The sequence below is a fragment of the Tachysurus vachellii genome, chromosome 6 (assembly GCF_030014155.1).
Source record: "Tachysurus vachellii isolate PV-2020 chromosome 6, HZAU_Pvac_v1, whole genome shotgun sequence".
In the NCBI taxonomy this organism is placed as follows: Eukaryota; Metazoa; Chordata; class Actinopteri; order Siluriformes; family Bagridae; genus Tachysurus; species Tachysurus vachellii.
Window position 1 is genome coordinate 7,863,116 of NC_083465.1, and position 144,179 is coordinate 8,007,294.

The following is a 144,179-nucleotide window of genomic DNA, read 5'->3' on the forward strand; positions in this document are numbered from 1 at the left end:
TTTCATACGGTTTTTACTTTACATACTGTTTATGTCTGCCATTTACAATTTTCTTTTACAGACAAGACTTTGTAAATGCCTACGTTGACTACATTTTCACCTTATCTGTGGCTCCTCTTTTCACTGCCTTCTATGATGGATTCCACAAAGTATGTGGTGGTAAAGTTCTGGAGCTTTTTCAGCCAAATGAACTACAGGCAATGGTTATAGGGAACACCAGATATGACTGGAAGGAACTGGAGAAGGTATTGAAATTGATATTTAGGAATAATTTCATTATTGATTTTAATTTAAAGTGAAGAAATAAGCTTAAAGGTATATACAGGTGCATCTCAATAAATTAGAATGTCGTGTAAAAGTTAATTTATTTCAGTAATTTAACTCAAATAGTGAAACTTGTGTATTATATTCAGTACACACAGAGTGAAGTAGTTTAGGTTTTGGTACTTTAAATTGTGATGAATTTTGGCACATGCAAAGGTTTCCTGAGCCATAATAATGGTCTTTCAATTTGGTTCACAATCATGGGGAAGACTGCTGATCTGACAGTTGTCCAGAAGACAATCATTGACAAACACTTTTCACAAGGTGGGTAAGCCACAAGCATTCTTTGCCAAAGAAGCTGGCTGTTCACAGAGTGCTGTATCCAAGCATGTTAACAGAAAGTTGAGTCATAGGATAAGGTGTGGAAGAAAAAGATGCACAACCAACAGAGAGAACCGCAGCCATGAGAAGCTTGTCAAGTAAAATCGATTCAAGAATTTGGGTGAAATTCACAAGGAATGGACTGAGGCTAGGTTAAAGGCATCAAGAGCCAACACACACAGACGTGTCAAGGAATTTGTCTACAGTTGTCGCCACTCCTGAACCACCGACAACGTCAGAGGCATCTTAGCTGGGCTAAGGAGAAGTCCTCTTTTCAGATGAGAGCAAGTTTTATATTTTATTTGGAAACCAAGGTCCTAGAGTCTGGAGGAAGGGTGGAGAAGGTCATAGCCCAAGTTGCTTGAAGTCCAGTGTTAAGTTTCCATAGTCTGTGATGATTTGGGGTGCAATATCGTCTGTTTATTTTTTCTTTCAAAACCAAAGTCACTGCACCTGTTTACCAAGAAATTTTAGAGCACTTCATGCTTCCTTCTGCTAACCAGCAATGTTAAGATGCTGATTTAATTTTCCAGCGGGATTTGGCACCTGCCCACACTGCCAAAAGCACAAGGTGCAAAAGGTGTGCTTGACTGACCAGCAAACTCACCAGACCTGAACCCCATAGAGAATGTATGGGGTATTGTCAAGAGGAAAATGAGAGACAAAAGACCAAAAAATGCAGATGAGCTGAAGGCCAATGTCAAAGAAACCTGGGCTTCCATACCACCTCAGCAGTGCCACAGACTGATCAACTCCATGCCATGTATTCAAATTTTTTGTGATAGTGGATTGGTTGGTTTTTGTTAAATGTGAGCCAAAATGATCACAATTAAAAGAACCAAAAACGTAAACTACTTCACCTTTCATTGCACCGAAGTATAGAAGTACTTAAAGGCGCGGTGCACGATGTTTCAAAAATGCTTCAGAAAACTGATTCGGGCCGTCTAACAAAACAAATGTGTAGCCAGTTAGCAGAAAGGGGTGTGTCTTCTCAATATGTGGTGGAGAGAGTGTTTAGTGCGCATGTCTGACATTAGCCTCTGCCTCTAACGTTACCTCTGCCTCGGGTTTTAGGTGTTGAACGTTGTCTTCCGCGTGAAACGGAGCTAAATCTTTCACTGTACAACACACAGTACTACAAACACACATTTGACCTGTATTACCATAGTATTACTCATTATGTTCATTTATTGAAAAAAATATACCGGCGGCCATCTGCCCCAGCAGGTTCCGCCTTAATAGTTGCCTGGGCTGCGTATGTGTGGGGCGGAGCTATCAAAATGGGTGAGACCCATTTGGGTTAGAGGCGTGTTAGTTTAGGTGATTTCAAATGTCAACATTGGCTTTCAGAGATCGTGCAGCCTGCCTTTAAATGTTAAATAAACATATTTGTACATAAAGCTTTATATGTTTTAGCTATAAAATAACAATCAGATTTAAGAATACAGATGAAAGAACAATGAAAGAACAACAGATAAAAGAACAATGAGATAAATTACAAAATTCCCTTTGCAAACATTGTTTTGATCTCTCTCAGAACACAAAGTACAAGGGAGAATACTGGCCTGAACACCCCACTATCAAATTCTTCTGGAATGTTTTCCATGAGTTACCCCTGGAAAAGAAGAAGCAGTTCCTGTGTAAGTAAGAACAAGCTGTCTTGCATGTTCCATCAGGAAAAAAGTAATTCATTCATTTACCATTTTCAGTCACCACTATATCTGGAACACTGGGCAGGAATAAATAAGTTATAATTGCAGTGTGCAATAAGAATACACTGATATTTTATTTAATAATTGCAATAATTTTGGTTGTGTTTGCAGTGTTTCTCACAGGTAGTGATCGAATCCCCATCCTGGGCATGAAGAGTCTCGTCTTGGTCATTCAGCCAACAGGAGGTGGAGAGAACTATCTTCCTGTTGCCCACACTTGCTTCAATCTTTTAGATTTGCCTAAGTATACAAGCCAAGAAAACCTCAAAGAGAAGCTTCTACAGGCCATTGAACACAATCAGGGCTTCAATCTGGCATGACAGTTTACAGGGACACGCAATTTGTTTCTAGACCACAGAATGTTTAAGACCACTGACACAACAAATACTATAAATTTAAAGATAAATACTCAAGGGAGTTTAATATGAGTATAATTGAAATAGTTTGCACTATTTACAGTCATTAATGATTTATAATTCTAATTAAAGCTTTGATGACACCTTGTATACATTTGATTCTTGTTCTATCTTTTGAAATCACCTGGTAAACATGAGCCTCAAGGTGTTTTTGATTTATTTCTGTTTTTTTTAATAGTTCTACTGGATTTTCAATCTCTTGAGATTGGCAGACTTTTTTTGCCGTGCCATAACAGATACAATCTAAAGGGGGTTTGAGTTTTTGGATCAATTATTTTATCATAATAGTAGAGAAAACGGTCAGTGAATGACAGAATGGACCAACAAATACTATTTTACCTTACTAGTATACAAGTCAACATAGATGTGACATGTTAAAAGCTATCCAGAACCTTCTGTTGTGCTGGGTACTTTTGCTCTCATGAACTCATGACTCTTGAGTCATGTGCTGGTCTGTGTGGAGTTTCTGCACATGTTCACCTCATGTCTATGTGGGCTTCTTCTGTATTCACCAGTTTACTACCACCTCTGGATCTACTGTGACCCTGACCAGGATAAAGTGATTACATGGACAGAGGAAGGAAGCTATACAAGGCTTTCATGTTAACACAAGCTGTGATTCATTGCATGGTGTGTTTTTTGTACATATATCCATGGTCACAGCCCATGGAAACCAAGTCAGAATTGTTTCTGTGTACCTTACTGTTATTTGCCATGACTAACTTAAGAAGCTACACTGACCAGCAGAGCATGACCTTGCAACATGCAGAAACCATGCACATATCACATCTGGTTTAATAAAACATTTAAATATTCTTTACTGTGCTTTTTCCCCCACTGCATTTTTCTCCCAAAACCTTGGTCAGCTACAAATTTATAACCACCGGCCTGTTCACCCCAGCTGAACAACTGGGTAGCTTGGTGTCTGTGGAGGGTGAAGGCCAGGACATATGTCTTCCATGAAGCCAGCCAACCACATCATTTCGAAATGCTGCTCATGCTACCTCACAGGGGTAATACACACGTGGACAAAATTGTTGGTACCCTTCGGTCAATGAAAGAAAACCTCACAATGGTCACAGAAAAAAACTTTAATCTGACAAAGTAATAATAAATAAAAAAAATCTATGAATGTTAACCAATGAAAGTCAGACATTGCTTTTCAACCATGCTTCAATGGAATTATTTAAAAAAAATAAACTCATGGAACAGGCCTAGACAAAAATGATGGTACCCCTAACTTAATATTTTGTTGCACAACCTTTTGAGGCAATCACTGCAATCAGATGATTCCTGTAACTGTCAATGAGACTTCTGCACCTCTCAGCAGGTATTTTGGCTCACTCCTCATGAGCAAACTGCTCCAGTTGTTTCCGGTTTGAAGGGTGTCTTTTCCAGACGGCATGTTTCAGCTCCTTCCAAAAGATCCTCAATAGGATTGAGGTCAGGGCTCATAGAAGGCCACTTTAGAATAGTCCAATGTTTTCCTCTTAGCCATTCTTGGGTGTTTTTAGCTGTGCTTTGGGTCATTGTCCTGTTGCAAGACCCATGACCTGCGACTGAGACCAAGCTTTCTGACACTGGCCAGCACATTTCTCTCTAGAATCCCTTGATAGTCTTCAGATTTCATTGTACCCTGCACAAATTCAAGACACCTTGTGCCAGATGCAGCAAAGCAGCCCCAGAACATAACAGAGCCTCCTCCATGTTTCACAGTAGGGACAGTGTTCTTTTCTTGATATGCTTCATTTTTCCGTCTGTGAAAATAGAGCTGATGTGCCTTGGCAAAAAGTTTCATTTTTGTCTCCTCTGTCCATAGGACATTCTCCCAGAAGCTTTGTGGCTTGTCAACATGTAGTTTGGCATATTCCAATCTAGCTTTTTTATGATTTGTGTCCTCCTTGGTCGTCTCCCATGTAGTCCACTTTGGCTCAAACGGATGGTGCGATCTGACACTGATGTTCCTTGAGCATGAAGTTCACCTTGGATCTCTGTCTTTCTGGGCTCTTGTTACCATTCGTATTATCCGTCTCTTTGATTTGTCATCAATTTTCCTCCTGCGGCCACGTCCAGGGAGGTTGGCTACAGTCCCATGTATCTTAAATTTCTGAATAATCTGTGCAACTGTAGTCACAGGAACATCTAGCTGCTTGGAGATGGTCTTATAGCCTTTACCTTTATCATGCTTGTCTATAATTTTCTTTCTAATCTCCTGAGACAACTCTTTCCTTCGCTTCCTCTGGTCCATGTTGAGTGTGGTACACACCATGTCACCAGACAACACAGTGACTACCTGGAGCCCTATATATAGGCCCACTGACTGATTACAAGATTGTAGACCCCTGTGATGCTAATTAGTGGACACACCTTGAAATAACATGTCCCTTTGGGCACATTATTTTCAGTCTTTTCTAGGGTACCATCACTTTTGTCTAGGCCTGTTCCATGAGTTTATTTTTTTTAAATAATTCTGTTGAAGCATGGTTGAAAAGCAATGTCTGACTTTCATTGGTTAACATTCATAGCATTTTCATTTATTATTACTTTTGTCAGATTAAAGTTTTTTCTGTGAACATTGTGAGTTTTTCTTTCATTGACCGAAGGGTACCAACAATTTTGTCCACGTGTGTATAACACAAAATGACAAGATCAATGAATGATGTGCAGTCTTCATAGAAATTTAAACTTGCAATCTCTGGACAGTAGGTTGAACATCACTGTACACTACTGTGCTCACATTTAACTGCCACTATCACACAGCTTTGAGTGGTGTGATGGGCACTGAAGTTCAAAAGCTTTGCTTGTTTGCAAGCTTAAATTAGTCACATTCATCTGTTTAGAAAGTTGTGAGATTTCATTTCACAGACATGGAAGATCGTTGTCAGAAACCAAGCTATAAAGAAGTGAAAACTTTTAATTAGTTAAAAGTATAACTTTACAATTTTAAGTATGTGAAGTTCACACTTTCTGCCACTCTGGGCTTATGACCTATGTCATAATAACTACATGAAATTCATGATTATAAAAACTTCAAATGATTGCAGTTTTGGTCACATTCAAAAATGCTGAGTGAGCCTGAAAGAAATCCATTTTGTTTTTGTAAAGTTGTAAGTAATCTCAATTCAAATGGCCTTTTTTTTTTGTATTGTATTTGTTGGTAAATTCTCCACAAAAGCTTTAGCTAATTGTAAGAAGCCAATAATGAAAATGAATTGACCGGGATGAAGGCATGCCTGGTGCTTTCAGAATGTATGATGTCAGCAAATGGATAGAGAAGGAGAGAACAATTGTGATCTATAAAGTAGTGTGAATTAAAATACACGTTATGCCGAAATATATATGAACTCTCATTTGCTGTTGTAATAACAAGCACTCATCTGGCAAGCCTTTCAAACAGAATTTGGAATATAGCTGTGGGGATTTGCTTTACACAAATGCATTTCTGATAGACAGGTTGATGACAACTCTACATGGAAAGTAAAACTGTTGCTGTGATGATCTAATGAAGCATGACTTACTCTCTTGTCGACTGAAATCCATTCTCAAGTTTGGTAATATGGGCAAAATTAACACTTAAGCCATCACTTTTATCCTCAGTGACATTGAAACATTATTTGTTACATACTTATTTGTGTCTTTTAAATATTATTTCAGTAACCAGTAGTGACATTCTACAATTAACAGCAATTACGTGGCTTAGAAAACTTTATTAATCTTTTCTAAAATGTATTACTGAAATGTATATTTGAAAATGATCAAAAGAACATTTTCTAGTAAAACTGCAGTAGCAGCATAAATGGTTTTGTAATAATGTGTTATTTAGAAATATTTTTTGTTTGTTATTGAAGGGTAGAATTTTCTTCTTCAAAAAATAACCAATGCCATCAATGCGCGTGTGCACGTCTACACAAACGGAGCTCCTCCCACACAGGGAGACCCTGGCATTGACGTCATGACAATGACTGGGGAGAAGAGAAAGCTTCTATTGTGGTCCACGGAGGCAAATATTGTGATTGATAGGAGGTTCTCCAGTTTTCCACCAGTATTGACTAACTGTATCGAATATGAATCACTTATTGTTTTTCTATAATAGAGCGGTTATACCGAGTTCCTTTACTGTTCTGTGAAAGGTAAGTATATTTGCACAATGTACTGTGTCAGCATTGAAATACTGTAGAGAGTAAACAGAAAGAACTGCGCATTTTAAACGTACTGTATATTAAACGTTAAAAGGCCATTTTTGTGGGATTGGAAAGATAGAACTAAAGATGAAGATGACTGCTGGTGACATTGTTGTGCAGGGAATGGAATCGTTTGGATGACATAAACAACATCCTGCAGACTAGTTAAGACAATAGTATATCTACAATTTATTTTTGTTTGCATTATTCACCTTGACAGGAAGTTGGGGGTTAGCATAGCATAGTAGTAGCTAGCTGCTTGCTACAGCAGTCGGCCAGTAGTTTAGTTTACGTTTCTTTCGCCTAATATTAGCAAGGAAATAAGCGGTACGAATGTGACGTTGTGTATAATATTATTTGAATGCGTTATCTTGAACAAAAATTGGTTTGCTGATGTTGCAAAGTTGTCTGGTAGAGTCGCTGCAGTTACAGACTGAAAACAGAAGTCACTTTCTGTTTTATTACCACATGCTAGCAGTACACATCGACGTGTATGATTCTGTTATGTCTACGACTATGAGCTTCATTATTGTTTTCTGGTCTTTTTAGGAGTTAAACCATCATGGAGTTTTCATGAAGGCCAACATAGACGGTGGATTTAATAGGCCGATAGCGAAACGAGTCAAGATTTTTGAAGGCTTGAACCTTAAAATCTACATCAGTAATAATAGTTATATTTATGTTCAAGCTGGAACTTAAAATGGCCAGCCAACAAACATCCAGTCTCACTCTCGCATGGGAGAAATACATGGACTCTCGTGCACATGGAGCAGATCTACGTGTAAGCATCAACAACATACACCATTGCTGTACAGTTGCATCGCTGTTTTCTTTGTTCAACACCATATTGATGTCTGAGATCTGATCATTAGCAAATATTTGTATCCTGTCTTTTTGTGCATAATATTGTGTCAATAACACATTTTCATTCTAAAAGTCATGAGTTGACATGTAACATCCAGTCCGACCCAGGTTAGTTCAGTCACAATACGATACTCGGATATGTGCATCACTGTTTTGCTATTAACTTGTTCTTTCACATTTTTCAGTTATTGGAAATCCACACATTTTATTAAGCGTGAATCATGTATTTCGTAAAATAATTAAACTTAGCCTAATTTGATACAAGCAAAATGCTGCACATGCGTTAAATACTGACATCTTAGTGCGTCTCATCTAAATTTGGATTTTTTTATAAATGAAGGCATAAATTAGCATTCATCATACAACGTTTAGTTATTAGTTGTTAAACATAAAGTTTTTTTCACAGTTGCATAAACAGTGCACTTGAAAAGTCTTATGAAGACTCATTTGCTAACACTGTGTGTGGGAATTCTGAAGGACACTGAACAGCCATAACATTTGAAACTGACAGGTGAAGTGAATATCATTATCTCTTTACAACTGAACTTGTCAAGGTAGCAAGTGAACAGTCAGTTTTCAGAGTTCGTGTTGAAGCAGGTAAAATAGCCAAGCATACAGATCTGAGCAACTTTGACAAGGGTCAAATTGTTATATCTAAACGAGGCAGGGCATCTCCCGTGGGATATGCAGTGGCTAGTACCTACCAAAAGTGTTCGAAGGAAGGATAATGATGTGAGTTGTGAGCGAAAGCTAGCCCATTTGGTCAAATCCCAAAGTAGAGCTAGAATGTACATCACACAGTGAATCATAGCTTGCTTCGTCTGGGGCAGCATAGCAACAGAGTGGCCAAGTTGCCATTGCTGACCCCTAAGTGAGCATCAGAACTGGACTGGTAGCAGTAGAATTATATTTACATTTATTGCATTTGGCAGACGGCCTTATCCAGAGCGACTTCAATTTTCTGTTTTATTCATTTGAGTAATTGAGGGTAAAGGGACTTGTTCAGGGTCCCAGGAGTTGCAACTTGGTGGCCCTGGGATTAGAACTCACATGGCAGTGGCTACTTTCAGCAGTATAATGCACCATACCACACTGCTAAACTGTTCAAAGTGGTTTCAGAAACAAGAGTTCAAGATGTTGACTCAGTTCGTTTAGCATTGATGGGACGTGCTGGATAAACAAGTCAGATCCATGGAGAGCGTACCTCACAACTTGTATGATTTAAAGGTACAATCTTTGTTCCAGATACCCTCTTGTGGAGTCCATACCTTAATGTATCACAGCTGTTTTAGCAGCACAAGGTGACCTGCAAAAAATTATGGGGCTGGTTTTAATGTTATGGCTGATTAGTGTTTCAGAAACCCTATGTACATATAGTTTGTGGATGTTTACATTGTGAATGTAGCATCACACTGTAAATGAAGCATCAGGTAATGCTTCATTTGATTTAATTTAAATATAAATATAAAGAAAGTTTATTGCTTGAGTTTAGCTTTGTTCATCTCGGTGATTGGCAGCAATTTAAGATTATAAGTATAGACCCACTGGTCTGGCCATTAGTATCCTGTTCACACAGTCTGAGAGGAATTAAGAGAAGTTACTAGCATCATCCTTAACAGGTTTTAAATTTGTCTGCATTGGTCTACGTTGTCTGAAAAGGATGGACTTTGCATGTCCTGCTTGATAAATGTAGTAGTTTGGTGAGCTTAAAAGAAAATGACAGACACAAAAACACTCATCCTACTCAAATGGTTAATGGTACAGTCATGACTTTCTTCATACAGTGTTGTCATTTTCAAATCACAACTTAGCTGTGTTGATTAACAGGGTGTAACTTTTTTTAGAATTTCTGCCAACTAGGTTAGGAAGATGTATGTGAATGTTTTATTTTTTATTTTTATCCAGGCTTCTCTAGCATTCTTAGCTTCTTTTTCATGTTTTTTATATTTGCATTTACTGGATATGACAATATATTGCCTGATTTACCAATTATTTAGTCAGCCATTAAAGTATTACAGCATGATTAAGGATAGACCTATTGTGAAAATTAAAATCCAAACTTGCTCAATTTACTTAGAAGCATATCTAAGGTTTACATGGTGAGTAGAGAATAAAGTCCAGTTAACAAGTGTTCAATCCAAAAGATTTAATTTTACTAAGTAACATGGGGAAGAAAAGATAATATATTATCTGTGATACTGACAGAGATATATATGTTCTTTGCATGATCTATGAAGGACTGTTTTTAACACCTTCATGAAAATTTCTGTTTGCATCACAATAGCTGTACTTTGTCTTTTCTGATTTTATAAAGTGAAGGTCATCATTTATTCAGAGATGGGTGTAGAATTTTCCAATTAAGTAAAATGACCCATCTAGCCAACAGTGTTTGAAATGCTTCTGTGAAATGGGAGGGCATTGTATTGCCTATCTTGCATTATTATTTTATACTGCACTTGAGTAAAATCCCGAATGTGTTACTGATCTCTCTCTCTCTATCTATATCTATCTATCTATCTATCTATATATATATATATATATATATATATATATATATATATATATATATATATATATATATATATATATATATATACATATATTGCTCTCTTTTGGTTTGTTTGTTTGTCTGTCTTTCTGACTTTGTGACTCACTCACTTAGGTCAGTCTGCAGTCTTTGGAGAAATTTTTGATTTTGTTCCACTCTATGCACCACCTCAGGGAGTCTGGGATGAAGGATGCACTGAAATTCTGGTATGTTATTTTTGACTTGTTGAAGATGGAATTTAATTTGATGTTCATAAATATTTATAGAAATGAACAGTGAAAAATGCTCTGTTCTGTTTACAAAAATGAACTTCACAGATAACTACACAGGTCTGCTGTAATATTAAAACCACTGAGGTGTTGCGAATAACATTGATTATGTCATTATGATCGCATATTGTCAAGGGTTGGATATATTATGCTGCAAGTAAACATTCGGCTCTCTAAGCTGATGTGTTGTAAGCAGGAAAACTGGGCAAACATCTGAGCAACTTTTCCAGTTGTATATAGTCAGTTCTTTGCCTTTCTGCCTTTCATTGCTACATGGTCTAGATCTGATTCTGACAAGTCTGTTCTCTGATAAGTTTGCAGCTGTGCAGCCACATAAGCAACAAGCTCTGATGCATTCCCTGTTTTCGAACAACTTTCAATTATAGCCAGCATTAACTTTTTTCAGCAATTTTTGTTACAATAGCTCTTCTTTGGGATCGGACCAGACTTCCAACTCTACATGCTTTATTGAGCCATGGGCACCCATGACCTTGATGTTGTCTTTCCTTGGAGCACTAAAAACTACATAACAGGAAAACCCCACAATACCTGCCGTTTTGGAGATACTCTGACCCAGTTTACTAGCCATTATTATTTGGCCCTTGACAAAGTTGCTCAGATCTTTATGCTTGCCTATTTTTTTCTTCTTCCACTATGTCCAGTTTGAGAACTGGTTGCTTACTTGCTACCAATATATCACCACCTTTTGACAGGTGCCAAAAATCTTTTTGTAACAAGATTTTGCTCATTTCTTAAACACAAGCATTTCCACATGGTTAGATCACAGGGAAGCTCTCTTTTACTGCACAATGTGATCAGATAATGAAAACACCCACTCACATGGAATTTATGTTGTTGGTGTTTCCAAGTACTTGTGCATGCCAAGCTAACCTGCTGTGTACTCTTTTATGTTCGGACCAATTGGGAGCAGTTATCATAAGGACCACCTGTTCATAACAGTCGTATGTGCTTTGTTAAACAACATTCTAGATTTAGTTCCTCTTAACTATAATAATAACCTATACTCTGGGAATGTTTTCTATGAGATTTTGGATCATGACTGTAGGGATTTGCCCATTTAGTTGGAAGAGTGTGAAGTTATGTAGTGATGTTGGTTGAGAAGGTCTGGTGCACAGTCAGTGTTTCAGTTCATACCGGTGATGTTTACTAGGGTTGAAGTCATGGGCTGTTATTTGCTGATTTTTTTTGTTGTTGAAGAAAGCAGGTAGGAGAGGTGGAAGAAAAGTGAAAGTGAGCCTATTTTTTAGCATTTTTGTGAACATGTTTACTTCAGTGTGATAAAAACACTGATCTGAGCCACCAATGAGATGAGCCCTTGAGGAAGACTGAGTAGCATGTGACATCACATGCCTTCATGTGATGCAATTACAACCCAGATCTGGAAAGCATCCCTTTTTTGGTTGTAATTTCATGGAATTTGATGTGCAGAGCTGAAAATTCATTCATTAGTAAAGCATGGAAATATTAGTAGGAACTGTGCATATTGCAATAGTAAATGTGCTGTGTGCTGTACTGTGCTGTGTGTGGGTGGATGTCTAAGCAGTAAACAATGAGTCTGCATTTCAGATATTTACTTGCACCATGTATGTAAATGGGAGGTGAGGAAAAATGTCTTGTTCATGGATTTTGAGTTTTAATCACTTTGAAATGCTGACTTTAAGTGGAAATGTTGGCTGTTATGATTGCTTCAGAATTATGATCAGATTATGTGTATGGTGTATATCTGTGTATACAAATTGCATATACATATATCAAACAAGTTTTGTGTTCATAAGGGCCCAGAAGTGGCTGTCTGACAGTTCTAGGCTTTGAACCCAAGGTACCATCACATTATCCTACCTGCTGAACTAATACTGACATTGTTTTATGTTGTTGACTGTGTCCTCTCCTTATATATCTACTCTATTTCATATGACGTAAGATGAGCAAATGGGGAATAATATGTTCTTTTGTCATACTCCCAATCTAATGGCAGCATTTTTAAAATAAAATTGAATCAAAAGGGAACATAGAATGAGTCACATACAAAGCAATTGAACCTTTGTGCTTGCACCAGTGAAGAGTATGGAAATAGTGTGTCAATCAGGAGGATGGAATAACAGGATAAAGCGATACAGTAAGCCTGTCTGTGTCAGTGTCAAATGACTGGAGCAGGCTTAGTTTTGTGTTCTCTCTAAATGTATTGCATAAGAGCTTGTTCCTAACCAGTTCAGGATTCCAGATTAAGCGGATGAATATCATTTGTTTGTGGAGTACAGGAATTAAATAGAAGCACAATTTTTCTCCATTTTCTGTTAAATTTATAATTTGACAGTTGAGCTTTTTCTAATTCTAGTTCTATATGGTATGGACAATATAGTATATTGAATTTATGTTGTCACATACAACAACTATGATAAATCTTGCAAGGTATAAAAATAAAATTTGTCATGATCCAAGACTGGCCTCCAATGATAGAAACATAATTTGTTTGTTTGAAGTTTGCATACCCTGAAAGAAATTGTTAAAAATATGCCTGATAATTTAAAAGAACGGTTTCTTATTTAAGGATAGGTAGTGTCTAGATAGTTTTTTTTGGGTGGTGTGGTGCAACATTTCCTTCCTCGCTACTGATCCAGCAGTGCTTACTGGGATAACATTTTATTTAATTATGCACTATAATTAAATATATCATTATACAAACTGTTCTGAAGTTATTAATTTTTGACACTTTCTTCAAGACTGTCTATTAGATCAGATAAAGTTTACCTGATGTGGTTTAAATATAGATAATGCAAGCTGTTTTGATATTTTACAAATGAAAGACAATTGCTCAGTTATGAGTATTAGTCAACATCAAGAATACATCTTACATCTGGAGTTTCTGGATCTCAGGGGACTGGGTTTTGAATTCTTATGTAAGCAACAATTTTCTGCTTTTGATTTACTGTAAAATCAATAATTTAAACTTTTAAAATACATTTTAAGATTCAATTCATTTCAATTTATTTGTATAACACTTTTAACAATTCTCATTGTTTCAAAGCATCTTTACATAAGTATAGAAAGAGAATAAAATTTTTTAAGTTTAAAATTAAGTTACTATATATCTCAATTATCCATATAATGGATATTCACATATAACAATTTTCCCTAATGAGCAAGCTGGGGGTGAGAGTGGCAAGGAAAAACTCCCTGAGATGATGATAGCAAGAAACTTTGAGAGGAACAGGCTCAGAAGGGAACCCATCCTCATTTGGCTGAGAATGGACAGAAATATTGTAAATGTAATTAATGTCCTTTCTACAACAGTTTGTATTTGAGTGGAATTAACCACAGACACTAATTCCTTACTGCTGAAGTCCTCAAATATTTGCTGATGAAGACCTTACCACAAAGCCGACCGACTCAACAGTAGCTCAAAGTACAGTAACAGTAGCTGACAGTTTCCAGACGGCCCCATACATAGCAATATCATGATCTACGGGCTGTCTAGGCAGATCTATCCCCAGCAGAGTGCACACCAGGCAACAAGACTCCAACCAGGGGTAGTGTGTCAGGATTGATGAACTTGGTCTGGAAGAATAAGCAATCAGACTAGGAACTCGGAACACTGGGAGCTTTGGGGTGGTATATATTGCTTGAAAGAAAGAGGGAGGGAGGGAGGGAAAGGGAGGGAGAACAATAGAAAGAGAAAAATATTAGATATGCTTGTAATCATTTGACGGTTGAAGACAATTTACATTATGTGCAAAGTGCAGGCAGGGATTAGATTAGCTATGACAGCATAACTAAAAGGGAGAGCCAGAAGGTGTCACAGACATGAAGGCTTCCTGGGACATAAATTCAAGTCATTTCAACCATATAAAACTGAGGCAGTAAATAGTGAATTGAAACAAGTTTTCTAAGCCACATAAAGTGCATCGATTGCAAACAGTGTGAGACAGAAGACAATACAACATACTACAGGACAAATACACAAAATTGCATCAACCAGCATACTGTATATTGAGTACATTGTGCAAAAGCAGAGGATTCTTAAAAAAGAGAATGCTCGTTAACATGCATACAGCATGTAAGTGTGTGTGTGTTTGGTACAGTTCAGTTCTGGTTTTTGACAAGTCTGATGGTTTGAGGTAAGAAACTGTTGCACAGTGTGGTTGTGAGGGCCCAATGTTTCAGCACAGTTTTTCAGATGGCAGGAGTGTAAAGTGTGTGTGAGAGGGGTATGTGGGGTCATCCACAATGCTGTTGGCTTTGCAGATATAGCATGTGGTGTAAATGTCCGTGATAGAGGGAAAAGAGACTCTGATGATCTTCTCAGATGTCCTCACTATCCGTTGCAGGGTCTTGCGTACCAAGACAAGCCATGCAGAGATGCTGCTGCTCAGGATGCTCTCAGTGGTCCCTCTGTAAAAAATGGTCAGGATGGGTGAAAGGAGTTGTGCTTTCCTCAGCCTTCGTAGAAAGTAGAAGCAATGCTGTGCTTTCTTGGTGATGGAGCTGGTGTACAGTTACCAGGTAAATTTCTCCACCAGATAAACACCAAGTAATTTGGTGCTCTTAATGATCTCAATGCCAGATCTGTCAATATTTATGGGAGAGTGGTCCCTCTATGCTCTCCTGAAGTCAACATCCATCTATTCAGTTTTGAAGATGTTGGTTGTCTGGAGGGATGCAGGAACATTGGTGCTGCTCAGGGAAATGTTAAAGATCTTGGTGAAGCCATCCGCTAGCTGTTCTGCACGTTCCCTGAGCATTCTGCCAGGATTGTTGTCTGGTCTACCAGACTTCTAGGGGTTAACTCTGCATCTGGGAGGGAGGCATCACTGTCACACGCAGGTGAAGCTGTCTTGTAGTTCATGAACATCTAGATGCTGGAAGGCTGAGTCTTTAGACTTCAGCAGCACTGATGCTGTGTACTCCTCCAAGACTATAACATGTTCCAGTCAGTGCATTCAAAACTGCCTAGTAGAGCAGGGATGGCTCCTGCTGGCCAGGTATGAACACAATTCGTCTTCTACAAATGATTCAAAATGCAGATGTATAAATCGATTTCAACCTGGCTATGTTCTCACATATCATCCCACTGCTGCGCTCCCTCCACTGGTAGCTGCACGCATCAGATTCAAAATACTGATGCTTGCCTACAAAGGCAAAAATAGACCAGCACCCTTGCTCTTATCACTACTCGTAATGCACCGTGCTCCCTCAGATCTACCAGCACTGCTTGATTGGTCCCACCATCTCTCAGGGTAAGTGGTAAGTATATAGCAAGACTCTTTTCTGTTCTGGCACTGAGGTGGTGGAATGAACTTCCCCTAGATGTAAATGCAGGTTTTCTCCTGTTTCAAAACAAGTTTAGAGTGTCTGTCAAGCGGCCTGTATGCTGGAATTAGCATAACAGAGATCTGGTCTGAGTAGTCAAGGTGGGGCAGGGCTCTGCACAGAACACCATGTTAGACAAGATCTAGCATGTTCGCCCCTATCGTTGCTAGGTCCACATTTTGATGGAATGTAGGGAGAACTAATTTGACATTTGCATGCTTGAAATCTCTGCCGATAATAAACAGTCCGTCGGGGTGAGCATTCTGCAGATTTGTTAATACCTCCATAGTGTTTATATAGTGTTTTCTTAGCATTAGAGCTATAGAGGCACAATAATGTGCACTCTGACATACTAAATAAATTGGCCTGCATCTAGCAGTCACAAAGTCCACTAATGATGAGCAGTAACTAGGAACATGCCTGGAGGTCTTTCACCATTCTGTGTTACTGCACATGTGTTACTGCAGCTGATTTTTTGTTGTCACAAAACGAGGTGAGCCCATATAGCTGAATATTGGCATTCGGAACTCTGTTGTTGAGCATTTCTCTGTGAAAACAAAGATGCAGCAGTCTCTAAGCCCTCGGCAGGTGGTCTGATTGAGTCTAATTTAGTCCAGTATATTGTACAGGGAGCAAACATTTGAGAGTAGAATGGACAGGAGAGCCGTCTGGCTAGGATAGACACTTGCCCAATTCCCGTGCTTCCACTTCCTCGAGCATTGCCTCCGACATCCCCTCTCCCAGTCACCATCATCAGGTGATGTAAAGAACTGAAGACCTGGTCTTTGCAGCAAGCCGAGGTCGCAAAGCTTCTCCAGCACATCGTCATGTGGATTGGTTATTGCATGGTTACTGTACTGTAAAAACGTCTGGCAGTCGTATACATTAACACTGCTGTCTCTGGTGTCCATGTTCTTTGAAAATTTGGGCTAAACACACAAATAGCACTATTTTGGATCCAGAGTGTCTTGTGCGTGCTACTACAAAGCATCCAACCACTCTACAGTCAGCGTACCTGAGTGATTTGCGAGGGTGGTAAGGTGACAGCATCCAAACATCCCAGTTCACCAAACACTCTATACCCATGGACTCTTCAGATCTGGTCCTTTACTTAAGAAACACTGTTCATATAAAGCTAGACTAAACCTGGACTGTGGGCTTCTGTAAGAAAAAGCTCTTTACTGCTGTAGCCTTTACTACTTTAGGTATTACCAAGTAGCATAAAAATGCTCATGTATTGTGGCACAAGACCATTCAGTGCCATATTGGGTAGTAATAATATTTTATAATCAAGGTGAAATTTGACTGGGAACCAGTGCAGCATAAATAAGATACAATTGATATGTTCATATCTTCCGGTTCTAGTTTGGACTCTGGCTGCTGCTTTACTGTCGAGATCTGGAGCATCCAGACAGTAAAGCATTACAATAGTCCAACCTAGAGGTAAAAAAAAAAGCATGTGCAGTGTTTCTGCATCATGTAGTGACAGCATATTTCTTATCTTGGCAACATTTCTGAGATGAAATTAGGCTACTAATTTGAACCTTAAATAGATATTATCTATTTAAGGTTCAAATGAGAGACTGGAGTAAATAATCACACCAAGCTTTTAGTAAACGCACTTCTTACTTGTCTTGGGATTCACAGGCAAGGATATTGGTGCCAGTAAGATCAACCTAAATCAACCATTTATCAGATCATCAAGAACTTTATGGAGCAAGGTTCCGTTGTTGTGAAGAAGGCTTCATTCAGAGGACCCAGGAAAGTCCACAAGCATCTCCTAAAGTTAATTCAGCTGCAAGATTGGGACACCACCAGTGCAGAGCTTGCTCAGGAATTGCAGCAAGTAGGTGCATCTGCACACACAGTGAGGCAAAGACTTTTGGAGGATGGCCTGTTGTCAAAAAGGGCCACAAAGAAGCCAGGGCTGACTGATATTCTGCAAAAGGTACAGGGATTGTTGAGGAATACGTTAAAGTCATTTTCTCTGAAGAATCCCTATTGTTTGTTGCCTTCAGAAAAAAAAGCTTGTCTGAAGAAGAAAAGGTGTCATTAAGTCAAGTTAAGAAGCTTTTATTGTCATTTCAACCATATATAGCTGTTGCAGTACAGAGTGAAATGAGACAATGTTTCTTCAGGACTATTTTGCTACATAGAACAAAGACCGAGCAAAGGACTTAGTAAGTTAAGCTTACTTTATTACTTTATTTAAGCTTCACTTTATGTGGCTTGCTTAAACTTAGTAAGCAAGCCACATAAAGTGCATCTGTGCAACCTGGTGCAAACAGTGCGAGACAAAAGACAAAAAGACTGCAGGACAAAAAACAGTGCAAACAAACAGTACAAGACATTACACAAAAGACAATACAAATTACACAGTGCCAACCAGTGTACATACTGTATGTTCTATAGTACATGTGAAGAAATGAACACTTAATATAGTAGCAGCAGTTATAGAAGTATTGTAATGTATTGTTCAAGACAGCATGTGCAAAGAGCAAAAACAGTGTACAAAAACAGCACATTGTGCTTAGTTAAGTTCAGTTATTGAGGAGTCTGATGGCTTGTGGAAATAAATTGTTACACAGTCTGGTCCTGAAGGCCCAAATGCTTCTGTACCTTTTTCCCCTTTTTCCAGAGGGTTGGAGGGTGAAGCGTGTGTGTGGGGTCATCCAAGATTCTGTTGACTTTGCGGATTGCAGCATTTGGTCTAAATGTCCGTGATAGAGAGAAGAGTGACTTGTATGATCTTCTCAGTTGTCCTCGCTATCCGCTGCAGGTTCTTGTGTTCCGAGGTGGAGCAATTTCCAAACCAGACAGTGATGCAGCTGTTCAGGATGCTTTCAATGGTCCCTCTGTAAAATGTAGTCAGAATGGGGGGAGGGAATGGGCTTTCCTCAGGCTTCGTTAGAAGTAGAGACACTCCTGGGCTTTTTTGGTGATGGAACTGGTGTTGATTGACCAGGTGAAGTTCTCCGCTAGATGATCACCAAGAAATTTTGTGCTCTTGAAGCTCTCTACCGATGATCCGTTGATGTTCAGTGGAGAGTGGTTGCTCTGTGCTCGCCTGAAGTCAACAACCATCTCTTTATTTTTATCAACATTCAGAAACAGGTTGTTTGCTCTACACTGTTTGTTTGCAGCTAGCTGTTGCACCTCCTCTCTGACTCATCGTTCTTGCTGATGAGACCCAGTACTGTCCTGTGTCATGCTAATAATAAAGCATCCTGAGACTACTCATGTGTGGGGTTGCATCTCAGCCAAGGAAGTGGGTTTACTTTGGTGATGAACAATGCCTTTAACAGCATGATAGAGCACCTTGCTGCGGAACAAAACATTGAAATTTTTGTTTCACTGGCCAGGAAATTCCCCAGAACTTAATCCCATTGAGAACTTGTGGCCAATCCTCAAGAGGTGAGTGGACAAACAAAAACCCACAAATTTCGCCAAACTCCAAGCGTTGATTTTGCAGTCAGAATGTGGCACAGAAGTTGATTGCTTGCATGCCAGGGAAAATTGCAGAGATCTTAAATAAAAGCCTTTAACACTTATTGCAATGCTTGTAATAATTACAATAATTACAATGCTTGTAATTATATTTCAGTATACCATAGTATCACCTGACAAAAAGATTTAGAAACACTAAAGCAGCAGACTGTGAAAAGTAATGTTTGTGAAATTAATATCTCAGTACTTTTGGCCATGGCTGTAAGTAAGGGATCCAGTATGCAGGTTGACCATTTTAAAGAATAAATCTCTGAAATGATGTCAGTCTCTCAAAGATGAGCAAAACAGTAGTATTATCTACAGCATTATCTATAAAATTGTTTGATATTAAATTAATGGTATGAATTCTCTGCAAAAAATTTTCCAAGTGTTTATAGATGTGACAGAGTGACCTGTCCCTATGCCCGTTGGTCCGTGCAGCACACACACACACATTAGCTTTGTCTTTCGTTTGATGTTTTGTCCTGTTGTTGTGTCTATTCTTACCTGTTGTGAGCTTTTGTCAGCGTCTGTGTTGCCGGTCTTCCGCGTTAAAATAATTAAATTTGATATTATTGTTCTGTGTTTATTATCTTTTGTGTTTGTTATTTTGATCACCTTTTGGTTTCTAGAAATATTTTGTTGATATATGTTTATATATACAGGGAGTGCAGAATTATTAGGGAAGTTGTATTTTTGAGGATTAATTTTATTATTGAACAACAACCATGTTCTCAATGAACCCAAAAAACTCATTAATAGCAAAGCTGAATATTTTTGGAAGTAGTTTTTAGTTTGTTTGTAGTTTTAGCTATTTTAGGAGGATATCTGTGTGTGCAGGTGACTATTACTGTGCATAATTATTAGGCAACTTAACAAAAAACAAATATATACCCATTTCAATTATTTATTTTCACCAGTGAAACCAATATTACATCTCAACATTCACTAATATACATTTCTGACATTCAAAAACAAAACAAAAACAAATCAGTGACCAATATAGCCACCTTTCTTTGCAAGGACACTCAAAAGCCTGCCATCCATGGATTCTGTCAGTGTTTTGATCTGTTCACCGTCAACATTGCGTGCAGCAGCAACCACAGCCTCCCAGACACTCTTCAGAGAGGTGTACTGTTTTCCCTCCTTGTAAATCTCACATTTGATGATGGACCACAGGTTCTCTATGGGGTTCAGATCAGGTGAACAAGGAGGCCATGTCATTAGTTTTTCTTCTTTTAGACCCTTTCTTGCCAGCCACGCTGTGGAGTACTTGCGTGTGATGGAGCATTGTCCTGCATGAAAATCATGTTTTTCTTGAAGGATGCAGACTTCTTCCTGTACCACTGCTTGAAGAAGGTGTCTTCCAGAAACTGGCAGTAGGACTGGGAGTTGAGCTTGACCCCATCCTCAACCCGAAAAGGCCCCACAAGCTCATCTTTGATGATACCAGCCCAAACCAGTACTCCACCTCCACCTTGCTGGCGTCTCAGTCGGACTGGAGCTCTCTGCCCTTTACCGATCCAGCCACGAGCCCATCCATCTGGCCCATCAAGACTCACTCTCATTTCATCAGTCCATAAAACCTTAGAAAAATCAGTCTTCAGATATTTCTTGGCCCAGTCTTGACGTTTCAGCTTGTGTGTCTTGTTCAGTGGTGGTCGTTTTTCAGCCTTTCTTACCTTGGCCATGTCTCTGAGTATTGCACACCTTGTGCTTTTGGGCACTCCAGTGATGTTGCAGCTCTGAAATATGGCAAAACTGGTGGCAAGTGGCATCTTGGCAGCTGCACGCTTGACTTTTCTCAGTTCATGGGCAGTTATTTTGCGCCTTGGTTTTTCCACACGCTTCTTGCGACCCTGTTGACTATTTTGAATGAAACGCTTGATTGTTCGATGATCACGCTTCAGAAGCTTGGCAATTTTAAGAGTGCTGCATCCCTCTGCAAGATATCTCACTATTTTTGACTTTTCGGAGCCTGTCAAGTCCTTCTTTTGACCCATTTTGCCAAAGGAAAGGAAGTTGCCTAATAATTATGCACACCTGATATAGGGTGTAGATGTCATTAGACCACACCCCTTCTCATTACAGAGATGCACATCACCTAATATGCTTAATTGGTTGTAGGCTTTCGAGCCTATACAGCTTGGAGTAAGACAACATGCATAAAGAGGATGATGTGGTCAAAATACTCATTTGCCTAATAATTCTGCACTCCCTGTATATAATTGTGTTGTGTTGTGTAAATGTACATACTTACCTGTTTACTTACCTCCTGTGTTAATGATGGTCTTAACAAAAAGGGGCGGGGCTTGGCCTATAAGAAGGTGCCCCAGAGAAAGATCTGGGTCAGTTTTTACCTGCCTAGCGAGCGTGCAAGTGTGGTGCCGTGAGCAATCTCTTTTGTCTGAAAGTAGTGGACTTTATATAATATATATTTATATTTTCTTTTCTTTTGGTTTTCATAAAATCAACAGCACTTTTACATCTTTGCGAGTATTGCCATCATTTTTCTTAAAGTTCTTATTATTTTTTGGAAACCCAGTTACGCCTGACAGCGGGTCTGCGAAGACCTGTTTTCTGACAATAGATTTTTGTTTAGCTCAGGAAACTGACACAGTATATTGTGAACCCTAGAGTGACAGCTCATTGCAGCTTGCAAATGGTTTGATTAGCCTGCTTGTCTGCTTCTTAGCCCTGGCTCTGGATTGTCACCGATTAACTAGTCAAGAAATGAGGGCAGCCCCTTCCTGAGTGGGATATGTCCTGTTCCATCCTTACAGGCCTTGACCTCAATAATGATCCAATTATCAATTATTAATTAACCAATTAACATTATTTTTATAGAGCACCACTTAGACATCCATCAGTTCAGAGACCATAACCTGCTGCATGTACCTCTATATATTGGGATGGGGCCAGAGCATACTTGCATCATTTTTCTGAATCAGAAAATATATTGTACAGAACCACCTGTTCCTGGTCAGCATGGTAAAACAATAAATATATATAGACAATGAAGTTGTGAGAAAATGTTATGTCCTCATATGAGGACATTCGGGTCTCAAGAGGTTAAGAAATATAAACCCTTAAAATGTTGGGTGCTGCAGAACCGAAGCCTTTTATCTGTTGTCCATCATGAATGTCCTTTGTGGTGCTCTTTGATCAGAGGAGGGCTTTTTGTAGGCCTGTTCCCTGCTCAAGTGACCACTGCTGAAGGTCTGCAAGTGCACTACTGACTACTTTGCATTCACCTATGGCTGACATCTAAGCGGCTGATCCACTGATGATCTAAGTCACAGCAACTCTAACAGCGATACTTACGTCTATCTAGGGCTTCTATGGCACCTGGCCCAAAGCCAAACTCTGGTATATTGAATGACTGAGGGTCTGTACCCAAACTGGGTTTGGTTGGTTATTATAGCCCACTTTATCCTTCACCAACAAGCAGTTGGAGTCACATGTCTGTGACTTGGACAGAAAGACATTTTGAGTCATAGCCATAGCTGTATAGTCACTGGAAAAAGAAAGTATACCTCCTTCAAATCCATCTTTTTATTTATAAGGGCCTACTCACCAATTGTGTGGGCCTTTCCAGCTTTTGTAAAAAAAAAAAATAATAATAACTTCAGCCCCTTCTCTACAAAATTAATATGGTCGCACCCAGCTTTGCAAAATAGTAACAACATAAATATGTGGAACCATGCTTGCAACTTGGGTCATGCAACAGAACAGCGATGAGCTGGCCATTATTTCTCAAAACAATGTGAGTGACTGAATACGTTGAGGACCACAATTTAGTGTTGCTATTGGTGGCTATACATGTTGCTGGATTATAGGATGTACTTATTTTCCCCACTTTGTTTCTGAATGTTGGTATACTTTTTGGAAAAATTACTATTTTCGCCCCACATATTTTAAGCTTTTTAATAAACAGTTCTGATAACAGAAACACATTTGTCTTATGGGCTGTGTACTTTTGTAACGAATATAAATTTCACACTTTGGGATTTGCTATAAGAGACAATAATTAATTTTACTATTTCCAATGTATCACCCCCAACCTGATTATTTTCTGTAGCACCATGGCCTAATCCATAATTATCAATTTAAGTTAATGTTTAATGTACATTGTGAATGTGTTTACATCAAGTGCACTTCTGTGATTTCTCTCAAGATTTATTTGTGTCTATCTGCCTCACTCTAGCTCAGACATGAGTGGCGCCAGTAACACACTGGCTAGGGAATTTCTGACTGATGTTCACCAGCTGTGTAGTGTGGTGGCTCAGCTTTCAGAGACAAACAGGAAGCAGGAAGAAGAGGAGAGTCACATGGTGGCTCTTGGAGAGTACCTGGTCCAAGGCCGTGGCTTCCTGTTGCTAAGCACTCTGGACGCTGTCCTAGATCAGGTCAGTTAAAGCTTTATTTAAAACATATTCAAACTCTTTTTTTTTTTTTTTTTTGTAAAATTGTTGCCCATTTTCAAAAGAACAACATAAATCAAGTGTTATGCACTGGTGTTTTAAATTATTGACTAGTTATAATTGCAATTATTGGTAAAGTGTCAGATTTCAAATTTATTGGTAGGCCTATTTAATATTGTTGAGATCCTTTCTGTTTTTTTTTTCTCAGTTATTTGTTTATTTTATTGTTTTCTCTCACACACTAAAGAGTTATTTTTTGTAAATTTGCTATTGAAAAGTTTAGACTAACATTGATTCCAGTAGCTAACATAAATTGTCAAAGCATCAAGTCAGATTTTAAACTTTTCCTAAAATTTGCACATTTTGATATTGGAGTATGAAGGTACTATTTATCATTTAAAAATTATTTTGTAAAGGACTAGTCTTCATTTTCTCTAATGTAACCATGGCAGCCAGTCAAGGCTTAAATCCGAAATGATTTACAATTGCATATTACTTTTTAAAAAATTATATCTGATGCCTACCATGGCATCCTTGTTGGTGCACTCAAGTTTCCTGATTGTGCCCTGGTATTTCTGTATATTTTCAACTGAAAAAACACAAGTATTTAATTAGCATTGTATTACTATACTGGTCCTAGTCTTAAATAAAATGGCATGCTTTGTTTTTGAGAGAGAGAGGGAGAATTGGCTATTCATCACAGCTATAATATACAGTGGGTAAAATAAGTATTGAACACGTTTTTTAAATATATTTTCTATATAAATATAATTAATAAAATTTTCACCAGGTGTCGGTAACAACCCAAGTAATCCATACATACAAAGAAAACAAAAGAAATACCTTAAGAAATTATGTTATCTGTAATGAACTGGAATGACAGGGATAAAGTATTAAACACGCTTACTGAAATATATTTAAAAATTAATACTAAAGCCTTTTTGGTAATGACCCCTTCAAGAGGCCTCCTGCATAGAGAAGCTAGTCCCATGCATTTCTCAGGTGTGATTTTTGTCCTGTGAATCTTCTATGGGCCTTTCCTATGAATTTTTAATTCTTTTCATAGATTTACCTTTGGATTTATGTCAGGCGATTGGTTGGGTCATTCTAGCAGCTCTATTTTCTTACACTGAAACCAGTTGAGAGTTTTCTTGGTTGTGTCTTTGGGATCATGGTCTTGTTGAAATATCCACCCTTGTTTCTTCATCATCCTGGTAGATGGCAACAGATTTATACCAAGAATGTTTCTGTACATTTTTCCATTCACAATTCCTTAAATTGTATTATGCATTACTTATTGTTTTCTTTGAAACTTTGTACTTGCTAATTCCAATTCTTTCTGAAGCTCTTCACAAGTGGTCCTTGGCTCTTGGACAACTCTTCTGATAATTCTTTTCACTCCTATGTCAGAAATCTTATGAGAAGCACTAGGGATGAGCGAGTACAGCATTATCTGTATCTGTATCTGTTAACCATATGAAGTATCTGTACTCGGAGAGGGTGGGGCATAACCCGGAAGTAGGCAGGGCTTGTCTTGAAATGGGCGGGGTAATGGGCGGGGTAAAATGACCGGTAATAATTAATTTGTAATATTTATAACACTAGCTTACTACCTTTTTTTTTTTTTTTTTTTTATGAAATACAGCAAAAACGTGTCAGACACTCAGTGTCTGGTTACTGGTTAGAGACAGCTGAAGGTTTAAAAAAGAAACGAACCCACGTTTACCAGAACTCTACTGGTTAGTAAGTACGTATTATCAATGTTACAACCCGAAGTAAAAAGCTGAACAAACCCTAAACGTTAACGGAAAAGACCCACGAACCCGAGTGACTGAGGGAGAGACAGAGAGCTGTTCTGTGTGTGACTGTGAGTGAGCAGAGCGAGACACAGCAACACAATACATCTGTATGTGTGTAGGGGAGGGGCGCTGTGACTAGCCTATCACAGAACGCTGACAAAATCAGCTACCCAATGATGATTTTCATTCAATCCGCGCACAGATATTGACTCGTATTACTCGTATAATACTCGTACTCACCAGAAGTGCTTTATCCGTACCGGATACTCGTTTCAGCCAAGTATCCGGCTCATCTCTAAGAAGCACCTGGTTGTGGCTGGTTTATAGAGAAATTATGTTCTTTCCACTTCCAGATTATTGCTTCAACAGTGCTCACTGGAGCATTCATTAGTTTAGAAATCCTTTTGTAACCAATCAGTATGTTTAACAACAATAAGGTTGCAAAGGTCTTTAGAGAGCTCTTTGCTTTTACTCATCATGAGATGTTTCTTGTGTGAATCCTTGGTAATGTGAGACCTTTTTACATACACACAGAGACACACACACACATTTTGCAATCATAAATTCTGGTCCATGTTATTGTGATTGCATCACATAATATCTGCATATTTTTCAGGTGCATTTGTCACGCTGCAAATGTTCTGTTATGCTCGGAGGTCCACTGAAGAATATTAAACTCATTGTCATTCCTATGAAACCAGCTTAAGACTATGTTAAAATGGTGCATTATGATGCTGGAAGTAGCCATTAGAAAATGTATTATTTTGACAGAAAACATTCCCCACACTGTCATAAGTTGCTGTTTGCACCAGATTCTGTCCCTAGCACCTCAGAAGAAATCTATATTTAGCAAACCGGCATAATTTTTCCATCTTTAGCTGTACAGTTTAGCCACAGATTCTTGGGTTTTTTTTCTGCCCGCTACAGATTAAAGAGTGATTATTTGTGTTACTTTATCATTTTTGGCAGCTCAAACCAATCTGGCCACTTCTTTTGAACTTTCTAATCAAAATCTTCAAAATTCACTGAGAAAACTGTTGCTAACAGTTACCATCTTCAGGCATTTTTGGGTGTTCTTTGTATGCAGTGGTTAGTACTTACCAAAAGTGGTGCAAAGAAGGACAGCTGGCTAACCACCAACCATGTCATGGATGCGTGTGGGGAAAGAAGGCTAGCCTGTTTGGTCCAATTCTACAGAAGAGCTACTGTAGCACAATTTGCTGAAAATGTTATTGCTGTTTATGATAGAAAGGTGTCAGTATACATAGATACTTTCAAGCTTGCTGCATATGGGGCTGCATAGCTTCCATATTGCTAGTCACCGTGCCCATATTGACCCTGTCATTCACTGAAAGCTCCTGCAATAGCCTTGTGAGCAACAGAACTGGACCATGGCGCAGTGGAAGAAGCTGCCCCTGTCTGATAAATCAGGGTTTCATTTTACATCAAGTGGATGGCAGGGTGGATTTGCCAAGGGACAATGGGGCACCAGGATGCACTTTGGGGAAAAAGGCAAGATGGTAGAGCCAGTGTGATTTTCTGCATGTAAATCTTGGGTCCTGGCATTTATTTGAAATGTGTCATATAACAAACATTTTTGTTGGTGGTATTTCCTGACAGTGGCATATTTTAGTAGGATACTGCACCTTGCCACACTGCAAAAATTGTTCAGGAATACTTTGTGAAACATGACAGAGTTCAAGGTGTTGGCTATGCCTTTTCACCCCAACATTTATAAATAGCAAGATTCCAGTTAAAGTTTGGAAAAAAAAAAAAAGACATACACTCTCCCAAAACCATGTGGAATTTGTTATGGTCTGATTAGATCTGATTTGTCATAATACTAAAAGAAGGGACTTTAATCAGGGTCTTACTGGGACTTTAATCAGGTAGAGTGAATATATAGCTTCAAATATTAGTGAATTCTGGGCAAAACCATAAGGATTCAGCTAAAACACTTCCAAATCAAGAAAGGAATGGCAAACAAAACAAGAAATGGCAAACAATTCAACATTTTAACAGGTTTAAATGTGCAGTTATCACAGAAACAAATCCATAAATGACAATGGAGTTTAAGAGTTTGTGAAAATTCTCTCATTTTGAATTTTAAAATCAAGTGTTTTTATGGTCTAACTCCAGAGATTTGGATAGTTTAGACAAATTAGATTTTGATCCTGAGGCGAACCAAAGATACAATTCTGTGTAGTGGCATAAGGAAAATGAGCCAGCTTCAGCAACAGCCCTGACCTCAGTTGTGATAAAGTGCTGGTCAGATTACCTCTTCATTACCTGACACCTTGGGTCTATTACAGTTTGTGTACCATCTGGACAGCACAAAGGGAATTATGTCAAGATGCTGTTTGTTGAGTACAGCTCAGCATATAATGCCAAATTTCCCTCCAATCTCAAGTTGGATTTCCTGTGACTTGCTGTACTCACTTATGACTGTGTCAGAATAAGGAGGCTCTTCTTCCCATAGGAAATTTGGTTCCTTCACCCAGTGGAGTACTCAACACATTACCTCTATCAGACTATTTTTTGCACAGTATATATTGCACTATATAAGACTGTACACATCACCATATCTGCACTTACATAATATCCACACTGTTTTACCATCTTCCATTTCCCATCTGTATAGTAAAATTAATATTTTTATTGTAATTTGTTTTTAATTCTTAACATTTTTTATTTTTGTTTTATATTCTATTATAACCATGCAGACAGTTAATAAATGCTCTCACAATGTGTACTTAACCATTTAATTTGACAATGAATGTTTAGTGTCATATTCATTGAAATTATGCTTGAAACTTCATAGTAGGTTCTGTGAATACAGTGGATTTATAATCTTGGAATTTTATAAACATGCTAGGGTATGTGTGAATTGGAATTCCATTCAAAGATTAAACCTCTGGGCCAACATGGATGATGGTGTGGTGAGAATCTATACTATGGTGGCTCTTTGTTTGCTCCTAAATTGACTTAAGCTTATTCAACCAAGGCATCAATAGAAAATAGAGAGGGAGACTTCACTGTGGCCCAGTTCAGCAGAGATCGTAGAGACTAGCCATAGCATCATGCATGCTACTCTGAAGAATGGTTATGAGTCAGTGTGGACAGTTTTTCTTGAAATCAAGGTGTGAAAACAGGGTTCCTCCCTCTCTTCATCCAGTGCTATTGATTGGCTATTAATCAAGGGGATGTTCTACAGTGGAATTCCAAGTCACACCTTCCAAGTAATGTACTGTAAGGACAACCTTTTTTGTTTAGAATCAGATAATCAATTTATATCTTAAAATGAAGTGAATTAAGGGTCCAAATAAAATACTGCTGAAGCTTAAAAAGCAACAGTATCATTGCAAAAGGATTTCCTTGTTCAAAGGTCCCCCAACACTATACGGAGAAATGTGTTATAGTCTGATATTACAAAGATTTCCTTTTTAAGAAGAAAGACTTCTTGGACATCATTGTAATAAATAATGCATGTCAGCATGTCAATAATCCAAAGTAAATATACAGTTTTACCAAATAATGCTCAGACTTATCTTTTTTTGAGTGACACCAGATAGTGTGATAATGATAGTGTCCCTTCTAAAACTACGTGAACAATGAACAGGATATTTCCTCCAAATTTGTTAGCTATGTATCATTTGTTGTAAAGCAGGGGCAGAACATGTCAAGATGTTCCAAGGTGATATCCAAACTCACTGAGTGCCTTAATGAAATCAGAGGGTGTTTTAACTAAGTAAAATTTGAATTTGAAGTATAAATTCATGGATGTGCACACTTACGCAAATACATTATTCTAATTGATTAAGCTTTTGAATGGTTGCTCTAAAATGTGAGACAACAATGTTATCAGTTTTTTAGACATTACCATATCAGTTCACTACCAGAACACAGCAGTTTATCTAATGTAATAGTTTACCTTATATGTATGATTCTCAGTTTATGGCTGTTAGCATTCCTGTTTTACATGAAGGATGTATAAAATAAGCATATAAATACATGTAACTGTAAAAATGTTAAGTAGAAAAGCAGTGTCATCCATTGTTCACCAAGACCAATATATCCCTGGGTTAATGTATTGTAAATGAGAAATGTGTATACCCATGATCAAATGAACTGTTTATGTGGGGGCAAATTTAACTCAAGGTTTAGATAATACATTGATAGTATATAATGACTTTCATTTGAGGATTGTTCTTAAGCAGTTATGGGGAAAAAATATTACACCAAATTATTTTTCTGTTTATGTATTATCGGTGAGTATAATACTAATAATCACAGACAGCTGAAACAGCAAGACCCCCATATTTGCTTTTAGTTCACACATGTTGGTGCACTTTCTCTTCTATCTGTGAAGAATGATTTCCCAGAATGTCAAGGGCGGAGCTAGTTTTTAGGGACTTACTTTCACTGTATCATGTTTAAACATGCATTACAATGTAGTCAAATAGTCAGTGTGTATTTGTTTGTTTTTTATTATGATAATTTTATTGTTATTTTATTTAATTTTTTTATTATTCTGTCATTTTGGGTGTCGACTAATGTAGGGACAATGAACTACAAAATAAACTTGTATCTGTAAGTCTTTTTTGTTTGTTTGTTTTGTTTTGTTTGGTATATTTTAAAGAATTATTAATAAAGAATTCTTCTAATTATATTGCAGATATGCAGAGATTGGTATCTTTTTATGGAAATTTATTTAGGATCTTTTTATCTTTTTATGTTTTCCCTGTAGGAACTGACGTGTCGGGAAGAGCTGCTTACACTTTTGTTATCATTGCTACCACTAGTGTGGAAGATTCCTATTCAGGAAGGAAAGCTCCCTGGTTAGTATCAGACCATTATACAATTATCTCTCTACTGTATGTTAAGAGACTTCTAGCACATGGACAGGTCTGTAATTGTGTATTATGAGTAGCATACAAACAGCCTACAGCCAGAATAATTTGATGAATACAAAGACTCAATACATGGATCATAGATAAATTTTATAGCCCATTGCTGTTTACCATGTAGCAACAGGATGTAAATCTCATGAACAGTTTGTGCATTTTTATTTTTTAATCTTCATAGATTTCACCCTGCCTTCACTTATGGAAGGGCACCCTGTTCGAGAAGAAAAAGCTGCAACTCTGAATGTGGGAAAGCATAAAACTTTTTGTGATGCACAGAACATTGGAAAGCACCACTCTCACAGTTGGAAGTCCCGACATATACGAAGGACTGCTCAGAGATATTCAGTGAGTGATGTGCACAAATCCCAGATCTCCACATCTGATTCTGAATCTAATTCAGATGAAAAATCAGCAAATACATGTCCCAAACATCACAGGTCTTCTGGTTCGTCCAGTCATTCTAGACTCCAGCATCATCAGTTAGTAGTGCTTCTGCAGCAGTCACTGCAGTATCCTTATGTGGATGGCATGAGCAGTTTTAGTGGATCCAGGCCTTATATAAGGCATTTTGAATCACTGCTGCCTGATACTAAAATACTAACTGATTCTACACCCTTTTCTATTTTGAGTGCTGTTGCAAATACACCGTTTGACCTATGTCACGTTTTATTGTCCTTACTGGAGAAAATCTGCAAACTTGACATGACTATCAATCACAACCAATGCTTAACTGTTAGTGTTGTTCCAAAACTCACTGAAATTCTAACAGAGTTTTATGACTGTGGGCCAGAAGGGGGAAGTGGTCAAGAAGGGGTTGATGAAGTAGCTGCAGGCTGGGCTGAGGAGCCAGTTGCCCTTGTTCAGAGAATGTTATTGCGCACCACCCTGCATTTAATGTCTATAAATTTAGGTCAGAATGAGGTACTACCTAATAGTCTGCGGCAAAGCTTAAGAGATCTGCTCATAGCCATCTTGAAGATTCGCACCTGCCTTGATAAGCAAGCCTTCAAGGCACGAGGGAATCTATTTGCTCCTCGAACCAAAACAAATCTACAAGAGATACAAGAAGACATTTCTTTTTCTAGTTATCATCACCAAGCTCTGCTGCTGTCAGAACTCATTGAGGGTGTCCTTCAGTTTTTGCTTGGCTGCTTAGAAGCCTCTGCCCCAAATCCTTTCTTTTTCAGCCAGGCCCTAGAATTAATTCATGAGTTTGTGCAGCACCATGGCCTTGAAATGTTTGAGGAAACTTGCCTTCATCTCGAAGCCCTTGGTAATACTTGTGATTCTTCAGTGAGTGCTGAGGTTTTGGAACGATTGCATGGCATTATTTCTGGTGTCCTTAAGATAATCAGTGTAGTGAAAAGGGCCAAATCAGAACAAATTCACCAGTCATCATGTGAGCGACGTTGTCACAAACGCTGTGAGTATTCTCAATTGCTGCACCATCACTGTGACATCTCAGGGCTGCCTGTAATTGCCTTCAAGCAGGCAAATGAGGGTAATGACTTACAAGTGTACTACCCTGAACGTTGTTGCATTCTGGCTGTCTGTGCTCACCAATGTCTGCGACTACTCCAACGTCTCTCTCCCTCTGGTCCTGCCATGCTGCAGATTCTGACGGGTGTGCAAGCTGTTGGTATTTGTTGCTGTATGGAACCACTTTCTGTGGTGGCTCCACTGCTTCAAGTATTTCAAGCCCCAAGTCTGTGCAGCTATCAGTCCTTTATTCTCAATGTACTTAGTAGGTTTGTACTGGAACAGCTAGGAGGAGAACAATCTTCAGTTAAAGCCGCAATAACTTCTTGCACTATCTGTATGGACAACTGCCAGAAACTTGATATTGAAAAGACTTTGTACAAAAAGGAGATAGCCTCATCCTCTTCTCCCTGTTCTTCCCTTCAATCACAAGTTGTTCTTCCTAGTAGAGGGTCTGAAGATATGTACTGGAAATGGGATGCTTTAAAAGCTTACCAGGATGTAGTCTTCGGTAAAGATTGGCAGTGGAGTAAACAGATTTCCAGTCATGTATGCCAACTGATCTTAAGGGGAAATGCAGTAATACAATGGAAATTGTACACTTATGTTTTTTATCCTATGCTTCAGAGAGGTGTGGAGTTAGCCCACCATGCTCAAAAACTAGGTGTGTCCAAGACATGCAGTCAAGTTTGTAGTTATCACACTCACTGCCTCCCTGTGGAAGTGCTGCTTATGTATCTTCAAGTGCTGCCCTGCTTACTCAAGTCAAGGTAGGATTTATTTTACTTTCTACTTCTGTTAAATATTTATTTTGGGCGGGATGAATATTAATTTGAAACTGAAACCACATTGAAATGTTTCTTTGTGGGATTAATGATACTGAATATAACATGAGCAGACATTCTAGCAAAACCTTAACTGTCATTTTGTAAAAATGTGTTGCTCTTTCTACTATATGTCTACTATGTTCTACTAGTTTCTTTCTACTATGACCTTAAAATAAAAAGTAGCAAAAAAATTTTTATACCGAACTACAGCTTTCTATAGACTTTCTATATTTTTCTAAAAATATAACACATAGGGTAAACTATATGGCTAGTAAGTATTTCTATACATTGTTTCCATGTTCCATGTCATTGTTATTATCTAAACAAAACTACAGTGTTTTGTGTTGTGTTGTGCTTATTTTACATCATTGTTTCTCTTTTATTCTTACTGGTTCTGATCCTTTTTGCCCACAGCACAGTGGTGCGTGACTTATTCATAAGCAGTACTGGGCTGAATCAGATGACTGAATTGATCTATCTGGACTCCACTAGGCCTTGGGCACTTAAGGTGTTTGAGACATTGATTTTAAATGGCTTTGACCATCAGACAGATCTTGCCCTGCATGGACTGTGTAGTGCAGAAGACGAAGAGTCTCAAGTGAAAGGTGTTGGTCCACAGAGTTTTAGTAAATTCTATGAGGATTTGAAAGAGGCATGTCTGAATAGCAAATGCAGTATTAGTGCTGGAATCAAATGGAACCATGGAGGTGCATATTTGAACATTATTAATCTTTTTTTGTGTATGGCCTTCTTATGTATAAGCAAAGAAGCTGACTGTGATAGGGACTCTTCAAATGACATTGAAGGTGCCTCAGACAATGTCAATACAGCCAGCGAAACCCTGGGTGGGGGGTTATCTTTCCTCTTACCAGATAGAGTGGCATTGTCATCAAAGGAGCACTTAAGGCGAGCAGCAGATGTATGGTCTGTATGCCATCGGGTGTATTTGGTGAGCCCAGTGTTCCAGAAACAGCTCTTCAGGTTAGGTGGCTTGAAAGTCTGCTATCATCTCATGACTATGGCCCTTCAGATACTTACCTTGAAAATCAAAGAAGACAAGTCTAAGAAAAAGAGTGACAGCAAGGGCAAAATAAGCCCACACTTGGTGGATGGAACACATGAAACACAACAGCTAGATCGTAATCATTCAGTGAATCCTGGTCATATGGAGGCAACAGTTCCAGCACAGAAGCTGGAAGAAGAGTGGCTTCTACAGGGTTTACATTTACTGGAAGCGCTTTTATCCATCTGTCTTCACAACTCCAAGTCTGTGCTCCAGAAACCTGAATATAACATCTCGTTCCAGGTACTAAATATACAATTTCTTACTAAATAATCCTTTTTACAAACAACACAAGAATTTATAATTTCATTAATTCAATGTTTTAGTCTATTAATCTATATTAGACGCCTTTGACAAAACCTAATATTATTTTTCATACACTTTTGCTCCTACTTACTCCCCCCCCCCTCCCCCCCCTCTCTCTCTTCACCTCTTTCTCTACAAAACTTCAGTCTGTAGAGGATATCCTGTGTGAGGTGAAGGATCAGCTGTCAATCTCTGATGTGGTAAACTCTGACTTGGCTGTTCCCCTGTTTGACAGCCTGTTGCGTGTTGCACTGGCTCAGGTGTCTGCTCCAGTCTTTGATATTGAGGAGAAACCTGAAAGGGTAAGGATTCTTGTTTGTTTTTTTTTGTTTACCTAAGATACAATAATCTCAATAATATCATCTTAGTTAATCAACTACCATCAAGTTTATTCTAGCTGGTGCTTGTTTCATTTATTTTGTGGAGTTGTAATGGGAAGCAAATTTCAATATTGCTTGGAATTTATTTTTCTTTTGAACAGCAAGAAGAAGCATGTTGACTGATAAATGATTATAATAAATGAACAATTAAATACAAATTTATTTAATAAAATCATATATCAGTAGTGCTTACTTAAACTTATTTATACATGGACATGCATAAATGAATACAACTTCTGTTACTTTATTTGTGAGTGACTAAATTTCTCCTAGGGCTTTGACCTATCTTTGTCAGCTGATTTGGTCTTGTGATCAGAGGGTTTATTTACGTACTTACTTACTTACTTACTTACTTACTTACTTACTTACTTACTTACTTACTTACTTACTGAAATTTCAGCATAAATAGGTGCATATTTAGCTATGGGTGTTTAGCATGTTTTAGATGTTTTTGTACATTTCAAACTTCAATGTTTCTATTAGCAGATCATTTTGTTTCTTTCCTGAAATAAATGCTTACAATTAGCACAATTATCTGCTAATTGAACAAGACTTGAAATACTTGAAATATGTACAAGTCTTCTTCTACTGAAATACTGTCTGAAATGTCTAATCTTGTAAAAAGAATTCCTAGATCATTTTGACTATATACAAAATGCTGTCCTTTGCTAAGTTATCATTTTTGCAGTGTAAGTAAGAATTTGCTTTTGAAAATAATACAATAGTTTATGCTGCTATACTATAAGGTGTTATAGCAGCAATGTAGATGGAATACTAAAAGTGTTATATTTGGCTTCTCTTGTAAATATTTTTATTCGTTTTAAAATGTCAGTTTGCTTTTATATTGCTCTTGAATTTTATGAAGCATCAAGCCGGTTGTGAGGTCCCAGCTCCAGCTGGAGATTTGTCTGACGAAGCAGATGAAGTTCAGGTGTGTGAAGTTCAAGCGTTGGGAGAGGAGAAAGGCTACGAGGCTGATAGTGAAAGCAACCCTGAGGATTCTGTGTTGCTAGAGGAAGGTATTACTATACATATGTACGCACATATTCATACATAGTCTTTTCATTTTTACTAGTTTCTAGTACCTCTGACTTTAACCTCACCCATTTTTTTGTGAGATTTTGTGAGACTGTGAGAATTTGCATAATATGCAAAACAACATCATGTTGAGATTTGTAAAAAAAATAAAATAAATAACACCATATGTCAATAGGTTTTAAAAAGATGAAGCTGAACAAATTAATCAGATAAGTCTAGCTCATGATTTGTTTCTTCATGAAAAGTGAGACCTACATGCAAAAAACTTTTTGGCTATTCAGCATGTTTTACAAAACAGAATATCTTCAGAAATGTGGAGTCTTACTACTGTTATTCTAGTATAGATAATACAGATATTAAAAACACATTGATATTTGTAAACAGTGTGGGCACCACATCATTTGGTGCTAATGAGGTGGAGCCAAAATTATTTACACAGCTGTAACTTATGGTTGCTTGCATGAAACTTCAAAGGCATGTCTAGAAGATTTTGAAGATTTCATAAAAAAAAATACATTGCCCAAACTGATTTTAACAGTTAATGTGACAGGGTTAACACTGACAGTATCACAAAACTTGAAGGATAGATATGTGTTGGGACCCACTGTTCTATGATATTAAATTGGCCACTGGCCACTGTGGTATTCATGTTCATTTTTTTGATGAATCCCCTTTACAATTGTTTGGGGCAAAAAAAAGACTAGCTATGACAGCATAACTAAAAGGCTAGAGTTAGAATTCACAGACACAATTTTGCCTAAGAACACAACTATGATAGAGCATCTTGCCATAGGGTAAATATGATAACTAAGTGGCTTGGGGAAAAAATATCCAAGTTTTTGGCCCATGGACAGGAAGCTCACCAGACATTAATCTCATTGAAGCAGCAGACTTGTGAAAATGAATATTAATGTAATTCACAAAACTTTTGGCCACAGCTGTACAATGTGGCACAAACAACAAATGATGGTGCATAGTCAAATACTAGTTCCAGTAGAGATTTATTGTCACAATTCCAACTGGCTTACAAAACATTTTTATCCTCCTTGAGAAATAATCAGATTTTGAATTAAATTTGGTCAGCATGACACAATTTCCATTAAGCAAAACTGTGATAAATCTGTGAAGGAATACATTTTTCATTATTATGTAATATATACTGTATTCTTGACACACAGACAGTCCAGTAGTCATGAATGTCATTCCACAGTATGCTATGCAGTATCTCTCGAAGTTATAGTATTGTGTTTATAGTATTTTGCCTCACTCTAGTTGAGACTCTGAAGGTCTACAGTAGCCTGGGTGGAGATGCCATCATGAATATTGGGGTAATTAGATTAAATCGTGTTTTTCTTATCTTCTTTATACTTATTATTTCTTTTGGTAGTTTTGAGTAACATTTATTAGGTAGAGTAACATTAGTTATAGGTAACAAATATTAGTTTGTTTAACATGTCACAAACTAAATGGTGTTAAGCTTTTATTCTTCATAATACCCTGCAAGTTGATGCTTATTCATGATTATAGACAAGCACAGCCTATATTAGGTCATTGGTGGCTTAGTGGTTTATGACTCTGAACTAGAGATTAGAAGATTGTCCTAGCAAACTGCAGGGGCTGTGATTAAGCTCATTATGGCTTCTAAACAAGCTAACTGTGTTAGAATTTTACCTGGAAAATGTGTATTTATGTAATAAATTGGCATAACACCCTAGCACAAAGTGTGCTTCTCTTTCAAATATAATTTAATTGAGGATCATACAAAAGTATGGCTAATTTGCCCAAAATTTGGACAATTTGCAAGTTTGATTGCATATTCTGATTAGAAATTTTATGGTACTTTGAGTTTAGTTTGAGCCAGCAAGCAACCTTTGAGTGCTTCATTCAAAACACCACTTAAAATATAATCACGCAACATGGCCAACTATCACCAAAAACACAGAAAAAGACACTTTTTTCAGCTGAGCAGTTTAGTTGAAAATGTTCAGAATTAATTAATTCACCAGAAAAATTCCACTAACCAATCCATAGTGTATCAGCTTTCTTGAAGGGGAGTGCCCGCTTTGCTAGCTACTAAAGACATTACACATACCAAAGAAGAATTACCAACAGGCCTCCACTAAAAGTATCTCTGAAGATGTTCTTAGGGTTCAAAAGTACCTCTGAAAAAATGACCTACATAGAAACCATCATTATACCTTCAAAGTGAGTGTTTATTCTTTAGTTTTGCTTATAAATGTCAGATTTTGGGTATTGTTGCTATTCAATCTACAATTCTGTGACAAGAAATTAATTTCACAGATATAAGTAATCACAGATTTATTGTGATATTTATTTGATGTGATTCATGAGGAAGGCACAAGTTTTAGAGTTAGAGACAATAGAATTTAAATAGGTTTTTGTGGGGCAATGTTGGCCAAGTGCTGAGAGTGCTTTCTGTTTAAGCAGTTTGTACTATAAAATATGTTTCTACCAGCTAACCTCTACTATGATTTTTGGTGTTTCATTTAGCTCTTTTAAATAATTAGTGTTAGGCCTAATCTGTAACAAATAATTGAGCATCTAATCATCATTAAGGGGGAGCTTGTGTTTTTGAAAATTTTAGTTTGTCTTGATTAGGGGAGCAGTCAAAATGTCTAATGGGATTTCCTACAATCATGTTTGGCAATGAAGTATAATATGAATCATAATGAACTGCAAGCTCACAGGGGCCCTTTGTCTCATAATCTGTCCCTGGTACATTATGTTACAGCTCAAGTTGCTAGAATTTTGAATTTTGAACTGATGCATTAATATTTTATAATTTAATTTATTTTATAATAATAATATATATTTATGCAACATATACATGAAATTAATCAGAGCATTATTAACTGCAGACCAATTACGTATATTTTACATCCAAGCTTAAAAGTGTTCTGTTTTGTTATCTTTAAAATCACTGCTTTGAATAGTCTTAAAAACCAGAAGAAGAGTGAGGAATATTATTATTGTCTTTTATTCTCAGGTGTGAAGATGGAAGTGTTGGACCCATTAGATAAATATTTGTTTGAATCTGCTGCCATGGCACATGGCTCTGGACAAGCCTTTTTGCTTTTTCCACAAATATGCCTTATGGAGCTGCAGCTGCTGGCCAGTAGTTCTCCAGATCCAGATGTGCTAAGTCACATATTGCAAAGTATTCTGGCAACTGTGAAGATGCATCATTCCAATGCTGAAATTATTTACCAACAGGTTAAACTTCCACTACCTTCAATTGCATAAAATTATTTTGAGTTGCAGGTTTGCTAAATGATCTCTGTAATCATATAATATAAAATGATCTCTTTTTTGTTCAGGGTGGAGTAAAAACTATTCTGACAGGCTTTGCAAACATTCTCACTCAGTCAGATTCCTGCTATAAAGGTATGTATCCCTACAGTTTAAAAGCCTTCACTGTTTGGAATAGCTTTGTGTTAGTAGGGCAGTGCAATCCAGTTATGCAAGAAATTATTCTGTAAATTATGAAATGTTGCACTTTCAAACACAGTATTTATGGACACATTTAATTTGATGTCAAGGCCTGTGGGTAAGTGGCGGGGTGTTTCTGGCTTGTACAAAGCCAACATTCTGTTCTGCTATTTCTTAGTATTTAAGCTTAACATTTTGTAAGGCCAAAAATACACAGCACAGTATCGGCCCCATGTCTGTCCTTGAAAAGCACACTATTATTATCTCACATTATTATTATTGTCATTATTATCACATACAGATTTTGTCCTGTAACTCGTCCCACACTCAACCCACTTGTACCTTAACTCAACCCACACAGACCCATGAATGATGTCAAATAGATGAGTATTCTGGTGACATTACTTGAATTCACATGCACAATAACTGCCAAAATAATTGGAATCACAAATTTACTGCAACATTCACAAGTGACGCATCAGCATGCTCAGCAGAATGAGAATTGTACTATCAGTCTTCTGATGACATCAAATGCACACATGTACTTGCCTCCAAATCTCTTGGCTCTCTATCTTTCCGCCTCCAAAATGTTGGTGTTCTGTCCACTCTCCTACTAAAGTATACATACCCTGTTTGTCCACTCTCCTGAAAAAGTGCTGGTGCCCTGTCTGTCCATTGTAATGCAAATGTGTTGACATCCTATCTGTCTACTCTCCTGCAAAAGTGTTGGCACATATTCTGTCCACTTGCTTCCCAAAAGTCTTCATCCATCTTTCAATCAATCTACCAGTAGCAGAAATCTATCTATCGGTCTGTCTGTCTGTCTGTCTGTCACTCTAACCAGTCAACATTAAATGGCATCACTTACACGGCACATCACATTATGTCACTTGAACGGCAACCCACAAAAGAAGGTGGAATCACAAAATTACCACAACATGCACATAACATATAAAAATGCTTGGCCCAATGAGGAGAACTGCATGAGAGATATGCTGGAGACCCCCAACATAAGTGTAATCATAAAATTACAGCAAAATGTGTATATAACCTAATAAAACACCCCGCACAATGTGGAGAACTGTGCTATGAGTATTCTGGTGACATCAAGTACACAACAACCCCCTAAAGGGGAATCACAAAATTACACCAATATACACATGAAATATCAAACCACTCAGCATACCTGCCGGGGATTTACGGAATTCATGGAAAATACACCAAGCTCTTGCTATATTTGATGTTAAAGAGCATGAATATACAATCAGAAAGAAACTGCACAGCTTTCATTATCATGGGAGCTGTGCAAGGAGGGCAAGACTGAAGTTTGTGAAAGAACACAGAGACAAAGGCCAAGACCTGTGGAATAATGTGCTTTGGACAAATGAGTCTAAAATTGTATTATTTGGAGACTATAACAGAGGGCATGTTTGGTGTAAACCAAATACAGCATTTCAGCAAAATAACTTACTAACTGTGAAACATGGAGGTGGAAGTGTTATGTTTTGGGGATGTTTTGCTGCAGCAGGACCTGACCAGCTCATCATCATAGAATCCACTGTGAATTCTACATTGTATCCGAAGGTGCTTGAGGGACATGTGATACCATCTGTCAAAAAATTAAAGCTAAAGTGAAACTGGACATTGCAACATGACATAAACATAAGAACGCACTACACAGCGAGAGTTTAGTAAATGCTGTGTTTTTTTTTTTCACGAAGATGGGCTCACCTCTTTTGTGCCAACAGAAATGCAACCAGCGGTGATTCCATAGTACACAGCACAATGGTTGGACATGATGGTTCAGTGGTTAAGGCTTTAGGTTACTGATCAGGAGGTCGGGGTTCAAGCCCACAAGCTGCTGAGATGTCAACGTTGGGTCCTTGAGCAAGGCCCTTAACCTCACCTGCTCCAGGGGTGCCGTACAATGGCTGAACCTGCGCTCTGACCCCAGGCTCATAATAAACTGGGATATGCGAAAACTTAAAAGCATTTCACTGAATGTCTTTGTATGTGACAAATAAAATTTGAATTTGAGCATCAGTGACCACTGATGAGGTAACCGTATCCAAGACCACCACCACATGCTCCAACCAGAAGCCGTGGATGACTGCTAAAGTGTGTGCACTACGTCTAGAGACGTAGCCTTCAGAGCAGGGTGTCAATAAGAACAGCAAGGGCCAAACTGTCCCGAAAGCGTGCACATCCACAACCACTTCTCAGACAGTGTAGACATCTGGCGCATATTGCAGGGCATACAGGCGATCACAAACTACAAGGCAGCTTCACTTGCCTGTGATATTGACATCCACCTCACAGGTGTGACATATCAAGATGCTGATTAGACAGCATGATTATTGTACAGGTGTGCCTTAGGCTGGCCACAATAAAATGCCACTCTAAAATGTGCAGTTTTACCGTATTTGGGAGTCCAGGGGGGGTCAGAAAACCAGTCAGTATCTGGTGTGACCACCATTTGCTTCACGCAGTGCAACACATCTCCAACGCATAGAGTTGATCAGGTTGTTGATTGTGTCCTGTGGAATGTTGGTCCACTCCTCTTCAATGGCTGTGTGAAGTTGTGGGTATTGGAAGGAACTGGAACACGCTGTTGTATATGCCGATCCAGAGCATCCCAAACATGTCCGGTGAGTATGCTGACCATGCAAGAACTGGGTTATTTTCAGCTTCCAGGAATTGTGTACAGATCCTTGCTACATGGGGCCATGCATGTTCATGCTGCAACATGAGGTAATGGTCGTGGATGAAAGGCACAACAATGGGCCTCAGGGTCTCATCACAGTATCTCTGTGCATTCAAAATGCCATCAATAAAATGCACCTGTGTTTGTTGTCCGTAACATATGCCTGCCCATACCCTAACCCCACCTCCATAATGGGCCACTTGATCAACAATGTTGACATCAGCAAACCCCTCACCCACATGACGCCATACTGCCATCTGCCCTGTACAGTGAAAACCGGGATTCATCCATGAAGAGAACATCTCTCTAAAGTGCCAGAAGCCATCAAACGTGAGCATTTGCATGTAGATGACCTTCCCTGAGACAGTTTGTACAGAAATTCTCTAGTTATGCATACCGATTGTTGCAGCAGCTGTCCAGGTGGCAGAGACATCTCAATGAGGTTATTTCAGACAAAGGTGGAAACACTAGCTATTAGGGCATATGGTGTCCTAACTATTTCCTCAGTTTGATATACTAATTTTGCTCATTTATTTTGTTTAATAAGTGAAAAGTTTGTGTTGTTGTTTACAAGCAATTACATAAATCCAATAATTTTTTTTTGCATAGCGCTTTTAACAATTCACATTGTCTCAAAGCAGCTTTACAGAAGTATAGAAACTTCTGTAAAGAGGAGAGAAAAATATATATATATATATATATATATATATATATATATATATATATATATATATATATATATATATACACGAAAATAAGATAAATTAAATAAAGGAATACATACACTCAGTTTAAAATTAATTTAAAAATATTAATTTAAAATTTTAAAAAATACTATCCCTATCACGAATGAGCAAGCCGGAGGTGCCAGCAGCAAGAAAAATCTCCCTGAGCTGATATGAGGAAGAAATCTTGAGTGGAACCAGGCTCAGAAGGGAACCCATCCTCATTTGGGTGACACTGGACAGTAAATAATGTAAGTGTAGATAATGTCCTTTCTACAACAGTTTATAATAGTGCAACTGAGAGCACCTGTAGAACTAATGGGACAGCGCAAACTCTTAAGTTCACCATGGACCCAACACTAATTCCTTCCTGTCAAAGTCTTCAAATGATTGCTGATAAAATCCAGACCATACAGCTAACTGACACAACATTTTTTCAAAGGAGACATGACAGTTTCCGGGTGGCTCCATCCACAGCAATCCCAAGAGTCACTTGCTGACCATGCAGATAAATCTCTGGCAGAGGGCACACTGGCAACGAGACTCCAACCAGGGGTAGAACGCCAGGAGTGACGAAGTAGCTCTGTAAGAAGAGACGATCAGACTAGTAATTCGGAACACTGGGAGCTCGGGAGTGGCATATATAGCTCGACAGAGAGGGAGAGAGAGGAGAACCTGGGATGAGGGCTTCCTGTCATGTAAAGCGTCCCACCACTCCACAGTCTGCAAACCTAAGCAACTTGCAAAGGTGGTAAGCCAACAACATCCAGACTTCCCAGTTCACCAAACACTCTATGCCCATTAACCCTCCAGATCTGCTCTTTTACCTAAGAAAAACTATTCATAAAAAGCTAGACTAAACAAATGTGTTTTTAGCCTGGACTTAAACACTGAGACCCGAACACTAATTGGAAGGCTGTTTCATAACAGTGGGGCTCTGTAAGAAAAAGGCTTTGCCCCCTGTTGTAGCCTTTTGTACTTGAGGTACTACCAAAAAGCCTGCACCTTTTGATCGAAGTGCGAGACCATTAAGTGCTTTAGAGTTTAGTAATAGTATTTTATAATCAATGTGAAACTTGACTGGGACTTGTCTTGACATCACAATCATCTACAAGTCCAAACTAAAACAAGATCATAAATTGACATTTCTTAATAAAGAACTCAATATATTTAATGGGGTGTCCTAATTTTTTCACATGACTGTATCTCTTAACAATTTTTCCTAATGAGCAAGGCAGAAGCAGTATATACAGTCAGGTCCATAAATATTGGGACATCGACACAATTCTAACATTTTTGGCTCTATACACCACTACAATGGATTTGAAATGAAATGAAAGTTGTGCTTTAACTGCAGACTGTCAGCTTTAATTTGAGGGCATTTACATCCAAATCAGGTGAACGGTGTAGGAATTACAACAGTTTGCATATGTGCCTCCCACTTGTTAAGGGACCAAAAGTAATAGGACAGAATAATAATCATAAATCAAACTTTCACTTTTTTAATACTTGGTTGCAAATCCTTTACAGTCAATTACAGCCTGAAGTCTGGAACGCATAGACATCACAAGACGCTGGGTTTCATCCCTGGTGATGCTCTGCCAGGCCTCTACTGCAACTGTCTTCAGTTCCTGCTTGTTCTTGGGGCATTTTCCCTTGAGTTTTGTCTTCAGCAAGTGAAATGCATGCTCAATCGGATTCAGGTCAGGTGATTGACTTGGCCATTGCATAACATTCCACTTTTTTCACTTAAAAACTCTTTGGTTTTCACTTAAAAACTCTGCACTGTGAAGCTCCGTCCTGTTGTGAACACCCTTCACAACAGTTGGCCAGATCAAGAACACTCTCCAGGAGTGAACAGATCAAGAACACTCTCCTGTCGTAGACGACCACCCCGCAGCTCCCGAGCCACATGCGGCTCTTTGCCCGGTTTCATGCTCTTACGTTCATATCGAAGTTTGTATTTGTGTCTTTTTAATATGCGTGTTCGCTTCGCTTGAGTTCAATACGGTATTTTTGTCAAACGCGCATGTGAGTGGGATGAAAATACCTCAAAGTTTTCCAGTAGGAGCAAGATCATTTGAGTAAACAATTTGTCAAGTTCGCTCTCAAAATGGCAGGGAAAAAAAGGTGGTGATCATGTGTGCCCATGTGTATGATGTGGCTCTTTGCGGTAACACAGTAAAAAATGTGGCTCTTGGTCTCTGCCTGGTTGGCCACTCCTGGTCTATGATAACGTGAGGTTCTCCAGTAGGTTTTTACTTTTTACACATTTCTTCTGATTTTATTTTTTAGTAACGAGTAACGAAGATGCTTAGTGGAAATACAGTGGAGTAAAAGTATACATTTTATCTAGGAAATGTAGTGGAGTAAAAGTGAAAGTTGACGTAATTTTAAAAAGCGAAGTAAAGTACAGATATGTGAAATTTCTACTTAAGTACAGTAACGAAGTATTTGTACTCCGTTACATTACAACACTGATGGGTTGAGATTGGATTTAAACTGCTAGTATTTAGGCACATAACCAGTACTAAGGGAAGAATTGATTCCTTTTTGATGGGGTTGGTACTGGTATTATCTGTTTAAAGAAACATGTAGGTAAGGGACCTACTATGCTGGTTGATTATTTTGAAGAAAAATTTGTGAAATTAAACCAGTCACTCAAAGGGGAGTAAAACATTAAAAACTCTGATCGGAAACAGTAATATTATTATCTAGAGAGTTAGCTATCAAATTGTTTGGTTTTTCAAGTGAAGTCAAGAAGCTTTTATTGTCATTTCAACCATATATAGCTGTTGCAGTACATAGTGAAATTGAGACAACGTTTCTCCAGGATCATAGTGCTACATAAAACAAAGACAGGGCTAAGGACTTGTAAGTAGTCTTAACCACATAAAGTGCAACTGTGCAACCTGGTGCAAACAGTGCAGGACAAGACAGGCAGGACAAAAGACAGTGCAGACAAAAAGTTACAAGACAATACAAAAAGCACAAAAAATACAATACACAAAAGACAATAAACAGTAAACAGAAACAGCGCCGACCAGTGTGAATACTGAATGTTCAAACAATAGTTTGTGCAGTAATACTAGAATGAACACAGTTTCTTAGCAGCAGGTCCTTGAGATATATGTATGTATAGTCTATATGTATAGAATTGTGCAAAAACAGCAAACTACTGAAATATTGTATAGTATGTGCAAGATGACTGAGATATTGTACAGTATGTGCAAAACAACTGAAATGTTGTTTGCAGTTTGTGCAAAAGAGCCAAAAAGTGTGCAAAACAGCATGTAAACAGTTTGATGTGTTGGTGTGTGTTTGGTGTAGGTCTATGCAGTCCATACAGATGATGTGCGTGTGTATGTTGTGCTCAGTACAGTTCAGTTTAGTTATTGAGAAGTCTGATGGCTTGTGGAAAGAAACTGTTACACAGTCTGGTCATGAGGGCCCGGATGATTGATGGAAGAGAGACCCCAATGATCTTCTCAGCTGTCCTCACTATCCGCTGCAGGGTTTTGCGATCCGAGATCGTACAGTTCCCAAACCAGACAGTGATGCAGCTGCTCAGAATGCTCTCAATGGTCCCTCTGTAGAACATGGTCAGGATATGGGGAGGGAGATGTGCCTTTCTCAGCCTTCGTAGGAAGTAGAGACGCTGCTGGCCTTTTTTGGTAATGGAACTCTTGTTGAGTGACCAGGTGAGGTTCTCCGCTAGATGAACACCAAGAAATTTGGTGCTCTTGACGATCTCTACGGATGAACCGTTGCTGTTCAGCGGAGAGTGGTCCCTCTGTGCTCTTCTGAATTCTACAACCATCTCTTTAGTTTTATCCACATTCAGAGAAAGGTTGTTGGCTCTACACCAGGTAGTTAGCTGTTGCATGTCCTCCCTGTATGCTGCTGTTCTTGTTGATGAGACCCACCACGGTCGTGTCATGAGCGAACTTGATAATATGATTCGATCAGTGCATTGCTGCACAGTCGTGAGTCAGCTAGGTGAACAGCAGTGGACTGAGCACGCAGCCGTGAGGGGCTCCAGTGTTCAGTGTGGTGGTGCTGGAGATACTGTTCCCGATCCGGACTGACTGAGGTCTCCCGGTCAGGAAGTCCCGGATCCAATTGCAGAGGGAGGTGTTTAGTCCCAGCAGGCTCAGCTTCCCAATCAGGTGCTGAGGGATGATTGTATTGAATGCTGAACTAAAGTCTATGAACAACATTCATACATAAGTGTCTTTATTGTCCAGGTGAGGGTGAGGGCTAAATGGAGGGCTGTGGCAATGGCATCGTCTGTGGAGCTGTTTGGACGATATGCAAACTGTCGGGGGTCCAGTGAGGGTGGTAACTGTGTCTTGATGTGCCTCAAGACGAGCTTCTCAAAGCACTTCATAACTATGGGTGTGAGTGCAACGGGACAATATTCAGTGAGGCAGGACACTGTAGACTTCTTTGGGACAGGAACAATGGCGCTGCTCAATGGGAAATGTTGAAGATGTCAGTAAAGACATCTGCTAGCTGTTCTGCACATTCCCTAAACACCCTGCCAGGAATGTTATCTGGTCCAGCAGCCTTCCATAGGTTAACTCTGCATAGAGTTCTCCTCACGTTGGCCGTGGATAGACAGAGTACCTGGTCGTCTGGGGGAGGGATGGTCTTCCTTGCCGCTACGTTGTTCTGCATCTCAAACTGAGTGTAGAAGTCGTTCAGCGCATCTGGGAGGGAGGCATCGCTGTCACAAGCAGGTGAAGCTGTCTTGTAGATCCTGATCGCCTGTATGCCCTGCCAGATGCGCCAGGTGTTCCCGCTGTCTGGGAAGTGGCTGTGGATTGTCTGGGCATGTGCACGCTTTGCCTCTTTGATGGCTCGGGACAGTTTGGTCCTTGCTGTTCTTAGGGCCGCCCTGTCCCCTTTTCTGAAGGCTAGGTCTCTAGTCCTCAGCAGCGCACGAACATTAGCATTCATCCACGGCTTCTGGGTGGAGCATGTGGTGATGGTCTTGGAGACGGTCACGTCATCAGTGCACTTGCCGATGTAACTTCACTGTTGACGTGTACTCCTCCAAGTCAGAGCTAGTGCTGGTTCAAAGTTGGTTCCACTGGCGAACCTTCTAAGAACCGGTTTGCCTTTCCACCGGCTAGAGAGCCATCACAGAGCCGAGTCTGATGTCACTGTATACGTCACGTGTCCCAGCAACTTTAGCGCATCAGCGGCAAACACAAACACATCAACAATGGCGGATGTTGCTTTACTGTTAATGCTCATGGCTTTGTGAACCTACATTAACACCCAAACGAATCCAACGTGTACGTGCAGCTCCATGTAAGCTCCATGTAATAAACGGAGGTTGTTATCGAGAAAGTACATAACGTTATTTTATCATTAACACAGAAAAAAGTTAGCCTTATCATGTAGCTACTTACTATCATGTGTGCTGATAATGTATCATAGTGCGGTAAAGTAAAAGTGTATTAAACATTGGTATACTTAAGGTACATTATCAAATGCGCTAACAGTAGCCCCGCCCCCAGCCCCTGACACAAGCGGTTCTTAAGTCTAGACCAGCAACATTTTGGTGCTACTTAAGAACCACTTTTCCTGGTTCAGAGCCGGTGCTTTGGCTGTCGAAAAAAGAAAGAACTGGTTCTAAATTAGGCTCTGTCTTAAGATGTGTATGTGAACATTGTACTAGGGTGATAGATTTTTCTCTTTAATTATTTTCCTTCTAGGGTTTTGAATTTTTTAGGGAGACGGAATTTTGCCTAAAGTAATCAGTCGACTAATACGGTAATATATGATTATAATATGACATTTTTGGGAGGCTATTGGTGAATTTCTCTGCAGTACCAGACATGAATGTATGTTTAGCATGGTGAAGTGTGTATGTCATGACACCTTTTGACAAAGTTAATGGTTTTAGATTTTGGACTGTTCGAGTGTGACTAAGTGTGACCCCAATTTTAAGTGGGTCCTTTTATGTTTTGATTGATTATTTCCTCCTGAATCTAGTAAAGGGGCAGCTTCTGTTCTCTGAGGGTTTGACTTTCCAACAAGTTTCCAACAATAACAAGAAAAACAACTTTGATATAAAATCTGCAAATTCACATAGGAATGCAGAATATGGCCCTGGGGGTCTGAAAATAACAATTAGTGGAATCGTCTTGGTGGTCTTATTTTTTGTGGCTACCTATTTTTTGCTAGTATAAAGAATTTCAAATGTGTTGAATTTATATCTTTATTTTTGCGTGGCACCTATCTTATCAAAATGAATATATGCAACACCACATCCCCTGCCTGTTAGGCATGGTTGATGTATATAACTATAAACAGAATGACAAGTTTAATTTAATAGTTCATACTTGTTGATTTAATCTATGTTTTTGTTAACCATAGAACACTAAAATCTTAATCAATAATAATGATTACCTTAGATGCAGGAGGTCTTATATTTAACAGTTCTAGTTTCACATCAAAGGTGCTGGCTGTGGATTTACTATGATCTATTTTTATACTAATCAGGCTACTAATAGCAATTTTTTGAGTGTTTCTACATTTATGTTTAGTGCATTCTTGAATGGGATGGACAAATAAAAGTTCTCCAGTTTTCTATAAAACTTACATTGTTTTCGAAACACCACCTGGACATCTAGCAATTCAGCAGCCACAATGTGCTGTAAGCTACATTACCAAGTGGTGTTGGAATGGGGCCAGAGCATGTTACGGTATTAGACCCTATGATTCCTTGCTATATCTGGCACCCTAGTCAATATGTCTCAAGACCACTACCATTGTCACCATGCTGAAGAAGTCTTCAGTATGACTATCTTGACTATCGACCTATTGCTGTCACACCCATCATGAAGTGCTTTGAGCGGCTCACACTAGAGGCATATTAAAACCCTGCTTCCACCCCTGCTGCCACCGCTACAGGACCCCATGCAGTTTGTGTATCTTCTAAACCACTTCACAGATGATTGCATTGCCACCACCCTCCATCAAGCCCTTATTCTTGTGGACAAAATAGACACATGCATACAAATGCTGTTCATAGTCTTCATTTCTCAGCATCTGATTGAAAAGCTGAGCCTCCTCATATTTACACTTGCCCCATCTCTGTTTTTTGAAAACTCATTCATCCCAACCCCAACAAAACCTTCCACAGATCAACAAAAAAACAAAAAACTTCAAATGATTACAGTTCTGACTGGTTGTTTATCTTTCCTTACAGATTGCCATACCCTACTGGTGGAGCTGCTGGTTTCAATGGTGAAAGACAGGATAACAGCAGAAGAAGTGTCTTTGTTAATACATCTCTTCCTGGAGAAGACTCCACCTACTGTAAGAGTCCTTCCACATCACATTATACTGAAGAATGTTATTGCAGTTTACATGATAAATTTGTCCTCAGTGAGCAAGCTAGAAGTGACGGTGGTAAGGAGAAGTTCCCTATGATAATATAAGGAAAGACAATCTGAATTTAACCAAAATTGAAAGAGAACCCATTCTCATCTGGGTAACATCCAATAGTGTCATTCCCTTTTTTAAACTGTGTACTTTATGGTCAAACGTGCAATCATGTAAGCAGGAAATTTATTCTAGTTTTAACATGAAGTTTATTTTGTATAAGTTATCAACTGGTCAGTGATTGGGATCATGCAGCACCCTACATGCACACTTCTTAGAATACAAATACATTTGTTGTGCTTCACACATTATCTACCAGGTGATGCATGGATTGTGAAACATACTGTAGGTCAGGTTTGCAATGAAAGTCTTGAATTATTACATATTATATTTAATTATATTTGGCTCTGGGGTTCTGTAAATAACACTTGGAATCATCTCGGTATACTTATTTTTTGTGGCTACATGTGTCATAAATTTACATCATAAATAACTGTGACAGCACCTCCCCTGCCTGTTATGCGAGGCTAATGTGTATAACTATATCCAGGCAGACTAGCTTTTTTTAATCCATGTTTCTATTAAACATTTTATTTTTCAAATTTGGGGAAGGCTCAATATGGGGTGGCAACTTCTTGCAGCTAGCAGATGGTCAGTTTAGCTTGCTTGTTTGCTAGGCTTGTTCTATGACTATGTGCTATGCTGCAAGAAACCCTTCTTAGTGGCATGCACACCATCTCAACCTAAAAGATTAGCCTTTTAGCCTTTTACTTAAAGACAAAGGGAAACTAAATCAATGTAATTAATTGACTACATGGGCAAAAAAATTCAAAACGTTTTGAAAACACAGTACAATAGTCATTATTTAGTGGATAATGATATAGAAAGAAATGCTGCATAAGGAACAGTTTCAGCAACTCAGACTGAGGCTATAGTTTATTGTTGAATAGTATGGTTGTGTTATAAATTTGACCTATATAAGGGAAGGTACAGACACATGTTGATAAGTTGTTCAAACATGAAAAAGTAGTGTTAGGATTTACAAATGTTTATATTTGAGTACTGGAATTGTATGTGTATGGTTATGTAATGCTTATTTTAACCATATGGCTGTTTGCCACTTTTACCTCTCTGAAAGCTACAATAAATTATACTTGTTAGGTATTATAGTTTCTTTTTTTTTCTTTTTTTTTCTTTAGGAGATTCTGCTGAATGGCATTCTAAAGATGGTGGAGGCTAACACAGAAATGGAGCCACTACATTACTTGTCTTTTCCCATGTCCCTTTACACCAGTGACCACAACACTGGCACAAATTCCGCAGTTGGACCAGTGGGTACTGTCTGGGGGGTCAAACTGGGTGCATGTGAGGATGAGAGTCATCTCACTCATTTTGAGGCTTCTCCTTGGCACATTGCTCCTCTCCATTTGCCTCTACTTGGACAGAACTGCTGGCCACATATGGCCAGTGGCTTTAGTGCCTCGCTTTGGGTAAGATTTGTGAAGAACAACGGTGAGAAGCCTACAGACAGAGGTAAAGAATGACTTTCCACAGTTGTTTTAATTTGTATGATTTAATTGTATGGACTTTGGTTTTACTATTGCAATATGCATTCTACTAGGTCTTTATTACATCGAGTTTTAATTTAGAAATCATTTAAATGACACATATCTCGTTTGCCTGTAGTCTGTTTCTGAAGTACAGCAACGTTTGCCTGACCTTAAATAGCAAATTATTTTTTAGTTTGTTACTGTTCATTTGCACACTGGTTTAAGAAAATCATATACATTTCCTCACACCCAGCTATTATTGAATTTTTGCTTCAGTTAAGCTTAGTGTGGCGGTTGATTAAATAACAATGGATGAAACCAATTTACATTATTACCACTCAAACATATGTAATGTATCCAATGTGATGGATATCAGCTCTGCATTTCACGTCTAAAACGAATGTACACCAGACTTCTGTGGCTCCTCATGACTTTTTATTCTGCAGAAATGGGAAATTTCTGTTTATAATCGTGTATATCGTGGCTTCTCCGATTAACTTCAGTATCCTTGGCTATGTGAGCCACAAGACAAACTGATCCCAACGTGGCTTGGCACAAACTGCTTTTTATATGAGAACAATCATCATGTCTTATTGAGAGAGACATCTTAACCAGTATATATGTCAGTACAATGACAAGCAAAATTATGCAATAAGATACCTGCACAAATGGAAAATTTCTGTTTCTAAGCATGTATCTTGTGGCTTCTCCAATTAACCTAACTTTCTGTCAGTAAATGACCCATGCAATTACACGTAATATTAACTCTGATAAAAGTAAATTATCAATATATCAGTGCAATCACACATTGCACCTTATCTTAAGACACATCTAATGACACTTTCATTGAACATATTTAAACCTTTTATACATTGTTTATTATTACTTTTGGCTCTGTGAGCCACAAGACAGCCTCATCCTAACTTGGCTTGGTGTGAACTGGGATGAAGAGAAGAACACACTCAAACCCAAGGGTCTCTTAAAGTGACCATACATTTATTACTAATCGCGCATAATATGAACTCCATATCTATAAGTGTCATTAAAATTAAGTCGATAGATCGAAATCAAATAAATAATACTATAATACAGTCAAATTTAAAGAATCTGAATTTTAAAAAAAATTAAACAGAATCACAAAGAAAACAGATTTTTTGAGTGAAAATGAAAAAAACTAATTTTACAATTGTTACACATACGTTTTCACTCATAAAGAGGTAACAAATTTGTTTGTTTGTATTTCAATTAGTCTTCAAAACCCAGGTATTTGATGTTTCATGTTGATTATATACATTTTAGAACAACAGCATCATTAGGCTCAAAAAAAGCATCAGAGTAATAACTATAATATAAAAAGATAAAATCCATTTAAAAAAGTTGGCCAGATCAAAAACACCCACTAATATGTAGGTTTATCTGTGTCAAAGTGAACAATCAAGAGAAGTTGTTAGGAACTACTAGGCCAGACCACCAGAGGGAATACTTTCATGTGGTTTTCCTTACTTAAGTTCAGGTGCCTTCCCATAAGTATTGCCACCTGTTTCCCGTTGTCCTTAATATGTCGCTGCGTATATATGCCTGCCCTTTTGTATCTGTTTTTGTTAGTTATTGTTGCATGTTTAATTTGAGGTATTGCCATGTTTACTTTTTATTCTTTTGGTTATGTCATGTTAAGTGTTTTCTGCTAAATTAAAGCAAGGAATTTGGTCCTTCATTTGGGTCTGATTGGCTGTCTTTCCCTGAAAATGTGACAGTGTTCTAGTGGAAGTGTGGCTCCGTATTTGCCCCAGCCAAACGCGTTGCTCCACTTTGGTTCCATTGAGGACCCTGTTCTGCAACTTGCTATGTGGAGGATGCTTCCCTCACTCTCCCACCCTTTCTGGATGTTGCTAGGCTTAGGCTTGTTGGAGGAGGTCTTTTGGCCCGTTTGGCTTTGCTAAGGACCTCACTCAGCTCTTTAGCTCGCTTAGGGAACTTTTTCTCTGAGCATGCCCATTACTCCCACTTTGGCCCTAAAAAAAGTACCATGATGAAACTGAGCAGACAAATACAACCCGAATTCCGGAAATGTTGGGATGTTATTTAAATTAGAATAAAATGAAAACTAAAAGACTTTTAAATCACATGAGCCAATATTTTATTCAAAATGAATAATATACATATACAATTACATATAATATACATATGAAATGTTTAAACTGAGAAATGTTACACTGTTATCCACTAAATGAGCTCATTTCAAATTTGATGCCTGGTACAGGTTTCAAAAAAGTTGGCATGGGGTAATAAATGACTAATTAAATTAATTGATATCAGGTCTGTAACATGATTATCTATAAAAGGGATGTCTTAGGGAGGCAGAGTCTCTTAGATGTAAAGATGGGGCAGAGGCTCTCCAATCTGTGAAAGAGTGCATAAAAAGATTGTTGAATACTTTTTAAAAAATGTTCCTCAACATCAAATTGCAAAGGCTTTGCAAATGTCATCATCTACAGTGTATAACATCAAAAGGTTCAGAGAAACTGGAGAAAGCTCTGTGTGTAAGGGACAAGGGCCGGAGACCTTTATTGGATGCCAGTGGTCTTCAGGCCCTCAGACAACACTGCATCACTCATCGGCATGACTGTGTCAATGACATTACTAAATGGGCCCAGGAATGTTTCCAGAAACCACTGTCAGGTGAACACAATTTGCCTTGCCATCGGCATCTGTAGTCAGCACACCATCTATTTGTAGCAGTAAAGACTTTATGAATTATTTCAATGGAAGAATTTATATCAGGCAGAATATTCAGACCATTAATTTAATACCAAACAATTTAATAGATAATTCCTACATAGGAATAATATTCATTATGTATCAGTCTGGATTAAGGACTTCATTGTAGCATAGAGACAGCACTGGTTAAAGGTGTAAATGACCTGTTATCGGCCTCTGATCAGTGTTGTGTCTCTTTGTTGGTGTTGCTTGATATTAGTGCAGCTTTTGATACCATTGACCATGCTATTTTACGTGATAGAATAGAACATGTTGGTGTTAAAGGGACAGCCCTCTAATGTCTTACTTGACTGATTGCTATCAGTTTGTAGATCTGAATGGTGACTACTCTAAACAAACTAAGATAATGTTTGGTGTTCCACAAGGTTCTGTTTTAGGCCCATTGCTTTTCCCCCTATATATGCTACCCCTTGGTGCAAATATTTGTAAACATGGTATTCCACTGTTATGCTGATGACATGCAGCTATTATGTTTCAGCTAAGTCAGATGTGAGTCACCAGCTTAATAAGATTGAAGATTGTGTGAATGACATCAGACAGTGGATGCTTAATAACTTTCTTCTGCTTAACTCTGACAAGACAGAAGTGTTTTACTAATACCACAGGCAGCCAGAATTAAGCTTCCAATCAAATTTTGCAACGATTATAAAATATTATTACTTACCAATAAAGCACTTAATTGTCACACACCACAGTAACTGAGTGATTTTGTTTTTTGTGATTTTGTAACGCCTATGTTGATCAAATGGTGCAGACTTTTTGGTAGTACTGTATCTCAAGTACAAATGGCTACAGCAGGGGGCAGAGCTTTTTATTTCAGAGCCCCACAGCTTTGTAACAGCCTTCCAATTAGTGTTTGGGACTCAGACACAGTCTCATTTTAGTCTAGCTTTTTATGAATAGCTTTTCTTAGGTAAATGAGCAGACCTGAAGGGTTCATGGACATAGTGTGTTTGATGAACTGGGATGTCTGGATGCTGTCGGCTTAGAACCCTAAAATAGGGATATGATGTGTTCATATCTTCTGTCAGGTTTGCAGACTGTGGGTCTGGTGGGATGCTTCACGTCCCAGGAAGCCTGTCTCTGTGTCACCTTCTGGCTCTAGCATTTTAGTTATATCATCATAGCTAGTCTTGCCAGAGTCCCTTTCTGCACTTTGCACATAATGTACATTGTCCACCTGATTACAATCATACCTAATAATTTACTCCCTTCTCTCTCTCTCTCTCTCTCTCTCTCTTTCTCTCTGTCAATATATACGTATATACATGCCACTCCTGAGCCCCTGGTGTTCTGGGTTCCTAGTCTGATAGTCTCTTCTTACCTACTTCGTCAATCCTGACATTCTATACCTGATTGCCAGAACTTTAACCTATAGAGAACATTTGGCGCATCATTAAATGAAAAATACGTCAAAGATGACCACAAACTCTTCAGCAGCTGGAAACCTATCAGGCAAGAATGGGACCAAATTCCAACACCAAAACACTAGAAACTCATAAACTCAAGAAAGTTTAAAAAGAAGAGGAGATGCTACACCATGGTAAACATGCCCCCGTCCCAACTATTTTGAGACTCGTAGCAGACATCAAATTTGAAATGAGCTCATGTAGTGGATAAAATGTGTTATGTTATCTATGTTCTATTGTGAATTAAATATTGGCTCTTGTGATTTGAACGTCTTTTATTTTTCATTTTATTCAAACTTAAATAATGTCCCAACATTTCCTGAATTTTGTTCGGATCACCTTATAGAAATAGAAAGATATATTTTTTCTTGTTTTTGTGTCATTTATTACGAGACAGCCTACATAGAGAGTGCTATCACAGTGGTGCAATGATGGCAACCTCTGCCTCGACATCAGCAAAATTAAAAAGATGATCACTGATTTTAGGAGGGTGCAGGTGGTTAGTCACACCTCCTTATAAATTGATGGGGCCACTGTAGAGAGTCAGGAGCATCAAGTTCCTTGTTGCACACCTATGATTGCCATGGACCCTTCACACGTCAATAGTCAGATCGGCTTGGCTCCAACTTTATTTTCTGCGGAGGTTTAAGTTTGTTATAACCTGACTTTTTAACCTTTTTGTTGTTTATACGTGCTGTAGTTTGCCTGAGCTTCACTTTAATTATTTCATTGTACAAACTGTCACTGACATATGTACATATGACAAATATAAACTTGAAATTTAAATGTGTCTAGGTTCTAGAAAATTTTTCTAAGAAATGTATATGATTACGTAGAAGAGTATTTATTTATTCAAACATTTAATTTGATTACTAGACATCGGACTATATCTGACTATATGGTGGCTTTTCCAGCTCAGGTTATGCCGGGAGTTGGAGAAAATAACCTCCTCCATGTTCTTTCTGTTGGCTCCAAAGCCCTAATGCTGCAAGTGTGGGCTGATGTTTCTACTGGAGCCTGCTTATTCAGGTAGGTTCCAGATGTAATCTGATTGCAGTGCTTGTTAGTATGTATTATGTTATTAGATGTTACACTGTTAAATAAATACTGTATACAGCATAATGAATATCTTGATTTGTGGCCAAAGGATCTGTATTGATCCTAATGATGAAATGAAGGCTGGTCTCCTGGCCCAGGCAGAATCTTTGCATGGTGTGTTGAGTGCAGGCCATTGGCAGCACCTTGCGCTTACTTACACAGAGCAGCCTGAGGGCAAAAAGAACATCCATGGTTGCTTGGCACTTTGGGTTTGTGGCATCAAGTAAGTCACTCACAACTTAATCTACTTAGTAATACATTTCTAGACTACAGTGTTTTTTTTAATTAAATTGTGAAAAAAAAAAAAGATTTAAGGTCTACATAGTAAACAATAATTGCATGATAAAACCATATATTCTAATCTCATATATGGATATCTATTATCTATCTATTAATAATAGTCTTTTACAAAAAATGAGAATGTAGTGACTTTAAGAACAGTGACTTTAAGAATGACCACTTAAATGAAAAAAGCATTTCTTCTTTGCATTCTTTATTTACTATTACATCTTTGGCTATTCAGTTGATTCTATCCAAATGAAAAGATTGATGTAACATTGTACCAACTGTATAGTACGGTATTCAGCAGTAACATCTGTCTCCTTAAACATCTGCCTATACCTTTACCAGAAAATGTGAGGTCTACCTGGACTACACCCTTCCCAGGAAATCCAGTCTATCATCTGATAGTAACAAGACCTTCTGCATGCTGGGCCATTACCTCAACAACACAAAAGAGTTGCCACAACCCTTCACATCCCATTTGGATATGGGCAGTGTGCTTCTTTTTAATGGTATTTATTTCTCTCCACAATATTTTTCCACAAGTGTAAATCTCTCTGTCTCTCTCATGTCTCTGTGAGTGTGTACTGTAAATTTAAGGTAGCATTTTTCTTGGTATAAAATGCAGCTGGCATTTTGCTTTGATTAAAAAGCCTTTTTATTATTATTTTGTAATTTATTTATTTTTTTGCTTTTTAATTTTTTTTATTTATTGTTCAGAAGATGTACTGGTTTGATGGCCTACTGTTATAAGAAATCCAAATTTGTTTCACTTTCATGCATATATTCATTCATTCGTTCATTCATTCATTCATTTATTTTCTACCACTCATCCGAACTACCTTGGGTCACGGGGAGCCTGATCTCAGGCGTCAACGGGCATCAAGGCAGGATACACCCTGGACGGAGTGCCAACCCATCGCAGGGCACACACACACTCTCATTCACTCACACAATCACACACTACAGACAATTTTCCAGAGATGCCAATCCACCTACCATGCATGTCTTTGGACCGAGGGAGGAAACCGGAGTCTTTCATGCATATATATGTGGCATAGATAGTGGCATCACAAAAAGAATATAATTCCTAGAAAATATTTAATATCTCAACAGCTGAGACATTTTTGGGCTTTTGCCATTGCATTGATGACACCAGTCTGTTTGTTTGGTGCTATAAGATGTTTGAGATATGTCATTGCTGGTATTGAAAGGTATCGATATAATGTAAGAAATAACTGCTACACTGAAGATGCATTATATCTCAAATATAATTTGGAATAAGTTGAAAATGTATTTAGTTGTCCGTATTAATATTATAAATATATCAATAAACCATGTAACATCTGGTGTGATGGCACTAAAAATAAATTTTTGAAATAAAGCATTGCAGTGTGTTGTCTTTCGACACACTTAACACCTTAACAGAGAACCCTATATGTATGAATGTCCTTCATATTTTCTCTATACGGAGAATGCTGCTTTAGAGCATGGAATTGCCTTATTTGATCATGATTGTGTATAGACTGATTATTTCTAACATGAATGTATTTTAATGTCAGTGCCTACATGCATTTTAATCTAATTTGTAATATTAATCATATCCTCAGTTATGTCCACAAATGTTGCATTAAGATATTTGCTTCAGTTAATTAACAGAATTATCTTTTTTTCACTGAACATTGACTTTATAAGGGATGAACTGTTCGTTTTAATTTAATTATTTATTTTGCTGATAAACTGTTGCTTTTCTGTTTAAGGTGCCAGAATAAACACTGGTGAGGCATTTTATCTATATACAAATGGCCCTGACCTTACCTCCATTATGCCATGCAAGTATGGAAAGCCTAGTGGGACATTCTCCAATTATATTACTCAGGAAGTGCTTCAGTGTGAGCCACTTCGGGAGCTGCTGATGGGAAATTCTGAAATAGACACTTCATTTATCATTGTAAGTTTAGAGCTAAATTAAGATGATTGCTTAGTGACATGAGCTCAGCACACTTGAATTGTGAATATTACCTTTACACATTTGTGAATTATATAGTACATGTTATGAGTTTAAATACAGTTAAGTGTACATACCCTTAGGACAAAAGAAGGGTTTTTTCTTACATTTTTTTATGGTGGGACTGGTGGCAACAGGCTGAAAGGGGTAGTGGCTCTACACTGAGCCTGTTCAACATTGTGATCCTATGGCAAAACCCCCACTGCTTGTGACTGCTTTTGATCACTATCACATCCAGATGTTGGCCTTCCCCAAACTGTTGCCAAAACTGTGGAAGCACTTAATTGTCTAGAATTTCTTTGTTTGCTAATAATATTTCCTTTTACTGTAACTAAGAGGACTAACCCAAACCTATAGTATAGCAATGCCCCTGTGGACAATGTGAGTATGATAACCTTGGCAAACCTTGTTTTTAGTTTAGAGGAAGTGTGGGGATGTGGTAGCTCAGTGGTAAAATGGTTAGGTATCCACATACTTTTGACCATAATGTGTTGATCAACCAATTAAAAGAAAGCTGAGCCAATTAGATCCTAAGATACTTAAACTCTTCCATCAGATTCAAGGTCAGATTCTATCAGATTACAACAACAGAATCTTCTTTCCTGAAGCCTGACATAAAATTTCTGGGAGGCAGAAGTGTGAAAACCCTTTTAATTGGAGCATTCTTAGTAGATGCCACCATCAGTTTTTCCGTAGGCACTGCTCCATAACTCAGTGCAACAGAGATTTTTGACCAGTGTGTCCTGTATTTTTCAGTAAACTTGTTTCTCCACTCAACAATATCCCCAATAAAGGTGAATACTCTACAGCTATATCTTGGTGCCAAATGCCACAAGCCTCTAGAGGTTCATGGAATCCAGAAAGAGATTTAGTGACCTCTATTTTAAACAGCAGAACACTGAGCAGCAATTAAATACAAATAACAAAAGTTAATTAACTACCCTGTAAGTAAGATGTTCACTAATTATCTTTGTAAAATTCAGGGTATAATTGTTTACTATAAATATATATTCCTGAAGCTATGGGACTGTATACAAATGTCTGTTTGCCTTAATGATTGCTTTTCTTTTTCCCTTATGTAAATGCATCACTTCATCACCAGGAGAGCCTAGCTGTTGTCTACTCTCCCAGCAGTCCCTCCATCTACACTATCTATGAGCCAGTGATTCGACTAAAAGGTCAGGTTAAGGCTCCTGTAGCATTCCAGAGGCCCTTCAGTCTTAAAGAATTGCAGAGCTCTGTGCTCGATCCTCAGTCGCTCAGGGATTTGCAGGCTTTGCAGCCCCTTGGACTCCACAGCTGTCTCCATAAGATCGGTGGCACTGGTGCTTTCATCTATCTCTTTGCTCGGGTAATTACTTAGGCACACGTTAATCAGCATGGCAATACTTATGATTAATATTAGAACATATAATATTTTGGGGCTATGAAAAACACCGAAAGAAAAGTCAGAATGTGCAAGAGTATTCTGTACCCTGGCTCCCCTTCAGTTATCGACACTAAAGAGTTTAGAACTTATTGACAAGTAGGTCATGGGTCATGTATCAAAAACGTAGATATCAAAAACATTAGAGGGGAATATCGCTATTTTTATAATGGCTTATATAATTTTTATAAATGTTTCTAAAGAAGATTGTGATAATCTTCCTTTTTTCTTTCTTGTTTGTCTCTTTCTGTTGATCTCACTCAGGTAGTGGAGCTAAATGATTGCGAGAAGACACAGGCATTGGCACTGCAGGTTTTGCTGTCACTGGTTAAGCACAATCAGCATCGCATACATGAGATGGAGTGTTGCCATGGCTACTCCATGATCCACCAAGTCCTCATGAATACCAAATGCATTGTGGGATATCATATTCTTAAGGTGTTTATTCATTACATATTTTCAATTTCACTAGCTTTGATCAAACTGTAATGTCATCTCTATTAGTTCTTTATATACATATAATTACAATAACTGCCAGTTCACATTAAATAGTCCTGCCTGCTTATTCTGAATGTATAAAAGCTGGTTATGTGTGTGAATTTAGTTTACCAATCTCTTTTCATTTCTTTTCTAGGCTTGTCATGCCTTTAATACATTTAGCCTTTAAAGGTGAATTAGTCTATATTAGTCAAGATTTGAGCTCATGTTCTCTCCCTTATAACATTAACGTTATGGACAAGCACATACCCATCTAAGGTTTTTATTTATTGTCAATATTTTATGTTTACATAAAAGGTTTGCCCTCTTTAATTTGTGTGTTTGTTTGATATAAGTGAACTACATTTACTTGCTAAATGTCATTGTTTTTGTCTGCAGACTCTGTTGGAGGGTTGCTGCAGTGGCTCTATCCTGTTAGTAAAGGAGGATGGTCAGTGGCATATGGACACAGACTCTACTGCTGTGGTGCAAGACCTGAGGCTGCTCTCAGAAATACTACTGGATTGGAAGATATGGGCCAAAGCTCAGGTAACATGTTAAAACGTATTCATAGATCTTTAGATAAAGGATTCATATACAGTACATTTAATAAATAATATAATTTATGGTCTTGTCTGTGGTTTTGTCAGAGTGGAGTATGGGAGACTCTTTTGGGTGCTTTAGAAATTCTTATCAGAGAGCACCATCCTCAGCAGGCATTCAATATTCAGCAGCTGCTCAAAGCCCAAGTGGTACAGCGCTTCCTGCTCAGCTGCCAAGTGCTCCAGGCAAGACCCAACCCCCACCTCTCCACCCCACCCCGAATTTTACCTTTTCTGCATAACTATACCTTTCTAACCGCTTCCTTTTAATTTTTCATTCTGACAGGAGAATCAGGATGAGCACTTTACCTCTGTTCCACAGGGAGTGTGCCTGTCCTTCATTAAAATCATTCAGGAAGTACTCGGTTCGCCCCCTGATCTGGACCTGCTGTGTTTGCTCTACAACTTTCTTCTGGCTGTTCACCCACCTACAAACACATATGTGTGCCACACACCATCCAGCTTTTACTTCTTTCTACATATTGGTGAGGGACCTTACAACTGCAGCAGATGGATGATTGTATAAACGGATTTTTAAAAAAAAGGAAGTAGTTCAGAAAAAAACAGAAAATTGTTTAAGATTGTTGATAGGATTAGGTAGCTAACACAAAATGGTAAATCTATCCAATACACCTTTTTACAGTTTTAATTTACATGTAGATGTTTGGCTGTTGCTGTGGTGAACAGATACATTAATAATTAATATTTAATTAATAACTGTGTCACCCAGATCAATGCTTTGGCATTTAGGATCCCTGATAAACTTGACTAGGCTAAATAATGGGCCACTCATATGGCAAACTATTTTGCAAGTTAATTGCATTAATGCAGACAACAAATAGGTCAGCAAGTGACTACATAAATTGGCCTTGGGAATGTTGTGCTTTGTTTTCCAATAACACATAGTAGGCATTTGGATATTAGTTGAAATAGGCTTATGTCTTATGTCAGCAAGTTTAATTGTGGGGTAACAGCATGCAGTACACAGAACTGATTTCCACTGCGCTTTATTTTGCTCAGGTTTGCCAGTGTTTTTATATCTACTGATTGATTGTAATCCATGCAAGCTAATTCTTTAGGCTTTTAAAGACAATATGTGTGGAACAACAGATGGTGAAATGTGGAATTTAGCATGCTACAGTTATTGAAGAAATATTTAACTTGGGTGCCCTGTATAATGATTTGTACACTCCTGTGATTCTATCCACAGTGTCTTTAAAACATATAGACTTTTGGAGACATTGTAATAGAGAATTTGAAAATTATTATTTATAGCTTTATAAATGTACTACAGTGGGTAATTTCAAAGTTAAAAATTACAATTTAAAACCCAAAAACACAAACAAATTAAGTTATACAAATGGAAGTGGTAGGTCTTTAGATTAAATAACAATGTAGCCTGGTCTTTTTTATTGTGGAAGGAGAAGTTTACATTAGTTTTACATTAAACCAATGAGGACCCAGGACAGTGACTGAATCAAGGTCCAAAATCCTATGGAAAGATGTACTGACATTGCCTTGTTTACATATATTTACTTTTTAATTCTTTCTTCTTATGTTATTGATGTGTACATTTTCTTTCAGATGGTAAACTGTACCAGGAGAAGGTCCAGTCCATGTTGTGTCTGCGTCAGCACAGTAGTGAAGGGAAGTCCACCTGTAGTTCTGTGTTCTCACTCTCACCAGCTCCATTTAATGAGATAAAAGCTGATGGTAATACACCCCATACACTCAGCAGATCTCAGCAGAGGTTTCAATTTATATGTGGATAGATTTTAAAACAAAAGCACACACAACCTGGTTGCAAAAAAGCCTGATGCCGTTAGATTATAACCTCTCTAAAGAATCTGCCAGGATTCTGTGGGCTTGGAAAAGTGTCCAGTTTTATAGCATATACTAAAAATTAGTCTTTCTGAGCAGTTTTCTGATTCTGACACATCCCCTATCATCACACTTTGCACTTAAAAATCATTAAATAATTAAAAAGGCTTCAAATATGTTTTTGCAAATTGTTAAGGTAATTGGATATTTGTGTATCAAATAACAGACATAAAAGAATACACTATACATACACTATTATATTGTGTATCAAATTTTAGCTATTTTGTTTCCTTGATTTTAATGGCTCAGTTCGAATATCTTACAGTAACATAATGTGGAGGTCCCCTAATAAGTGAAAAATGCTTCATGGCTTTTGTGAAGCGATAAATTGACTACAATTTGCCTGATTCTATTTTCCCATGTCTAAGGACAAAGCTGTGAGTCTGAGGAAGGGCTAATGGGTTTAATACAAGAAATAAAACTCTTATAATCTGTTATGTGCACCTCAGTGTGTGATGATAAACAGTCAAGAGAAGATTTTAATTAGAATTTTAGAATTGATTTATTTAGAATTTTATTCTGGATAGAACATATTCTGATAGAACATATTTTTAATAGATTCAAGTTGATATTATTTATTGGTCTATTTACTGATGTTTGGATTAAACCCATTCAAACCACCAGAAAACTGGTTTTAACTGAATAGAGAGCTCAATAATAAAACCAAAAACTTTATACTTGTTTTAATGATGATGGTACCCAAATAATCAATCAATAAATCAATCACTCTATCAGTCATGGACCCCTTGCCATGCGTCACAGACCTTCAATCTTAAAAATTATACATTATTAATTTAAATGGTCATTTTTGCTAATATTTATCAATGGTGCTAATCATTTTGTAGCTATAGAAAACACACTTTAGGCCAGATCAAGTAGGTCAAGTTTATTTGTAAGCTGTATATAATAATCAAATAGAATTTCTCACACCAAAGTGCACCTGCCTTCCTTTTCAGATCCTGACGGTGACATTTTGTTTCACACACCAAACATCTTTACTCCTTCTCCCTATTCTTCTTCGGACCACACCGGCTGTATGGGGCAGGATGTTTCTAGCAAAGCTTTCCCTAGGCCTTGTGAATTAGACAAGGCTCCCTCCCTGAATGTGCAGCATGTATTTGACAGCACAGTAATACTGAAAGGTGGAGAGGGGCAGGTCCTAAACAGCCATGAGTCAGCCAAGACAATCTGTGAATCTCTGGATGTAGTTGATGATGTACATCATACTGTCTCCATTAGCATGGGAGGAGAAAAGGAAGCTCAAACAGAGGAAGGCAGTGTCAGCACTGACTTGGTTGGAGAAGAGGCTCTGCAAAGGCCTGACAGTCTAAAAGGCATCCAGTCTTTTCAAAGGAGCCACAGTGACCTTGCAAGCCTGGGTCTGGCCTTTCCCGGACAAAACGTTTCTATGGTTGTTGGTCGATGGCCCAGCATAACTGATCGCACCACCCCAAATGATGATGTGGAGAGTTACACCTACTCTCCTGGCTATGACCAAACACACAACAAGACCAGTGACAGGTAGAATTGATCTTGAATTCACTGTTCTAAATTATGAGGAGCCTTTCTGTACCAGAATGGTGACATTCATAAACGTATTATTATTTTTTTTATTCTGTTTCTATACTTTTGAAAAGCTGCTTTGAGGCAATGTGAATTGTTAAAAGTGCAATACAAATAAATTGAATTGAATATTGAATTGGTACTCACGCTACATTCACATTTTTATTCAGGTTTTACAAGCTATGAACATAGTTGATGAAATCAAATGTTATTGAGAACAGTTATTAATTCTGAACTTTCCACCTAACTGTTTAATGATTTTAATCCAAATCACTTATTTCCCTCATTTCTCCATAATTTCTTTCTCTCATAATTTGTTCTCTGTTTTTTTAAGGTCTGGTACAGAGGACTTTGTGGTTTTAATCTGCTGTGGACTTTATGATCTGCTGAGAGGTGTACTGCTACTGCTGCCAGACCTCATGCTGGAGCAGGTGATGGATAAAATGATCCAGCCTGAAGCCCTTGTTGTCTTGGTTAACCATCCATCCCCTCTCATTCAACAAGGGGTCCTAAAGGTTCTTATCTCAGTTTTCTATTTTTTATTCACTCTTTAATATCACTTCTTTCAAACAAGTACAGCAATGGTTCAAGTAATATTTCATTAACATCTTGTGATTCTTTGTATGTATCATTTGTATAATAAAACAATCTTAGCCATAGCTTAGATACATGCCACAGTAAAATGAATAAAAGCCTACTCAATGTTTCTATGCTAGATACTGTATGCAATTATGCTATTATTAAGACAATACACGTGTAGCTAAAGTGAAAACTATAGTAAGCATATCCAAGGAAAATAACTGTTTGGAGCATGTTTTGTGTTAAATATGTAAAATAGTTTGTGAAAAAGCACACTTTAATGGCAGCAGTGATGACAACAAGATGTGTTCATGGGAAGCAAAAAAATATGGGTGCAGTGCTATTAAAAGATGGATCATTTCGCACAGAAATAGCTAAATGAAACAAATATTTTATTAATATTTTATTTTATTCATTGAGCATGCATGTGTAAAAGGACAGATTGTGTCTAGGCAAGCCAATAGGACACAGCAGGGTCTAGAACATGGGTTTGTTACTTCAACAGAAATGTTGTGGTCTCTTCCCAATACACACACAGCTGCTGGATGCATATTTTAGTCGAGCTCAAAAGGAAGAGAAAGAGAAATTCATAAGGAACCATGGCTTTTCTCTGCTGGCCAACCAGTTGTATCTGCACCAGGGCACTCAGGGTGTGTTAGAGTGTTTGCTGGGGATGTTGTTTGGCCGAACTGTAAGCTTAGAGGAGGAGTGAGTATTTTGCATTTAATTAATTTTTTTCATGTTCTTGATTATTTAAATAAATTATTTAAAATTATCCCTCTCATTATTATACTGCTGAAATCAAAAAAAGGCTCTACTATAAATAATTTATTTTATTTTCTCCTTTGACCTAGTCTTGACCTGGAAGACATGGAAGGTGTTTCTCCATTCAGAAAGCGATCTGTGGTGCCCATATTGGGGCTTTTGGAAAACTCTTTGTATGAAAACTCACTGGTCCACAATGCCTTACGTGTTCTCCTGCAGCTGCTGAATGCTTGCCCAAAACTGGCTGATATACTGCTGGACCATGGCCTCCTCTATGTACTCATCAACACCTTGTCCACACTCAATGGCCTAGAGAATGGGTAATGATAATTATTGTCTTTTTCTTCTGTAGAGTTTAGAATAAGGGACTAAATTTGCAATGGGGTCAATACCCAGTCTGTTTCAGTGGAATATAAATTAAGAATCTAATAAAACAATTCAGTCATTTAAAAGGTTACAGTGCATCCGAAAAGTATTCACAGCACTTCACTTTTTATACATTTTGTTATGTTACAGCCTTATTCCAAAATCAATTGAACTTATATAATAAATTAAGAATCTAATAAAACAATTCAGACATTTAAAAGGTTACAGTGCATCCGAAAAGTATTCACAGCACTTCAGTTTTTCTACAATTTTTATGTTACAGTCTTATTCCAAAATCAGTTAAACTTAAGCATTCATTTTACAGCTTCATTTTGAAGCATTTTGGCAGCATTTACGGCTTCAAGTCTTTGAGTATAATGTTAAAAGCTTGGCACACCTATTTTGGGGCAGTTTCTCCCATACTTTCTCCTATTTTGGGGCAGTTTCTCCCATGCAGGATCTCTCAATCTCAATCGGGTTGGATGGGGAGCGTCGGGGCACAGCCATTTTCAGATCTCTCCAGAGATGTTCAATCGGGTTCAATTCTGGGCTCTGGCTGGGCCACTCAAGGGCATTTATTCATCTGTTCCTTGATCCTGACTAGTCTCCCAGTTCCTGCCTCTGAAAAGCATACCCACAGCATGATGCTGCCACCACCATGCTTCACTGTAGGGATGGTATTGGCCAGGTAATCAGCGGTGCCGGGTTTCCTCCAGACATGACACTTGCTAGGCTAAATCTTTGCTAGTTAAATGTTTGTTTCACCAGACCAGAGAATTTTGTTTCTCATGGTCTGAGAGTCCTTCAGGTGCCTTTGGGCAAACACCAGGTGTTCCATCATGTGCCTTTTACTGAGGATTGGCTTCTGTCTGGCCACTCTACCATACAGGCCTGATTGGTGGAGTGCTGCAGAGATGGTTGTTCTTCTGAAAGGTTTTCCTCTCTTCACAGAGAAACACTGGAACTCTGTCAGAGTGACCATCGGGTTCTTGGTCCTCTCCCTGACTAAGGCCTTCCCCAATCGCTCAGTTTGACTACAAGATGCATATTAGCTTAATTTTGGTCTTTTAGGACAACATTCCAATCAATACACAATTGTCAGACTGTATATTTATAATCACACCCTCCAGTGTCACCTAAATGAGGATGGTTTCCTTTTGAGTCTGGTTCCTCTTTAGATTTCTGCCTATACCATCTAGGGAAGTTTTTCCTTGCCACAGTTGCCTCAGTCACCGCAGGCATTGAGGATATTGAGGATAAATACAAACACATTTAAATTTAAGTCTAATAGTTTTTGTATTATATTAATCTTTGTATAATATAAAATGTTTGTATTATGTTTATGTTCTGTAAAGCTGTTTTGAGACAATGTCCATTGTCAAAAGTGCTATGCAAATAGAATAGAATTGAATTGAATTTTGAGTGTCATGGCAAAGGCTGTGAATATTATTTATGTGATTTTTTAATTTTTGATAAATTTGCAAAGATTTCAAACAAACATCTTTTTTAAGCAGTCTGCATGCCTGGGTGCTTGATTTTATACACCTGTGGTCATGAAAGTGATTGGAACTTTAAATGTAATGATTTACACTCTGTTATCATGGCATAATGTTTAATGCACAACAATACTTAGGTGCAAATAGTATCTGCCACTATTTATGAGTACCAATAGCATATAACTACTATTTACACTTAATATTACCAATCCATGCTATAAATCATTAAACTTTAATAAATGTAAGGAATAATAAAGTTAACAAATGGTAAACATATACCTGTAAAACAGGGCTTGATACTGTGGCTAGTGGTTTTCCAAAATGATAATACTAACTGATCCTACTCAACGTGCTCCAAGCAGGCCTCAATCCAACGTGACACACAGGTCCAGTACGGGAGAAGGGTGCCTTAATGATGACGCTGGGCGTCTGTCGTTAGAAAAAATTACTGAGGTCCGGAGCCCCTAGAAAATCTGGTCTATACCTGTAGGACAGTGGGTTCTGCACCACCTGGTGGATATTGTGTGTATTGACTGTTTTTATTTACGTTACAAAGTGTCCCAACTTTTTTGGAAATGGGGTTGTAATAGAATTATCTCAGTTAGAAAAAGTAGAAGTATCTAATTATCTTGTGCATTGGTTTGGTTAGTTGATGATGAAAGTGCAGCAACCTGATGTACATATTTGTTTTTTTGTTTGTCTGTTTTGTTTAATAATAAATACTGTATTTAAATGGTATATTTATACTCTTTTTTTACAGGATTCCTCAAAATGACTATAGACTTCTTGTATGTGACATACAGCAGCTGCTAGTGGCAGTGACCATCCATGCTTGCAGCTCATCTGGCTCCCAATACTTTCGCATTATTGAGGATCTTATCACCTTGCTGGGTTTTATGCAGGGCAGCAAAGTATATCGCACCCAAGGTAAATAACTCTTGTATTAATTACTTAAACAATTATAACATATTATTAGCAAATTATCCACTAAGACACCTACCTGTCTACTAATTAGAAATGGCTAGGGCTTTGCAGTTCCATATACTCCTATCAGCCATTAACTTCATTAAGACAACGGCCAATCAGGACTCTCGGAAGTTGAGTGCCTCTGTCCACACTTCTGCCCCTCTGCAGCTCACTGTTCATCAGAAGTGCAAGAGCATTACAGGTGAGAACTGGCCATGTAAATTTGTTACACACTTGTCTGTTAATGCATAGCTTAATATCTACATTGTCTATATTTCTAAACTATATTCTCTGTAATTCTTAAGGTGTATGATCCATGAGGAATTTATATATGTACTTTAATTTAGCTCATTGAACATAGCTTTGTCACTGTTATTCTTCTTAATGTATAAAAAGACAGTCCATATCGGAAGTTCAAAGTGAATCTCCGTCAAAATTGTATAAATAATGATATTCACGTACCACAGCACTATGGGGTTAAAATTAGGGTGAAAAATGTGAACTGGTGTCTTCAGAGAGAAGGGAGGGAATCAAGTATGATATCTGTTTGATTACAAAATTGTTATTTTGATTTAAGTACAAGTACTTCTGTCTTTGTCAGAATTACGCAGGACAATGTCCTCCACTGTCTGTCCTTTACACATTCATGAATCTTACATACTGTACAGTCATAGCCAAAAGTGTTGGCACCCCTGAAATTATTCCAGAAAATAAAGTATATCTCACAGAAAAGTATTGCAATTACACATGTTTTGCTATACACGTTTTTTTTGTCTGTGTATTGAAACAACACAAAAAAAAAAACAGATTTGACATAATTACATAATAAATTTGCATTGTGTGTCTGTGAGTGCCACACTAAGCATGGAGAACAGAAAGAGGAGTTGTTTCAGTTGTTTCAACCAAATCTCTTCATGAGTGTAGAGGACAATAGTATGCAAAGCATGAAAGCTTTTGTCAGTGTTATAGATTTACTCTGTCTGTATATTAACTGATTTAAAGGCAAAATTGCTATAAACCCATTTGAAAGGAGAAGCAATTGGTGTTACAAGTTACACCTTCACAGTGAATACAGCATAAATATCCAGATATTCTCTTGTCTGAAAAAATCATTGGTATTGACTGAATTTACCAGAATAACGACCTGTGTTATTTTTATTGTGTGTGTATTTGGCACAGGCCAGCAGAAATTCTCCTTAGTACAATCAGATTCACTGCTGATGCGGATGCGCTCTGTGGCTAATGATGAGCTTACCCAAATGATGCAACGGCGAATGAGTCAGGAAAACCCAATCAGAGCAAGTGAGAGCGAGTTTATTCAGAGACTGCAGAGACTTGTAGTGCTGGCTGTCAACAGAATAATATACTATGGTAAATTTCCAAATAGACATCTGACTTCCTTATTATTTATTCTTACATCTATTATATTTGTCCAGCAAATTTTTGTTTCTTTCTGTCATTTATTAGGTAAATATTGCAGACATGAAATATATATACATAAGATACATTTTAATCATTTTGATCATTAATATACTGCTACTCTGTTAATGCTTACATGGATGTACAAATGGAAACTGAACTGCTTAAAAAGTTGGAGTCCATATTCATCTACTTATATTACTAAATATATTATTGAAATATTTGCTTTTTGTGCATACCTTATCACTCAACAGACAACAGAAAGGATTTCCTTGACCTAAACTTTCCAGAATCTCCCGATCACACAGTGAGCACATCCTTAAATGCTGAGCAAATATCAGAGGAAAATAACCTCACACATCCTGTTCCTTTCCCACTTGTTGATATGAGATGTTTCCAGAAAGATCTTCTCAAGCTCATGATGGAGGGCCTAAAAATCGGGCTTGTAAGTGACACATGCCTTACTGTTTTTGTTTAATAAATTATGCTACAACCCCTGGCAAAAAGTATGGAATCACCCCTCTCAGAAGATGTTCATTCAAATGTTTAATTGTGTAGAAAAAAAACAAGCACATATATGCCACAAAACAAATTTTACTCAACAATCCAAACTTCTGGCTGTATAAAACACTTAAAAAAAACAAACAGAGATAACTATAGTCAATTACAACTGTTTTTACAGATCAAACAGAGGAAAAAAATATGGAATCTCACAACTCAACAATCTTACAACTGCTAATTAGTCTGCAGTTAAAAAAAGAGTGCTTGCACACATTAGTGATGTGTTGAACCAAGATGATTGACATAACTCATGGCTTGAACACGAGAGATGTCAGTTGAAACAAAGGAGAGGATTATCAAACTTCTCGAAGAAGGTAAATCTTCACGGAATGTTGCAAAAGATGTTGGTTGTTCCCAGTCAGCTGTGTCTAAAATCTGGACCAAGTACAAATCAAATGGAAAGGTTGTAAAAGGGAAGCATACTGGTAGACCAAGAAAGACATCAAAGCGCCAAGACAGAAAACTTAAAGCAATATGCCTTGAAAACAGAAAATGCACAACAAAACAAATGAGGAACAAATGGGCAGAAAGTGGAGTCAATGTCTGTGACCGGACTGTAAGAACTCGCCTAAAAGAAATGGGATTTACATACAGAAAAGCCAAATGAAAACCATCAACATCTAAACAGAAAAAAACAAGGTTTCAGTGGGCTAAAGAAAGACAATCTTGAACTGTGGATGACTGGATGAGAGTTATATTCAGTGATGAATCACGAATCTGCATTGGGCAGGGTGATGATGCTGGAACTTTTGTTTGGTGCCGTTCCAATGAAATTTATAAAGACAACTGCCTGAAGAAAACATGCAAATTTCCACAATCATTAATGATATGGGGTTGTATGTCAGGTAAAGGTATGGGAGAGATGACAGTCATTACATCTTCTATAAATGCACAAGTTTATGTTGAGATTTTGGACACTTTTCTTATTCCATCAATTGAAAGGATGTTTGGTGATGGTAGCATCATTTTTCAGGATAATAATGCATCGTGTCATAGGGCAAAATCTGTGAAAACATTCCTACAGGAAAGACTTATGTCAATGGCATGGTCTGCAAATAGTTCGGACCTCAATCCAATTGAAAATCTGTGGTGGAAATTAAAGAAAATGGTCCACGACAAGTCTCCAACCTGCAAAGCTGATCTGGCAACTGCAATAAGACAAAGCTGGAGACAGATTGATGAAGTATACTGTTTGTCATTAGTTAAATCCATGCCTCAGAGAATTCAATCTGTTATAAAAGCCAGAGGTGGTGCAACAAAGTACTAGTAGTGTTTTTATTTGGTGATTCCATATAATTTTCCTCAGATTTGTGAGATTCCATATTTTTTCCTCTGTTTGATCTGTAAAAACAGTTGTAATTGACTATAGTTGTCTTTCTTTGTTTTTTTTTTAAGTGTTTTATACAGCCAGAAGTTTGGATTGTTGAGTCAAATTCGTTTTGTGGCATATATGTGCTTGTTTTTTTTGTACACAATTAAACATTTGAATGAACATCTTCTGAGAGGGGTGATTCCATACTTTTTGCCAGGGGTTGTATACACTCAGCATACACTCACCTATGTTAGGAAAACCTGTACACCTGCAAATTCATTCTGTTATCTAATCAGCTAATCTAATCAAATTTTGTGGCATTAGCACAATGTAAAAAATCATGCAAAAGGAAAAAGAAACTGTGCTGCTGAGAAACTAAAATTTCATACACAACAGTCTTTAAGTTTTGTATGCTTAATTGCAAGAAGATGTATTTCTACAAAACAAAACAAAACAAAAAAACAGACTGTCTGATCACATATCATTGTTTTTCCCTCAGGGCGTTACCGGACAAAGTGGAGCTCCAAGACAGCAATGGTGTCGCATTCTCTGGTCCTGCAGGGACACTTTCCGGATACAAATTGGTCGGCTGCTGGTGCACACACTTAGTCCTGCTCTTCCTCTCGAGGACAGGAAGAAAGCACTAGAGTTTGTGCATGAGAAATATCATTCTGACATCCTCAGAGAAAGCCTCAGTCCTGGACTTGAGGTGACCCATCACAGTCACAGCACAAGAACTTTATTTATTTATTTGTTTGTAAGGGGGACTGTTGGCTACCTACAGTACAAAGTTTCATAAAAGTTGGCCACACAGGTGCACAGAAAAACAGAGGAGAATGAATCAATTGAATATACCTTTGGAACCAAAGCAGTTGTTTCAACCAAATTTCTTCATGAGTGTAGAGGACAATAGCAGGCAAAGCATGAAAGCTTTTGTCAGCCATTAGACCTAGATAGTTGTTGCTGGAACCTGCTTACATTATTCAGGCACTATCTATATCAATCTTTATCTGTAACACCACCAACAGACCAAGTTACAGTACATTATTGCTTAAAACTTTCAAACCATTTCTCCTAGTTGTGATGATTATTTCTCCTGAATCCATGGGTCATGATGAATTGAATATGACAGTTTTGGATTTTTTAAAAAAAAAATCATAGTTTCAGAGTTTAAAAAAATCTATTGTGAACTAGTCTTAGACATTGATCCTATAATCACCAAGTTTGGTACACATCTAGGGTTCTGATTGCAATTTTTTCAAAGAATTCTGCTAGGACAAATGATATGACCACTGTCATCCACTGGAATTCTATGGCAACAACACCAAAACAGGAAGCCAGTCATATCTCAGCAGTGCTTTGTTGGAATTATACAAAGCTTGCCATTAAAATAAAAAAACCATACACACCCATGCACAATGATTAGGTCCAAACTTTAGTTTGGAACTAATCATTTAATTACCTTAGCAGGACCCACTCTGCTGTTAATTTACTAGTGAAACCTTCCTTGACCCTAGACAGTGGGTAAGTTCTCACCCAGACAAATTCCTTCTCTTGAAAGGACTCTGAATATTTTTCTTCAGTGATTATAACCTGCCTTGTTTGGACTGAGCTTTTTCTACTCAGGTAATTTTTGGTTTTTTTGTTGAGTCAGATATGTTTTTTCCTCTGATGTCCTTGGCTAGAGGTCGGCCGTGGCCTTCTATTTGAAAACGGATAGTCCAGCCTACCCCATCATGTACACACACAGACAAAATTGTTGGTAACCTTCCATTAAAGAATGAAAAGCCTACAATGGTCACTGAAATAATGTGAAACTTACAAAAGTAATAATAAATTAAAATTGACTAATGAAAATCAGACATTGCTAATTGTAATTAGCACCACTTGTGTCTTCAGACTTGTAATCAGTCAGTCTGCTTGTTTAACGGGGGAAAAGTAGTCACTGTGCTCTTTGGAATCATGGTGTGCAGCACATAGAACATGGACCACAGAAAGCTAAAGAGAGAGTTGTCTGAGGAGATTAGAAGCAAGCATGTTAAAGGTAAAGGCTACAATACCGTCTTCAAGCAGATTGATATTCCTGTGTCAATAATAATCTTATTTATTTATTTATTTGTTTGTTTGTTTGTTTGTTTGTTTGTTTGTTTTATTCTAATTCCTTCGGCTGCGGCTTGTTCGGGGTTGCTAAAGCCCATCACGTGGTCTGCGTATTTTGGCACAGGTTTTATGCTGGATGCCCTTCCTGATAAAACCCTCCCATTTTTATCTGGGCTTGGGACCGGCACTGAGATTTAACTCTTCAGTGGCTGGGTAAGTGCCATGAATCGAACCAGGGCCACAGCAATGAGACCACAGAATCCTGCCTCTGGACCACCTGGGGGCTACCTGTATCAGTAATAAAAATAATAATAATTAATGATGATAATGAAGAAAAATTCTAACAATTACAATAGGTTCCTTTCACCTAACATGACAATGAGGGCAGTCGGAAATTTTGTATTTATTATTTCTCTTGTTATAACAGATTCAAGTTATTTCACTGACTATCATTTTCTTTCATTAATGGAAGGTTATCAACAATTTTGTCTGTGTGTAACGTTTCTTATGTAAGTATGCTGTAACCCAGCAAGTCCTGGCCACAGCAGAAATAACTCCACTCATTTACTACTGTATTCAAAAACAACTATAAGATACTCATATTGTTTTGACTTTTTTTGCACTTTTTGGACAGGGTCCTATAAGATCCACCTCCAATATATATTTACAAACATTACTATGTATTTAAATTGTAGGTATCCTCATAACTTTGAAATTTTCAGTTTCTATAATTAATAGGTATTGCAGTTTGTACAGTAGGTCCCATGTCAGTGTAGCATGATCTGAGAAAACCTCGAATACCTGAAATTTGTGGATTTATCTCCATTTGTGAAGCGACTCATTTATCTCCTGGATGTTTCTCATTGGAAATGCACCGAGATGGACTTTTGCATTAAGTGCACAGTAGTCAAACCCAAGTTCCTATTTTTTTTTTTGAAACCATCATCACTGGGGATGCTCACGGATAGTCTAATTCGAATAGTCACAGATTTTTGATTTATAGAGATTTTGCTTTTCAATCAACACCCAGTAGGCCTTCTTTCAAATATGATGAGGTAATAAAAGCTGATAAAAGGTAATAAAAAAATTTCTGATGCATTGTCTCATGTTTATCTTTTTTATCTCAAACTGAAATGCCTCAGCATATAGCAAATAATATTAATACTCCTTTAAAAAACAAAATAATAGTGTAGTAATATATATTCCAAATCCATTTTTATTTATTAATGTTGCATTATTATATGCAGTAATTGTGTAAATTATATGTATAACCTATAATTTAATTGTTTAACAGCATGGACCCAAGCTGGCTCTCTACCTGTATGAGATGCTTCATGACCACAAAGATAGCATCAGTAAGGAAGAACAGGCAGCTGCAAATACCTTCATGACAGCGCTAAAGCTGTGTGGCCATCGCTGCATCCCTCCAACTGCACCACCCAAACCAGACCTAGACAAGGCAATCAGAGAGGTAGGCCACTCATATTAGAGTTGTTGTGTCACTAAATTATATTTTGCATCTTTAATTTTACAATTAGCATGCACCTGTAATATAAACCATGTAACCAAAAGAAACTATTACAGCCTCCAAACTTGTGGGAAGCGTTCTACCAGATTTTGGAACATGGCTACGGAGATTTGTGGATGTTTAGTTTAAAGAGAATTTATGAGCTTGTGCAATGATGTCAAATATCAGCACTCCAGCTTATCCCAAATATTATATATATTATAGAGAGAGAGAATTTAGAGATATCTCAGTACATTTACAATGAAAATGTGATGACTAACCACTTAAATTGATTTTTTGGGTTATTAGGAGCTTTTGGGGTTTTTTTGGGGTTTTTTTTTTCCAAATGCAGCTAGATCACTCCCTATAAAGAAATAACAAACTACAATAAACTTTTCTTTGTTAATTTTTTCTTTAAAGGAGCAACTCAAATATGAATCAGAGACAAAAACAAGCAAAGGTGCATGGGAGAAAAAACTGGCCAGTGCCCAAAAGATGTGAGTTATTTTAAAAGTATACTTTTATTTTTTGCTTTGTATGCTTGTTTATACTATACATGTTATACAATTTTTCCTCTGCAGTCTAATGCAAAGACTGGATGGCAAATCAAAGGACATTTCCAAAATTGCAACAGACATCACTCAGAACATGTCTCTTAGACAAGGCATAGAAAGGAAGAAGGTCATTCAGCACATCCGAAGCCTTTACAAGACTGACCTGAGTGGCAGTCGCCATTGGCAAGAGCTGGTGCTGCAACTCACCCATGATCGGTCAGTAACTTCTTGTCACTGTTTTTTTATTTTTATTTTTTATCTTGAATTCATTTCACTCAATCAATTCATTTCATTCAATTCAATTTCATTCAAGTCACTGCACTTTATTAACTTTATAATCTGAATGCAGAATCTAGCAGTTGACACTCACTTGTGTCCATGAACCAAATAATTTTCTGGAGTTTATCCAGAAGGTTTTAGGCTTGAGCACAAGAATTTTGTCACTAGGGTTGTGTGTGTGTCTGTGTGTGAATGTATACAAAACTAAATGTCTGTTTGTTTTTAGGGCGGTGTGGTATGATCAGTTCTCTTATCCAACATCGTGGCAGCTGGATCCGACCGAGGGCCCCAACAGGGAGCGCAGACGCCTGCAGCGATGTTATCTCACCATCCCTAATAAATATCTTCTCAAGGACCGCTGTAAACCAGAGGGTACACAGTATTGTCATACAAAATGGGAATTGTGTTAGACAGATTATATTCTAAATTACTGTAGAGAGGAGGTGCTCTTCTGGAAAACTCTGGATTCTGGTGCTATTAAGGGATTAGATATATAAAAATGTTTGCTGACACATTAGCTGATGTTTCACGTATTGTGATATGACAACATGCCTGTCCATGAATGGCTGCAATGTATGCAATATAATCAAATGAATTCCTATAGTGATATGGGAGTGCCATAACAACAGCAGCTGTGAAATCTTTATTCAAAATATTTAACAGATATTTTATGAATTTTGCATACTGGTATCAAACATCATACTGGTTGATTATAAGTCGGATGTGATCTACTAGTCTTAAGGGAAGACACAAAACCATTTGTGTAGAAAATCTTGGTTAACTCTGTTTAATTCAGTTCAAGTAACTGAGCTTATCCTGGAAAGTTCATTCCATCCAAGATGGCTACTGTAACTTTTATGGCTTAGCACAATGAGCCATTTACCTTTTCACATTTATGATTAATTTTTTATAATATTTTGGAGTGCTTGACATGTCAGCAAGATTTATGCTAATAGATTTATGTAAATGTTCCAAATGATTGTTGTAATCTTGCTCCCTGGACAGACCCTATCAAGGCCCCACTTTCTTACCTCTTTGAAGAAAGGTCCCGCTCATCTTATTTTTCCACAGTGAAGGATAAAGCCACTAGTGAGCCAATCAGGTACTGCTACCTTAAAACTCTACAACTCTATCACTATTGCATCGTGTATCTAATAGTAATACTGTAAATAAAGCATTTGGCTTTTTTTGAAGCCACAGGAAGGAGACTATTTAAACATGCTCTCTTGTCTATTCTTTAGATTCACAAGGAAGTGCATGAATGTAGCACCCTCCAGAGAAACTGCAGGAGAATTGTTGCTGGGTAAGCTCACTATGTTAAAAACACACATACAAAAAAATGTTTTGAAAATATTATGATCCATTGCAATGTTTTGTTTGTCTGTAGGGAAATCAGGGATGTACTTTGTGGAAGACAATGCATTTGAGGCCAGTTATAGCCAGGTTAGCACAGCAGATTGTTGTGAAAATTGAGTGGCACATGAGTGGCTTAATCTGAAAGAACTTTTTTCTTCACAGCAGATTCCTCTGGGAGAGATGGAGTCTGCATCTTTCTGCTGGACTTATGAGGAGATAAAGGAAGTACACAAACGCTGGTGGCAACTTAGAGACAATGCTGTAGAGATCTTCCTCTCTAATGGCCGAACTCTGCTTCTGGCATTTGATAATACAAAGGTATTTTTTGAAAATTTTGTACAATGACCAGTTATTGCACATTATGTAGGGACAATATTTAACTCTTTTGTATAAGAAGTGGTTTAAATTCTAGATACTCCATCCAGAGTGACCCTACATCATAAAATGTTCAACGAATATACATTTGATATTTATTCTTATCATACGAGGGATGTAGGAAATGTTTAATGTCTAAACTTTACAGGTCTAGTTATCACCATTCTTTTTATTGCTGCTGTTGTTTACTTTAAAATAAATAAATATCATGTTGGGTAAATTAAATGTATTGTTTTTAATTATTTATTTTCCTCTCCTCTCTCAGGTTCGTGATTATCTCTACCACAGCATCCTCACTTCTGAGCTGCCCAACCTGCTAGAATATGATAATATAAATGCCCTCACACACTTGTGGGGCACCAGCCAGATCACCAATTTTGAGTATCTCACCCATCTCAATAAGCATGCAGGGCGCTCTTTTAATGACTTAATGCAGTATCCTGTCTTCCCCTTCATCCTGAGTGACTACACTAGTGAGGTGTTGGACCTGCTGGACCCAACCATTTACAGGTAAAACATTACAATAATCTAAGCTGCAAACAAACATAAATCTTATGTTTTTAGACATTTATATTGTCTATTAAAATCCATTTTACAACAAATGCACAGTCATTCAAAAAAAACAAATTAAATTTTTTGTTGCTGTTTAGCATTCCACTTGATATTAAGTGAACACTTTTCATTATTAGTGGTAATGAAATTAAATGACAGGTTTTTGGTTTTATAAACAAAGATAAAGCAAGAATTAAAATGGTAAGACCCATATTTTGTTTTTGCTACACACTGAAGACATTTGGGTTTGACACCAGAATAATACGAGTTAATAGATTAAAATTTTAGAGTTCAGTTCCTGATATTTGCACCTGTATGTATTAAACAACTTAGCGGTTTGTGGCAAACCACCACAAAGAGGAAAAAAAGTCTAGTATTAGAACAGACAGTGAGTCTGTTCACTGTTCAGTCTGTACAGTGAGACTTTAGTCCACACAGACAGAAAGTAAATTAAAGTAAATAACACTTACGATTTGGTTGCATATCTCTTGCTTACAATAGCTGCATCAAACTGGCAACTGACTAACGTTACCAAACTATGGCAGTCTTCTTGTGATGCTTTTCCCAGACTTGTAGTGTAGCTTCTTTCAGTTGTTTGTTTTGGGTGGTTGAGTTAGGAAGATAAAATACTTTTATCCCCCCAGATAAAATACTTCTTCTGATGGCAATGTGTTTTGGGTCATTGACTTGCTGTAGAATAAAGATCCTCTCAGTTAGATTGGATGCATTTCTTCTGAATTCATCCTGAGGGAACCATCATGAGTTAAATCATCAATAACAATTAGTGAGCCCGAATCCAGTACAGCAATTGAGCCCAAGTCATGACACCATCGACCATGCAGGACAAATGAGCTCCTATGTTTTTGGATCATGAGAAGATCCTTTCTTATTCCACAATTTGGCCTTCATATCACTTTGGAAAAGATTCATACTTGGTTCTAGAACTCTTGTGGCCTAGGGTTAGTTACTATTTTTGATTGCTGTTTCCAATCTTTCCATTTCTTACTGCTGATAAGTGGTTTGCATTATATGGTATAGCCTCTATATTTCTGCCTTCAAATGTGGATTGTGATACCTTTAACCCTGCCTTGTAGGAGATGGAGATGTCACTGATTTTTGTTTTTTTATTATAGCTCTCATAATGTTTCCATAATCAACCGCTTTTTTTCTTGGCCGACCTGATCAATGCCTGGTTGTTTAAAGGTTTTTTCGTTTTCAAGACATTCCAAATTGTTGTACTGGCTATGCCTATTGTTTGTGCAATGGTTAGATGATGGATTTTCCCCCTTTTTCTCAGTTTCAGCTTGCTTTTCTAACAGCCAGTTTTCAGGACTTCACACTGGCTTATCCTTTTTAACAACAAATGCAGCCTTGCCATGTGAAGCCCAAGCCATAGACCATATTAACTCCATAGTGTACACATCTAGATGTATGTATCAGGAAATGAAATCTGAAATTCAAATCTTTTGTATCCAAATCCAAATGTCTTATGAATAGTAAAACATAGAATGGGTCTTACTTTTCCAATACTTTCAGAAGGGACTGTATCTTAAGCCTAAGCATCCTGTGCTACTTACCTATTTTTGAATGAACATGAACATCTTTACTGACCACATTTTTCATAATGGTCCATTGATTAAAATACATATATTAAATTTTTTATACATATATTACATTTAAAAATCATGCAATACTTAAATATTAAATGAAAATATTATTGTACATCTGTCCACTATCACTGAGCCAAATTATTGCACCACTATCAGGCCGACACTGGTTCCACAACATTCTTGTAAACTGTGGGAATTCTGCACCATGTGCCCATTGTGTAGCAAAGAATCAGAATAATGATAATTAGAAGAAAATCCTAACAATTACAAGCACTAAATTATAATGATCTTATCAGCAGGGGCCTTTATATTTAGAGGTAGATTCAGTGTGTCCATAGAATAGGACTACACTGTTACTGGCGTTTACCCTTTTTAAATTTAAAATTTATTTCTAAAACACTATGAATACATTTGATTACTGATCATCTAATGAGGCAATAGTCAATGTAAAATAGATTGAGTGATTTTCAGAAACACAGCAATGTGCTATTTGAAAGTGCAGTAGAAAATCACGTTTTCTATGAAAAAAGTTTGATTTCTTGTTCATTATGGACTTTATTTATAATAAAGTTTTTAAATACTTTTAATAATTTTAATATGTTTCAACTGATTATACTTTGGAATTTATACTGTATGTTTTATTTTGCCAGAAACCTGAGCAAACCTATTGCAGTGCAGTCAAAAGAGAAAGAGGACCGATACGTAGCCAACTACAGGGTACTGCTTTAGCTCTTTTTGAATTTAATTTAAATTTAAAATATCATGAATCAATTACTAGTTATAATCTTGAATAATGAATAGCTATATGAACTCTTTTATAGTATTTGGAGGATGAATATAAGAAGGGTGCACGTGAGGATGACCCCATGCCCCCCGTACAACCATACCACTATGGTTCCCACTACTCCAACAGTGGGACCGTGTTGCATTTCCTAGTCCGCATGCCTCCCTTCACCAAAATGTTTCTGGCTTATCAAGGTAATCTCACACTCTAACATACATATACACAACCTTTGTGCAAGGGCAGTGTATTAAACAGGCATTCCTAACAGGCATTTTTCATTAGGGTTTTGCAGTTTTGGAGAACTGCCTTCAACGAGGCCAGTGCTTGGAACTAAAAAGGCTGTCATTCTATGACTCTGTCTGTTTTTTATTATTTCTGAAAAATATTTTTCTCTGACATCCTCAGACCAGAGCTTTGATATTCCCGACCGGACCTTTCACTCCATGAAGACCACATGGAGACTGTCCTCTTATGAGTCCATGACTGATGTTAAGGAATTGATCCCAGAGTTTTTTTATCTGCCAGAATTTCTGGTGAACAGAGAAGGTATCCTTTTTTCACATTTCAAGAGTTTCCACTTCAGCATTCAATTTTCCCTTCCAATTGTGTATATTGGACTACATAGTGTCCAAATTTCCAAATGGCTTAATGATCTGCATCATCTTTTTACATTATTTACCATTAAATGCCAGTTACACTCACATTAAAAGTCAAATGATTTTTTTTTATTTTGTTTTCTTGGAAATCTTTTTGAAAGTATATTATCACAATAACAATATAACCATATGTCTTTTCCCATACCAGGTTTTGACTTTGGAATTCGTCAGAATAGTGAGAGAGTGAACCATGTGAATCTGCCTCCATGGGCCAGGAATGACCCACGACTCTTCGTGCTGATCCACAGACAGGCTCTTGAGTCTGAGCAGGTGTCTCAGATGCTCTGCCAGTGGATAGACCTAGTGTTTGGAATGAAGCAGAAGGGCAAGGCTGCTATCCAGGCCATCAATGTGTTTCACCCTGCGGTTAGTTTTTACTTGACTGAGAAGTCTTCTGTACTTCTGCACTGCAATATTGACCTCCACTTTTTGAACATCCCATTCCAGCTTTAGTCTCCACTTTGTTGTTATAATTAGCTTTCTATTCCGGTAAGGCTTTCTACTACATTTTGGAGCATGACTACTTGAATCCACTGATGCTGGATAAGAAAGTGTCCCCAAAGTACTAAGGGTGCATTGTTGTTGGCAGGATTATTATAATTATTACTTTTTAAAACTAATTTGTGAGGTACATACCATGCTAAAAAACTGTTATAATAATTCTTCAAACCGAATACCAATTTTCATCTTATAAGTGCTTGCCATCAAGTTTTGGCAAATGCTGGATTGATTCTAAATATGTATTTTGTTACGCTACATAAAGTGTGGCATTATTTTTCTGTACATTGTGTGATGTGGTTAAAAGTATGTATGTTAAATGGGGAAGAGATGGGATAGTCACATACTGTACATGTCACATTCATTGTGTAGAGCTGTTTTCCCTCTCTCGAAAAGAGGAAAGGTGCCCTCTTATATCTTCCTGGAATTTGAATGAACTTATTTTACTCTACTAGTAATCACTGGTTTTCTTGTACCTTTCAGTCCTCTTTATATTAATGCACTAATCACAGTCTTCCCTGTAACAGATTAATTTTCTTAATTTTCTTAAATGTAATCCCTTTTCTATCTCATCAAACCCAGTAGTGTTAATCTCCTCACTCAACATACAGTGTTTACAAAGTCTACACACCCTTACGAAATTGTAGTTTTTTTAAATGCAAAGACAGAAATAACAACATAAATGTAACTTGTTACATCTTTAATGCAATATTCCAACATACACATTATCAATGACCCACCTCCATGCTTAACTGTGGGGATGGTATGACAGTTCTATAGAACTGTTTTTATAGACAGTTAAACTGTTTTTTATAGTCTAAAAAAGTTCCATAGACAGTTCTATGGAATGATGAAATCAAACTGGAACTGTTTGGACATATGGACCAGCGGTATGTATGGTGTGCGAAAGGCCAGGCTTATGACCATAAGAATATGGTCATAAGCCTGGCCTTTCGCACACCATACATACCGCTGGTCCATATGTCCAAACAGTTCCAGTTTGATTTCATCATTCCATAGAACTGTTTCCTACGGTGGCCGGGAAGTGCAAAACAAATTAACAAATCCGAAAACACATTAACAAATCCGAAAACACATTAACAAATCTGAAAACAAATTAACAAATCCCAAAACAAATTAACAAATCCGAAAACACATTAACAAATCCCAAAACAAATTAACAAATCCCAAAACACATTAACAAATCCCAAAACAAATTAACAAAAATCTGAAAACAAATTAACAAATCCCAAAACACATTAACAAATCCCAAAACAAATTAACAAATCCCAAAACAAATTAACAAATCCCAAAACACATTAACAAATCTGAAAACACAACGACAAGTCAGACAACCCGGAAACGGTAGTGTATCATTTGTGAATTGAAACTTACCGATCATTGGACAAGACACCTGTCACTCAAGGTTATGCAGGTATGGAATCTTATGTGTAATGTGTAAAGTTCTCCGTTTAAATATAAGAAAATAACAGAATTAATCCACAGTAATCCACAGTAATCCATTCCATCCATCCATTCCAACTTTTCCCTGCGGCAGACTTTTGAACTTCATGTATACCTTGAGTGACAGGTGTCTTGTCCAATCACAAACTATAACAACCTCTTCCGGGTTGTCTGAAATGTCGTTGTGTTTTCTGATTTGTTAATGTGTTTTCGGATTTGTTAATGTGTTTTCGGATTTGTTAATGTGTTTTCGGATTTGTTAATGTGTTTTTGGATTTGTTCATTTGTTTTGGGATTTGTTCATTTGTTTTGGGATTTGTTCATTTGTTTTGGGATTTGTTAATGTGTTTTGGGATTTGTTATTTGTTTTCGGATTTTTAATGTTTTTCAGATTTGTTAATTTGTTTTGCACTTCCCGGCCACCGTAGTTTCCCAAACTCCCAAGCAGTCTTAACCAAATTCCTCCTGGCTTATTCTAATCGACTTTTGATGATCCTTGTGATCGAGAGTGGAGTGCATCTTGGATCCGGCCATGAAGTCCTTGTTTATTCAGTGCATGTCTTATAGTTGCCATTGAATCACTTGTACCAGCCTTGATCAGGTCATCCTATGGGTGTCTTGGAGTCACATGTGGGTTTTTCTGTTGTGTTTAATGTTTTTTTAAATCTTCTTATAGCCAAGGCCCTTCAGGTGTGATTAAATAATCATCTCTCTCAGCTTTTGTAAAAGCTTCTTTGTCATTACCATGATTGCAACTTGCTAAAATGTTGTTCACTACCTTATGACACATTATTTGAGTTATTGAAATTAGACCAATGCCAAATTCTTCAGTCTGGTTGTGAAAGGTCCAATTTCTGAACACTTGAATAATTTTTATGTAGAAGTTATTTGAAGTACATTTCCGCCTAAAAAAGAATGGAAAGTCCAGTATTTAGTTTAATTTAGATAATTGCATGAATGTGTTTTAGGAACACCTGCAATGAGTTAGTGTGTTATATATTAGATGGGCAGTATATGGGAGTATATGGTATCCAATAGAAAGCTTTGTACACTATTTGTGAAATTTGGCACAATGGGAGAGGACAGTCTCCCATCAATTTTCAATTTTATACAATTTTAAACAGTCAATTTTATAAAGTGCTGGAGTGATGAGAGAAAATGTTACTGTACCTGTGATCTCTCTCTCTCTGCATCCTGAAGTATAAACCTTAAGACACAAAACAGGAAGTAAAGAAATTAAACATGTCAGATATAATTAGCAACGTCTTGAAGTTAAGAAACCGATTTTACTTAAAATTCAACTTGAAATGAATACCAGAAGTGAAAAAATATTCCTGCAGCAGCTTCATGTTTTGTTCTCAAATTTAGTAGAGCTCCATGTGAACATGATGGTTCCAATGACTTCTGGTCTTTTTCTGTTGTTAAGAGGTGGGGACAGAAAGCACTTAGACCCCTTAATTGCTGCTTCCAGCTAAATTTGATAATAATATTGGAATACTTGTCATTTTTATTATCATGTAGAAAGTTTACAGCAAGACTGCATTTTAGAGAGAGAAGATTGTAACATTAGTGAGAAGATTGTAACATTCCAAATTTTTTCATAGTGCTGAAATCATTCTCATCTTCTTAAATATATTATTAATTTTGTCCCTGAAGACATATTTTGGAATGGACGTTTCAGCAGTGGAGGATCCTGTACAGCGGCGGGCCCTAGAGACCATGATCAAGACCTATGGCCAGACCCCCAGACAGCTGTTCCAAACCCCACACATTAACCGAGCTGGACATAAACTCATAATTGAGGGAGAGTTGCCTGCTGCCATGGGCCTACTGGTACAGCTGGCGTTTAGAGAGAGCCGTGATCCGAACAAGGATATTGTCCACCCGGTAAGACTAAATCCATATTTACCATTTATTATTTTAAAAAAATAATAACAATTTCCATACACATGTAACAAGTCCACATAAAATGGTAAGAAAATGAAAACAAATGTGCAGTAGTTCAAAAACCATGGCTATGAAATATAAAAATATAACTATGTCAACGATTACATACATATCATAGTCCTAGTCCCTACACAGTGTTTCAGCAAGCACAACACCATGTGGGCAAGCAATATGAGTGTAGTGTGCGAGCAAGGTTTTACTTGTCAGTGGAAAACATTGATGTGGCCAGGGGTGTGAACAGGGGTGGCCAACCCGTGGCTCCCGAGCCGCATGCAGCTCTTTGCCCGGTTTCATGTGGCGCTTTCGTTCATATCGAAGTTTGTATTTTTGTTTTTTTAATATGCGTGTTCAATGTGGTATTTTCGTCAAATGCGCATGTGAGTGGGATGAAAATACCTCAATGTTTCCCAGTAGGAGCAAGATCATTTGAGTAAACAATTTGTGTCACGTTTGCTCTCAAAATGGTAGGGAAAAAAAAGGTGATGTTCATGTGTGCCCATGTGTATGATGTGGCTCTTTGCGGTAACACAGTAAAATATAGCTGCAAGCAGCGATGGCGGGCCCTCGCACGTTTTTTTATCGTTATACGGTGCCTCCCAGAAAACAATGCACGGTGGGCAAGTGCATCAAGTGGGTAAATATCAGTGGACTATTTTATGTTGTTACTGACCAGGCCGACAAATGTGATGTATGGTGTCAAATTTCAAGTTAATCTAAGCACGCCAAACGCCTTAAATATGCCTGAAATAAAAGTAAAATTTGACACGATGCCATGGCAACAGTGTTTAAGATATCAAAAATCCGTTCGCAATTTCGCATCTCCAATATCTGTGTGTCATGGTGGCCAAGTCTGGTCTCAATTGCATGAATCCCCTAGGAGGAGTATTTAAAAGTTTACCGCATGCAGCTGTCAAAAAATCCACCTTTGTGACTGACACACTTCCTGGGGCCTGTTGGTGGCGCTATACCCAGGACTCACAATAAGCAAATCGATGCGATCGGAATCCTTGACCGAACATGCACACCGCGTGTCATCACAATAAGACATTTTTTGCCTTAGATAGAAGACTTGAATTGGCCATAAATTAGTTGCCTCGCCATGGCAGCACCGTTAGAGATATCAAAAATCCCTTCGCAATTTAGCAAGTACAATGTCTCGCCATGATGTTGACCACTTTTGATGTCAATCGCATGAATATCCTAGGAGGAGTATATAAAAGTTCACCGCATGCAACTGTTGTGACTGACACACTTCCTGGCGCCTGTTGGTGGCGCTATGTCCGAGATTCACAATAGGCACATCGATGCGATCGGAATCCTTGGCCGAACATACCCACCGCGTGTCATCCCAATAAGACATTTTTTGCTTTAGATATTAGACATTATAAATAAATAAATAAATAATACTCCCGAGCAAAAACAATAGGGCTTCGCACCATTCGGTGCTCGGGCCGTAAAAATAAAATAATACTCCCAAGCAAAAACATTAGGGCTTCGCACCATTCGGTGCTCGGGCCCTAATAATACTCCTGAGCAAAAACAATAGGGCTTCGCACCATTCGATGCTCGGGCCCTAATAATACTCCCGAGCAAAAACAATAGGGCTTCGCACCATTCGGTGCTCGGGCCGTAAAAATAAAATAATACTCCCAAGCAAAAACATTAGGGCTTCGCACCATTCGGTGCTCGGGCCCTAATAATACTCCTGAGCAAAAACAATAGGGCTTCGCACCATTCGATGCTCGGGCCCTAATAATACTCCCGAGCAAAAACAATAGGGCTTCGCACCATTCGGTGCTCGGGCCCTAATAATACTCCCGAGCAAAAACAATAGGGCTTCGCACCATTCGGTGCTCGGGCCCTAATAATACTCCCGAGCAAAAACAATAGGGCTTCGCACCATTCGGTGCTCGGGCCCTAATAATACTCCCGAGCAAAAACAATAGGGCTTCGCACCATTCGGTGCTCGGGCCCTAATAATACTCCCGAGCAAAAACAATAGGGCTTCGCACCTTTCGGTGCTTGGGCCCTAAATATGTGGCTCTTGGTCTCTGACTGGTTGGACACCCCTGATATATGGTTTAAGTTAATATTTTTAAATTAAGTTTAAACTTTATTTGTATATATTCATTTATAATTTTTTTCCCTTATTTTTTATATATATATTCTCCTCTCTTCTGTTTCCATACTTCTGTAAAGCTGCTTTGAGACAATGGGAATTGTTAAAAGTACTATATAAATTTAAATTTGAATTTAAGACCTAATCCTTTGTGAATAAGTCACAATGTCACATAAGTGATGCAAATATGATGATGAAAACATCAAAAACACACACAATATAGTATAAAAATGCGAATTGAGAAACTGCATTTACATAAACATATTGTGCTTAGGCTCTGCTTCTGTGGGCTTTGCTTCTTTCACCAAGTTTTGAGGAATTAAAATTTATTGCCATACTATGAGGTTTTGCAAGCCCTTTTTCTGTTTTTCAGAGTCCTTTACCATGGATTAAGGGCTTAAAATGGGGTGAGTATGTGGGCTCACCTAGTGCTCCTGACCCTGTGGTGTGTTTCAGCCAGCCACACGGAGAGTGCTTTGGCTCACTGTTGGCACTGCCTACCCGAGCCATCTGTGGCCTCTCCTGCAAGTTCTGCCTAATGATGATCTACAGCAAGGAGCAGGGTGGGGGACATGCACATTAACACAAATCATATGTTACACACAAAAGAATCACTGCACAATCACTGAATCAAACCAAATCACTGTGTGTATTGATCTCTCATAAAACTCTACATGCATACACCCTCCGGGCTTTGCAACATCCTTTACCAGATAAAGTATTTATCTTGTGCATTTAATCTGCTAAACTGCACACAATCATGTTATTGCATAATATAATAAAGCTCTTACAACTTATAGAGTCCACCCAAAAAAGTTTTAGAATTTTGTGGCCAATTTCTCTGTTTTTGCTGTATACATAAATTATTTGGGTTTAAGATCAGAAGATAAAGCATAAATTATAATACATCTAGATGTGTTAAACAACCTTTTGCTTTTTACCATGCCATTTTTCAAGTAACAAGTAACAATATCAAGTGATATTGTGAGCGCTCTAAAAATAAATCTAAAAAAAAACGGCAGTCAGAGGAAAAAAGAAATTACTCATGATTCAAAACATAGCTCATCAGTCAAGAATTGTGGATGTAGTGTCATGGCTTCGCCTTGCATGGCTCCTGTTGGAACAAGAAAGACAGAGTGAGAGACAGAGAGAGAATGCACAACACAAGAATGCAGTTTGGTGATGTCAGTATGCTGCTGGTTTCTTTCAGTACTTGCAAGCTAGGGATATGCAACCAAATATTAACCAAAGTATTAAGTGGAAAAGTTCATTTGTTTTAGTAATTCAACTATTTTTTTTATCGTCTTATGAAGTATTCTGATTTTTTGAGAATTAGAATTGGTGGGTTTTTGTTAAATGTGAGCCAAAATCATTACTAATTAAAAGAACCAAAGACTTACTTCAGTCTGTGTGTACTGAATTTATAAAATACTGAAATAAATAAACTTTTCCATGACATTCCATTTTGAGATACACCTGTAGATGTAAATATAAGAAAATGAAAGTTCTGATCTATTTCTTACTTTGAGTCAACAGTATGTCTTTTGTTGCAATGATGTTCTTAACGCTCCACTCACTGTTACATAGGTGTGAGAAGTATGCATAGCACAGATATCCAGTGGTCCGCTATTCTCAGCTGGGGCTACTGTGACAATACACTGCGACTCAAGAGCAAGCAAAGTGAGCCACCCATCAATTATATCCAGTGTTCTCCGCTCCATCAGGTCAGACTCTAATAGCATTGTTGCCAAGAAAACAAAACAAACTATTGTTGAAATCTTAGTGGTTTTACTAATCTAATCTAAGCTTGATAAAGTGTAATTTTATCTGATAACTGCAAAGTAGCATTAACTTTATATTGTTTAATTTGCTTAATATGCACAATATATATTTATCCCATCAAATTGATTTTTTTATTTTGCTAATGTCTGTGTTGAATTTATTACAAAAAAAAACAAAACCACTTCAAATTCAAGAGTCTTGAGTTATTTTGAATGGAAAATCTTTTTCCTCCTGTGTTATCTACTTTATTGTAATTTATAAGTTGTTTGATTCCCATGAAGCATAATCTCACTCACTCTTAGGTAACAAGTTGTGCCTGGGTGTCTGATGGTTGTCAGCTGTTTACAGGCAGTAAATGTGGAGTCATCACTGCCTACAGCAACCGCTTTGTGGTAGGTTACTACAGATTGGCATATTGGCATAGAATCACGCTCCTGTTTCTATGCCTATGTGATCCCATAATTATACAAACACACATGCACACCACTTTTATAGTGGTCTCATTTGTCATTTCATTGTTGCCACTGTTGCAAATAAAAAATGTAAAAAAAAAAAAAAAAAAAAATTAAGTCACTCTGGATAAGGATGTCTGCTAAATGCCAGAAATGTAAATGTAAGTCTTGATGCACAAATCCTATCTTTTAACCATATCTGATTTTTTTTGGCTCATCTGTTTACATTACTTTTATGAATAACTGCCCAATATGATTGATGGAGATAGCTTTACTATGAACACGGTAGACCCTCTGATTTTGAATAAATGTAATATATTTTATATAAATATATTATTTAAATATATACTTATAGTATAAGTATATATAAGTTATCATAGAGGTTTTGCAGTGCAAAGTGTGACTGGACAAATGTAGACCTCAAAATAAAGATTATTTTCATTTTATATTTTATTTATGGCTTCTTAGATGTGAGTTTCTGCAGTGGAAAAAAGCATACATGAGATTACATTTATTTAATAGGATTCGATTATGAATGATGGGTGCAAGAAAGTGAGAGCGAGAGAGAGAAAGAAAGAGAGCACGCATAAGCAAAGAGAAGGTTACGTTTTTGGTTTAATCTGAAAAAGAAAAAAACAGCGAAGTTATCACCTCATTGATACATTGCGTAGCTTTCAGTAGTGAAGCTTTTATTATTTATTTATTTTTAATATTTTTTAATTTTATTAAATTAACCGAGTACAGGTTGAAAAGTAGCTGATGAATGTGTTTTTTACTGTAGGAAAAGATATTACCTAATATGTTCATATTAATTTTGTAGCATGCATCTGTCTACACACATTTGCATTTAATTTCTTACATATGTTATTAAAAAGCACATTTAGTGCAGTTTATTTTTTTATTTGTATAAATTGATAGTTCCTATGAAATGTTAATTCTTGATTTTCATTAAGTGGTGCCTGTATGAACCCTGTAATGAATTGTTGTTTCTTAGTTGCAAACCTAATTTTAACCATTTAGACAACCGTCTGGTGATCTTCCCATTTTATTTTGTATTTATAAGGCTTCTAATCAAACACAGATCTTATAACATTTCTTGCATGGAATCTACCTGGTAACTGCTGTTTTGTACAACGTTCTTTCTTTTTTTTCCTGTTTTCCTATTCTAGGCTTCTGAGATGGAAGTTGAGTCTCAGGTTCACTTGTATGGACATACTGACGAGGTCACATGTCTTTTTGTCTGCAAACCATACAGTATCCTGATCAGTGTCAGCCAAGATGGAACAGGCATCATATGGGATCTCAATCGGTTTGTGTACATGTGTCTGTGTGTTCTGTAGTCATGCCTAGTACTTAATAATCATGAGCAATATTTAGACGAGAGGATGTTTTAAGTGTAAATCTCCTGTTGATGGCTTCACATTAATGCAGAACAAATTAATTACCAGATGATACTATTTTTTGCAACAAACATTTGCATCATACATCATATTATGATCAAACAATTTCTTATCATTTATAGAAAACTACAATCATGTATTAGAAAATGTGACAGGTACTGACAGGTCTGTTCTGTTAAAGTCATTCCACTTCTGAATGTCTACTCTTGGTTTGAGTCCTGGGATTCAGATGACTACAATTGTTGTTAAAAAGGATAAACCAACATGAAAAATCAAGGGGTGTCTATAATGATAAAATCAAGCCATTTTGAAGCAAAGAAAAGAGGGAAAGTTATTGCAGAGCTATTGCAAAATCATTGGGCATTGACAAATCAAAATTTGAATTGTCCTAAAAAATATAGAAACCAGACTTTACAACCAGACATGGAACAGATCAGCCAAGGAAAACAACAGCAGTTCTTGACAGAAATATTATGAGAACTATAAAGAAATCTGAAAGCAACAGTCAGTAACATTTTCAAAGAAATACAAAGAAGATCCAGAAGAGGTTTTTTGTCACCTGTTACTTGTTTGTTTATAAAAGATGGTGAAAATCACACTTGCGTAACAGACATTTTGTCTCGTTAGCCTGTGCTATGTGCAGAGTCTCACCGGCCACAAAAGTCCTGTGAATGCTGTGTCAGCAAGTGAGACAACAGGAGACATTGCGACTGTCTGTGACTCAGGTGAGTTACTTTGGTCTCCGGAACAATTAGTACCTGAATTATGTTCACATGTTTCTTAGTTTCCTATAATCTGTATGCATTGGGATTCATTCAAAATACTTTTGGCTGAAATCAAACTGATCCTGTCACTCTGCACTTCTTGAAGGTCTCTCCCTATTTACTTTCCATAGTCCTTTACAATAATCCAACCTAGAGGTAAGAAAAGCATGAACTAGTGTTTTTGCATTGTGTATTGCCATCATATTTCTTATCTTAGCAATATTTCTCAGATGAAAGAAGGCTACCATAGTTATATTATATAAGTGAGCTTCAAATGAGAAACCGGAGTTATATGCCAGAGTCAGACCAAGGTATTTAACTGCTGCACAAGATGAAATAGAAAGACCATCCAGGGTTACTCTGTAATAAAGAAGCTTACTTCTGGCTGCCTGTGGTGCTTGAACAAGCACTACTGTCTTGTCAGAGGATAAAGTTAGTAAGCATCGACTGTCTAATGTTCTTTACACATTCTTCAGTCTTAATAAGCTGGTGTATATCATCTAAATTATGCTGATAACGATTCAGGTGGAAGTTAAAACCATTTTTACGAATAATTGCACCAAGGAACAGCATACATAAGGAGAAAGGCAGTGGGCCTAAAACAGAACCTTGTGGAACACCTTTGTATGCTTAAAGAAGTCAACATTTAGATAGATAAACTAATAACGATCAATAAATTAGACCTGAGCCAGGTGAGGGTTGTCCCCTTAACACCAACATTTTCTAGTCTATCAAGTAGAATAACATGGTTAATGGTGTCAAAATCTGCAAAACGTTCAAGTAACACCGGCAAGGTATTGAGAACCAGTAGCAAGCTATTTACCACTTTAGCCAGTGCTGTCTCTGTGTTATGATGGTGTGGAAAAAAATCGCCATTGTGCTAAGCGATACATTTTATGAATGTTATAAGTATGAGCGTAACTGTTGTGCTATGACCTTTTCTAGGAACTAGAAAGGAAAGAATTTTTTTAAATGTATTTATTAAAATAGGTACTAGGACTACTGCTATCTGTTGAAAGAAATATATAGGTGAGAGATCCAGAACGCAGGTTGATCATTTTAAAATTCAAAAAATCTCAAATTAAAACAGTCTCTTGAAGGGGAGTAAAACAGTATAAGTTATGACCAGAAACAGTTATATTATTATCTACAGCATTATCTATCTAATTATTGGTTTTAATTTAGTATTCTGATTTTTCTGCTTGATATTCTCAATTTTTCCATTGAAATAGTTCATCTTCATTGCTGCTGCATATTGATGGGTGCTTTTCTACAGGGTTTTTACTCTTAATTATGAGTTAATTTTGCTACAGTATTAGATAAAAAATTAGTATTTAGGAATTTATTTATTTTTGGAAGTGTGAATATATTTGCTATATTTAATCCAAAGGTTAGAATCAGATCAAGAGAGTGACCTCCGTTAAAGTTTCCCACATTTAATGCTTTGTCTAAAGAAACAACTAGGTTTGAAAAGAATCTACACAGAGAAATTCAGAATATGACCACAGAGATCTGTAAATAACAATTATTGGAATTGACTCAGTAGACTTATTTCTTGTGGCTACATATTTTGTTAGTATATGGAACTTCAAATGTGTCTAATTTATGACTAGACTTTGGTGTGACACCTAGCTTATCATCATGAATAACTGTGACTGTTAGGCATGGCTTATATAACAATGTATATAACTATAACCGGGCAGACACGCTTTATTTAATGTGACAAACATGTTTGGTTTAATCCATGTTTCGATTAAGCATAGAATACTAAACCTCTGATCAGAAATCATTCCATTAACAAGTGCTCTAGCTTCAGATCAAAGTAGCATTCATTCAGATCATTCATTCAGATCATTCATTACAATCTTATTTTATACTAAGGTTATTATAAGGTTACTAAAACAAATTTTGTTTATACATTTTTGTTAAGCTTGGGAAACAGACAGTCTCTATATTGTGAACCCTGTGTTACAACATCAGAACACCATATTAAAATGGTCAGAATTGGGTTTCCTTTGCTTGCTGTTTGAAGACAGAAACCTACTGTATGATAGGAATGAAAAAAAAAACAAAGAAAAACAACAGCACAATATATTAAGGAAAATTAAATGGTATAATTTAAACACAGATACAGGCAGTATACCCACAGCAAACGCTTTAAACATAGAAAAAAATGCTGAAACAAATGTTTCCATTTATACTTATTGAGACTGTATCAGGAGTAAAAATATTCCAAATGTAAGCTCTTCCAGAACTGTGGGGCTATTAAGTGAAATTCTTGGCCATTATGGATATTACCTGTTGCTGTTGACCTGAAGCTGCATGATTTATTTTTTTTTTTTGCTGCCACCACATGGTTAGCTGATTATACAGGTATTCCTAATAAAGTGGGTGGTGATTTCCAATTTTGATGTTTTACCCCTATGTGGAGCCTTAGCTTAACATCATCTTAAACAGTTTTGGTAAAGCAAAAAGTGAAAGCTTTCAAAAAACTCAAAATGGAAATCCAATATGGCTGATAATGATGTTTCACCAAACACTACATAGTCCCATCTTGAGGTCAAATGACACCAATCCTTTAAATTTGGTATTTATTCAATAGAACACTGCAGAGATATGACCTCTTCAATGTCTGACATATTATACAGCATATTTCAAAAGCACGTTTGCCAAGTTTGCTTTAAAAAAATGCCTCATTTTGTTCACTCATCAACCCCTAACACACACAAAAACAACAGGACCTCTGTACTAGATCGACCCCTAATAATAATAAAAACTTTAACAAAAACAATAGTGTTCTAGGATCTATTAGGAAGATGTAGAAGGACACTATGAAAAATGTTTTGACCCCTAAATATTCAATGAAGCACTGCAGAGATATGGTCTACATTTAAAAGCAATTTCTACATCAATGCTTGCTACAGTACACTGCAAAATTCCAAAGCATATTTGCCAAGTGTAAAAAGTGTAAAAACTCGTGAGTTTTGCTCAGACAGAGCAAAAAGAAGCACGTTTTCTTCCAGTTGAGTGCCCGATTCCAGCATTGCTGAAGCACCCCTTTGATGGCGTATCGTCACTGATACTCCATCAAATTGAAATCTTGTAGTGCTACTTAAACACAGAGATTACTTATTAATATTTTAGCTTATTTTCTTACTTTATCTACAGTATTGGTATGGGTGGGTTTATGTATACAGGAAGTAAAGCTCAAGCAGTGTTTAGTGTGTGTACACATGATTACTTTTTTATGTCAATAAAGATTTGACCATACTGCATAAGATATATGATATCTTATAAGATATATATGCTATAGGCAAATGCTTTTGGATATCAAATTTTAATATCTTAAATATGATTGGTGATGGTGAAATTTAATGCTGATATCAGCTGCTTGACTGGCCTTTATCTCCAAGGTCTCTTCTATGCTGGCTCTGGCTCCGGCTCCACTTTTCATTTTGATCCAAAAAGGATTCAGTAATACGTAATGGGAGTGTATGGCTGCCTAAATATTTCCTAAATTTTCATCAATCCTGACATTCTACCCCTGGTTGGAGTCTTGTCCTTGTGGCCTGGATTGATCTGCATGTACAGCCAGTGACTCATGGGATTGCTGTTGATGGGGCCACCCAGAAACTTCTTTGAACCATTGTTGTGTTAGTCAGATGTATGGTCTGGTCTTCATCAGCAATCATTTGAAGACTTTGGCAGGAAGGAATTAGTGTTGGGATAATGGTGAACTCAGAGTTTGTGCTGACCCATTAATTCCTCAGGAGCTCTCAGATGCACTATTATAAAATGTTGTAGAAATTACATTATTTACATTTACATTATTTACTGTCCAGCTCCAGAGGGAGCATGCAATTGACATGCTGACTGCAGGAATGTCCACCAGAGCTGTTAAATGTTCATTTCTCTACCATAAGCTGTATACAACGGCGTTTCAGAGAATTTCACAGTACATCCAATCGGCCTCACAACCACAGACCACGTGTAACCACATCAGCCCAGGGAATGCTCAGGGAAGCTCATTTGCATGCTCATCGTCCTCATCGGGGTCTCAACATGACTGCAGTTTGTCATCGTAACCAACTTGAGTGGGAAAATTCTCACGTTCGATGGCATCTGGCACTTTGGACAGGTGTTCCCTTCACGGATGAATCCCGGTTTTCACTGTACAGGGCAGATGGCAGACAGCGTGTATGGCGTCTTGTGGGTGAGCGGTTTTCTGATGTCAATGTTGTGGATCGAGTGGCCCATGGTGGCTGTGGGGTTATGGTATGTTTTTTTTGTATGTTATGGACAAAAATCAGGTGCATTTTATTGATGGCAGTTTGAATGCACAGAGATGCCGTGATGAGATCCTGCGGCACATTGTTGTACCATTTACCTTCGACCATCACCAATACATGGCCCCATGTTGCAAGCATCTCTACACAATTCCTGGAAGCTGAAAACATCCCAGTTCTTGCATGGCCAGAAGGAGAAGTGCTCACTAACACAGATTTAGGCAGATTTGAGATAAATAGGCCTTTAGTGTACATAGAAATGTCTTAGTTCAACTCATGAAAAATGGGGACAAAAACAAAAGTGTTGCATTTATAATTTTGTTCAGTGGATGTATGTATTTATTTATTTTTATTACTTTTTTTCTGTTTCTGTACTTCTGTAAAGCTGCTTTGTGAACTGTTAAAAGCAATTTCAATTTTAAAATTTAATTAGATTAAATAGAAAACATACAAAATCCAACCTTATAAAATTTCCCACAAAACTGTGCTTGACTCGTAATAATAAGTATAAGGAGTTAGGATAAGGAAAAATGGATTTCTGTTTAGGCATTCCATGTAGGATATGAAAACACTCAATTCTGCCATTGCTGAAATGGCTCAGATGCTTTTACTTGCCCTTTGTCCTCCTTTCAACACTACAACTTTGAGAACAGACTGTTTACTTGCCTACAATATGCCCCATGACAGCTGCTATTTAGCAATATAATCAATTGAGATAATAAACAAGATTATATAATGATTGCCGAATATCTGCCTCTTGACAGTTGCTATTGTAACAAAATAATGTTATCCACTTCACTTGTCAGTAATTTATGCCAGTAATCAGTGTATGTGCATGTGCTATAAAGATAATTAAATTATAGTAATGTACTCTTTAGCAGTCTTTATTAGTGCTGTGCTTTTTTCCTTTGTGTAGTGGGTGGAGGAAGTGATTTGCGACTATGGACAGTAAATGGTGATCTGATTGGTCATGTCCACTGCCGAGAGAACATATGCTCTGTTGCATTTTCCAACCAGCCAGAGGGGGTCTCAGTTAATGTGATTGCAGGAGGTCTACATAATGGAGTTGTGAGGTAAGAATCTATAAACACAAATGACTTTTTAACTCAAAAAGCATGTTTATGTATATTATTTTTCTGATTATTCCTGACACTTTATTTCTATAAAAAAAAGAAAGAAAGAAAGAAAAAAGAAAAGGGGTCAGTCATTGCAAATATGGAGTTTTGGGATTTTGAGCACGACTCTCTGCCCTCACTGCTCCAAGGATGCAGTTTTAGTGCTCTGACCCAAACTCAGATATGCTCAAAAAATAAATAAAAATAACTGTAACGTTATTGACAAAGGTCATGTACTTAATGCTGTCTTCTTATTTTTTATATACAGTTGTGCTCAAAAGTTTGCATAATCTGAAAGAAATTTTTAAATTATGTCATATTGACTTGATGATTGTGCTATTCTGTTATGCCTTACATATTAACTTGAGTCCTATAAGAAATAAAATAAATTTGTTTTGACGTCTCACTCATGTTTCCAAGGTAACCAAACGTTTGAGCACAACTGTATAGCCAGTTGCCTGTTTTAGTTCACAATGAGATGCCATATCAGCATATTATCTGTTATTTGTTCTTACTCTGTCATTGCTTTGCTTTCATTAATTCCCTCCCTTTTTCTGCCCACACACATACAAAGGCTGTGGAGCACATGGGACCTGAAGCCAGTGCGAGAAATAACCTTTCCAAAGTCCAACAAGCCTATATTAAGGTATGCTGTGCATATATATATTCACTCCTGAACCAAGTCCAAAATGACAAAATATTAAACTTTTAATGGTCTTCACATTAATCAGAAAATTAAGAATTATACAAATGCCCTCCTGCCCTCTTCAGACCTCCTGTACCACTATGCTTACAGTATATATATATATATATATATATATATATATATATATTAAACGTAACAACATTGGTAAATTTGTGGATAGCCCTTTTTTTTTTGCCTAAAAAAGGTAGCTTGAAGCAACTTGTGCTTTTAGACATTGGGGATTTTTATTCTAGGGTATATTGTGGGGAAATGGGTCAACTGTGACCATAAATGGATGCATTTAATCAGCAGAAATATTCTGATAACTCTGCTGAACTGTTTTTCAGTCTTACTTTCTCATGTGATGGACACCACCTGTACACAACGAACACTGAGGGCTTGGTGATTGCTTGGTGTCGACGGGATCAGCAGCGCATGAAGCTTCCTATGTTTTACTCATTCTTGAGCACCTATGCTGCAGGCTGAAAGAGTGGTGACTACACCCATTTACTGCTCTACAACCTCCAAAACCTCTGGAAACTCTTCACATTCTTAGAATGAAATGAGGCCTGCATGAACCATATTAAAAGACCTGTGCCTCAAGGCATGAGAATCCCCGCTTCGGATAGGGCATGTGTCCTAAAAGTAAATGCACTGTAAAAAGAGTGCTGTGTATTTTTGAAGATTTATTTATTTTTTTCCATTTATTTTTTTCCCTCATGTTCCTTCTTCATGCTTTGTTTTTTCTTCTACATGTGTCATGTAACACATCTTTTATTTTACTGGTTTAGTTTTTGGTTGTTGCAGTTGTATTTGTAGTTTATTTTTTCTTTTCTTTTTTTAACCACTCCATGTTATACATATTTGATTGTCTTTTATTTTGTGGTTTGACACTGCTTACAAATCTGGATCTTTCTGAAAACCCAAAACCCATTTCCTTTAAAGCTAATATAAGCATATTTTTCCTAATGCTCATGTATTCGCCCATTTATACCAGCAGCTTTGGACTGTAAATGTCTAGTTAGTGTCTGAGTATGTTAGCATACAGAATTAATTATTTTGCTCTTATGTTGCAGCAAAGTTGAGTGCATGTGATGGTATTAATTAAGAATACTGGAGGTGGTAATCAAGAAATATTCCACCTTTCAAAAAAAAAAATATTGAATTCAAAACTGCCATTTGTGTAGTTTTCTTAAGTCTTATTGTGACAGCTAGATGTAGCACTGAAATACCAGTCAAGGAAATAAGTAGTCTGTCCCATTCACTAATTGCATCAAGAGTCCATTTTGGAAATCATATAATAGCCACGGGGGGCACGGTGGCTTAGTGGTTAGCACGTTCACCTCACACCTCCAGGGTCGGGGTTCGATTCCCGCCTCCACCTTGTGTGTGTGGAGTTTGCATGTTCTCCCCGTGCCTCGGGGGTTTCCTCCGGGTACTCCGGTTTCCTCCCCCGGTCCAAAGACATGCATGGTAGGTTGATTGGCATCTCTGGAAAATTCTCCCTAGTGTGTGATTGTGTGAGTGAATGAGTGTGTGCGCCCTGCGATGGGTTGGCACTCCGTCCAGGGTGTATCCTGCCTTGATGCCCAATGACGCCTGAGATAGGCACAGGCTCCCCGTGATCCAAGGTAGATCGGATAAGCGGTAGAAGATGAATGAATATAATAGCCACACTGTTAAACCTTATGTGTTTTGATAGTGTGAAAATAACAGTAATTTGATTAAAATAGATGATCATTTAATGATTTGGCAGCATTTGTCTCACTAACTCTTTTTATTTTTTAAGAAAGGGAAAATGGGCTGTCCATTAAGAACTATTAAGAATTAAGAACCACTACAGTTTTTGTTTCCTTATGCGTTCTTAGGACTGCATTTCTATGCCATTCCTGTATATTTTATCTGAGAATAAATAGGGGGTGGTGTTTTTTCATTTTTTTCTCATTTATATATGGATAGACACAAATGTATCTTTAATAGCATGTGGTACAGTATGCATTCATTTGGTGAAGACCATTTGAAGCTTGTTTCAGAAAGGAATCAAGCATGGAAGTAGTCAAGAAGTACCGCAGTGATTGAAGAAGCCCAGTGGTCTTTGTGCCCATGGCTGGTGTTTTTGCATAAAATTTAGAAATGACACTAAATTTGTGCCTAAGTGATCATGTGTGGCTTCTCAAATGTATCCCCAGGAAAAAAATCCTAGAATTCTCAGTCAATGGTTTTAATTGCTTGTTGTTCACACTGCTGAAAAGTAGCCATGAAATAGCTATTGATGCTGACATGACATTAAAGAACAATGCATGTTTTGTGAGCTGACATTTTTACCAGGTAAAAATATTTGTGTGGAGACCTTCATTTGTTATAGCCTGACTTTGCTCTCCCTTATCTTGCAACTTACATGATGGTAGCTGTTTGTTCCTGATACTGAAGTGGAGTGAATATAAAGCATATTAGTATGGAAATGAATTCATCTTGTACCAAATCAACCAGGATTAGATTTTACCTTTTGTCATATTAAACTTCACTCATAGTTTATTGTTGAATTTTCATTTTGTTCTTAATCTCTCTTTTATCATTCATCATTTTCTGCATAGTTTATGTAAGCACAAATTCCTTTTTTGTTTTTGGTTTTTACATTCTAGCCATTCTGAAATATTCTTCAAGAGCTTTTTGACACCCTAAATTACTTCTTGCAAACTCCATGTTGTTTTTTCTTTTTTGCACGGAAGTACTTTGTGTTTGTCATTATAGTAAACACGCTTACATACCATTTTTGACAGCTACTGTAATTTTATTTTTTAATTGTTTCATGATTCAGTCATATGTGGTGTGATCTCACAATAAATCATTAAAATTAGATAAAACATTTCTTTATCTATAAACTTTTTTAAATGAAAACATTTCTAGCTCAAATAAACTATTTTCCTGATATGTATAAACAATTCCATATTTAATTTAAAGTAAATTTAACTCTTAACACTGTCATGTAACTACCATGTAAGCACACATGAAAAAAAAAATAATTTATTAAAACGATTATTTAAATAACTCTGGTAATAGTACATTTCTCAGTAGCATTACAGGAAGAAGTGTAGTGTGTATGCTTGATGATTTAACAGCGTACAACATGTGGCGGCGTGATGGGTATTGATAGTAATACTTCCCACTGGAACTGCCTGACATTACTTGCAGCTTTCTTCAGCCCATTGCACTTGTCTTCTCTCTACTGAATGGCAAATAAAACAGCCATCTCGTTTACACCGCTCTTCGGTGTCTGTGTTCTGCCACCAGCTACACATATACAGTATTGCAAAACACACATTACACAGATTACACATATTACACAGATAATTTGCCTTGTAAAACACCTAGTTTATGGTTTTGATTTTAGTTTTGTTTCAGGTCTAGTTGTTTGTGTTGTATTTTATAATATAAATTGTCTGCTCTAATTCCCAATGTGAATTCCTGCAGTTATCAAATTAATTTGTTTTTTAAATTAAAATGGGCACTCTGCTGTAATTTGAGGGTATTCACATTAAAATTGTAAGAAGGGTTTAGGAATTACAGCTTCTGCCTCGTTATTTAGGGACCAAAAGTAACTGCCTCAAAAGCTATTTCATGGGCTGCATGGGCTATTCCCTGGTTAATCCATCATCAATTGAGCAGATAAAAGGTCTGGAATTGATTCCAGGTGTGGCAGTTTGGGAGCTGTTGCTGTGAATCCCAACATGCCGTCAAAGTGACTATCAGTGGAAGTGAAACAGACCATCATTAGGATGAAAAACCAGAAGAAATCTTTCAGAGTTAGCAGAAATGTTAGGAGTGGCCAAATCAACAGTTTTGTACATTCTGAGAAAAAAGAATGCACTGGTTAGCTCGGGAACTTAAGCTTTAATTGTATGTATTCATTTATTTATTTGTATTATTTTTTCTTCTTCTTCTAATTATATATTTAATTCTTTTTCTTTTCTCTCTTCCGTTTCTTACTTCTTTAAAGCTGCTTTGAGACAACTGAGTATTGTTAAAAGCGCTATACAAATAAATTGAATTTGAAAATACTTAGGGTTCACTACAAGGAGCAAACCATTAATCAGCCTCAAAAATAGAAAAGCCAAATTAGACTTTGACGAAAAACACCTAAAGAAGCCGGTACAGTACTAGAACAGCATTCTAGCAGTGGGAATGCATGGCTTCCAATGGCACTGGGTCACTAGTGTTTGTTGATGATGTGACAGAAGACATAAGGAGCTGGATGAATTATAAAGTGTATAGGGATATACATTCTGCTCAGATTCAGGCAAATGCTGCAAAGTTGATTGGATGGTACTTCACAGTACAGATGGACAATGATCCAAAACTAACCCAGGAGTTTTTTAAGCCAAATAATGACCAAGTCAATGACCAGATCTCAACCCAATCGAGCATGCATTTCATTTTCTCAAGGCCGAAAGCCCCACAAGCAAGCAATAACTGAAGACCACTGGAAAAACAGAGTTTGGTAATGTCCATGGGTTCAAGACTTCAGGAAAAAACTGGCTCCAAATGATTCTCAACAAAGCATGAACATTTTATTTATGGTAATGTTAATTTGTTCCAATTACATTTGAGCCCATGAAATGAGGTAACTCCTATTAAAATGGTTGCAATTCCTAAATGTTTCATATTATATTTTTGTTCAGCCACTCTAATTAAACCTGAAAGTCTGCTCTTCACTTGCATCTCAGTTTTTTCATTTCAAACATGTGGTGGCATGCATAGCCCAAATCACAAAGATTGTGTCACTGTCCAAATAATTCTGAGCCTAACTGTATATATTAATCTGATGTGAGTATATTGCCAGACGCCAGTGGCGAGAGCACAGCAGTGGGGTGGAGTGTGAAAATTTAGGCAAGTTGAAAACAAGTCACGCAAATTTTTGTGTGTAGAATTGGACACCATCACATCGCCACAGAAAATACTAGCGATCATAAACAAATATATATTAGACTGGAAATAATGTATGAATAATAAGAGTCAATATATATATATATATATATATATATATATATATATATATATATATATATATATATATATATATATATATATATCCAGTGTGTGTGTGTGTCAGTTATATAGCCTTGTCCTTATAACTCTCATCTAAAATATGGATGCTTTCTTCATTGCCTTTTTTTTCCAACAGGATTTTCAGGATTCTTCACTTGCTCTTTTACGTGAGTGGTCACACCTGGAAATATAATTACTCATTATTATTTTTTTTTTCATTAATATAGTCTGGCCTATACACAGATAAGCCCTAACATGAAATCCACCAGGCTAATGTATAGGTCCCACAGTCCCTGCCCTAACAGCTTTGACCTGTTGAGACATGGACTCCACAAGTTTGTGGTATCTGCCACCAATATGTAAACAGCAGATCCTTTAAGTTGCGAGGTGGGGTCTCAATAGAAGGGACATGTTTGTCCAGTGTATCCCTGTGTACCTCATGCACTGTTTGTTTGACACCTATTTATTACAGCTAGTATTATAGTAGTTGTACGTGGTATCCGACCAGATGCACCTGCATTTGCTCTCCATGTGCATCAATGGCCCTTGAGTACCTATGACCCTCTTGCCGATTCACTGGGTTTCCTTCCTTCCTTCCTTCCTTCCTTCCACTTTTACTAACCTCTGAATAATAGGAAACACCCCACAAGAGCTTTTGGCCCTTATTCCTGCCAATTTTTCAGGTTATAACATCAACTTTGAGAATTGTCTATAATTTGCTTGAGATTATCAATGTTATTATGTCACCTCAGGGGGTTTTAATGTTATGGCTGATTAGTATATATTGAGTTATATAACATGCCAAATTTAAATATGCAAATCGTCAGTGGTAAATCCAATCCAAATCGGTCGACCACCATTGGCACTGTTGACCTACAGCTTGGTGGACCTGGGATCGAACTCACAACCTTCCGATTGGTAGCACAACACCTTAACCACTAGGCTACCAAATGCCAAAGCTGGTACAATGACAGGAAAAGGTAGAGAGCTAGCGGACAGCGGAAGGTAAATATACTGTGTGCGCAGGAGATGGGTGGAAGGGGAGCAAATTGGAAGGGGATACAAACTGTTTTATTATTATTGTGTGGAGTTTGGTGGTGGATGTTGAAAAAGAAAGAATGCTGTGAGGAAATCAGACAGAAGCTGAAACAGTTGGGAAGCTACAGCAAAAATGATCAGGGAGACAGGTAGGAGTGTGCTAGGTATGTCATCTGGAAGGAGAAACAAAAATAATGAAAAATGGTTGTGGAGCGAGGATGTACAGGACTCAGATACAAATATTTCGAGGAGCTGATGAATAAGGAAAATCAGAAGGAAAGACAGGAAGAAAAGGTGAATATTGCAGAGCAGGATATTTCAAAGGTTAGAAAGGATGAGGTCAGAGGCTCTGAGGTGAATCAAGAGTAAAGCGGTTGGTCGAGATGACATACCTGTGAAGTTATGGAAGTATCTAGGAGAGACAGCAGTGGAGTTTCTATCCAGATTGTTCAACAGGATTTAAGAGAATAAGAAAATGCCTGAGGAATGAAGGAAAAGTGTTCTATTGCTGATCTTTAAGAACAAGGGTGATGTGCAGAGTTGTAGCAACTACAGAGATATAAAGTTGATGAGCCAGACAATGAAGCTGTGGGGAAAAAATAGTGAAAGCTAGGATGAGAAAGGAAGTGGATATTTGTGAGCAGCAGTATGGCTTCATGCAGAGAAAGAGCACTACTTTTGCAATTTTTGCTCTGAGAATGTTAATGGAGAAGTACAGAGATGGATAGAATTAGCTGCACTGCCTCTTTGTGGATTTAGAGAAAGGGTATGACAGGGTGCCCAGAGAGGAGCTGAGAGGATCTCGGGGTGACAGAAGTACATCAGATTTGCTCAGGATATTTAATAGAGGAGTATGACAGCAGTGAAATGTGCTTTTGGTCAGACAGAGGAGTTAAAGGTGGAGGTGGGGCTACATCAAGAATCGGCTTTGAGTCCCCCCTTGTTTGCTATGGTAATGGACAGGATGACAGATTAAGTCAGACAGGAATCTCTGTTGACAACAGATGCATACGCTGTGGTAACCCCTAGTGGGAAAAGCTGAAAGTAGAAGACTTTATGCAGTGGCATTTTAAAACATAGTATTCAGAAACAATCAGCATGCAAAACCATGATCTACTACCTGGAAAAACCATTTAGTGTAAGCTCCATTTGCAATGTCCGGTCTTGAGCTGCATAATGCAGCAGATCAGACTCCAAAACAGGAGGGTGAATCTGGGGAATAAATCTAGAAAACAGTGCAGGGGCTAGCTGAGCCCAGTCTGAATAAAAAAAGAATAAAAAAGCATTAATTACCGACTTGTACATGTATAGAAACAAAAAACAACAAACAATATATTGTCAAATACTGACATTTTATACTATTTTGCAAATTATTTTTAAAGTCATTTTAAAGTCTGATTATAACCAAAACTAAAAAACACAAAAAACTGTTTTTAAAGATAGCATTCAAATTACACGAAAGACACCCCATGTACCTCAATATTTGTAGCCTAATCTAGTTATGGTAAAACAGTATCGTTTTTTGATCAGATTTTCAAAGACTATATTTTTGCAATGACATTAAACCGACATTAGTGTAAATAATTCTTAAATGATTCAGTAAATTGTTCTGCTTTCTAGATTTCATTTCTTTATAAAATTTTCTAAGAACCATTTGCAACAAGCAGCAGAGCAGTTTAAACATTAGCAAGCCTAATTCAAGTTACAGATAGCCGATAAATTGTTAAATGTTCACAGATCTTCTGGCCAAGCACAAACATGTCATCAGCTACAAACAGCACAGTTTGGTTTGAAAAAGATTATCTGCTGTATGCAGTATATGTCCTGGAAATACTACTGAAAGCTAGCAAGCTGTGTTTGTTCGAATAAAAGATGACTGCTTCTACTGGGCATGTCTTTAAATATTAAGTGATATTTACTTCAAGACTATCTGCTCCTATACTTTTGCTTGTTCACACTGCTTGCTGTAGATAGACTTTGGACTAGACGTTAAACACAAAAAGATAAATATTCTCACCTGGTTGCAGATCATAAAGGCCCTTTACCACACTTGCCATGGTTGATGGTTTAACTTGAAATGGCATTGCATCAGCTTTCTTAAGTAGACCTAATGGAACATATTAAAACAAAGAATAAATAACAAACAGTATTTACATACATGACAAATTATATGTTAAATATTTGGGTGTAGTGGATAGAGTAAATATTCTTAAATCTTATTAAATCAGTGGTGTGTTAGTCAAGTCAAGTCAAGAAGATTTTTTTGTCATTTCAACCATATATAGCTTTTGCAGTACACAAGTGAGATGAGAGAACGTTTCTCCAGGACCATGGTGCTACATAAAACAAAGACAGAGCTAAGGACTTAAGTAAGTAGTCCTAGCCACATTAAATGCATCTGTGCAACAGTGCAAGAAGACAAAAATACAGTGCAGGACAAAGAGAAAAGAGAAGAAATGATATTAAAGAATTTAGACTTTTCATGCTTCACCTAAATACTTTGTGGGAAAATCCATTGTTAAAATGTATTATGTATTACAGTTTTTCTCAACTACTTTCAGTCATTTCTCAGATCAGAATTGAAGTTTGCAGATCTCCAAGTGCATTTCTCAAAACAACACGTACAAACTGCACAACATAGTGGATAACCGGAAAATACGTGTCACTTGCTCAAAATGCTTTGTCTATCGTGCAAAAGCGTGTTTTTTCATCAATCATTGTCTCAGAGGCAGCAGAATCCCATGTCATTTTTTCAACAATGTGAACGTGACAGGCAAAATTATTAGTCAAGTAGAACATCATATTCAGTTTTAGTTATTTAACCTGTTTTAGTTATAAACCTGACTCAAGTCAGGTTTTGATGACTAGAAACTACTAAATTACCGTACTGGTGTGTGTCATAATTTACAATGTCCCTCCGGTAAAAAAAGAAGTTACTCTTGCAAACCATTGTGCATCAACCAGGTGTTACAGTAATTTACATGGTATGAATAGATGATTTTTCTGATTGATTCCATCTAACCTCATCTAACCAATCAACATCGACCCACGTAACAGTATATGGAAGAATTGAAACAAAAGATCAGACTGTATTCACATTTTTATTGTACTGTCAATAGTGGTACTTACAGAAAACAAAGGAAACTACACATAGGCTATTTACTGACAAATGGAAACCTGAAAAAGTGGGAAAAACTATACATGTACAACAGAAGGTAAAGGTGAAATTACATGCCAGTTTTCCTATGCGTCATGTCGGTCATGTGTGTTGGCCCACAGGTTCTCATCCACATCACAACATATATTTTCCCTTGCTATGCACGGTGGAAAGAATCTTCTTGAGTGCCTAATCCAGCCTCTGCATGTATCTGCTGAGATGTCCTCACATGCTGCATCCATGGCAGCCAGCAGTGTCATCCGCGTATGTGGCTGATGATCATAAACCTTCCACCTCCAAGCCGAGAAAAACTCTTCGATTGGGTTCAGGAACGGGGAGTAGGGTGGAAGGAATTCAATCAGCATCTTGCGGTGGTGGACAAACCACTGCCTGATGTTGTCAGAGTGATAGAAACTGACATTGTCAGTTTTCACGTATTACTACATACTTTGGTAGATCATCTCGATTGAGGTCCCTCTCATCTTCAGGAATGACATTTCTATAGAGATTGTCTAAGAATGTAAGGAGATGCTGTGTGTTGTACGGTCCCATAATAGGAATGAGCTAGCACAACTTCTGAAATAGCAGCACACATAGTGATGTTTCCTCCACGTTGGCCTGGGACATCAACAGTAGCTCTCTGGCCGATTAGATTTCTACCACGCCTTCTGCCTTTGGCCAGGTTGAAGCCAGCCTCATCCAAGTATATGAAGTTGTGAGGTGGTTCTCTTGATTCCTGATTATACCTCGTTTTGTTCCATCATGCTCATTACCACAATGTTGTCATTGTTATGGCAGCATTCATTGTTATGGTTGCCATGTTATCTTTGTATTTACAACCACTGTATGTCTTGTTTGGTATGTGAGCAAGATAGAAGGTATATGAGAGTAAGCAAATTTGTGTACAATTTCATTATTTTCATATCACAAATTTCATGCCCAAAATTGTAACTTCATATCATAAAAACTATAAAATCACATAACTCACAGAGCATTATGCAAATTTATGTCATTGGTGAAGAAGATGGCTTACACACCACCCTAATGCTATGATTGAAGGAAACATTTTGGGATTGGCCTAGAATCAAGTTGAGTTAAGTCAAAGACATCACAGAGAGATCATGCTTGTGTCTAACATGTGCCTAACAGGTTTACTCTGCTCAGTGAAGCGGCCAGTGAGAAAAAAAGAGCGGAAATAGCCATGCTAGGCTAATTATGAGTAAAACTGAGGTGTGTTTGATGCAGTAAAATGCTTTGGCACAGTCGCAATGTGCCCAATGTTTGCAGGTCGCAATGTGCCCAATTCAGCAGGTTATGGTTGTTGCAGGTTGTGGTTGCTAAATGTTTTTCCACAGAAAGATTTTCCACTGTAGGAAAATACACAAATTAATATGCAGCAAAGACTTCATGAATTATTTTAATTTAAAAACAGAATATTAGGCAGAAAATTTCACTAAATTAAAACCTGATCATTTGATAGCAAATACTGTTGTTAATAACATTACTATATCTGATCAGTGCTTATGGTTCAAGAGACTTTACTTCCATCGGTTTGTCTGACAAGACACAAGTGCTTGTATAATAAGGACTACATGCAGCCAGAAGTAAGCTTTCTGATTACAAAGTAACTCTGGTCTTTCTATTTCATCATGTGCAGCAGCAGGGGCGATTCTAGAATTTTCATTTTAGGGGTGCTCAGCCCCCAGGGTAGGGTTGTATACTACTAACCTTATTGCAATCCACTATTCCATTGTATTCCCTGAATTTCACTGTAAAAAAATCACAAATCCCTTTACTCTTACTCTAATATATGTATCATGATACACTAATGATTCATATATATAATTAAAATTATGTTTAATAATACAAAACAAAATAACTCCACATGATGTTTCTCTCTCTGTGCCATTTAGTGCTTTCAGACAATATAATGATGTGTGTCTTTAATCATTTCTGTGCATGGCTGCATATTTGTAATGCCGAAATACACAATAATATGTTTTACATTTTAAAAGGTCAATTAAAATAAATCATGGTCGTTTTCTAAAGTATGTTTTCATGGGTGTTAATCACTTCATTTTTGTTGGAAGAAAAAACAACTATCACACTGTGATAAGGGCTGAAGTTAAACGCAGCGAAGACGCATTGGATGAGAAACCGAACTGTGTATTGGTCCAGTAAACTACAATTACAAGAACTGCACCGATGCAGAGGTCATATCATAGCAATCCATCAATAAAAGCACACACACCTTGTACTCTCTGATGTTTGCTCTGCTCGGCATCCCTGCAGATTGAAAAACGCGCTGAATCCACGCAGACTCAGTTCAGGGGAGGAGCCGAAACATTACGCAGCTTGTCGCCGCTTCAAATGTGTTTTTAAAGGGGACTGAAGTGATCAAAAAATAATTAATCAAAAAAATTTTTAGGGGGGCTGGGCAGAAGTTTAGGGGGTCTAAAGCCCCCTAAAAAGGGCCTAGTGACGCCCCTGTGCAGCAGTAAAAGACATTGCTGTAATTGTTAACTCCGGTCTCTCATTTGAAGCTTACATAAATTGTGTCACTAGAGTAGCCTTCTTTTATCTCAGAAATATTGCTAAAATAAGAAATATAATGTCAGTACATGATGCAAAACCCTCTAGGTTTGATTGTTGTAATGATTTAATGTATGGGTGTTCCTGTAGGTGCACAAGCAAGCTCCAGTTAGTCTAGAATGCAGTATCTAGAGTCCTAACTAGAAAAAACATTGCTCGTATCTTAGGGGCTTTTTACACCTGGTCACTTCATGCATTTTCTGTGATGGGTTAGCTATCCGATTGAAAAAGGCCAGGTCTAAATGCCCTCCGAAATGTTTTCGAGACGGATATAAATCCGATCGTTCAAACCACTTCAGGAGGTGGTCTGGGGCGCATTTCAGATGAAACTGGACAGGTGTAAATGAATGTGGTTGTTCAATCCACATACGTCAGCGCTATACTCCTCCTAAATGGAAGTACGTCACTCGCAAGTGATCTTTCACCCAGGTGTCTTATTGGGTATTAAAATGCACTGCTGCCGCCAGCAAAAATGCAGCAAACAGTAAATGCTGTTTTTTGTAGCATAACCGTCGTAACAAGTTTTTTCGTCTTCTTTTTGATTGCATTCTGAAAACCGCATATACCAAAGCCTGTTCCATTTCAATTATCCCCCGGAAATGAGGCAAAATATATTTGCATTTTGGGCGGGAGTAAAAAGATCGCATTGATATCCGATTCGCCAAGACGCATTTATGTGGCCTAATGTAAATAGAACAGTTTTAACAAATCAGATCGCTATCGGATCCAAGAAAACACATGAAGTGACCAGGTGTAAAAAGGCCCTTATCTTCTGGTGGGCCTTCAATTTTGATTTGAGCTTGTCAGATTTCCTAGAATAAATTCCATGGATACCATGATTAAATTTCTGGTATTTTTAGCTGACTTTGAATTACTGTAAGCTACTTTGCAGGCTATCACCAGCAAGTGCAGTATCTGTAATTTTCTATCACTGTTGACCTTAATCAGACACCTCCTGCACTGGAAAACTACAGTGGGGCAAAAAAGTATTTAGTCATTTTGTAAACATGTATACATTAAAAAAAATGTATAATCGTTGATATTAAGGTAATTTATTATTTATAAATGATTTCTTTGTTTATAGAAAACTTATAAACACTTTAAAAAATCATGGTACTTTAAATTTAAAAGAGAAAGTGTGGTGGGCTGATAAGGGAACAATGCCACTGTTTACAGCAACCATAGTAAAAGAACAGGAACTAATTGTCTCACGGATGTTCCTTGACATCTAAATTAAATCTAAATGTGAACCACTAAATGAAATGTCAAGTCAAGTCAAGAAACTTTTTCTGTCATTTCAAACACTATGTAGCTGTTGCAGTATACAGTGAAATGAGACAATGTTTCTCCAGGACCATGGTGCTACATGAAAACAAAGACAGAGCGAAGTCTTTTAAGTAAGTCCTAGCCACATAAAGTACAACTGTGCAACCTGGGGCAAACAGTGCAGGACAAGACAAACAAGACAGACAAGACAGTGCAGGACAAAAAAACAAATTATGTCATTCAGACAAAATGTCATTCAGGAATAATTTAAACATTATAATATTAGTCAAACTGCAGTGGTATGAGCATAATAACCAAAGCAGTTCATTTCACAAATGCAAACTGATATGTAAAAAAGAACTTACATATTAACGTATTAATATGTTTCTCTGCAACATGAGCTGAGAAAAGGTCCATAAGGTCATCCTTCAAGTTTCTGTTCAGCTTAGTTTCAATGTAGCACTTGTTCTTTAAAACAAAATGTGAACAAAATTAAAATACAAAATCAAGTAGGTTCACTTACATTATTATAAACACATTATTGTTAAAAATAAATAACTTATGTTCAGTTCTGTTAAACATGAAAAGAACCAAAAAGAGCAATTTACCATATAAATGAACACGGGAATGATGCACTGCATTGCAGCCATGTATTGAGTGAAAGCAATATTGAAGTTTTCAACAAAACTTTCAGGTCGGCTTTCCTTTAACAATAAACAGAGAAAATTTATGTAATTACTAAAACCACCATTATTGTGAAAGCAGGACAGATTTTTCCAACAAAAAGTCTTTAAGTGAATATGTGAACACATACATGCAACTCTTGGCACACTTGCTGTAAATGAGATGTTATCTTCCATATCAGGTCCCTGTACAGCTGTTCGGAGTATTGCTGACACACACACTTATAAACATGACTAAAGAAAAATAAATAGCTTGATTACATGTTTGTATATTTACAACAAAAATAATGAACTGCATAAAACGGGGTGAGACTATTATAGTCTATGAAATTATACATACTCAAATAAACCGTGTTTTTGAACCCTTTAGAAAGTTATATATTTCTGCATAAATATGACCCAAAACATCATCAGATTTTCACACAAGTCCAAAAAGTAAATGCAATTTATGAGTCAAAAATATTAAACTATTTCATTTACTTACTGAAAAAATGACCCAGCATTACATATCTGTGACTGGAAGAAGTATGTGAACCTTTGTTCAGTATCTGTTGTGACCCCTTGTGCAGCAATAACTGCAAGTAAGGTTTCTGGTAACTGTTGGTTGGTCCTGCACAATGGCATGAAAGAATTGTAGCATATTCCTCAGTATAGAACAACTGTCCTCACATGAACTGCATGCTTCAGGTCCTTCTTTTTTTTTGGATTAAATTTAGACAGACCTGGGTGGTTGTGGTCAATGTGTCAATGGGTTGCGGAGATAAAAACAGACCCAAATGCAGGATAGCTAAAATAAAATGATTTATTAATAATTTAATACTTAATACATAATACAAAATTTAATACAAAATACTTGAAAAAATGTGACAAGAGACAAGGATTTATGACTAAATACTAAAGACAATTAGACACATAAGGGTCAGGTGTGCTTAGGTGGGAAGGAATAGACAAGGGCGGGGCAGACACGTAAACACGAATGTAAACAAAAAAGCACATGGCCAAAGTCCGGGCTAGATCCTAACACGTTGTCTTTGTTTATGGTCCTGGACATATAACAATTCATGGACATATGCAATGCCATTCATGTTCCATGAATGATTGCAAGCTGTTCTGTACTAGATGCAAAAATACAGGCCCAAAGCATGTTACTACTACCATCATGTTTTACAGATTGTATAAGATTATTATGCAGGAATGCAGTATTTTCCTTTCTCCAAAAATACCACTTCTCATTTAAACCAAAAGTTTTATTTTGGTGTCATTCGTCCAGAAATTATTTTAGAAAGGCCTTTAGTTGCTTAGATGTTACCCTGGGTTCATTTTGATCCAACTAACTATAACATGTCTTGCTTTTGGAGATCTTTGTTGGTTGATCACTTCTGGGGAGGGTATAAAATTTCTACAGAATCTGTCTGACTATAGATTTCTGAAATAGAAAACTCTTTAGAAATGGTTTTGTAACCTTTTCCAGCCTGATGAGCAATAATAACTCTTAGAAATAATATCATAAATCTAGCCATGGGGGTCACAGTCCAGTGACTTCTGTGCCGGTCCCAAGCCCGGATAAATAGAGAGGGTTGCGTCAGGAAGGGCATCCGGCATAAAACATTGCCAAATCTAACCATGCGAGTTGTCAGTAAGAATTTCATACCGGATCGGTCGAGGCCCGGGTTAACAACGACCGCCATCGGCGCCGTTGACCTACAGGGCGCCGGTGGAAATTGGGCTACTGTTGGTCGAAGGAGTAGAGGAGGGAGGAGAGTGCACAGACAGAGAGAGAAGAGGAAAGGTGAGTGTAGGACAGAATAGGGACTCTGAATGTTGGTACTATGACAGGGAAAGAGCTGGCTGATATGATGGAGAGAAGGAAGGTGGATATACTGTGTGTACAGGAGACCAAGTGGAAGGGTAGCAAGGCTCGTATTATAGGAGCAGGATTCAAGCTGTTTTATTATGGTGTGGATAGTAAGAGAAATGGGGTAGGTGTGGTCCTGAAGGAGGAGTTTGTGAGGAATGTTCTGGAGGTGAAGAGAGTGTCAGACAGGGTGATGAGTCTGAAGTTAGAGATTGAAGGGGTGATGTTGAATGTTGTTAGTGGTTATGCCCCACAGGTAGGTTGTGAGTTAGAGGAGAAAGAGAGATTCTGGTGTGAATTCGATGAGGTGATTGAGAGTATTCCCACGGGTGAGAGAGTGGTGATAGGAGCGGATTTTAATGGACATGTTGGTGAGGGGAACACAGGTGATGAGGAGGTGATGGGCAGGTTTGGAGTTAAGGAAAGGAACCTTGAAGGACAGATGGTAGTAGACTTTGCTAAGAGGATGGACATGGCTGTGGTTAACACGTATTTTCAGAAGAGGGAGGAACATAGAGTGACTTACAAGAGTGGAGGTAGGAGAACACAGGTAGACTACATCCTTTGTAGAAGAGGCAATCTGAAAGAGATTAGTGACTGTAAAGTGGTAGTGGGAGAGAGTGTAGCCAGACAGCATAGGATGGTGGTGTGTAGGATGACTCTGATGGTCTATAAGAGGAAGAGGTCAAAGATAGAGAAGAAAACTAAGTGGTGGAAGCTGAAAAAGGAGGAATGTTGTGAGGAATTTAGACAGAAGTTGAGGCAGGCTCTGGGTGGTCAGGTAGTGCTGCCGGATGACTGGGAAACTACAGCAGAAGTGATCAGGGAGACAGGGAGAAAGGTGCTGGGTGTGTCATCTGGAAGGAGGAAAGAAGATAAGGAGACTTGGTGGTGGAATGAGGAAGTTCAGGATAGTATACAGAGGAAGAGATTAGCCAAGAAGAAGTGGGATATGGACAGGACTGAAGAGAATAGACAGGAATACAAGGAGTTACAGCGCAGAGTGAAGAGGGAGGTGTCTAAGGCCAAGCAGAAGGCATATGATGAGTTGTACACTAGGTTAGACACTAGAGAAGGAGAGAAGGACTTGTACAGGTTAGCTAGACAGAGGGATCGAGATGGGAAGGATGTGCTGCAAGTTAGAATTATTAAGGATAGAGATGGAAGGGTGCTCACAAGTGAGGAGAGTGTACAGAGGAGATGGAAGGAATACTTTGAGGAGCTGATGAATGAGGAAAATCAGAGGGAAAAAAGAGTAGAAGGGGTGAACTCTGTGGAACAGGAAGTAGATAAGATTAGAAAGGATGAAGTCAGGAAGGCCTTGAAGAGGATGAAAAGTGGAAAGGCAGTTGGCCCTGACGACATCCCGGTAGAGGTCTGGAAGTGTCTAGGAGAGGCAGCAGTGGAATTTTTAACTAGTTTGTTCAACAGGGTATTAGAAAGTGAGAGGATGCCTGAGGAATGGAGAAGGAGTGTGTTAGTGCCGATCTTTAAGAATAAGGGTGACGTGCAGAGTTGCAGCAACTATAGGGGGATAAAGTTGATGAGCCATACAATGAAGTTGTGGGAAAGAGTAGTGGAAGCTAGGTTAAGGAAGGTGGTGGAAATTTGTGAGCAGCAGTATGGCTTCATGCCGAGAAAGAGCACAACAGATGCAATTTTTGCTCTGAGAATGTTGATGGAGAAGTATAGGGATGGTCAGAAGGAGTTGCACTGTGTGTTTGTAGACTTAGAGAAGGCGTATGACAGGGTGCCAAGGGAAGAGCTGTGGTACTGTATGAGGAAGTCAGGAGTAGCAGAGAAGTATGTCAGAGTGGTGCAGGACATGTATGAGAGGAGCAGGACAGTGGTGAGGTGTGCTGTAGGTCAGACAGAGGAGTTTACAGTGGAGGTGGGACTGCATCAGGGATCGGCTCTGAGCCCCTTCCTGTTTGCTATAGTGATGGACCAGTTGTCAGAGGAGGTCAGACAGGAGTCTCCTTGGACGATGATGTTTGCAGATGACATTGTGATCTGTAGTGAGAGCAGGGAGCAGGTGGAGGAAAACCTGGAGAGGTGGAGGTTTGCGCTGGAGAGAAGAGGAATGAAAGTCAGTCGTAGTAAGACTGAGTACATGTGTGTGAATGAAAGGGAGGGAAGTGGAATAGTAAGGTTACAGGGTGAAGAGGTGAAGAAGGTACAGGAGTTTAAGTACTTGGGGTCAACAGTCCAGAGTAATGGAGAGAGTGGGAAAGAAGTAAAGAAGCGAGTGAAGGCAGGTTGGAGTGGGTGGAAAAAGGTGTCAGGAGTTCTGTGTGATAGGAAAATATCAGCAAGAATCAAGGGGAAGGTGTACAGGACAGTGGTGAGACCGGCCGTGCTGTATGGTTTAGAGACAGTGACACTGAAGAAGAGACAGGAGTCAGAGCTTGAGGTAGCCGAACTGAAGATGTTGAGGTTCTCTTTGGGTGTGACAAGATAGGACAGGATTAGGAACGAGTACATCAGAGGGACAGCCCATGTTGGACGTTTGGGGGACAAAGTTAGGGAGGCGAGATTAAGATGGTTTGGACATGTTCAGAGGAGGGAGAGTGAGTATATTGGTAGGAGAATGTTGGACATGGAGCTGCCAGGCAGGAGGCAAAGAGGAAGGCCAAAGAGGAGGTATATGGATGTAATTAATGAGGATTTGAAGCTAGTGGGTGCAAGTGTTGAGGATGCAGAAGATAGGGTTAGGTGGAGAGAGATGATTCGCTGTGGCGACCCCTGAAGGGAAAAGCCGAAAGAAGAAGAAGAAGAAGAAATAATGTCATAGGAAATGTTCATTGTTTGTGCCATGATCCACTTCCACAAACACACTTTGTGAATATCAGACTTTGACATATACCTGTTCTTTAAATAACGGCACAGTAAGGGCACTCACTGACACCTGATTTTCATCCCATTGATTGAAAACACATGGACTCTTATTTGACCTTCAAATTAAATATTAATCCTAGACATCACATACTAGTGCCACTCACAGATATGTAATATTAAAACATTTTCCTGAATAAAAAAAATTACTGCATATTTGTCTGATTTGTTTTATTGCGTTCACATTGTCTGCTTTTAGGATTTGTGTGAAAATTTGCTTATGTTTTGGGACATATTTATGCAGAAATATACAAATATTTAAAGGGTTCACAAAATTTCAAGTGACACTGTACACGTGTATACATAATAATAATAATAATAATAATAATAATAATAATATATTTCTAAAGACTGCAAAATGTATACAGTTGTTATAATGTTAATTGCAGCAGGACCGAGCCTCCAAATACTTTGGAGGACTCAATTTGTCAAATTTGCAAAAAGATGGTACAAGCAAATACATCAGACACAAAGAAAATACATACGTCCTATGTTTTTGGAATAAAGTAGCACTGTCAGAATAAACTTCATGTTCAATAAACCAACATACTAACATGAATGACAGTCAGCATGATGAGAGTCTAATTGACCTTATATTTATTTATGTACAAAGTCATACATTCAGAGCTAAAATATAAATAGGCTATAAATTACAATGTAAGAGTGGCTTTTCTGGCATTGATTAGAAGACAACACCAACCAACAAATAAGGGGAGACCATAAAGTTTTCTGAGCGAACAAGGGGAGACAATGAAGTTTTACAAGAATGACGGAAACAGATTTCACTTCAAATTAACCAAAACCTTTTTTGCTTTTCTCTTTGCCAATTCCACCAGTACCTCTCTGAACAATGAATGTGACACTCTACATTTAAATATACAGTATATAAGGTAATTTGAATAGAGCATTTTTAGAACATATTTGAGGGTGGTATCCATGCAAAAGTAAAGGATTTTTCACCTGTGCACTATTTTAAAGATAAAAATTTATGAAGTAGAAACAGCATGCAGGTATACCCAAGGTATTAAAAAACATTCCATTTTTGTGTGCATGCATACTTTGACTCTGGAATCAATACAAAGTTTTATAAATGGGGACCCAAGTCCTATAGATTTGATATATACAAGTTTTAAAGTTGTAAACAAGCTTCATGTAATGCTTCTGCAACACAAATTAACCTAAAAATCACCAACCTGTAAATCTGTTCATAGGAGATACAACTATATTTCACAGGGCTTTGAGTCAGCAGCTGTTCAACTGCTTTTTCCAGCCTTGGCCAGTACGATTCTTTGTAGTCCTCTGCTGTCATTGTATTCATCACTAAACAACCAACAGATTTCAAATGGTCAGTTAAACCATTTTTAATTTACATTCTTAAAAAAAAATCATCAATTGTCAATGTAACTACTGATACACTTAACCTTTTTATTTTCCAAAATGATTACTTCCTGTTACCTGTACATATTCCATAATAATTTACTAATGAGCTTTTCTAGTAGTTTGGTTGTATAAAATAACTTTCTATATACAATAATCTCTAGGCTTGTGAGATTGTGTGTATGATCCTATCACACCCCCAACCATCCCCAATGGCCGATAAGGAACACCTATAATATATTTTTTGCAGGGTAAGCATGAGCCTGGATTTTAGTGTCATGTGGACATATGATCATGCTCCATTCACAACATGCCTTTCAAGCAGTTGTAAAGGAACTGAAGTAGACAATCAGTAGATAATTTGGCCTATAATCTTTTCAGTGAACACTTAAATGGCCATTACCAAAGGGCAACATTTGAAACGCGGGGGTGGGGGATAGAAGCCTTTATTATCGGCCCATATACATTACAGCACAGTGGAATTCTTTTCTTCACATACAACCCAGACAGAGCCTTAACCATTTGAGCCACCACTGCCCCGAAATTTACAAGGAGTCCTATTTGGATAGGGTTTAGGATGCATCAGAGAAAGCTATTTTGTTCAAAGTCAGACAGCATAGCTATTATGGTTCAGGTTAAAAAAATATAACATTTAATGAAACAATTTATTTTTAAGATCATAAAACTAAAAGACACCACATTTTCCAACAGATAAACCAACTTGCCATAATAATAGTTGCAATCTGTTGCACATTACAGATACTACAGTTGTCTCCTGAGTCCTGCCCGATATTCTCTAGATTTGTAGCTCCGGTGCAAAAATAATAAAGCTAAAATAAGGTATACCTTGACTGACTGATGTTTGTACCCAAGGAAACAATATGTACATATTACAATTTACTTTTACTGTATTATACAACATTCATAAAAATGTAAGGCATATCTGGATAAACATCATTTTGTCAGCTGAAGAACTGCTAGTTAGTTATCTAACACTATGGTGTCTGCCTGTTTGTAATGTCAATTTTATAACTTCAAATACTCTTACAGAAATTACAGATTTTCTTTTGTTCAGTCATTGTTGGGCAACCACCACAGGCTGTAATTTTGTTGTTTTAGCTACATTAAGGTAACATAAAATACTGTTACTGTTTTAGACTTCTTGTGCTAATGAACGGAATTTAACACAACTGCAGTAAAGGCCTGACAGAGCATCATTAGAAACCCAGCATTTGGTGATGTTTATGGGTTCCAGGTGCTGTAATTCACCAGATTTAGATACATATGCGCTTAAATTAAACTGTAAAGTCAGTGTTTTGAGGTTATCTTCATTATTTAATTTCAATTAAAATATTCTGTGGCCCTGAGAATATAATATTTTTACTGGCGTGTTGATTTTAGCATATGATTTCACATGAATTAACTATGCTATTTCTATCAAGCAGTTCCACTGCAAGGGCTCAGTAACGTAAGTATTGCTTATGAAGCAAGAAAATTCATGCTGATTAGTTTACCCCAATTTACCTCATATCCATACCTGGATGTTATGAAGTACTGTAATTGCACACAAATAACGAATATAAACGTCCGCTGTACATTCATTAGCTTTGTGTGGTACAACAGTTAGGTCAAATGAAACGGACTTACTAAATTCAGAGAGATTAAAAGTCAGAATCCTCGCATTAGGTGGGCAACAACAATCAGCTTCCCTTTCTGAAGCGGAATCTTTGTGTGAGATCACAATCAGAATCGGTGTGAGTGATCAAACAATCACACTCACCTTCAGCGACTGGAATACAACTGGCTTCACCTGGCATCCGTGAGGTACAGTTTAAGTAACATATATTTTCATGGATTGTGGACATTGTGCATCTCTAAAACCCTACCCTCGTCCATTTTACTGCGAGCTGCAGAATTTTAATTACCTAATAAAACGATAATCTCAGTGATAAAAACGAGATATGTGTACAAATCCTACTACAATGCCGCGAAGCGTGCTGCAAAACTTTCATAGTTTTTTGCGAGATTTCACATTAAAAGTCACCCAAGTAATAGTAGTGGTAAAATTAATATCTAAACGTAGCATTAAATATCTAGCCGTGTTTCTGTGAAATAACAGAAACATTGTTTATGCTTAGCCATCATTATCAACTTCTGCTTAATTGTGGCTGATGTGAGTGGTTGGGGTATACAAAATGCATACACTACATATATTACACAAGCACTGTATAGTAACCGTGCAGGGCTCTCAAGTTTTGAAGACAGGCAAGAGCGACATCTCCAAGAACCCCACCCCAAAAAATAAAAAAAGCACTGGAGGGGCTGTGCTCGGATCACTGAGCACAATTTAACCAAATACGAAGTATTTATTCAATTTCTATTTATTAATTTATTTGTGTGTGTGTGTGTGTGTGTGTGTGTGTGTGTGTGTGTGAGAGAGAGAGAGAGAGAGAGAGAGAGAGAGAGAGAGATTATGACTGGTATTCTTTATTGTAAGTCTTTGTTACCTTTTTTGGACTCCTTTATCATTTGTAATGTTGGCTCCCATTTAAAACAGTTCGGCTCAAGCCTAGCCATTTTTAGGGTCATGATTGAGGACAATGTCCCGTCCAGAGACAAGCTGTTTTGTGTTGAGGTTTTGTTCAAACCGACCATCGAAAATACTCTTTGGGCATCAGCATTAGAATCAGGGCCGGCCCTGCGCATAGGCAGAATAGGCAAAGGCTAAGGGCGCCGCCCACCACTAGGGGCGCCCGGGCGCCCAAATTATTATTTTTATATATATATATAGCTATATATATATATATATATATATATATATATATATATATATATATATTTTTTTTTAAATGTATATGTATATATATTTTATTACCTGAGAAGTATTTTATTTATATATTTATTATATATATTTTATTGCTGTAAGAAAGGCAAGGAAAGCAAGGTCTCCGTAATATAGTTTTTTTAATATAGTTTGTGTGTGTTTCCGAAATATTTTCAAAATAAAGAAAAACAGGACAAAGCTGTGCAGTTTGTTTCTGTGTAAGTTTATGAACAAAATGATCGGAACACAATCGTCTGTGATTCCAGGGGCACCAGGTGAAATCTTGCCTAGGGCAGCAAATTGGCCAGGGCCGGCCCTGATTAAAATGTGGAAGCACTAAAACCATGCCTGCGATCTTTGATAGCCTCCCAATTTGATTCAATCCAATCACCAGGGGTCTATTACTCAGATGTTTTCTGGACCATCTCAGGGCCCCCAGTTTGAGAACCACTGGCCTAGACTACTTGTTCTGAGCAGATGTTGTCTGTGAACAGGCTGAAAAACTGTTAGCTAAGTTACAGACACTCATGAAAAACTCATGCTGATTATCTGGGAAAAATGTCATTGTTTGTGTCAAACAAGTTGTGAATTTGTTGTAACATTAAAATAGGAGATCATGACTTACTCTGTGCTTAAAGTGATGCTCGCAGCTCCAGTGGTTTTGGGTGTGTGAATGAGGATGATGCTGAACAATTCCAGGATATGCTTTTTTTCATTGGTTGTTGCGTTAAATCTTACCCAGATACAATAGTGCTATTTTCTGATTGGCTATTGTGTAGCCTCTTTTTTTTGAGTGGCTGATAAGTGTCAGGCTCGACTAAGAACTCCAAGGGAGGCCCGCTTGATTCCTGCCCGGTTCCATAGAGAGAGCATAGAGAGACATTTTGGGTGCTGCGGCATATTAAATATATGATAAATTGACCTTTATACATACCTAAACATTTGAGAAAGGTATTGGTGCATTAAATACTCAAGTGTGAATGTAGACCATAAAATATGGCAATTTTTTAGAAAATATGCTTCAACTTCAGGGATTGGCACCAAGCAAAATTAAACATACACATTGTAATTTTAGCAAAACTGTAATGTATTATACATCAAAATTTTCAATGGGCACTGTAAACACAGAAACAGAAAGAAGTAGCACACTTTGGCCCAAGTTGTCTGAAATTACTCAAAATGCGACCACACCCCCCCTTAATTCTGAATAATACCAAAAATGAACAATTCCACAATAGTTTCATTACAACAGAAAATTAGCTTAATGCACAGCACATCTTCACTCATCAGTATCATCCATATCACTATCATCTAAGCCATCATCCCATGTACCCATTTCCTCTGTTTCCTTTGAAACATTTGCACAATTTTGGCACTGACAAAAACCAGTACAAGACAGTCTTGAAGACATACATGAAGATCCTCCAGTCTCACATTTGCCTTGCTTGCAACTGCAGTGGACTACCTGCAAAACACTTTCAGGTGCAGGATTTCTAGTCATCCAGGTCACCATTAACTCCCCATCCTCAAAGTGCCATCCATTGCCAACAGGTGACGGGGTGACAATAAAGGCTACTACTACTACTATTATGGCTGCTTGATAGTTTGCCCTTTTGCAGTGTCGGTGCAGGGCATCACTTGTCGGGGGCATGGATAGTTCTGGCAAAGCCGATGATGCCATGCAGAATGCTTTGTATCTTGCATCATTCACATTTTCGGCAGATGACTGGCCATAGAGGTGGCACACATATTTGCAAAGTATGTCAAAAGTAGACTGTTCCAGGTTAAAACTTTTACCCAGATTTGTAAATGCATTCAGGTATTCTTCTTTCTCGCAAGCAACAGAAAATGCCTTTCTTCTGCCTTTGCCATAAAAAGCACTTGTAGAGTCGCACTTGTGGAGCGACCACTCTCCTCTGAACATTGACGGATCATCGGTAGAGACCGTCAAGAGCACAATTTCTTGGTGTTCATCTAGCGGAGAACCTCACCGGGTCACTCAACACCAGCTCCATCACCAAGAAAGCCCAGCAGCGTCTCTACTTCCAACGAAGGCTGAGAAAGGCACATCTCCCTCCCCCATCCTGACCATGTTCTACAGAGGGACCATTGGAGAGCACCCTGAGCAGCTGCATCACTGTCTGGTTTGGGAACTGTACCACCTCGGATCGCAAGACCCTGCAGCTGATAGTGAGGACAGCTGAAAAGATCATTGGAGTCTCTCTTCCCTCAATCATGGACACTTACACTACACGCTGCATCCGCAAAGCCAACAGCATTGTGGATGACCTCACACACCCCTCACACACACTCTTCACCCTCCTGCCATCTGGAAAAAGGTACCGAAGCATTCGGGTCCTCACCACCAGACTGTGTAACAGTTTCTTCCCACAAGCGATCAGACTTCTCAGTAACTGAACTGAACTGTGCTGAGCACAACATACACACGCACATCATCTGTATTGACTGCACAGACCTACACCAAATACACACACTTCCAATATACATCCATCAACCTGTTTACATGCTGCTTACATCCATCAAACTGTTTACATGCTGTTTTGCACACTTTTTTACTTTTTTGCTCTTTGTACACACTGTCTAATCATTTCCGTCATTTTGCACATACTGTACAATATTTCAGTCGCTTGCTGTTTTTGCACAAATCCTATACATTATCTCAGGGACCTGCTGCTAAGAAACTGTGTTCACTCTAGTATTACTGCACGCAATATTGTCTGAACATACAGTATTTACACTGGTCGGCACTGTTTCTGTTTATTGTCTTTTGTGTATTGTCTTTTTTGTATTTTTTGTATTGTCTTGTAACTTTTCGTCTGCACTGTCTTTTGTTCTGCACTGTCTTGTCTGTCTTATGGTCTTGCCCTGCACTGTTTGCACCAGGTTGCACAGTTGCACTTTATGTGGCTAGGACAGGGGTCGGCAACCTTAAACACTCAAAGAGCCATTTGGACCCGTTTCCCACAGAAAAAAAACACAGGGAGCCACAAAACCCTTTTGACATCTAAAATGAAGATAACACTGCATATATCATTTTTTACCTTTGTAACCAGATGGTGATTAATGACCCTTATTTCTATTATACTTATAAAATAAATTAAAGAAAAAGAAAATGGGTCCCTTTAAGTGCGTGCGTGTGACGTCATCGCCTGCGCGAGCGCGGTGCACGTCGGACAGGTAAAGCACGAGGAGCAGAGTTTTTGCATGTGCTGCTATAAATGTGTTTTGTGCTCCATTTATTGGGTTTTTGCGCTGGATTGCGTGTCTTTCCAATATGTGCCGGTTTCGGTGAGCGAAAATCATCTTATGAAGAGTTTTCATTAAAAGTACCGAGTTATTTGGACGTGTGTATGTGTGCGGATGCCTATGTGTACCGGTACAGCCATTAGCACGAGGCTAACTCACCTGGTGTACCTGGCGCCTGTTCTGGAAAGATCTGCATGTGCGTGTGTTTCAAAGTGAGTAATGCTTATTTTGTTTAAAATGTATATTGTTTAAAATGTACGGATATCTTATTTGAGGTTTAAGGTGGTGTGATTGTGGAAAATGTTTTGTTTTCTTTTACAGCCCTGCCACTACCGTATTACTTTTTTTGGTAATACTTCTGGGAATACTTTTGGGATTACTTTTGCTACTAAAGTGTTTTACTTTGTTACTAAGTTCTAGTACTTCTACAAGTATACTGTATTGCTTTTGTTATTTCTTTAATGAGTTTGGTTATTGATTTTATTATTTGTTTATTGGGGAAAATTGTAAAGGTGATTTGTATATAACGATTTAAACAGAGAAAAACCTGTCAAATTGGATTCTTAATTTTATTTCTGTTTCTCATTTCATGACCCTTTTGAGGGCTGATTCTCTGTCTCAAATACACTTAGTTTTCGGGAATAAAAGAACCCCATTGTATTTGTTGGTCCTGCGCATCATTTCCAGCGGCCACAAATTTGGTACCAGGAGTGGGGTATTCCAAGAGACTTTAGAGAATTGAGTTTTTATTTTGCCTACAGTGTAATAAGTAATACGGTAGTGGTGAAGACCAGACGGAGGATTCCTGGAGGCTGGGAAAAGGGTTTTTGTGAAGAGGAGTGTCGCCGAAGTCCTGCGAGAGCGTATCAGAGACTTTGAAGAGACTTTGAGAACTGTGACATCATATTAAAGGGACATCGGACATTTATCCTTTGCAAAGCTGTGTACGAAGATTTGTAAGGACTGAGTTTTCACAATGTCAGAACCAGATGATACTTCTGATGGAATTGACAGGTCAGCACAAATTAGAGAACTGCAAAGCAAACATGATGAAACAATGGCAGCAATTTCAGCACTAAATAAGAGAGCTGTTGTGTATGTCCCGAGAGAGAGACACATAGCGGCATTCTGCGGTGACATAGAAAAAGATGGAAGGTCAGTTGATGATTTTATAGAGGAAGTGGAGCGGGTGCTGCGCGCTAGGCACCAGTCTGACCAAGATCAGTATGATTTTGTTATCTCTCTATTAAGAGGCACTGCTCTGGAGGAAGTGCGCTTGCTCCAGTACTGATGATGATCAGGTTACAGATCTTTTTGAATACCTCCAAGAAGCATTTAGAGACAGCGTAGTGCACCACAGCTCCTACACAGTTTTTTCAGTCGTAAACAGTTGGAGGGTGAAAATCTAAGAGACTTTTCGCATGCCTTGGCTCAAGCCCTTAGCTTGGTTATGAAATGTTCCCCTGACGCTGTTGCAGAAGAGAGGAAGGTGCTATGGGATCAGTTCGTAGAGGGGGTCCGGGATGCCTCTCTGAGGAGAGAGCTGCGCAAGTTTGTAAGAGACCACTCTAGGAATACAATGATAGACGTTCGAGAGGAGGCACAACTGTGGTCCTTAGAAGAGCCTCCAGCAGGTTTGAAGACCAGTAAATCTCGGTGTAGTGCTACTGTGGCACAGTGTTCAGCACTTAGGGTACCAGAAACTAAGGGCGTCACTCTTGAAGATGTCCTAGAGGTAGAAGCTGAGCAAGGTAAAGCAATTAGTGAATTGACCCAAGCGGTAAAGAACCTCGCTGTGCAAAGCAGTAACATTAGAGCAGAAACCTATAGGAATAAAGCACCCCTAAAATTTACAGATGATGGACAACCAATATGTTTCCGGTGTCAGATTGCTGGGCATGTAGCAAAGGATTGCCCTCAGAAACTAAGTGTTAGAGCAGCCAGGCCCATGCCCACTGAAACTCAGGGAAACGGGGACCCCCGGTTGTTGTGAGTTGGGCAATTAGGGGGCGACATACAGACTCAAAAGATTTGCCAGCGTCCAGTGATCAGTGGTTGCAACGGGCTGTCGGAATGTGTCCGGTGGTTGGGCTTGTGATTGGCGGTGTAAATACACAGGCCTTACTGGACACAGGCAGTCAGGTAAGCACCATTTCTGAGCAGTTCTTTCGAGACTATTTATATAGTAAAGATGATGACATGCTTTCTATGGCTGGTCTGTTAAAGCTTACAGCTGCTAATGGGCTTGACATACCCTACCTCGGATATATAGAGTTGGAAGTGGAGGCCATGGGTATTAAGATGTCTGACTGTGGGTTTTTAGTGGTGAAAACATTTCCAGCCCAGGGAATAGTGTACCTTGCATTGTGGGTATGAACATAATTCGTCAGTGTAAACAGCTTGTCCAAGCTGAATTTGACACCACTTTAGGGGGAAAGTTGGATTCTGACTGGAGACATGTTTTCCAGCAGGCACAGACTTGTGTTGTAGATAGAAAATCTGTTCTACGGGTGGCTGGGTAATGGCCAGAACGAATACCTGCTGAGTCCGTGGTTACTATCACATCCACAGGCTCCAATAGAGGTGATGGCGGCCCTATGTTGCTGGAACCCCTCAGCACTCCGCTGCCAGGTGACTTGGTAGTCGTACCCACACTTGTTGACCTAAACAGCCCTTGTATACCAATTAAGATTGTGAATCTTTCTCAGGAGGATGTGTGGCTGCCACCTAGGACTCAGCTGGACATTCTGTCGAAGGTAGAACAGCGCACAGCAGTGTCAGGTAAAATTTCAACGAATCTCAGCTGACATCGAACAAGTGACTCTGAATGTAAAAGATGAGCATAGTAACAGTGTGCAGGCAGTCTTGGAAAAGATTGATGTTGGAGGCAGTGAGTATGAGCAAGCTCAGTTCAGGTCGTTGTTAACCAAGTACATTGATGTATTCGCTGAAGACGATGAAGACCTCGGTTATACAGACAGGGTCAAACACGAGATTCATGTAACTGATGAGGAGCCTGTTACACAGCCCTACCGTCGTGTCCCGCCTAATCAGTACCGTGAAGTAAAAGAACACATCTCACAGCTGGTAAGGAAGGGCGTTATACAAGAGAGTAATAGCGCTTATGCGTCGCCAATCGTATTGGTGCGTAAGGCAGATGGTAGTATCAGGCTATGTGTAGATTATCGCAAACTAAATCAGAAAACCAAGAGAGATGCATTTCCTCTCCCGCGGATCGATGAGAGCTTTGATGCTTTGCGGGGGGCATGTTACTTCTCCACAATCGATATAGCAAGTGGTTATCATCAGGTGGCAATGGCGGAAGGGGACAGGCATAAGACCGCCTTTTCAACCCCTTTTGGCCTATATGAATACTTACGTATGCCTTTTGGAGTCTGCAATGGACCCGCAACCTTCCAGAGGCTTATGCAAGCCACAATGAATGACCTAATATTTCAGATTTTGCTAGTGTACCTGGATGATATCTTGGTGTATTCGTCCACTTTCCAGGAGCATATGACGAGGCTGGAGACTGTGCTCAGGAGATTGCAAGAGACGGGACTTAAAGTTAAGTTGGAGAAGTGCCATTTTCTGCAGTCAAGTGTTGTGTTCTTAGGGCATCAAATATCCAGGGAGGGCATAGGCACCGACCCTAAGAAAGTGGCAGTCGTTAAACAGTGGCAGGTTCCCTCCACTCTCAAGGAGTTGAGATCATTTCTTGGTTTCTGTAGTTACTATAGACGATTTATTCAGGGCTTTTCCAAAATAGCTGGTCCCCTCCATGATGTGGTGAATGCATGTTTGAACCTGGGAAGTCCTAGCAAAGCCAATGCCTTATTGAAAAGCTTGTGGACCGAAGAATGTCAAACTGCATTTGATGGCCTTAAAGATAAGCTTACGAGCGCACCTGTCTTAGGGTTAGCGGACTTTACGAAACCTTTCATTGTAGAGACTGACGCAAGCAGTCATGGGTTAGGCGCTGTTTTGTAATTATTAGAAATTACAGTAGCATGAAACTTGAACTCCTCGCTCTAAAGTGGGCGGTTACTGAGAAGTTTCGAGGTTATCTGTTGGGGTCCAGGTTTACTGTGATCACTGACAATAATCCGTTGTGTCACTTGGGGACGGCCCGCTTGGGGGCGATTGAGCAAAGGTGGATTTCCCAATTATCTGTCTTTGATTTTGATGCACAGTACCGTCCAGGTCATCAGAATACAGCTGCTGACTCACTCTCTAGGCAGACTTTTGCAGGGGAGCCTGAGCCTGTATCAGAGGATGCAGAATATGATGAATGTGTAGCCATTTCCGGTAGGATCAACCGTGGTACAGACCTGGATCCAGCACTTGTTGCCGCAGGGTTGTGTAGTTGTAAAGTGCGGCAAATCCGGGCTGTGCAGTCCAACGCTGATTGGTGTAAAGACCTTAATCAGGAGAATACGCCTACCTTTCCGGGCTATTCAGTTGATGAGTTGCATAGTTTTCAACAACAGGATCCGGTGCTTAGTGTATTTAAGCAGTTCTGGGATCGCAAGAAGAGACCTAATGGTAAGACACTGAAAACTCTACCGAAATCGGTTAGGTTACTGCTGAGATACTGGGACAGTATCAAGGAGCGTAGTGGCCTACTGTATCGTGTTAGTGAGGAAAACAGGCATGGAGAATGCTATCAGTTCCTTTTACCTTTCAGTTTAAAGAAGTCAGTCCTAGAATCTGTACACGATTCTATGGGCCATCAAGGTATTGAGCGTACCTTGCTGTTGTTGAGGCGCAGATGTTTTTGGATAGGGATGCATAAGGATGTGGAGGCGTGGATTAAAAATTGCCAACGCTGTGTGATGACTAAGTTACCACAGCCAAAGTATACTTCAGCCTCCTATGAAAGCGTTCCTGGCTTCTAGGCCACTGGAGGTAATTGCTGTTGACTTCACTGTGTTAGAACCTGCGTCAGATGGTAGAGAGAACATTCTCATTGTTGTCTCACAGACATCTTTACAAAGTTCACACAGGCATTCCCGACCCGAGACCAGAAAGCAGACACAACAGCTAAGGTACTGCTTCGAGAGCGGTTTATGAAATATGGCATACCTGAGCGTCTGCATTCAGATCAAGGTCGTAACTTTGAGAGTGAAGTGGTGGCTGAGCTTTGTAAACTCTATGGGGTGAAAAAGAGCCGCACCACTCCATACCACCCTACCGGAAACGCGAAGTGTGAGCGATTCAACAGGATGCTCCACGACCTGCTTCGTACTTTGCCCGCTGAAAAGAAGCGCAGATGGCCAGAATACTTACCCGAACTCGTTTATGCGTATAATGCAACACCGCATGCGACAACTGGGTATTCACCCTATTATCTACTGTTTGGGGTAGAACCTTACTTACCAGTAGATGCTCTGTTAGGGCAGGAACAGATTTCTGACAAGCATGATTGGTTGGTGGTTCACCAAAGGCGTCTGAATGATGCACATGTGCGAGCTAGGGAATATGCTGAACAGAAGGCTGCAGAACGCATTGCCTTGCAGAAAGACAGAGTATATTGCCCAGAGATTAAAGTTGGAGAGTTTGTGTACCTGAGAAACAGACCGTTAGGTCGCCATAAAATAAAGATGCACGGAGTCCAACAGTGTATCGGGTAGTCGAGGTTGTTAACAACACCTACACAGTGGAGCCATTAGAGGGTGGGCCTACCAAGAGAATTAAGAGGGTTGACATTCAGCGTTGTGTAACTCTCCCTACTCCTGCACCCAGGAGACTGAAGAAGGGTGCAGAGGAAAGGTCTAAGCCTGCTGAAGAAGTTTGTTCTGAGGAGTTGAACGAGGGTGTATTTGTGATAGTGGAGAAGTCTCCTACAGATACTGTGCAAGCTATTGTTCCTGAGCCTGTTGGTGCACCAGATATGGACCACAGTGCCAGGATGGAACCTAGTGTAGACATGGTAAATTTAGACCCTGGTAGTGCTGGACTAGCATCCACTGAGTCAATGGAGGCTGAAGACATTCCAGTGGCAGCTGTTACAGTGTCGACTCTGCTGGTTGCTGCACCACGCAGATGTAGTAAGAGGCCTAATGCTGGACAGCATTCCAATTTGTATCATGAACCTAGATCTGTCAGTAGTACTTTAACTCCTGCAGCGGTTTCACAGATATTGGCTGAGTTGAGTTCTGTTTTGTTTCGTGAGGCTGTTAAAGAAGTTAAGAATACTCTGAGTGTAGCTGAGTAATCGAGGACGATTACCCTGGTGCAGGGGAGAATGTAACCAGATGGTGATTAATGACCCTTATTTCTATTATACTTATAAAATAAATTAAAGAAAAAGAAAATGGGTCCCTTTAAGTGCGTGCGTGTGATGTCATCGCCTGCGCGAGCGCGGTGCACGTCGGACAGGTAAAGCACGAGGAGCAGAGTTTTTGCATGTGCTGCTATAAATGTGTTTTGTGCTCCATTTATTGGGTTTTTGCGCTGGATTGCGTGTCTTTCCAATACGTGCCGGTTTCGGTGAGCGAAAATCATCTTATGAAGAGTTTTCATTAAAAGTACCGAGTTATTTGGACGTGTGTATGTGTGCGGATGCCTATGTGTACCGGTACAGCCATTAGCACGAGGCTAACTCACCTGGTGTACCTGGGGCCTGTTCTGGAAAGATCCGCGTGTGCGTGTGTTTCAAAGTGAGTAATGCTTATTTTGTTTAAAATGTTTTGTTTTCCACTACCGTATTACTTTTTTTGGTAATACTTCTGGGAATACTTTTGGGATTACTTTTGCTACTAAAGTGTTTTACTTTGTTACTAAGTTCTAGTACTTCTACAAGTATACTGTATTGCTTTTGTTATTTCTTTTATGAGTTTGGTTATTGATTTTATTATTTGTTTATTGGGGAAAATTGTAAAGGTGATTTGTATATCACGATTTGAACAGAGAAAAACCTGTCAAATTGGATTCTTAATTTTATTTCTGTTTCTCATTTCATGACCCTTTTGAGGGCTGATTCTCTGTCTCAAATACACTTAGTTTTCGGGAATAAAAGAACCCCATTGTATTTGTTGGTCCTGCGCATCATTTCCAGCGGCCACACCTTTATGGAAAGTACAGAAAAAACTGTAGTGTGTTCATTTATGAAATCAATGACCTGATACCAAGTAAACGAAATTTTATTTCTGCAAGCAAACAAAAATATTTTGAACAGTTTGATCTAACCTTAACAAAAAAGACGCTGGGTTGAAGGTTACTTTCTAATAAAATGTTCAATGTCTAATTGAGACCTCTTCGTATTCATGACCAGGGCTCTCAAGTTTTGAAGACAGGCAAGCGTGACATCTCCAACCCCCCCGCAACCCCAATTTTTTTCATTGGTTGTTGCGTTAAATCTTACCCATATACAATAGTGCTATTTTCTGATTGGCTATTGTGTAGCCTCTTTTTTTGATTGGCTGATTGTCAGGCTCGACTAAGAGCTCCAGGGGAGATGCGCTTGATTCCTGCAGACAGCAGTGCGGACAGATACATTGTGGGCGCTGCGGCATATTAAATATATGATAAATAATAAATAAGTAATAAATAAGTTTTTCTGCGTGGGAAATACGATGTGTGGCGGGAGAGCATGACAAAAGACCCAAATGCGTGACTGTCACTCTCAATGCGTGACACTTGACAGCCCTGCATGACATCAAAATTTTGATGACATCAAAACTTGCCGGCTGCGGCAAACCAAAAACGCGTCTGCTTCTTTGTGTCGGATTTCGCAAGTCGGCAGTTATGACGCATATTTTGAGCGACAAAAAAAATTAAACACGGTTTATTTTAATATTACAAGAGCATCATAATCTTAGAATTTAGAATTACATTTTTTAAAAAACTAACTAACTAAAATAAAATAAATTTAAATAAAATATTTATTTCCAAATCTACAGGGAGCCGCAGCAGAGGGATGAAAGAGCCACTTGCGGCTCCGGAGCCGCGGGTTGCCGACCCCTGGGCTAGGACTACTTACTAAGTCCTTAGCCCGGTCTTTGTTTTATGTAGCATCACAATCCTGGAAAAACGTCTCATTTCACTATGTACTACAACAGCTATATATGGTTGAAATGACAATAAAAGCTTCTTGACTTGACTTGACAACCTGAGAAGGTATGGATCCCAATAATTGCCAAACACAAACTGGTCCCAAGAGCTGATGACACCTTAGCTAAATCAATGATCCTTGTTTTGTTGCCAACCCCTGTGAAAAGATACAACCTACATGGTAAATCTGGCTGCAGACTTAAAGCAATCACTGCCACATCAGTATCAGGGCTCTTGATGTTCATTGGCAGCATGTTGTGCATGTAAAAACAACCTGGTGTCACATTCCTCATGATGACATGTCAGATCTTCAACAGCACTGAGAGTTTGTATACTGTCCATTATGGTCACACAGTCACACAGGTCTCCATGTGCGATGTACAAGCTTAAGTCCTTGCCCACAATGGTTAGATCACCATCTTGCCACACAACATAGAGGAATTCTGCCAGTGCCTCTTTGTTTGTTCCATCTGATAGAAACTTGTTGAGGTACTACTACTCGATGACACAGACTGGTCTCTGTGAGCATCTTGAACTTCAGGATGCTGTATGTCACGTTTCACTGCTGCATCAAGGTGCTTTTTGTCAATGAAACGCCTGTAGCAAGTGGAGTGAATCCCAACATCTACGGAAACATTTTCAAATTCGATTTCTAGACAATGTTTGTATGTTTCTGCTATTCTCTGATTCTCACCATGCAAACCATGCCACCGCTTGACGCTATTTCTGTATGTATCCCATCGTGTAGGTGTAAAATCCTTCGTTTCTTCTTTCTTTATAGACGTGAGATGCATATAGCATTGTTTATAATCCTTTTTACAGAGTTTAGAAGGAGGTCTGACCGTAATTTCCTCTTCTTCGCTACTCGATATTGACAACGAGGGCACAGACATCTTGTACTCATGTATAAATGTTGTTCCAAAGAGCAGCCACCTTATTGGTCGTGCTTCCTTCACGTGACGCAAAGCCTAATCACACATGATCAAAATATGATTATGCGAGGATGATATGATTATTGCCGACTTTAGACACATAAACTGCAAGGTTAATACATGGAGAACTTTTATTTTCTCGCTCAAAACCAACTCTTTTTATTGGAATGAAAAGAATTTAGTGCCCCATATATGGGAGCAGGATGAAATGAAAAACGGCTTCACCTTACGGCCTATTCACCTTACGGCCTATAATGTTAGATGATGACGACAGGTATTCTGGCAAATGGGCTTCATTTGACATTGGAAGAAAACACAGGAAAAGTAATTATGTTGCTAGTATTAATTGGAAAGGGGGTTCTATAAGGAAATAGCTCAGTTGAAGGTAGGCAGGCCATTGGGAAGAAGGTTACACTGGAGGAGTTTAAAATAATTGTGAAATTTAGGAAAGAATATGAGCAAATAAATCTTAGCCCAAAAACACTGTGCAGGGAACTTAAAAGGAAGATCAACCATTTCTGCCATTATTCTTTGCAAATACATTTAAGTTCAGTCAAGTTGGATGGGAAACATCTGTGGACATCTGAGGTCTCTCCAGAGATGTTCATTAGGGTTCAAGCCAGAACTGGCCACTCTAGACCATTCACAGAGTTGTTCAAAATTTTCACTCCTGTGTTGTATTTTTCTGTGTGCTTAAGGTGGAACCTGTAGAAAAGGTTTTTATTAAGAATATCTCTGTACTTTGCTCCATTTAGCTTTTCCTCAACACTGACCAGCATCCCAGTCCATGCTGCTGAAAAACACCACATAGCATGATGTCATGTTGCTTCATGCTTCACTATTGGGATGGTATTGGGCAGTTGAGCAGTGCCTGGTTTCCTCTAGATATAAACAATTGGCCTCAATGTTTAGAACTGAGGCCAAACAGTTCAAGCTTGGTTTCATCAAACCAGAGAATCTTGTTCTTTGCAATCTCAGAGTCCTCTCAGTGCTTTTTTGCAAACTCCAATCAGGCTTTCATGTGTTTTGCACTGAGGAGAGGCTTCCATCTAGTCACTGTCCCAAAGCCCAGATCAGTGGAGGGCTGCAGTGATTGTTGTCCTGGAAATTTCTCCCATCTTCACACAGGATCTCTGGAGCTCAGTCAGAGTGACCATCGTGTTCTTGGTCAACTCACTTACTAAGGCCCTTCTCCCTGATTTCTCAGTTTGGCTGGGCAACCGGCTCTTGGATGAATCTCGGTTGTTCCAATAGTCTTCCATTTAAGACTTATGGAGGCCGCTATGCTCTTGGAAATTGTTAAAGCAGCAGAAATTTTTTGTAGCTTTCCCCAGATCTGTGCCTTGCAACAATTCTGTCTCTGAGCTCTGCAGGCAGTTCCTCAGTGAATTTATGGCTTGGAATGTGCTGTGATATACATTGTCAGCTAGGAGGCCTTCTATTGAGAGGTCTGCACCTTTCCAAATCATGTCAATTTAATTCAGTTTACCACAGGTGGAGGTGTAGAAACATTGCAGCAACGATCCAGAGAAATGGGAGGCATCTGAGGTAAATTTCAAGTGTTATTGCAATGGGTCTGGATACTTATGTGATATTTGTTTTTTTTTCTTTTTAATAAATTTACAGACAATTCTAGAATTCTGTTGTCACTTTGTCATTATGGGGTACTGAGTGTAGATTAATGAAAAACAATTATCAGGCTGCAACATTGAACAAATTTTCAACAAAATTGAAAAAGGTGAAGGAGGTCTGAATACTTTCTGAATTTACTGTTTGACAAAAGAGCGGTCCCTCTACATTACTGGAGAGGGAGAGTTTTACTTTGACTCACATGTCATACAAACATATATATTTTCAAGTAGATCCAAATCCACGCATCAAAGAAGGCAGTTAACAGGATTGGGTTGCCATTTTATATTCCAGAATTTAACATTGCGGTGGGGAAAGAATCACTGATGTTTACACAGGGGAAAATGCTAAAAATACTATTAGCACTACACTGGATAGAGTATACAAAACTGTGAAAGTGGGAGAGACTTAAATTCGGACATACTAAACTCAACAGTACATTATTTAAAATAGGAAAACACAACACAGGTAAATGTAATTATTGTAAACAATGTCACACAGGATCTCTGGAGCTCAGGCAGAGTGACCATCATATTCTTGGTAACCTCACTTACTAAGGCCCTTCTCCTCAATTTCTCAGTTTGGCAGGTTTCTCAGTTGATCTGTCTTTGACAGAGGAGTCAGTAGGAACAAATCTGGTAGGAGAAACCGGTAGAGTTACTGTATGTGAAAAATGACTAGGCTCACCAACAGAGGGCAGGGCTGTAAAAGCTATTAAAGCTATTAATAGCTTTTGATTGACACTGCAACCCTAAACTGAAAGAACCTGTTGAGAGATATTGTTTTTTTATGAGAAATCAAGGGACTGATTAAGTTAAAATGCTCACGAGCACATGTAATTTTTGGTGACATAAATACTTTAATCTGACAGGATTGTGCATCACCAGATTTGCAAGGCTACCGAGTTATCCAGAGAGAACAGAAAAACCATCAAGAGAAGATCAATAGAGTAAATTCATGCTTTGAAACCGCTAACAAAACAGACACATAATACAGTAAAGTATAACAAACGTAAAACTGACAAACCAGAAATTGCATTTTCTGGGCAAACACACAAAAAGAGATAAATAAAAATGTTTAGCTTAAAGGAAAACATAGGAAATTTGTAAAAGCCAGTTATTGTATAATGCCTTTCTGACATTATATAATGTTATATATGATATTAACATACATATTGTAAATATAGATTGGAATAATAACATAATAATGATACAGTCAGTTTTTATTATTTTGCTCTCTACTGAAAGGGGGGATTTATAGAGTTTGATGGCCACTGGTAAAGCAGCTTTACAGAACATAAGAAACATAATTAAAAAGTTGAATATTATACAGATATTAATATAATACAAAAATCCAAGATTAATATTAGACTTCTATATTTAAATGCGTTTGTATTTATCCCTCTTGAGCAAGCCTGAGGTGACTAAGGCGACTGTGGCATGGAAAAAGTCCCTTAGATGGAAAAGGAAGAAACCTTGAGAGGAAACAGACTCAAAAGGGAACCCATCCAGAAGTAACTAGAACCAGACGATATGAACATATCACCCCTTATCCTATCCTCATTGCATTGGCTCCCAGTCAAGTTTTGCATTGATTATAATGTACTATTACTAACCTATAACGCACTTAATGGCCTCGTGCCACAGTACTTGTGTGTTTTTTTTTTTTTTTTTTTTTTTATGATCCGTCATGCCTACTTCGTTCAAAAGGTGCAGGCTATTTGGTAGTACCTCAAGTATGCCCCACAGTTATGGAACAGACTTCCAATTAGTGTTCAGGACACAGTCTCAGTGTTTAAATCCAGGCTCTCTCTCTCTCTCTCTCTCTCTCTCTCTGTTTCTAGCCTGATTTCTGTCTCGCTCTCTCTGTCTCTGTCGAGCTATATATGCCACTCCTGAGTTCCCAGTGTTCGAGTTCTGATAGTCTCTTCTTATGTAGCTACTTCGTCAAACCAGATATTCTCCCCCTGGTTGGAGTCTTGTCACCCGGTGTGCTCTCTGCAGGGGATTTATCTGCATGGTCAGCCAGTGACTCATGGGATTGTTGTGGATGGAGCTCCCCAGAGACTGTCATGCCTTCTTTGACCAATGTTGTGTTAGTCAGCTGTATGCTCTGGTCTTTATCAGCAATCATTTTAAGACTTTGACAAGGTGTCTTCCTCATATCACCTAGGGATAGATTGTTAAAAACGCTATACAAATAAATTGAATTTGAATTTGAAATTTGAATCTCCTCTTAGAATGCCCGAATACTTCATGAAGCAGAGTTCAGGTGGAGATGGTACAATCTCTGGATGCCTCAGGATGCATAGTAAAAAGAATCAGTGTAGAGGAATTAGTGTACCTGCTGTTCATAAAATTAGCAAGCACTAATATGTATGTACTAGAGCACAAGATTATGGGAAGTATTATGTATATGCGTGACTAAAAGGATAGGTATTTAATCTACATTTAAACTGGGAAAGTGTAAAGCCTTTCAAACACTGTCAGAAAGGCTATTTGGGAGCTAAATACAAAAACACTCTACCACCTTTAGTAGATTTTGATAGATTTGTGATCTTTGCGAGCGTGAAGGAGCATGTTAGAAGACTGGTTAAATACATGGGAGCTAAACCATCTAGAACCTTGTACGTAAGTAGCAGCAGTTTGTAATTAATTCTAAACTTAACATGTAGCCAGTGTAGAGATGAGAAGTTTGGGGTTATATGATCATATTTTCTTGTCCTGGTAAAAACTCTGGCAGCTGCAACTGTAGCCTATTTGTTGAAGATTCAGGACAGCCACCTAGTAATACATTGCAATTGTCCAGTCTGGAGGTCATGAATGCATGAACAACTTCTCAGCATTAGATATAGATAGGATGTTTCTTAGCTTGCAATATGATTTTCCAAAGACAAATTGCTGTCTAATATGACACCCAGGTTTAGTACTGTTAAGCTAGTAGTAGCAGTACATCCCTCTAAATGGAATTTGAAGTGTGAGAGCTTCTGTGTACTGGTTTTTGGGCTAGTAAGTAATATTTCTGACTTATCAGAATTTAACAATAGAAAATTACTGGTCATTCAATCTTTAATATCTTTACACACTTGGTTTGCTGAGACATATAACTGGGTATCATCATCAAAACAATAGAAACTAATCCCATGCCTTCTAATGGTTTCAATTCAATTTAATTCATTCATTCATTCATTCATCTTCTACCGCTTATCTGAACTACCTCGGGTCACGGGGAGCCTGTGCCTATCTCAGGCGTCATCGGGCATCAAGGCAGGATACACCCTTTACAGAGTGCCAACCCATCACAGGGCACACACACACACTCTCATTCACTCACGCAATCACACACTACGGACAATTTTTCCAGAGATGCCAATCAACCTATCATGCATGTCTTTGGACCGGGGGAGGAAACCGGAGTACCCGGAGGAAACCCCCGAGGCACGGAGAGAACATGCAAACTCCACACACACAAGGCGGAGGCAGGAATCGAACCCCCAACCCTGGAGGTGTGAGGCGAACGTGCTAACCACTAAGCCATCGTGCCCCCTAGATCCAAACAAACTATCAAATTAAGGACCCATTTCAAACCTTCCTTTTATGTCCAAAATATTACAAAATGTGTCTGTTTACATTTATATTTAAATTTACAGCATTTGGCAGACACCCTTATCCAGAGCGACGTACAGAAGTGCTTAAGTCTCTATCATTGAATACATTAACTCTTGTTCACTAGGTTACATACTTAAGATACCATGAGTTTAAAACATTGTTCAAAGTTTCTGCATTTTTTTTTTTTTTGCAACAAACAGGGAAAGAAGTGCTTAGTTGAAGTGTTTCATGAATAAGTAGGTCTTCAAACTTCATTTGAAAATAGCCAGTGACTCAGCTGTCCGGACCCCTAGGGGAAGTTCATTCCACCACATCGGTGCCAGAACAGAAAAGAGTCTTGTAGTATGCTTGCCTCTTACCCTGAGAGATGGTGAAACCAGTTGAGCAGTGCTGGTAGATCGAAGGGTGCAGTGCGAGGAGTGATGATGGAAAAAAAAATAAAAAATACACAACCTTTGACACTTTTTCATTGTAACTTTGAACATTGTATTAAACTCATGGTATCTTAAGTATGTAACCTAGTGAGCCAGCATTAATGTATCCAATGTTACAGATTTAAGCACTTATGTACATTGCTCTGGATAAGGGTGTCTGCCAAATGCTGTAAATGTAAATGTAAATGAGGGCTTTGAGGTAAGAGGTAGCTGGTCCGTTTTGAATCTGATGTGTGCAGCTACCGGAAGCCAGTGGAGGATGCGAGGTGGTATGCGAGAACTTAGGCAGGTTGAAAACAAGCCATTCAGCTTCATTTTGGATCATTTGCAGAGGACGAAGGTCCATAGGTAGACCTGCAGTCCATAGGTCCATAGACCTTGCGTCCATAGGTAGACCTGCAGGCAGTGTGTTGCAGTAATCCAGTCTTTGAATGAAAAGAAACTGAACAAGTACCTGAGCAGCCTGTGTGGACAGAAATGGCCGAATCCTTCTAATGTTGTAGAGAAGGAACCGACATGAGCTAGTCACATTAGCAACATGAGAGGAAAAGGACAGTTGATTATCCATGGTTACCCCAAGGTTGCGAGCTGTGGCTGATCTGATCAGATTGTTGTGCAGGGATATAGCAAGATCATGACCTGGGGATGAATCACCTGGGATGATCAGCATTTCAGTTTTGCTAGGATTGAGCTTTAACTGATGAGCAGTCATCCATGATGATATTTCTGTCTGTTCAACTGTGCTCCTTCTTGCAGGAGAACAATATTTTGGAAGAGTTTCAGTCAGGTTTCCATCCCCATCATAGCACAGAAACTGCACAAAATTGACTTGTACTTACCTTCAGACCGAGACTGCACCTCACTATTCATTTACTTGATCTTAGTTTGGCATTTGACACTATAGATCACAACATTCTTCTAAATTGCTTACAAAATTACACAGATATTCAGGGATAGGCTTTAAATTGGTTTAGATCCTACATGTCTGATCAACACCATTTTGTAGATATTAATAGAGAATCCCCAGGTTTACTGTCAGTTAATTATGGGGTCTCTCAATGATCAGTTTTAAGACCTCTGTTTTTTTTTCAATATAAATGCTTCCCTTGTGAAACATTATTAGAAGGCATGGAATTAGCTTCCATTGTTATACTGTTGGTACACAGCTATATATCTCTTCAAAACCAAATGAAATATCAAAGTTGTCTAGGTTAGCCGAGTGCATTAAAGATGTAAAAGATTGGATGACTTGTAATTTTCTATTGTTAAATGCTGATGACAGAAATTTTACTTATTGGTCCAAAAACCAGTACACAGAAGCTATCACACTTCAGCTTCCATTTAGTGGGATGTACTGTTAATATTAGCTCAACAAAGAAAGACCTGAGTGTCATATTAGACAGCAATTTGTCTTTTGAAAATCATATCGCTCATATTACAAAAACAGCCTTCTTCCACCTTAGAAATATTGGCAAGTTAAGAAACATCCTATCTGTATCTGATGCTAAGAAGCTAGTTCATGCATTCATGACCTCCACACGGGACTATTGTAATGCATTACTAGTTGTAATACACTATTGTCAAAAATGTATTTACTATCACACTCTCCAGTATCACCCAAATGAGGATGGGTTCCCTTTTGAATCTGGCTCCTCTCAAGGTTTCTTCCTCTTCCATCTAAAAGAGTTTTTTCTTGCCACAGTCGCCTCAATCACGGCTTGCTCATTGGGGATAAATACAAACACATTTAAATATAATTCTACTACTAATCTTATGTTAAAAAATTATGTTTTTTATATTCTGTAAAGCTGCTTTGAGACAATGTCCATTAATAAAAGCGCTATACAAATAAATATGAATTGAATTGAATTAATATTCCATAACATAATACAAAGAAACAACTAATGTCATTTTTACACATCTGGTTTATTGCAGAACCTTCATACCTTAAAGATACCAACCAACTCACATGTTGCTAATGTGACACCCTCATGTCGGTTTCTCCTTTATAACATCAAAAGGATTCACACAGGCTACTCAGGTAATTGTTCAGACTCTTGTCATTTCAAAACTGGACTACTGCAACTAACTGCTTGCAGGTCTATAAACACAATTCGTCCTCTGCAAATGATCCAAAATGCAGATGCACAACTTGCTTTAAACCTGCCTCACATATCACACATTCAATTCAATTCAATTCAATTCAATTTATTTGTATAGTGCTTTTAACATTTCCCATGTCTCAAAGCAGCTTTATTGAAGTATGGAAACAAAAGACAGAAAAAAAATCAATAAATATATAAAAACAATAATAAGAAGAAAAAATAAGGATAAAAAATGAATATATACAATTAAAGTTTAAATTCATAAAAAGAAATTAACTTAAAATTTAAAAGAATCAGAAAGGTCTTTATTGCCAAGTTTTTTTTTCACATACGAGGAATTTGTTTTAGTACAGGAGGTCCACAGTGTAAACAGAATGGCAATGATAAGAAATGAACACATATATAATAAAGACAGTTGTGTGTACAGTGGAAAATGTGCAAATTAAAATATGTATGTGCAAATTGAAATATAAATGTGCAAATTGAAATATAAATGTGCAAATTGAAATATAAGTATGTGTAAACAATGTAAGGATAGCCTGAGGGAAGAAACTGTTCCTATGTCTGGTCGTTTTGGTGCTCAGGGCTGTGTAGCGTCGACCAGATGGCAACAGTTCGAAGAGGGAGTGTGCTGGATGTGAGGGGTCCAGAGTGATTTTCTTTGCCCTTTTGCTCACTCTGGAGAGGTACAGATCTTGGAGAGTGGGGAGAGTTGTGCCAATGATTCGCTCAGCTGTCCGGAGTACCCTCTTTAGTCTCCTGAGGTCGGATTTGGTAGCTGAGCTGAACCAAACAGTAATTGAGGTGCAGAGGATGGATTCAATGATGGCAGTGTAGAACTGTTTCAGCACATCCTGTGGCAGGTTGAACTTCCTCAGCTGGCGAAGGAAGTACAACCTCTGCTGGGCCTTTTTCACAATGGAGTCGATGTGAATGTCCCACTTCAGGTCCTGGGAGATTGTGGTTCCCAGGAATCTGAATGACTCCACTGCTGTAACAATGCTGTCCATGATGGTTAGTGGGGGGAGAGCAGGGGGGTTTCTCCTGAAGTCTACGATCATCTCCACTGTCTTGAGAATGTTCAGCTCCAGGTTGTTAAGACTGCACCAGACAGCCTGCCGTTCAACCTCCAGTCTGTAAGCAGACTTGTCACCATCCTGGATGAGGCCGATCAGTGTGGTGTTGTCTGCAAACTTCAGGAGCTTGACAGAGGGGTCATTAGAGGTGCAGTCGTTTGTGTACAGAGAGAAGAGCAGTGGGGAGAGGACACAACCCTGAGGTTGTGGTGATGGTGCGGGTGCTGGATTTGAGTTTTCCCAGTCGCACTAGCTGCTGCCTGTCTGTCAGAAAGCTGGTGATCCACTGACAGACAGAGGAGGGCACAGAGAGCTGGGTTAATTTGCGCTGGAGGAGTGATGGGTTGATGGTGTTAAAGGCAGAGCTGAAGTCCACAAACAGGATCCTCACATAAGTCCCTGGTTTGTCCAGATGCTGGAGAACATAATGCAGTCCCATATTGACCGCATCATTCACAGACCTGTTTGCTCTGCAAACTGCAAAACCAGTCTTTCAAATGATTTCATGACCACAGAAGTTAGAGTCACAGGTCTGTAGTCATTAAGTCCGGTAATTTTGGAATTCTTAGGGACGGGAATGATGGTGAAGCATGAGGGAACTTTACACAGTTCCAGTGATCTGTTGAATATCTGTGTGAAGATGGGGGCCAGTTGATCAGCACAGGTTTTCAGACAGGCTGGTGAAACGCTGTCTAGGCCTAATGCCTTTCTTCTTTTGTTCTTCCTGAAGACCTGACACACATCATCTTCACTGAACTGAATTGTAGGTGTGTTGGAGTTGGGGTTTACAGGAGGTGAGAATTGGGCTTTTTCCAAACCTGCAGTAGAACTCGTTCAGGTCGTCTGCCAGTTGTTGATTCACCACAGTGCTGGGGGATGGTGTTGTGTAGTTGGTGATGGCTTCCAGACCTTTCCACACTGAAGCTGAGTCATTAGAGGAAAACTGAGTCTGTAGCTTTTCAGAATAATTCCTCTTTGCCACTCTGATCTCCTTTTCCAGTGTGTATTTGGCCTGTTTGTACATCGACTCTATCCCCATTCCTGTGAGCATCCATTTTAGCCTGACGGAGCTGGCTGAGTTTTGCAGTGAACCATGGTTTATCATTGTTATAAGTTAAGTGAGTCCTGGTAGGAATACACAAAAACTGATGTATGATGTTACAGTCTCTGTGAGCTCGTCCAGGTCAGTGGCAGCAGCTTCAAAAACAGCCCAATCAGTGAGAGAGAAACAGGCTTGTAAATCCTGCTCCGCTTCCTCAGTCCATCTTTTTACAGTCCTTAATACAGGTTTAGCTGATTTCAGTTTCTGCCTGTAGGTCGGTGTCAGATGAACTAAGCAGTGTTCAGAGAGTCCCAGAGCTGCCTGTGGGACAGAGTGATATGCATCCTTTATTGTTGTGTAGCAGTGATCTAGTGTGTTACTGTCTCTGGTGGGACATGTAACATGCTGTCTGTATTTTGGCAGTTCACGTGTGAGAATTGCTTTATTAAAGTCCCCAAGAATTATTAGTACAGAGTCTGGATGTTGTTGCTCACTTTCTGTGATCATGTCAGCGAGTGTCTGT

At 38.2% G+C, this 144,179-nt stretch overlaps 2 protein-coding genes across 9 annotated transcripts; one reads left to right on the top strand and one right to left on the bottom strand.

Moving 5' to 3' along the window:
* The first annotated feature begins 6,708 nt into the window (after nt 1-6,708).
* On the top strand, nt 6,709-100,520 carry lyst (lysosomal trafficking regulator). 4 transcript variants are annotated; one of them, XM_060871987.1, is made up of 54 exons: nt 6,709-6,903; nt 7,504-7,735; nt 10,481-10,572; nt 23,657-23,858; nt 30,420-30,510; nt 30,758-32,828; nt 33,300-34,191; nt 34,401-34,556; nt 35,500-35,653; nt 38,680-38,906; nt 39,011-39,077; nt 49,777-49,886; nt 51,152-51,485; nt 56,604-56,718; nt 56,837-57,010; nt 57,418-57,581; nt 58,830-59,020; nt 60,180-60,428; nt 60,768-60,941; nt 61,380-61,529; nt 61,631-61,768; nt 61,869-62,067; nt 63,167-63,295; nt 64,420-64,984; nt 65,361-65,541; nt 66,144-66,313; nt 66,460-66,690; nt 68,993-69,159; nt 69,248-69,400; nt 70,378-70,569; nt 70,872-71,062; nt 72,990-73,199; nt 75,885-76,061; nt 76,518-76,594; nt 76,679-76,867; nt 77,157-77,302; nt 77,936-78,032; nt 78,172-78,233; nt 78,318-78,373; nt 78,449-78,604; nt 78,927-79,171; nt 81,474-81,540; nt 81,645-81,801; nt 82,013-82,153; nt 82,412-82,629; nt 85,882-86,112; nt 88,665-88,854; nt 89,879-90,015; nt 90,376-90,465; nt 91,695-91,834; nt 92,553-92,650; nt 97,892-98,048; nt 98,665-98,736; nt 99,123-100,520. In XM_060871987.1, exons 2-54 carry the CDS (start codon nt 7,634-7,636, stop codon nt 99,259-99,261), a joined length of 11,283 nt encoding a protein of 3,760 aa, XP_060727970.1. In that variant the 5' UTR covers nt 6,709-6,903; nt 7,504-7,633; the 3' UTR covers nt 99,262-100,520. The 4 variants fall into 4 exon arrangements, with proteins under 4 accessions (XP_060727970.1, XP_060727972.1, XP_060727971.1 ...); XM_060871989.1 differs by having other exon boundaries at nt 78,452-78,604; XM_060871988.1 differs by lacking the exon at nt 6,709-6,903 and adding an exon at nt 6,992-7,118.
* A 3,277-nt stretch (nt 100,521-103,797) lies between these two features.
* cacul1 (CDK2 associated cullin domain 1) lies at nt 103,798-120,689 on the bottom strand. Of its 5 annotated transcripts, XM_060871992.1 has the most exons (9): nt 120,465-120,689; nt 118,501-118,627; nt 112,689-112,791; nt 112,483-112,578; nt 112,240-112,342; nt 106,877-106,966; nt 105,980-106,118; nt 105,252-105,338; nt 103,798-104,002 (listed from the first exon to the last, which is right to left on the bottom strand). In XM_060871992.1, exons 1-8 carry the CDS (start codon nt 120,547-120,549, stop codon nt 105,296-105,298), a joined length of 786 nt encoding a protein of 261 aa, XP_060727975.1. In that variant the 5' UTR covers nt 120,550-120,689; the 3' UTR covers nt 103,798-104,002; nt 105,252-105,295. The 5 variants fall into 5 exon arrangements, with proteins under 5 accessions (XP_060727975.1, XP_060727976.1, XP_060727974.1 ...); XM_060871993.1 differs by lacking the exon at nt 105,252-105,338; XM_060871991.1 differs by having other exon boundaries at nt 103,798-105,338.
* Nucleotides 120,690-144,179: the final 23,490 nt, after the last annotated feature.

Coding starts and splice junctions, on each gene's coding strand:
- lyst (XM_060871987.1), top strand. CDS start 7,634: ATGTTCAAGCTGGAACTTAAAATGGCCAGCCAACAAACATCCAGTCTC. Junction 56,719..56,836: donor ACTGGAGCCTGCTTATTCAG/GTAGGTTCCAGA, acceptor TTGTGGCCAAAG/GATCTGTATTGATCCTAATG. Junction 88,855..89,878: donor GATCTACAGCAAGGAGCAGG/GTGGGGGACATG, acceptor ACTGTTACATAG/GTGTGAGAAGTATGCATAGC.
- cacul1 (XM_060871992.1), bottom strand. CDS start 120,549: ATGTCCACAATCCATGAAAATATATGTTACTTAAACTGTACCTCACGG. Junction 118,628..120,464: donor TTGTATTCCAGTCGCTGAAG/GTGAGTGTGATT, acceptor TTGGTTGTTTAG/TGATGAATACAATGACAGCA. Junction 106,119..106,876: donor CCTTTATGATCTGCAACCAG/GTGAGAATATTT, acceptor TTTTTTATTCAG/ACTGGGCTCAGCTAGCCCCT.